This window comes from Chenopodium album, chromosome 17 (genome assembly GCF_948465745.1).
Source record: "Chenopodium album chromosome 17, dcCheAlbu1.1, whole genome shotgun sequence".
Taxonomy (NCBI): domain Eukaryota; kingdom Viridiplantae; phylum Streptophyta; class Magnoliopsida; order Caryophyllales; family Amaranthaceae; genus Chenopodium; species Chenopodium album.
The window spans coordinates 43,966,442-44,108,985 of NC_137850.1; the positions used below are offsets into that span (position 1 = coordinate 43,966,442).

Below are 142,544 nucleotides of genomic sequence, written 5' to 3' on the forward strand. Positions count from 1 at the left end.
TGTGAAAAGGGGTGGAGGAAATGCGTCAAAGAGGACGTCTGAGTCCTCCGGCCAAGAACAACAACAACAACAAAAAAAACAAAAACATCATGACAATGAGGCGGCATCCCTCGAAAAGGATGCACAAGGGAGCTGGCCGGAAGGGGTCGTTAACTTGGAGGATGAGACCGAACCTCAGCCGCTGAAAAAACTAACGGTCACCTTAAGGGACCCGACTGCTCCCGGCGCCGGCAGTGGAGGGGCCAAACCCGGCCAACTGGCCAGCATCGACAAGCCTCCACCCAAGGAGACTCCGGCAGTCATCCCGACGCGCTTTGGCGGTCTCAGCAAGGGTGCTTTCGTCCCTGCTCTTGTCAGTGATTTCATCGAGATTCCGCACGTCAGAATCCCGGAAGGAGTTGCTGAGGAGTTGGTTGTACCGTTCGGTGCTGCCGGTGACCCATGGCATCCCCGAATCAATTTTAATCGTGGGGAGTCCATTCTCAGTGACGACCCTAGCACTGGCGGGAGCATGGGGTGGAGAATGCTGAAGGACTTGGCAACTCCAGCCGACAGGCCAGCCAATCGCATTGCTGCTCCCTGTGGCCAGCTTATGAACAATATGCTCCGGGTAAGACATCATTATTACCTTTAGATACCTATCATTCCTACGTTATAAACCTGTATTATGTTTACTAACGGCAATTTCTGTTATCGTCAATTAGACCGTCAACTCTACTGTCGAGGTGGTACACATGTACCAGCATTATCAGCGCGCCGCCAATAACGCCGAGACCAAGCTGAAGAAGGCTGACGACGCTTGCAAGCTCGTCGTCAAGGAGCGCGACAAGGTTAAATCTGATGTGAAGACCCTGCAAAAGCAAGTGTTTGAGCTAAACAGGAAGCTGACGGACCAGGAGCTGTTGCAAAAGAAGGTAGCCAGCCTCGAGCAGAGCCTGAAGGATGAAAAGGAGGCTGAGGCACAGCTGGCCAGCCAAGTTGAGAAAATGGAGCGCGACAAGCCGGGAATCAGGCGCCGAGCCGTTAATCGGTTCCTGCAGACCGACCTTTACGCCAACTTGCTGGTTGACCGGTATACTGCCGGCTGGGTCTTTGACTAGGGGTGGGATTCGACGAAATGGCAGGCCGTCGAGAGGGCTTTTAACGAAGAGATGAACCACTCTCCTACCAGCTGTGAGAGTGAGTACTTTGACGAGCTCCCCCTGCATGCTGTGATAACAAACCTAGACCCACGCGAGTTGCCGGAAGTGGAGTTTGATGACGCCCTTATCAATAGCCCTGTTACCACTCAAGCTGGTGAAGATGGGTCTGCCGGTCCCTCCAGTAAAGAAGCTGAGAAAGGGCCTGTTAACGCGGCTGAATCAACCAAGGAGGCCGACAAGAATTAATCAGGAGGGAAGTCATCTCTGGGCTACAATGTTTATGCTTGTCTGTACCCGTTTCTATGTTTTAAACAATTACACCTGTCTGTATTATGCAACAATTTTTCTTTTGATCGTTTGAATATTTTTTTTGCGTATGTCTGTACTCGTTACAATTATTTCTAATCAGCTAGTTATTTACTTCCTTACCATATTACTTTGTTTTATGATATGGTAGTTATTTACCTTTTAACTAACACGTAATGATCGCCCTCTTTGAATCGCGTTTTAGTTATTCCTTGGTTTTTAATATGAGTTTACGTTTTTCGGCTTTCAAAATTATATTTCTCGGTATTTAATTTTGCGAATTAAAATTTTTTAGAAAACCTAAGAATGCATTCAACTTTGTTATCGATATTTTCAAAATACATCTTACCCCTAACACCTTGTTATCGGTATTTCCAAGATATACCTTACCAATAATACTCCCCGAGTTTTTAGGCAGAATTTATTCGTAAACAAATTCTGGGAAAACTCTGTAATGCCTGTGCTGACTATCGGATATAAAACATACCGAGATAAAGTATCCAACCTTTGTCAAGCTGAGCAAAGGCAGTGGATCAGACCGCACATTCAACTCCCCTTGAGGTCCATTATTATTTTATTTTTTATTCTTCCCTCACTTGAACGATCGAGTCAGCTAGCTAGGTTGTGGTCAGATCGTATCGAAAGTAGGTAATGTGATTGTATTTCATAAGTGTTGAAATAGGTTACAATACTAGTAAATGCCGAAAAATTACATATGACAACATGTCATCAAAACTTATACTACATAAAATAGAACACACTTACATTTCACATGAAATATTTCTTTAATACACTAGCGTTCCAAACATTTTTCAAGGGAACACCTTCAAGGGTCATTAGCCGATAAGACCCTTGTCGAAGTGTTTCATATATTTGGTAAGGCCCCTCCCAGGTTGCAGTAAATTTACCCTCTGCGTTCCCTTTGCCGGTTGCGGCCGTTCTGCGCAGAACTAAATCACCATCTTCCATGGCCCGATAATTGACGCGCCGATTAAAAGCGTGGCTCATTCGGTTTTTGTATGCCGCAGATTTTATGGCAGCCGTCAACCTTACTTCCGGTAGAAAATCCAATTGTTGTCGAAGCAACAAATCATTTTGACTTTCGCAGAAGTGTTGTACCCGAAAAGAAGGTAATCCCACTTCTGCCGGAACCACTGCCTCTGAGCCGAAAGCGAGGTTAAAAGGAAATTCCCCCGTAGTTTCTCTTGTTGTCGTACGATTTGCCCACAAAATCTCAGGTATCAGATCTGCCCACAAGCCTTTAGCGTCTTCTACTTTTTTTCTTAACTGCCCCTAGTATCTGCTTGTTAGCGGCCTCAGCTTGGCCGTTTGACTGCGGGTGACATATTGCCGCATACGCAAACTTCACTTTGTATATGCTTAGAAAGTTTTTTACCGGGCTACAGTCAAATTGTAATCCGTGATCAAACACCATTGCTGTCGGCAATCCGAACCGCGTAAAGATGCTTTTCCAGATAAACTTTTTTACTTCATTCGCTGTAATCTTTGTTACCGGTTCTGCTTCTATCCATTTGGTGAAGTAGTCTATCCCCACAATCAAGAACTTACGACCACCTGTTGCTGACATAAACGGCCCGATAATGTCCATCCCCCACTGAGCAAATGGGATTGGGTTAAGAATGGGTGTTAAATCATTTGGAGGTTGATTAATAACCGGCCCGTACTTCTGGAATTTGTCACACTTTTTTAGCATATTCCATGGTATCCGCATTCATTGTCGGCCAATAGTAGCCCCGCTTCATTGCTTCCAAGGACATTGACCGACCCCCCGCATGATCCGCAATCACCCTCGTGTATTTCTTCTATCAGTCTTGCCGACTCATAAGCCGTTATACACCGTCGCAACGGTAATGAAAACCCCCGTTTATATAGAAAACCTCGGAACATGATAAACCAGACGCTATCTTTTTGGACCTTTCTTGCCTCTGTTTTATCGGCAGGAAGGACATTATGTATCTTGTAAGCCAAGATATCGTCATACCATTCTCGTCCCATAGTTGTACAATGTACATCTTTAGGAGGTTGTTCGTCAATACTTTTTTCTTTCAAAACCTCTACCATAACCGTCCTCTCTAAGTCATTGAAGCTTGAACTTGCAAGTTTAGCCAAGGCGTCTGCCTGTGTGTTCATTGCTCGAGGAACTAACTTGATTTCGAAGTATTCCAGACCAGAAGTAACGCTCTTGAGTTTTTCCAAATATGCCGTCATGGTTGGCTCTCGAGTTTCGTAAGTGCCGTTGAACTGATTAGCCACTAATTGTGAGTCAGTTGTCATCTCAATGCGCTTTGCTTCCGCAGATATGCACAGATGTATCCCTGCTAACGCTGCTTCATATTCTGCCTCATTGTTCGAGGCTTTGAACTTGAACTTAACAGCATACTCGAACACATCTCCCTGGGGAGAGATCATAATTACCCCAGCTCCTGAGCTGGTTGAAGCAGATGAGCCGTCAACTGATACCTTCCATGTGCCGGTATCATCCTCCTCTTCATAATATGATGTTTCGACTATGAAGTCAGACAAATCCTGTGCTTTAATTGATACCCTTGGCTTATATGTAATAACATATTCAGACAATTCAATCGCCCATTTAAGCAGGCGGCCAGATGTTTCCATCTTCTGCAAAGATTTCTCTAATGGCTGATTCGTTAAGATATCAATTGCATGTGCATCAAAATAAGGGCGCAACTTTCGTGCGGCCACAACTACTGCGTACGCGATCTTTTCTACTAACGGGTACCTTCTCTCGGCAGCATTTAAGACGTGGCTCACGAAGTAAATTGGCAGTTGTGTTTTTTGCCGCTCTACCAGGAGCACCGCCGCTACCGTCTTTGCCGACGCGGAGATATAAAGCTGTAATATTTCTCCTTGTTCTGGCCTTGCAACGGTGGGTAAGGACCTCAAGTGATTTTTCACAGCCTGAAACGCCTTGGATTGGTCCTTCCCCCATTCAAACAGCTTGTTCTGACGCAAGATCACAAAGAACGGTAAGGCCTTATCAGCTGACTTGCTGATGAATCTCGTTAACGCGGCCATTCGACCAGTGAGCCTCTGTATGTCTTTTATGCACTTTGGTTCTGGTAAACTAAGAATCGCCTCAATCTTATCGGGGTTGGCGTCTATCCCCCTTTCGCTCACCATGAAACCGAGAAACTTTCTCGACCGCACGCCGAACACGCACTTCTCTGGGTTTAACTTCATCCGGTAACCTCGAATTGTCTCGAAAGTTTCTCTCAAATCGGCGACGTGGTCTGTAGCCAAACGGCTTTTCACAATTGAATCATCCACATACACCTCTACATTTCTTCCTTTCTGGTTCACAAATACCTTGTCGACCAGCTTCTGGTACGTAGCCCCTGCATTTCTCAATCCAAACGGCATAGCCCTGTAGCAGAAAACTCCGGAGTCGGTAATGAATGCCGCCTTGGTTCGATCCGGCTCATATAAGCTGACCTGATGATATCCGGAGAAAGCGTCCATGAAGCTCAATAGCGCGTGACCGGAAGTTGAATCTACCAATCTATCTATCCTCGGCAAGGGATAGCAATCTTTCGGGCAGGCTCTGTTCAAGTCCGTAAAGTCCACGCACATTCTCCATTTCCCTGACGGCTTCCTCACCATAACCACATTTGCTAACCATTCGGGGTATGTGCAAGGTTCGATAAATCCTGCCGCTAGCAATTTATTCACCTCTGACCGAATAGCCTCCATTTTCTCTGTTGAGAAGTTCCTTTTCTTCTGCCGAACAGGTCTTGCCCTCCTGTCGACATTTAGCTTATGTACTATGACGTCGAGATGTATCCCTGGCATCTCGTCTGCCGAGAAAGCGAACACGTCAGCACTTTCTCGCAACAATTCTACCAAATGGCAGCGCGTGTCGACATCCATATCGGATCCGACACGCACTACCCTACTGGGAACTCCAGGCTGCAATTCGATCTCTACAGTTTCGCCTCCCGGGGAAGGACGTGGCGCAGTTACCGGCCGAGTGTCAAAATTTTCCATAGCCAAGTCATGTGTTGAGGGAATTCGTTCTCGCTTGGCTGGTGTCTGTTCACAAGTTGGTTGTCGGCCTGGCTGCTTCAGTGCTGATACATAACACTCTCTTGCCATAGTTTGACTACCCCGTACGCGCTCTGTCGTTCCCGCGTTGGATACATACACCATCGTCAAGTGGTACGTTGAGACCACAGCTTGCATGTCATGAATTAGAGGTCTGCCGACAATGGCGTTGTAAGCGGATGGCACATCAATCACCAAAAACTCCGCCATAACGTCTCTTACTGCCGGACCCTCTCCCATTCGAACTTGAAGAACTATACTACCTTCAGGTCGCACCCTTGATCCGTTGAAACCTATCACGGGATAAGACACTGGCGTCAAGTATTTTCGACCAATCCTCATGGCATCAAAAGCCTTAGCAAACAGGATGTTTGCGGAACTTCCGCCGTCAACGAGTTCCCGTTTGATATCTGCTCCATTTACCGTCAATATCAGCACCAACGGATCATCATGAGGGTAAATTATTCCCTTAGCATCCTCCTCCGAAAAAGATATCGAAAGCATGGAAGAAGGCCGAGGTCGTTCCTCTACGCTCAAAGCGTTCACTAGGTGCCGGTATTCCGACAAACTCTTCTTGGCCCCGCTTACGGAACCTCCATATACTGGCCCTCCCGTAATAACGTCGATGGTTATTTTGCGCCCTGTCGGATTACCTCCCTGTCTGGATGTTTCCGCATGATTCTGCCTGTAAGTATCATCTTGCATTGATGGATCTCCCTGCTTTCGGTACTCGGTTTACCTAGGCTGTGAATTTTGCTGTCGGCCGGGACCTGCCTGAGTACGATAGTGGGATAGTCGCCCCTTCCTTATGAGATCTTCAATGTTCTCTTTTAACTGAACACATTCTTCCGTGTAATGACCAACATCTCTATGAAACATGCAATATTTCTTCACGTCCCGGCCCTTCGTTATCATCAGTGTCGGTCGACTCCAATCTTCTCTATTCTGGTTTATTGAATATATTGCCGCTCTCGGGGTGTTTAACTACGTATAACTACTATAACGACCCAATCCCCTTGTCAGCCTTCCGGATCTCTGCTGGCCTTGCGGCAGCGCCCTGCTTACGCCACCCATCTGAGAATTCGAGCTATTATCACTTTGCCTTCTGGAGGGCTCTGCCGACGATATCTGATGGCTCGTTTTCAGCAGCTCCTCACTTTTTATGTATTCATGAGCTTTGGCAAATGCTACCCCTAAGTTTGAGAAAGACTTCCGCGACATATATTTTTTGAAGTCGTTGTCACCTAGCCCATTCATCAATGCCATCACGTTAATTTCTTGCTGCAATTTTGGTATAGTGTTAGCCTCGTTGTTGAAGCGTCTAACGAAATCTCTGAGCGACTCATCCTTTCGTTGCTGAATAGCCATGAGCTCGCTAGATGTCCTTTGTCTCGCACTATTACTTATGTACTGACCTATGAACAACTCCACCAGGGTCTCAAAGCAGTCAATTGATCCTGGTTCTAAAATGGAGAACCAATCCGAAGCTGCGCCGGTAAGAGTCGTAGGGAAAACTTTACACCACACAACATCGGTGTCGGTATATAGCAACATGTGACTCTCAAACGCAGCCACATACCGCTTTGGGTCCCCCTTACCGTCATACGTACAGGACGACATCTTTATCTTCTCCATTTGTTGGTCAAGTACCTCTTGTGTGAACGGAGATATTTTGGGCCTGATGATCGCCTGACTGCCCGCCTTTCCAAGCCACTAGAAACCTCATGCCGATAAGAACCTGAATCCCCCACCTGGGCGCCTTGTGTGAGTTGGCGCTCGGCCGGTGTGGTCTCTCGGCCCCGGCTTCTTGACAGTTGTTGCTGTCCCGCCTGATTGAACTGACTCTCCAAGTTCACTATCAGCGGCTTTGTCGGTACCTCATCCCGCATTCCCCCTGCCGTTAACTCGGCTTCCTTTTTTTTCTTAGACATAGCCCGCATGACCTTGGCCGTTATCTCCAGCTCCTCCGGGGTAAACCCTTCCAAGGGATCTGGGGTCACTGCTCTGCTACGGTCAGGTGTTATGGGCCTGTTCATTATGTTACCGTGAAGGAGATGAGTTTCATCTTCGACCATGATTTTTGGTAGTACGGTTTTATTCGTGTTAGCATTAAGGACATTGTTATCGTATTGCCGGTTATCAACTTCTAGCACCGGTACTGAAGTTTCCTTACTTCCTTCCATGACTGTGAGAGGTCCTGTTGGACGATAGAAGTTATTACTATCCCCTCCTTCTAGCGCCAATTGTTCCTGCTGGATTCTGCTTCCGTTAATGTCTGAGGGCTGGTAATGGTTTACCGTCCAATTGCTCACCTACACAGCCAATACAGATTAGCTAGCCCGGGGGTTATCCGGGAATAACCACTCCGATGCTAAAGTCAGTACCTTTGTGAGAAGAAAGTGAAAGAAGAGAGAGAAAGTGTTTTATAGAGAGAGAGAGATTCTACCTTTGAAATGAGAAGTTGCTTGGGTATTTATAGGAACACAACCAAGCAGGTGCCACCTATACAGATAGGTGGCACACCGACCTTGTAGATAGCAGGTGCCTACGCGGCACTAAGAAACTTTCCACGTATCAGTGGGACACGCCACGTTCCGAGAAGCAGCTCTCCACGTGGTAGAGACTAATGCCGGTAAGGACATGAATTATTCAATGATTAACGAGGGCTTTAAGCTGCACGGCACTCTCTTACCGGCATATTATGATACTACCGGTATATCCCGTACAGAAGGGATGTTTCCTGTCAGGTGGTTTGTATTAAGACCAAGTTGTTTTAGATATACAAGGTAACTAAATTCAGATGGGATATTTCCTACCAACCTGTTAAAGCTGATATCGAGTTGTGTGAGCCTTGAGCAAGCTGATATATTTGATGGAATCTGGCCTTCAATTGTATTGTTATTGAGCCAGAGATACTGCAGTCGATGCAAGCGGCCTATTTCAGGAGGAATTGTACTTCCCAAAGTATTATTGTGCAGGAACAACCCCTTCAAGAAGCTCAGGTTTCCTATAGATGGAGAGAGGAACCCTGTGAGCTTCGAAGAGTGTAGTTCCAGGAACTTCACTCTCCGGCCTCGATGACATGTAATACCATGCCATTCACAGAAATGGATTGTATCATTCCACGAGCTCATAACCCCAAGAGGGTCACCTGTTATTTTGGCTTTGAAATCGAGCAATGCTAACCTGTCTATTTCATTTGTCCCAGCAGTGGAAAAATGAATGCAGTACAAGAAAGCAGTTGCCAAAATGAAGAGGCAAAATGTAGAGGATGACATTATGCTAAGTTTTTGAAATTAAACCCTCTCTGATTTATCAGTAGAACATTAAAGAATCACAGACTAGTTAAGAGTAGGAAGGAACATTAAAACCTTATTACGAGCTTCATTTGAAAAAACTTAAACAAGAAAAACCTAATTATGAGGTATAAGTCGTATAACTCAATTAGTTAGAGCATCTCTCTTAGTTTCAGGAGATCCTGAAATTGATTCTCAATCTAAACAAAAAAAAAAAAAAAAAAAAAAAAAAAGAAATTTTGACTTTTACCACCAAAAAATTTGGACAAATTGTTTTTTACCACCTACTCTTTTTAAAGTTGTATTTTACCACCAAATAAACTCAAAAAATTGTTTTTTACCACCTACTGTTTAGAAAACCGTTAAATCTAACGGAATTTTTTTGAATTCTTCGATTTTCGTGCCTAAAATATGTTTTTCATAGGTTTAGGGGGGCATTTTGGTCCTATGGGTCCAATTTGAGGTCAAAATTGATAAAAATTGATCGGAAATACCTCGTTTTGCGTGTTTAAAAATACATCGAATTGCGTGAACACGCAAAACGAGGTATTTCGGATCATTTTTTTATCAATTTTGACCTCAAATTGGACCCATAGGACCAAAATGCCCCCCTAAACTTATAAAGAACATATTTCGGGCACGAAAATCGAAGAATTTTTTTTAACACCGTTAGATTTAACGGTTTTCTTAACTGTAGGTGGTGAAAACAATTTTTAGAACTTTATTTGGTGGTAAAATACAACTTTTAAAAGAGTAGGTGGTAAAAAACAATTTGTCCAAATTTTTTGGTGGTAAAAGTCAAAATTTCCAAAAAAAAAAGGTCAATAAAAGTCAAACAATTACTATATTCCATGAAAAAAGTAGCCTTAATAAATGTAGTGAGTTTTTCGTCAATAAATAAATAAATATATATACTGAGTTGAATTTAATCCAATGCATTGACCCGACTCAAAATTGACCCGACCCGAAGTTGACCTGAAAATTGGACCCGAAAATTGACCCGACCCGACCCAAACTTGACCCGAAGTGTTGACCTGATACCCAACCCGACCCGATTATCAGTCAACCCGAAATCAACCCGAAACCCGAAATGACCCGACCCGACCCGAACATGACCCGATAACTTTTTGACCCGAACTTGACCCGACCCGAATGACCCATTTGCCAGGTCTAACTGTAAGTCTGTAATAACTCGATTTCTAAGGGCTTGTTTGCCATCATTTTTGGTTTTCAGTTTCCTGTTTTTTTGAAAACCAAAAACCAAAAACAGAAAACAAGAAAAAGGTGTTTCCACCTTTCTGTTGTCAGTTTTCAAAATTATTATAATTGTAATATGTTTAAATAATTTTTGATTCATTATGGGACATATATCCTATACTTTTAAAAAACAAAAAACCAAAAAACAGAAAACCACAACAATGCCAAACGAACCCTAAGGTGCTAGTTGTGTTACCAAGTACAACATATTTCTCTAATATGGAAAAGTAAATTTTAAAAAAACCCCTCTGAACACTTAATGTACTAACTGCAGAACGAGATAAAATGTACTCCTATACCCAGCCCCGACTTCGGGGCCTACATACAAAGACTTGGAATGGTGAGAGACGACTTAACTGTAAAATGCAGAAACAAGACACTACTAATTGAACATGATGATTGTTTATTTGCTATTCTTTTTTGGAAATGGAATAATAATGGTTAGAGATCACACGCTTGACTTGGAAAATCCTAGCAGATCATAAATTTTAACCTCTAAAGTAAATAAAAATTGCATGAATGAAAATCAATTTTGAAATATACAGGTGAACCTCAATCAATCAAGTTTCTTTCTTTTTTATTATTTAACTAGTTTTTTGGCCCGGGCGCTGCCCCGGGTCATTGTATGCATATAAAAATACTATATTAAAAAGGAAAAATTAGAAAAAATAATCCCAACTTTCATTTATTCTGGAATAATCCGAACTTTGGGGGTCTTCTTTTTCTTCAATCCCAAATACCGGTTACCGGTTGAATGAGTTATTTATTTATTTTTTGAATTAAAGTGACACGTGTCACGAATCAATTGGCTAAAAAAATTAAAAAAAAATTTAAAAACAAATTAAGAACAAAACCCACCAGCCAAAGCCCAACCACCTAGCCAATCTGGCAACCGCCCATGCCAGCCACCTACATACATGGGTGGTTTTATAAAAACAATATCGACCATTTGTTAATTATTAATTAATATGAAGTAACTAAATATTATATCGTATCATTAAAATTTCTTCTAGTAACAAATTTCTTAGTTAAAAAAAAAACCTTTATTTAAATTTGGATTACACATTTTAATACTTAAATATAAGTGTATAACTTATACTAAAGGTTGAGTAATGGAAAAAAATGAAATTAATTTTATAATTATATTGTTGTCAAAATATACACATATAAGTTGGCTATTAAAATTTTTGTATTTATGAACATGAATAACTCTTTTTAATACAACTTTATTATCATAAGATTTGTTGTTGGAGTAATGGTTAGAGTTTAACTTTAATGAAGATGAGGTCATGGATTCAAATACTATTGCTCACAAATTATTAATTTTTGTGTGGAAACATTGATGATTGGTAATAGTATGTGACATGGCAACACGTGGCGAGATTGACAACACGTGGCAAGATTACAATGCTTGCCTTTGAGTTTTAATATATATATTGATTGATTGATTCCCGCTGCCAGTGGGTTTCCCGCTGCCAGTCCCAAGCCTGGATAAAGGAGGAGGGTTACGGTAGGCCAGTGACAGCCAGTATAAAACTTCGTCACATCCCATGACATGAGCCAAACAGATATTTTCGTGGGGGCGTTCCCTACTCAGCGACGCGCTGCACTTCCTAGACCCGGGTGTAGTGATAAGTATGCAAGGGTTGCTAGGTCGTCGCCCAGAAGCGACGCGCCACATTGCCCGAGTGTGGTGTCAAATGAGCAAGGGCGTGCCATTGGGGCGTTCCCTACTGAGCGACGCGCTGCACTTCCCAGACCCGGGTGCAGTGATAAGTATGTAAGGGTTGCTAGGTCGTCGCCCAGAAGCGACGCGCCATATTGCCCAATTGTGGTGTCAAATAATCAAGGACTTGGAGTTGGGATCAGGAGGGAGCGTGGGAGAAAAGAATTTAGTTTGCGGATTGGTTCTTGGAATGTGGGGTCTCTTACGGGAAAATCAGCAGAATTGGTAGAAGTAATGAAAAGACGACGCGTGAACATCATGTGCCTCCAAGAGACAAGATGGACAGGAGAAGGAGCTCGAGGCTTGGTTTTGGGGTATAAGGTATGGTATGTTGGGCAAGAAACGAGCCACAGAACAAGGAATGGTGGAGCTAGGAACGGAGTTGGTGTGGTTCTCGATGAGAGGTTGGCAAAAGAGGTGATCGAGGTCTATCGGAAGAACGATAGGTTGATAAGGCTGAAGTTGCTATGTGGCAAGAAGATTGTGAATGTTATCAGTGCTTATGCTCCCCAAGTGGGTTTAGATGCAGAAGAGAAACGACAATTTTGGGAGGACCTAGACGAGGTGGTGCAGGGTGTCCACCACTCAGAGAAGTTATATATTGGAGGGGATCTAAATGGGCACGTTGGGGCGAGCCGAGATGGCTATGAGAGTGTCCATGGAGGCTTTGGGTATGGGCAGAGGGACGCCGGTGGTGAAGCTATTATGGATTTTGCCCAATCATATGATTTAATTTTGGCTAATACTTGGTTTAAGAAGAGGGATTCACACTTGATAACTTTTCGGAATGGAGCAAATGCAACTCAAATAGACTTCCTGCTCACAAGGAGCATAGATAGACAAAGTTGCATAAACTGTAAGGTTATCCCAGGGGAGAGTGTGGTCACCCAACACCGGCTATTGGTAATGACTATTCGTCTGAAAGAGAAGGCGAAGAAAAAAGTTAGACAAGAAGAACCAAGGATAAGATGGTGGACCCTAAGGGATGCAAAAGCTAAGGTTTTTACAGAAAAGGTAATTGAAGAAGCGGATTGGGATGGAGAGGTGGATCCGGACATGACCTGGTTACGAATGAAGAACTGTTTCCTAAGAGTGGCCAAAGAGGTCTTAGGGGAAGTAAGGGGAAGAACTTCGGTACAGAGAGATACTTCGTGGTGGAATGAAGAGGTGAAAGCAGTAATTAAGCAAAAAAGGGAATGCTATCAAGCCTTAGGAAAATGTAGGAGTGATGAAACCTTTGCAGCGTATAAGGAGGCTAAGAGTAAGGCAAAGGCAGCTGTTCGCCAAGCAAAAGAAAAGGCATATCAGGAGGTTTATGAAAAGCTTGATTCCAAGGAGGGAGAAAGGATCATTTATAAGATGGCAAAGAGAAGACAAGAGGCAAGGAAGGATATTGGCATGGTGAAGTGTGTCAAAGATAAGAACCAAATGGTCCTAGTGCAAGAGGAGGGCATCAAGGACAGGTGGAAGGGGTACTTCGATGAATTATTTAATGGAAGTAATGGAGTTGTGATAGGAGATACCTCTATGAGTGATGAAGAAATCAACATGGAGTATGTGCGAAGGATTAGGAGAGTAGAGGTGGAGATTGCACTGAGGAAGATGAAACCTAAGAAGGCGGTTGGCCCTGATGGGGTACCGATAGAGGTGTGGAGGTGTTTGGGTAAGATTGGTATTGATTGGTTAACAAACCTTTTCAACAAGATATGGACGGCTACAAGGATCCCACAAGATTGGAGGAAGAGCACCTTGGTCCCGGTTTATAAAAACAAAGGAGACGCTCAAGATTGTTCTAACTATCGAGGAATTAAGCTTATGAGCCATACTATGAAGTTGTGGGAAAGGGTGATTGAACAAAGGTTGAGGGCATGCACAAGCATTTCAGATAACCAATTTGGTTTTATGCCTGGGAGATCTACTATGGAGGCAATCCATTTGATAAGACAAATGATGGAGTTTTATAGGGTAAAGAAGAAAGATCTTCATATGGTCTTTATTGATTTAGAGAAGGCATATGACAAGGTGCCAAGAGAGATACTTTGGTGGGCAATGTTGAAGAAAGGTATCCCACGAAGGTATGTAGACCTAGTTAAGGATATGTATCGGGATGTGTCAACAAATGTGAGGACATGCGGAGGGTTGACAAAAGATTTCCCTATTACAATCGGATTGCATCAAGGGTCTGCATTAAGCCCTTTTCTTTTTGCAACGGTTCTAGACGAATTAACTAGACCAATTCAAGATGAGGTTCCATGGTGTATGCTGTTCGCAGATGATATCGTTTTGGTGGATGAGACTAAGGATGGGGTTAATGTCAAGTTGGAGCAATGGAGGCAAAGGTTGGAATCTAGAGGGTTTAAGCTAAGTCGGAGTAAGACTGAATATTTGGTATGTCGTTTTGGCACTCAGAGGGGGACAAGCAATGAAGTGGTGAGTTTGGATGGAAAGGATTTGACCATGAGTGAATGTTTTAAGTACCTAGGGTCGATCATCCAGAAGAATGGTGACATTGATCAAGACGTGACCCACAGGATTAAGTCAGGGTGGCTTAAATGGAGAGCGGCCACGGGAGTGCTATGCGACCGCAGCATTCCCTTAAAGTTGAAGGGAAAATTCTACAGGACTGCCATAAGACCAGTGTTGCTCTATGGTACAGAATGTTGGGCTTCTAAGAAAGAGCATATTAAAAAGATGGAGGTTACGGAAATGCGCATGTTAAGGTGGATGTGTGGAAACACTTTAAGAGATAGAATCAGAAATGAGGTTATTCGCAAGAAAGTAGGTGTGGCGGGCATTGTAGATAAATTAAGGGAAAATCGTCTGCGTTGGTTTGGACATGTAAGACGGAGACCCGAGGGTGCACCGGTGCGAAGAGTGGAAGAGTGGGACCATGGAGGGATTAAACGAGGAAGAGGGAGACCAAAGATGACTTGGTTGGAAGGAGTGAGGAAGGATATGAAGTGCATGGATTTACGTGAGGATGAAGTTTTGGATCGTAAGGGATGGAGGAGAAAGATTTATGTTGATGACTACACGGAATAATCAAATTTGGTTCATGTTAGCCGACCCCACTTTTGGGATTAAGGCTTTGATTGATTGATTGATTGATTGATTGATTGATTCATCATTGTTTAATTATAAAATTAGTGCAAATAACACCTAATCTAACTTACAGTCACACAGATTAAAAACAAAATTCAAAGTAAATCTGAAAATGGCTAGCTTTGATTAAACATAAATTTTTGTAAGTTACCTGAGGCATTTGATTCTTGGATTGGTTCTTCTACGTTTACCTAAATTTGAGATGAGAGCTTAGAAATCTTGGTGAATAATGGAGTGTATGGCTGCTGATTCATTGGAATTAGAGTTATTAGAGTATTAGACTTTGTACTGTTGATTTATGCTAATAAACTACTCTTTTCACAAAAAAAAAAAAAGTAATTAGAGTATTCGATTGATAGAAAAGGTCAAAAGGCCATAGTAAAGAGACTAAAATTCTTACAAAGTGCGCAAATTTTTCCAAAGTCCCAGCCATACGAAGCTGGTCCTGCACTATAAAAATGAATATTTGCTAGAAACAAAATGAACATTTACTAGAAAAAAAATAAAGATTTATTAACATTGCAATATATAAAAATGAACATTTATAATATGGAGCCCACTCTTATTTGGCTAATCATTCCTCTAAACGATGTTGTTTTCTTTTTCTGCTAATATCTCTAAAGTTATTTTCTAGCGATATTTGTTTCCTTTGTTGAGTATACAAAGTATTTGTTTTCATTTAATTCAAACTTTCTCTCTCTTTTAGATTTTACAATATTTTCTCTCTCATTGTTCATATTCGATTTTTTTTTTCTTTTTTTTTTGGATTTCTGGTGTTGAATTGTTCTACATATTCAAGTATTCAAGATTTTCGATTTTTTTGTTTATGAAAATGGAGCTTGCTACTGATTGTTCATTTGCAATTCTTCCTTCATTATTGGATGAATGTAAGTTTATTTATTGCTTTTTTGATTCAATGTAGGTTTTTTTTTTTTTTGAATAATTTTGTGTGTTTTCTTTTCCTTTCTTTACGATTGATTGTGAGTATATTCCTTGTTTAAGTTTATTTACTAGAAAAAATGAACATTTACTAGAAAAACAATGAACATTTATTAGAAAAAAATGAACATTTAGTATTTGAGCATTGCAATATGTAAAAATGAACATTTATAATATAAGAATAAAATAAAGAGACTATGAAACTGAAAAAAAGATTGTAAATGTTATATAACTGAACATTTCAGTTGTAAAAAATAAACACACCATTTCATAGTCTCTTTAATGTTATTGTTTAACATCTATGCAATAAAAAGTGCACATGTTATTTTGTACACTTTCGTGTAAGTAAATGTTCATTTAGTCATTGAAAATTGCAACATATAAAAATAAACATTTATAATATAAGATAAAATAAAGAGGCTATTACACTGAAAAAAAATATAAATCTAATATTATATAAATGAACATTTATTTGTTAAGAATGAACATCATACTACATAAAAATGTTATTGAGAAATACAAATTTATTGTAAAATATGTTCAGTTAGAAAATGTTCATTTTTGTTATAGTAAATGTTCATTTCTGAATAAAGGACCATAAATATTGTACCAAGTGTCGGTGCATAACTCATTACGGGCCCAGCCCATTAATTAAAAGAACGTTGAGCCCGTTTTATGGGGTCATTTCTTTCTTTTTCTTTTTTCTAAGAAAATTTATAGGGTCATTTCTAGGATTGAAAGATTGACAAGTTTAATTACGGAGTGATTGTCGTTACTGTGCACCAGACCACTAGTTATACGAGCAAATAAAATACTTTCTCCGTTTTTTATTGGAGTAGAGAGAGATAGAGAAAAAGAATTGATTGGCCCCATGTGATATACGTTGTAAAAAAGGTTGATATTTTAAATTTTCATATTATTACCTATTTAACAAAATATTTATGAACAAATTTGTTTTTTTATATGTTACTAAAAAACGATGGTCTTAGTTAATATGTAGTATATAAATAGTTAAAAAAAAAAAAAAAAAAATCAAACGTGTCAATTATTTAAGAATAGGTGTGTTTATAGTTATTTTTAAGATTTTGTCTTTTTAGATCCGAGTTGGGGTAGATATTTTGTGATACGTAGTATTTGATTTGGCCTCACAAGTCCATCTTTGAGTTCATATTTGTAAGAAAGTATGATGAATTGATTGATTTTTTAATTTTGGTGCATACGAGGGCCAAGCCCAAGGTGTTAGCAGTTAACAATATGTGTAAACGTCTAGCTGTATAAGCTGCAACTTCGTTCACATAAGCTACATTACGTTAATTAAATGAAAAATGATAGTTGTTTTACATCTAAGCAAGCAAAATATAAAAACATCACAATAATTTAAACTGTATTCTTAAGTACATAGCTGCCTTCATAATCTCATCCTGAGTTAGAACACAAAAGCACTATTCATTGAGTAAGAGGAAAAAGAAGGCTAATAATTAGAGAAGTGACAGAAGTGTATGAGCTCATTTTCTTCTTCGTGGTCACAAAATCACAATCATGCTTATGGGCGAATTGATGAAATTAGTAAGGCAGTGTGATTGATCACACGCGTGTTCCTGCACTCAGAATAAATGAAAATAAAATCAATTAAGTAAAAGAACAAAACTTGATTGTTACAGAAATAATCACTACTCATTAGTAAGGGAAATTCAGTAGTTAATACATTAATTACCTCCTCAAATTCTCCTTCGTTGCTGCAAACGAGTTCCAAGGAACTTGTTTTTTATTGATGATAGCTTTGCAGAAACAATATTCATGTCTAACCTTTCTGCTGGGACCTCAGTCGAGCAGGAAAGTGCTATTTCGAGCATAGAAGTCAGGGCCTCCAACAAGAAGTTGCTATCTGTTGAGTCTATGCCTTCAACAAGGACATGATCAAGGATCTCGACAACATCTCCAGCCAAATCTTCTCTGACGAAGCCATGTAAGGTTAGCCCCCCTTTAAACATGTCATCAGTAGGCTTATTTCCTGTAATCATTTCCAGTAATAGAATCCCAAAACTGTAGACATCGCCGCTTGTTGACACTTCATTTCCCACACCATACTCTGCATGTATAGTGCCACCAAAGTTATTAGGAAAATAACATGTAACTTATATGCTAAACATCTGATATAGATAACTAAAATATAATAAATACAGATAAATTGGATAGTTTTGAATATAGCTAGGGATAGGAGCATTAGTTGGTTGCCTAGAGGAGCGTAACCGATAGTACCTCTAACTCCAATAGAGCTAGACTGATTGGAATTAGAGTCGTCATTGATGCCTTTCGAGAGGAACTTGGTAAGGCCAAAGTCACCGACATGAGCTACCATTTCATCATCAAGGAAAATATTGCTTGGCTTGAGGTCACAGTGAACTATGGAGGCACCACAATGATTATGAAGATAATCCAAAGAAAATGCACCAAAAATTAAAGTAGGATGTTTTGGTGGTATCCTAATTTTTACTAAAATATAGTTTAAGATATTAAGTTATAAAATGTATTATAAGTGTGAAATTCCCAACGTTGTTGTTAACAAAGGTGGTCAAATGTGGATCATATATTAGACGTGATAGCTTGTTTTGAGTCCTTTAATATTTCGTATGTTAAGAGGACATATAATACCGTCACTCATATGGTAACTAGATGGGAAGTAGTATGGAACGTGTTTGTATTGGTACTTATCTGCAAGGTATTACTACCTTAGCAGAGCTTGATGTGCTTTAATAAAATGCTCGCTTTTAACCCCTTTCAAAAATAAAAAATAAATAAATAAATAAATAAAATAAAAAAATGTGAATTGTGCAAATTTCCAAATATTGCAATTTTTTTTTTTTTTGACGGAAAATAATAAAAATGAGAACAAAGGAATTAACAAGGTAATCTTAATCAAAGGTCAAGTCATCATTTTGGGCTCGATCAAATTTGACCCACTTTTTGGTTTTAGGTTCTAATTTCTTGTTTAAGATGAAGTGATAAAATGTAACATTCCTAGTGGAATTTCTAGCTTTGTAATGGCTGATTTAGCATCTTCTTTTGAGTAATAAAATTGGTGTGATCGTTTTCTGTCCAAAAAAAAAAAAAAAAAAAAAAAAAAAAAAAAAAAATTTAAAAAAAGTAAAAAACATCTATACTATACTATATACTAAAATAATTACCAAAGTTATCCTTAAAATACACGTCACATTCACAATAAATTTTTTTTTTCTTTTTTCTTTATATTTCTTTTAAAAAAATACAAATAAAATAATAAAAAAGTTAATGAATAAAAACCTATTTTGTAAAAATATTTTAAATAATACTGAGTATATCTAATTAGAGAGTTTTAGGGTAGACATTAAATGAAATCAAATTTCAAAAAAAAAAAAAATGTAACATAAGTCATTTCATTTGAACTAATTTCATTTTAATTTCATTTTATTATTTTCAGGTCTTATCAATCAATAATCAATAATCAATAATCTATACTAAAGGCGAAACCAGGAATGACACTTGTCATTTCCTGGTTAAAAATTTTTCCGCCTTTGTTTTCCTTTCCTTTTTATTATCTTGACAACATATTTTATCCAATTATATTCAATTAAATATACTAGGAAACTTTTTTTTTGAAAGATATACTAGGAAACTTTTACTTACAAAAATACTAACATTAATTAAAAATAATGTATTAAAATATATTCTTTTCCAAAATTATTATAATATTATCAATATCAATTTTTTTTCTCCAACTTTTATCATTTGATAATAAAATTTATTTTAATTAAAAGAGAAAAATCATTTCGGTAGCATACTTTGTATTAATTTTAAAATTATACGTAACATTTACAAGAACAAAATAAGTTTATTATAGTATACTTCGTACACAGCATATATTGGAAAATTATTTAGTCATTCTAAACATTTATGTGATTATTTAAAAAATAAAAACCCCTACTACTCAATAAAGATATATTTAAAATTTGATTATTGAATCTATACTAAAGGCGAAACCAGGAATGACACTTGTCATTTTCTGGTTAAAATTTTTCCGCCTTTGTTTTCCTTTCCTTTTTAGTATTTTGACAACATATTTTATCCAATTATATTCAATTAAATATACTAGGAAACTTTTTTTTTTGAAAGATATACTAGGAAACTTTTACTTACAAAAATACTAACATTAATTAAAAATAATGTATTAAAATATATTCTTTTCCAAAATTATTATAATATTATCAATATCAATTTTTTTCTCCAACTTTTATCATTTGATAATAAAATTTATTTTAATTAAAAGAGAAAAATCATTTTGGTAGCATACTTTGTATTAATTTTAAAATTATACGTAACATTTATAAGAACAAAATAAGTTTGTTATAGTATACTTCGTACACAGCATATATTGGAAAATTATCTAGTCATTCTAAACATTTATGTGATTATTTAAAAAATAAAAAGCCCTACTACTCAATAAAGATATATTTAAAAAGTTGATTATTGAATATTAATTATCCTAAAGTAAAATGAACTCAATTAAATTTTCATATTTTGTCGATCAAAGTGTGTCAACAATTTAAGGACAAATGTATATGAGTTCGTGTATGGGTACTAACCTAAGCTAATATTTTTCTCATATAAAACCTTATAGCTTCTAAGTTTCTATTACTATATTTATTTATTTATTTATACAATCTAATTCAATAACCTTTACGTATTTAGTGTTGGTATAAACTAATTAAAATTCAAGTTATTTTGTTACAAATAATTTTTTTGGATAAATTATCGTTGAATTAACACCATTATTTATTATTTATCTATTGTAAAATTTAATTATGACCGTACATGGCACGGGACTTAACCTAATTATTATAAAACCGTGCATTGCACGAGGCAAAAACTAGTTCCTAAATATTAAATAATATAAGGTGGGTCAGTATAAGAAAATGTAATGAAATTATTATTAAAAACATAAAATATAAACTTAAAATCAAATGACATTATTGCAAAGATGATTTAAGTAATCCGAACCTTAGAAAGAATAAAATCTCACAAAGAAAAAAATTGACGTAACACAAATCAATTGAAACTCCCATCGACAACCAAGAAAGAAAATTTCAGCTATCCGGAGAATCACTCATTCACTCTGTTGATAGCACGTCAGAGGAGAGAGAAAGATTTTCCGCAAAGTTCTCCCCTGTTACTTTTGGTTACTCTGTAATCAATTGGTGTTTCAAGGTATTGAATTTTATATTGCTCCGTGATTTTTTGTTCAATAATTAGCAAAGTTCATCGTTTTTCTGTGACTGGATGATCTATTGTTCTTGTATTTTTAATTTACAAGTAAACTTCTGGAAAATGATAATAATGAATCAAAAGTTTGGTATTTGTGCAATCAAATCTAGGTTGAATAATAATGTTCCAGTTGTTTCAAACGAAATTTGTGAAGTTGATAGTTAATCAAATAGGTAAGACGAATTCAAAGATTTCCAAGCTAAATCAATTTATCATCTTTAAACAAGATATATGATTTCGTAATCTATCTGCTATCCATTAGGAATGGATATCCCATTAATCCCAATATATTTTTGTAATCTACTCAAACACATAATACAACTATGCATTTAGAAAATTTAGTTGTTATACAATCTAAGCAAGCAAAAGAAAAAACATCAAAATAATATAAAATGTATTCTAAACTAGATAGCTGCTCTGATGTTCTGATCCTGACTCAAAACACATAAGCACTACTTATTACAAGAAGTTACTAAAGCATATGAGCTCATCTTATTGTTAACACACTAATCATGCTCATGGGCGCGCAGATGAAATTGGGTTAAGTATTGGCACATAGCGCCTGAATGTTTTAGAAACATATAGGATGACAAAATGTACCACTATAGCCTAATAAGTGACAGGTGGTAGGTATTTTAGGAGAAAATAATCAGCAATATAGGATGACAAAAAGTACCACCACATGCATAGTAGTACATAAAAAGTACTATTAATACAACTTCTACTTTAATGGTACATTATAGTATACAAAAATGTACCACCGTAGAAAAACATCAAATGAAAAAAATAATATAAAACCCATAATGCCCTCTTATATGCATGCTAAACATATAGGTGCTATGCGCCTATATGCACTCATGAAATTGATGTGTACACAATAATCGATCACCATCGTGTCCCTGCACCAAAAATAAAAGAATATAAAATCAATTTTTAAAAAGTACAGAAAAGTTGATTGTTACAGAAATAATCAGTACTCATTAGTGAGGGGAATGAAGTAGTTAATACATTTATAAATTACCTCCTCGAATTCTCCTTCGTTGTTGTAAACGAGTTCCAAGGAGCTTGTTTTTCATTGATGATAGCTTTGCAGAAACAATACTCATGTCTAACCTTTCTGCTGGGACCTCAGTCGAGCAGGAAAGTGCTATTTCAAGTATACAAGTCAGGGCCTCCAACATCAAGCTGCTATCTGTTGAGTCTATGTCTTCAGCAAGGACATGATCCAGGATATCGACAACATCTCCAGTCAAAGCTTCTCTGACGAAGCCATGTAAGGTTAGCCCCCCTTTAAACATGTCATCAGTAGGCCTCTTTCCTGTAATCATTTCCAGTAATAGAATCCCAAAGCTATAGACATCGCCGCTTGTGGACACTTCATTTCCCACACCATACTCTGCATGTAGTGCCTCCAAAGTCAATATGAAAATAACATGTAACTTATATGATAAAAACATGTGATACAAATAATTAAAATACATAATACAAAATTTATATAGTTTTGAATATAGCTAGGGATAAGAGCATTAGTTGGTTACCTGGAGGAGTGTAACCAATAGTACCTCTTACTCCAATAGAGCTAGATTGATTGAAATGAGAGTCGTCATTGATACCTTTAGAGAGGAACTTGGCTAGGCCAAAGTCACCGACATAAGCTACCATTTCATCATCAAGGAGAACATTGCTTGGCTTGAGGTCACAGTGAACTATGGAGGCACCACAATGATTATGAAGATAATCCAAAGAAAATGCAACATCAACTGCAATATCAAGTCTTTGGCGAAGACTCAAGTGTCTTAATATATTATTTTCTTCCTCAACCCCAATGATTGAATTTGGAGGATGTAACCAATCATCCAAACTTCCATTCGCCATGTACTCATAAACTAAAGCTTTGAAATCTCTGCCCTGATAATCCACACTTGAGCAAGCTGTTACAATTTTAAGAAGATTCCGGTGTCTTATGCTACGAAGAACTCCACATTCAGCTATAAAACTCTTAACAGCACCGTGACTTTGAAGCTTAAACACCTTGATGGCTACTGTTGATTGAAACTCTTCAAGCACGCCCTTGTATACAGCACCAAACATACCGCTACCAATCAAACTGTTCGAGGAAAACCCATTTGTGGCTTTAAGAAGCATTTGGTATGACAAATTTGGAAAATATTTCGAATCATCATAAGCTGTAGGTTCCTTAGTCCTCTTTTTTTGCCAGAAAATATATAATAACACAAGAAAAGAAAGTATCAATATAACTCCTAAAAACCCTGAAAGAATGTGAATTCTTTAACCCCTTAGATTTTGATTTTGCTTTTGCTTTTGCCTGCTGAAAAACCCAACAATTTTTGTTTCTTCCAAGCCTCCTTCTCAGCCTGCTTAACATATGTGATATGTCAGTCTCTTGTAAAGAGAACAATTTAAGACATACTCTATTAATTACCAGCTTGAAACAACACCATGTAATAAGGCTCCGACGCCCTCACTTCACAGTTTTCCCCTTCTCATCCCTTCTTAAGAGCAAAAGGGTAAAAAAAATGTTAGTCATTCATACTTATTCTATTTTCATGTTAATGCAGTAATAGGGGCATAGGGCCTATAGATGTACACCAGACAACAATACTGAGTGTAACACAGACTGTAGATAGAGTCCAGAGTATGAGAGTTGTGAGTTTAGAGCAAAATGCCAATGTTTTCATGCAAAATGATTACACAAGTTTTTTTTTTCTTCTTTTTTTTTTTATTTTTTTTTTTTTTTGAGGGTAACCGAGAACGCATACATCAATAATTAATGTCCACTAAAAGTTTGAAGGCTTTGTGGAAAACCGGAAAATTGTTCATACAAATACGCTCCGAATTAAAACTAGTATCCCATATGGCAACCACACTTCCGACTCATTTAACATGATTACAAGAAAATGAAATAAAACTCTTCCCTAATTCTTAACACGTCATCATACACAAGGTAGATAGGAGCAGCCCCTACAGACATATTTGCAAATTGCATGAGCAGCATTCATGGCATCACATTTGGAACTCAGGTCTAGTGATGTCACTCTCTGGCGGTGCTTATGACCACAAGTAACACCATACCACTCACAAAAGTGGAGGGTGTCATTCCATGAACTTATGACGCCGAGAGAAAAGAAAAGAAAACTTAAATGGCTTTCAAAAGAAAAGAAAACTACATTTCACAATATGGAGTCATATTAAATTCTACTCGTAATAAAAATATATTCCATTAGTCCTACATTTTTTACAATAATAATCTTCTATTGGGATGAAACAGTAGTTCTTTCATTAATCATTATAATAAGCTCGAATTCTTCTACGTTGCTATAAACGAGTTCCAAGGAGAGTTGTTCTTACTGATGTTAGCTTTGCAACAACATCACTCATGTCCAACCTCTCTCGTGGTGTCTCGATTGAGCAAGAAAGAGCGATTTCGAGTACTGAAATCAATGCCTCCAATATCATGATGTTATTAGTCTCCACTCCGTTTATGTCTGCTAGAAGAATATGATCTAGAATCTCAGTTACTTGCTGAGGCAGAGCGCCTTTCACAAAGCTATGTAGACTTAGACCCTCTTTAAACATATTATTTGTAGGCCTTCTTCCTGTAGACAATTCTAGTAAAAGAATCCCGAAACTATAGACGTCGCCACTAGTAGACACCTCATTTCCCAATCCATATTCTGCACAGCATCATACGTTTTGCAAGTGTTATTATGGGGAAAAAAAAGGTGGAATTTACAAAAAATAAAATTTAGACTATTAAGACGACTTTTGTTACCTGGAGGAGCATAACCAATTGTTCCTCCGACTCCAATAGAGCTAGATTGACTTGTATGAATGGCGTTGTTGGCTTCTGTGAAGAACTTGGCAAGTCCAAAGTCGCCGACATGTGCAACCATATCATCATCGAGGAGGACATTACTCGCCTTGAGGTCGCAATGAGCTACGGAAGCCCCATGATGATGGTGAAGATAATCCAAAGCAAATGCGACATCAATTGCAATATCGAGTCTTTGATAAAGATTCAAGTACTTCGAGGTATCATTTGTGCCTTCGACGACACTAGTTGTCTCAGGTGGATGCAACCAATCTTCCAAGCTGCCATTCGACATGTACTCATAAACCAAAGCCTTGAAATCTCTACCTTGATGATCAATGCTTGAACAAGCTGTTATCACCTTAACAAGATTACGATGTCGAATGCTTTGAAGTACTCCACATTCAGCCAAAAAACTCTTCAAAGCACCGCGATACTCTAGATTAAATTTCTTGATGGCAACAATACTTGATCCTTCCTCGTCGAGAGTTCCCTTGTATACAACCCCAGATACACCACTTCCAAGCACATGTTCGGAGGAAAAGCCATTTGTAGCTTTAAGCAACATTTGATAAGAAATATTCGGAAAATTTTCTATATCATTGTTAGAAGTAACGGGTTCCATTGCCTTCTCTCTCTTACAGAAATTGCATAATAACAACACAAGTATAGACACGAACAAACAAACTCCAGTAATCCCAAAAAGAACCGCGATCATCAATTTTTTCCTACGCTCCACTCGTCTTTTATGGGTGTCGCGGGTGAACCTGCACTTGGGCAACTTTAACTCGGGTATGCCTCCGCATAGATGACTATTCCCACTTATCAAAAGACCGCTTGTATTACTAAAGAATCCGTTAGTGGGTACTTCACCTTCAAGATTATTGTTTGATATATCTAGGCTTTGTAGATGTAGATTGCCTAGAAATTTCGGGATCACACCGGATAAATTGTTGTATGACAAGTCTAACTCAATAAGGCCCTCTAATGTCTGCAATGCTTCGGGAATGATGCCATTAAAATTGTTTTGCCACAAGAATAACAACTCTAAGGACATACAACTACCAAGAGAGCTTGGAATGTTACCTGATAACTTGTTTCGAGAGATATCTAAGCCATTAAGGTTGATCATATGCCCAACTTCGTCGGGCAAAGACCCTGTTAGTTGGTTTCCAGAAATATCAAGTGCAACAGACAAGGAGGTGAGACTAAATAACTCTGAGGGTATGTTGCCGCTAAGACTATTATTACAAAGAAATAATTGAATTAGAGATCCACAATTTCCCAAACTCGAGGGTATTTGGCCCTCGAGATCATTGTTACACAAAGTTAAAATAGCTAACATGGTTAAGTTTCCAATCGAGGGTGGAATGACTCCAGATAGATGGTTATCCTCTAAATGTAGAGACATGAGATCTTGGAGTTTTCCAATCCCTTGCGGAATGGTCCCAACAAGTGCATTGTTATTGGCCGCAAACATATGTAGTTTCGTCAATTTTTCAATGCAATCTGGAATTTCTCCCGCTATGTTGTTATTATTTAATATCAAAGTAGTAAGAAATGAAAATTTGCATATGATTTTTGGAAAGAACCCGTTGAAGTTGTTTTGGCCTATCTCTAACCATTGCAAATTGGTTGCATTGGCCAAAGATGAAATAAAATCCAAATCTCCAGCTTGGCCATTCCCTAAGGAGTTCTGTTGAAGGACAAGTCTAGTAAGATTTGTCAACTTACGGAAAGAAGGAACTTGTCCTTGAAGATTATTAGTCGCTAACTCGAGTATTTTTAGATTTGAAGAATCGGACATTGAAGCAGGAATTTCTCCATTGAATTGATTGTTGCTTATAGAAAACACTTCAAGGAGTGGAAGGGTGTTACCTAAATCCGAAGGAAGTTTTCCTTCGAAGTCGTTTTGGGATAGTCCTAATTCTTTCAATAAAGAGAGGTTAAAGATTGAGGGTGGTACTAATCCCGAAAGCTTATTGTCGGATAGATACAAATTGGTTAGATTCTTTAATTTGCCTATACTATCTGGGATCCTTCCAACTAAACTGTTTCCTGTTAGAGATAGCGTCGAAAGTGATGATAAGTTCCCTATAGATGAAGGAATGTTACCCGTCAAGTTGTTCCTTCCCAAAAGAAGAAACTTCAAAGTTGACATCGAACCAAGTGTAGATGGGATTTCTCCCACCAAATTGTTTCCCGCAAAGCCTACTCCAATGAGGCTATAGCAACCTGCTAAACTCGATGGAATTTCCCCTCCAAAGGAATTATTATTCAACCCAAGACGTTGCAGCCTATGCAAACGACCAATGGAAGGTGGTATTATGCCAGATAAACTATTATCATACAAGAATAGTTTAATTAAGAAGCTTAAATTTCCAAGATAAGGTGAAATAATACCTTTGAGCTTGGAGGAATTCAAGTCTAGTATGGTCACTCTTTGGTGTCGATGACCACAAGTAACGCCGTACCACTCACAAAAATGGATGGTGTCATTCCATGAGCTCATGACTCCAAGAGGGTCATCAGTTACTCCTGCCTTGAATTCGAGCAATGCTAGCTTGTCTGTTTTGTTGTTCCCAGCTATCGCGAATGAGAGACAACACATCAATAACAACGAAGTAGTAACACATATGATCCCGTAGACACGAGACATAGTTGTGTATAACTCTTGGGATCAAAATAAAATTTAATCAAGGCCAATTATGTATTGTATATTCATCAACAGACTTATTGTAATTTATACTACTACAATATCGTAAGAATTTTATATAAATGATTCATCACTAAATAACATAAAATCAATGGGAACATCTTTAAAAGAATACGAGTGTAGTAGGTATGTGCAAGTTGTGGAGGACCGTTTACTAGTCTTGAATTTTACAGCCAAGTACTTTAAACAAAAATATTTCCATTTTTGGTATTTAAAATTTAACACTTGAATTATTACAGTATATTTTTTCAACAGTTAGCGTATTGGGATTGAAGATATATTGAATCGTTACTGTTTAAATTAAAATAAATTATTGTGCATGAGTTCGATCAATCTTGTTTAATTCGTATATGAAAGTGTAATTTTTTTTATTTTATTTTATTTTATTTTTTTTTTTTTTTTTTTTGAAGAAAGTATGACTGTGAAATTTTAAAATAGGAGCACTCCATATCATTTATTTTATTTTTCAATATTTGTGTTAAAGGACCATCTCAACCAAAAGTTTAAGCTGATGGTTGAAGCTTAGGAATATGTTTAATACTCTATCAATCCCCCTCACATGAAAGGCCCTTTGGGTTTGAAATGTGGGTGCAACACAGGCCCACCCAGACCTGGCGCGAATTAATTCTACTTTAAAGGAGGGGTGGATGAGATTCGAACTCGTGACCTTCGTGTCACGCTGGCTCTTGATACCATGTTAGAGGATTATCTCAATCAAAAGTTTAACCTGATGGTTGAGGCTCAAGAATATGTTTTATACTCTATCAATTTATATAACTGGTACTTTAAAATAGGATATCATTTATTAAATTTTTATATTATACATGTGCATGAAAATTGTGCAACAAGCAAACAGACAATCATTACAAAATTTCTACGTGATGGTTTCACACTTACTTTAAGTAGATGCTTATTGACTTGCTGACTCAGCTCGATGTGAAAGTCGACTTCTAGATGATCAACGACGACTTGGAAAGTTAACATACTTCGTACTTAGTATACCTTACCAAAAAAATCCATATAAGCTATGGGATCTTTTCACACTTGGTCAAAAGTCATGATTAAAATTTTGACACAGCTAGAATGTGGACATTCAAAATCTTATGATACATATACAGTACTAAGATAAATGAAGGAAGTATAATATTTCGATTAATAATAAAATAAAAGATTGTACGAGTACATTTTGATGTAGATTTTAATGTAGGAGAAGATTAGAAGTGTATCAAGCAGGAAGCTCTTGCGTATTGGGTTAGACGATTTGGAAAAGGTAAAGAAATCTAGTCCTTTAAGTTGCACCTACTGTAGGATTGCACCTCCAACATTATAGTTTTTTTTTTATTTTTTGAAAGAACCTCCAACATTATAGTTGGAATATAGTCTCTTTGTTTCATAATAATCGTCACGCCTTTTCTTTTTCATCCAATTAATAATAATTACATATTTTCTTATTTGGTAAGAACCGATCAATGTTTTATTATTTCTCTCTCCAACCATCCCCACTTACATCCATTGGCGGATCTATGTTGGTGCACACTGAATCACGTAACTCAGCAATAACAAGAAAAAAATTGATTTTTTTTAAAAACAAAATATCAAAGAGACCGCTTATTGTAGAGAGGCGGTCTCCTTGATGCTGCTATCGTTACAGAGCTTTGCGCTGCGTCAGGGTTTTCTTTTAAAAAATATCAAAGAGACTATCTATTTAGGTAACAGGTCTCTTTGATGCTGCTATTGCATTTCACATTTTAGCGCTGCTTTTTTTTCATTTTAGCTTCTATTTATATCCTATGTTTGTGCAACCAATTTTAATATTTTTCCACAAATCTTATCAATTAAGTAAAAAATCATAAAGTTAATGTAATAGTTTTATAGGACTATTTGTTTGTAACATGTTATTTGTAATACTTTCAACTTGTAAGATTGAATTTTTAAGTACTACGGAGTATTTGGTTGTGGTATGGATTTTTATGTCCTATTTTAGATTAAAATCAATTTGGTGAAATATAATTTTTTTTTTTTTATATATAATTTTTGGATTGAAATTAATTATGAACAAGATTTGGAAAAATTATTTGTACTTTCACAAGTGATCAATAATTTATGGTGACTCACCATGTCGGAAATCCTGAATCTGCCACTGCTTACATCACTTTTTATTATTTCTCTCTCCTACTAACAATTAAACACATCTCCACTAATAATAACCTTTGTGCCCTCCCTAATTTTGCGATTATTACGAAACTGAGCGAGTACTCTTCTTTCCAATAAGCCAAATGTAGTTTACATTTTTTATAATATATATGTACTCCCTCCGTTTTTAAATACTTCATCCACTTTTTTTTTCCTGCCGTTTTTAAATACTTGTTTTATTTCCTTATTTGGAAATCTTTTACAATATTTAATTCATTTCTCTTACCTAATGGACCCAACATAAATCATATTTTATTAATTTCATATTCTCTCTCCAATTCTCTCAACTACTTTTGCTTTTTACTATTTTTTTTATCTTTTTCTCTACTCCACTACCTCCATATTTTATCCGTTTTTTCAATTTCTCCTAAAACTCCCCGCATGAATAAATGAAGCAAGTATTTAAAAAAGGAAAGAGTACATAAGAAAATTATATATATATACTTGATCCATTTATACTTATGCACTATTCATTTGTCCTAATTTGACTAATGTTTGTGATTTATACATATGAAAGAAAAAGGTTTTGTGGAGACTTGTTGGAAATTGGAATCGTCTCAATGAATAGATTATTAGTTTTCATTGGTAGAATTTATACTTATTCATAATTAAAGATATTTTTAATCAAAAATTAGTATTGACATATGTACCTAGAAGAAACGAAGCAAGTATTTGAATACGAAGGGAGTATATATATATATATATATAGGGGTGGACTATATAAGAGACTTAACGGGGCTTGACCCCTAATAGATTTATAAAAAAAAATTAATATGTAAAGGGCTGATATATTATAATTGTAGACCAATAAGATAATAATGGGTAAAAATGTGAAAGGCCCAATAAAATACAACTAGGAGTAACCGATAGCCTTTTTATTTACAAGTTTACAACTAGGAGTACTAGAAACTACAATAGAAAAATCTGACTATACTCATGACTCATCTAGGGATGGCAATTTAATCCGAATTCGATTTGAATCCGACCTGATTTGAAGAAAAAAAAAATTCGATTTGAATCCGTTTAAAAATAGTCCGAATCCGAATCCGATAAAATAGATCTGAATCCAAATAGGAGACAGATCGGACTTGGACCCTGCCCAAAGTCCGACCGATTCCGATCCGATCCGAGTCCGAATATGAGGATATGCTTTGATTATAACTTAAGAAAATTGCATGGTTGTTTCTAGCAAATTTTTGTTACGTAACTTAATTAAATACTAATTTAAATATGTTATGTTTAGACTTTTTAGCCTATGTTTTTCCTAATTTTTTATGCATCAATATGTTATACAGAGTAAATACAAGCAATTATAGGTACATTATACATTATTAAAAAAAAAAAAAAAAAAAAATTATAAAAAAAAAAAGCATTCGGATCATTCGGAGATTCGAGTAAACAGACCGGATTCGGATCTAAAAAAATATGAGTCGGATCGGATTCGGACTCGGACTTCTCAAATTTGGATTTGGACCTAAGTCCAGGGTCCGTTTACTAAACAGATCGGATTCGAACTTAGCCGCATCCGACCCGAATCTGATCCATTGCAATTCCTAACTCATCCCTCTAACTATTTCAATGATACTTTTTCCAATTTCCAACGTATTCCATATTTCCATGATTTTCGTCTACGACCATCACTTCATCAGGTACTATACGGGTTTCCCGAGTATATTATTGTTTCAATCCATTTTTTCATTTAAAGAGTTTTTATTTCATTTTTTTTTTAGTCAAATTAGTACTCTGACTTATTTTAACACTCAAAAACAAATTGATAATTATAGATGATAAGATGATATTGAGATAAAGATTACTGACTTAAGATTATAGAGTTTTTTCCTTCAATATATCATTTTTTTTTTAATACTATCTATCGATTGTCAACTTGTTATTTAACTTTTACAACGAACACTTTTGATTTGTGAATTGTGATACATTGATAATAATGAAATTAAGTCACTGATAAAGATATGAAAGTAAGGCATATTCATTCAATTATTATTTTATGGGTTTAATTGTTTAAAGTTAGTTTCTTATTGGTTTTTTACATACTATAATCCTAAGAGTTAACATAGCAAATAGGTACTCAACTTTCTGATTTTTTAGGAATTGGGTACTCAACTTTATTTTTTAATCAATTGGGTACTTTGAATCTAATTTCTGTTAACTTATCAATTCTGTTAACTATAATTAATCTGGGCTTAGCCCTCTTTCTCACAAAAAAATAAAAAAATAAATAAAAAATAAATAAATAAATAAAATCTAAAACCCGTAAAAAAATAAAAATAATGAATAAAATCATTTTTCTCAATTTCTATTTCTTCATTTTGTGTTCTTCACAAGTGAAATACTTCACATATATTTCGTAAATTAGTTCCCCTGTCTCACGATTTCAATCCCTCTTTCTTTCTTCTTACTCCGTATTAATTAATTATTAAGTAAATAGAATTGCTCGTTGCTTGTAATTTCTGAAGTTATTAATGAGTTGCTTGTTGCTTCTACCCAAAAAATTAATTATTAAGTAAATAGAATTGCTTGTTGCTTGTAATTTCTGAAGTTATTAATGAGTTGCTTGTTGCTTCTACCCAAAAAATTAATTATTAAGTAAATAGAATTGCTTGTTGCTTGTAATTTCTGAAGTTATTAATGAGTTGCTTATTGCTTCTACCCAAAAAATTAAAAGAAAGCTTAACTTAAGAGGTTAAAATGTATATATATATATAGGATCTTGCTAACGAGCGCCCCGGGGCGTTAGTTAAGGAGTAATTTTATTGGTTGAGTATTAAGTTAGGAATGCATGACAAAATCACGCGTCGTTCGGTGTAATTAATGTTAGTTTTACTCTAATATTTTCACTTTTAATTCTCTTATCTAAGCTCATTAGCTTTCGCCATATATATATTTAAAAACTAAGCTAATGAGCGTTAGTTAAGGAGTAATTAGGTACTTTTTTTCCGATTTTGTTCTAATTTCATGAATTTCACATGATTTTTGTGTTTTTTCCAATTTTTGCGATTATTCTGATTTGATTTTCTTGAATTTTGCAGGAGTTCAAGTCGAATTTTGATGTTTCTGATTTGATTTTCAATAATTTTCGACAATTTTAAGGTTCAAACTTCGACAATTTTAGGGCTAGAATTTTCAGCGGATTTAAGGTTCGAATTTCATAGATTTTAATGTTCGAATTTCAGCGATTTTAGTGTTCGAATTTCAACGATATTAGGTAATTTCAGCGCTACTCTTGATTACTTTATTATTGTTTGATTTTTTTTGCGTCATTTTACCATTTTTTTGTGTGATTTATGTGCGGTTTTATTGAATAATTTTGTTGTGATGATTAATTTAGTTGGTGTGTTTGTATTTTGATGTTACTGTGTTGGTTGAGAATAATTTATATTGGAAATTTGGGTTATGCTGACGATTGAGAATAATTTGGCTACTTCTATAGTTCTATGTGTAGGACTCGAAGAATTGGTATGGTCACACACTCACACTAATTCTATTAATCATTGTTAGGCCAAATTATCGATTCTTCCAAATAGTGTTGATTACAAATTTTGTGAACAATATCTGATTTAGCGGTCTGCCATTATTGAGATGTTCTTGTTTGAGATTATCTCTTCTTCATTAAAACAATTGTAATCTAGGAAAACTTAAATGAAACATGCTTTTAATTGGATATGATTATTTATAGGAATGATTTTTATTGTTTGAATGTGTACATGCATAGTGGGAAACTGGAAATATGAGGATGTCAGCTAATAATGAAAACTGATACTGCAAATCTTTCTAGAACATACAGTGTTGTTTCAAGTGTATTTCATGTTTTTACTCATAGTGGGAAGTATGTCTTTCTAAAGTGACTAATGTTCGTGTCGAAATGATGTGAGGAAAACTCTTTGGAAGAGCCTGTACAATCTTGGTAAGTACTATTTGAAAATTTTATGCTAATCCATAATTCACATAGTCTAATCATCATTACTTCATTAATTAGTGGAGTATATAAAGAAGGGGAATGGGAACTTAAGGTAGAATTGCTACGGTTGTTTTAGATCAATAGAGAATACTTTTTATTTGGTATACATGTAGGCCAGCTTATGTATTGTTATGTATGGGCTTCTTGCCTTCTTCAGAAATTGGGGGAATGTTTGTCATATTGGGTGTCTAATCATTGACATATTCACATTAATTTTCTAAATTATATATTTATGTTTACATGTTTTTTTCTTTGACAGATTATTACATATTTATGTTCTAAATTACTTACTGTTTTTTTTTCAATTTGAACTTTGATAATCGCTTCTTATCATTGTTTTTTTTGCTTATTTTTTGTTTTCATTATGTTTCTTGAAATGCAATTTTTTGCTAATATAAAAAAAGTAGATTATATTAAAGCATAAGAAAAAATTTAGAACATAAGTATAAAATTTTAGAACATAGGGAAAAAAGATTAGAATATAAGTAGAAAAAAATTAAAAGATTTAGAACATAGGAAAAAGAAAGTTAGAACTTAAGAAAAGGTGTAAAACATAGGAAAAATAATTTAGAACATAAAAGAAAATTTATAACATAAGTTTAGAACATTGGGTGAAAAAATTTAGAACATATGAAAATAATTTAGAACATATATTTAGAGTTTAGACAGAAATTTTAGAACATAGATGAAAAGTTTTAGAACATAGGAAAAAATTTAGAACATAGATAAAAAGTGTCGAATATGAAAAAATAAATAAATTTAGAACATAGTCAAAAAGTTTAGAACATAAGGCGAAAAAAATTTAGAACATAGGAAAAAAGTTTAGAACATAGGGCGAAAAAATTTAATACATAGGGAAAAAGTTTAGAACATAGGGTGAAAAAATTTAGAACATAGAAAAAAAAATTTAGAACATAGGGTGAAAAAATTTAAAAGTGAGAAATTTTAAGGTTATAGATAGAAAAAATTTAGAACATAGGGTGAAATTTTTTAGAAATATACGAGAAATTCAGAGCATAGACAGAAAAATTTAAAGTAATGGATGAAAAACTTTAGATGATAGGAAAATAATTTAGAACATATAAAAAGGCATAGGCAGAAAAAATTAAAGTATTAACAAAAAAAACTTTTGAAAAATTAAAGTATTAGCAAAAAACTTTTGAACATTTACGGTAAATGAAAAAAAAAAAGAACATATGCTAAAACCTATTAGCTCAATTGGTAGAGCACTATGCAAATGCATAGAGGATGTAGGTTCGATTCCTACATAGGTTATCTCTATAAAAAAAACTTTCGAAAGTAAACCATAATAACTTAATAGTAAAACATGAAAATAAATCAAATTATTTTTTCAACTTATGTTCTAAATTATTTTTCTTATGTTCTAAATTTTTGTCTGCTTATGTTCTAAATTTTTTCTACTTATGTTCTAAATTTTTTCAGCTTATGTTCTAAATTTTCCTATGTTCTAAATTATTTTTCTATGATCTAAATGTAAACTCTTCAAAATTACAGAAATGTCATTACTAAAGATCATTTTAGATGGTTAGATCAAAACTAATACAGGGTTGAGATTAGTTCTTATATAAGATTGGGTTCTTATATAGAGGAGGGTTCTTACACGAGCCTTCCTCCCTCTCTCTCTCTCTCTCTCTCTCTCTCTCTCTCTCTCTCTCTCTCTCTCTCTCTCTCTCTCTCTCTCTCTCTCTCTCTCTCTCTCTCTCTCTCTCTCTCTCTCTCTCTCTCTCTCTCTCTCTCTCTCTCTCTCTCTCTCTATATATATATATATATATATATATATATATATATATATATATATATATAAAGTCACAAGTGTCCCTCACAATATTACATGACTTGTAACATTTATCTAGTACTTAAGATATGTATACTACGTATACATATTATATACTTTCTCCGTTTCTATTTAGTTGACGCGTTTGATTTAAGCACATATATTAAGGAGAGGAGAGAGAGTGAGAGACAATGAAAAAGCAAGTGGGATAGCTTGTAAATGTAAGGTAAAAATTTTACCAAAAAGGAAACGTGTCAGCTCAAAAAAAAACTTCCTAAAAGGAATATGTGTCAACTAAAAAGAAACGGAGGTAGTATTCTTTAATACTCCCTCTAGATTTTTAAATATTTGCTCCACTTTTCAGTTTCGGCCGTTTTTAAATATTTTCTTCATTTCCTTATTTGAAAAGCTTTTACAATATTTAATTCATTTCTTTCACCTAATGGACCCAACATAAATCATGCGGAGTATTGTATTAATTTCGTATTCTCTCTCTTTCAATTCTCTACACTACTTTTGCTTTTTATAATTTTTTATTCTTCCGCCTACTTCACTACCTCTATATTTTTATTACTTTCTCTAATTACTCTTAAAACTCCGCACATGGAGAAATAAAGCAAGTACTTAAAAACAGAGAGAGTAAGTTCATATCTTTTTTAGCCAATTTTTTAGGACTTGCCCCTCTCTTACACCCCATATATATATATATATATATATATATATATATATATATATATATATATATATATATATATATATATATATATATAGAACCAAGTTATAATGAGAACTAAGGGTATAATAAGAACTAGGAACTAATCTAGGCCCTTAAATCATGTTAATCGGATGGCTCACATGCTTCCCGTGTCATTAATGGCATTTCCGTAATATTTCAACTTTGTAAAGTGTTTTCTAGTTTTATTTCTAAAAGGTTAATAAAAGTAAATGAAATTGCCTTTAAAGTTAGAAAAACTGGAAAAAAGTTACAAAAACCGCAAAATTACAAAAATGTCATTAATGAATGCGGGTGAAACGTGAGCCATCAGATTGATTGCGATCAAGGTCTGAGATTGGTTCTTAGTTCCTATTATTCACCTTGGTTCTCACATGATCTCAATTCGTCAAAAATAAATCAAACTTTTAATTATTTTTTAATAATACAAACTTTGAGGGGTATCCGCTTTAAACAAGTTAAAACCGATTAGTTACCTCATGAACAAGTTATATGGAACACGTGACATTGTATTTTTTTTTAAAAACTATTAAATAACTTTATAAGATAAATAAAAATCTTAATCGGCTAAAAAAATTGTTGGTAAAATAACTTGTTTAAAGCGGATATCCCTCAAAGTTTGTATTATTTAGAAATAATTAAAAGATTGACTTGTTTTTAGCGGGTCGCTCAAAGTTTATAGTATTTTTGACAATTTTTCATATATATATATATATATATATATATATATATATATATATATATATATATATATATATATATACGTCATACAACTAATATATAAAGCTAAACTTTTAGTCAGGTCACGAGACAGCGACACTTGGCGTTCCAACTTTTCGCCAAGTGTCGCGCCACATTGGATTGATTTAAATAGGTTTCATAAGATAATAAAGTTGATTTAGAATTCTATTTGGATAGAATTTTAGGATAAAATTGTTAGTTGAAAGTTTTATTTTTGATTAAATACCAATATTTCAGATGTAAAAATTGAATTATAATTTTATTAAAAAAAATTATTAGATTATAATTCTCAAAAATTATCATATAAATTTGTTTTTTAGATCATAATATTTTTTGGAGCAAAGGAAGTGGTTCAAAGCGTAAAACATTCATTATATATACTAATCGGTTAAAATGATATACTTCACAACCTAATAGAATTTTATTACTATGTACACCTGTCAATTAGGGTCGGGTCATGAGTCATCTTTGATTGGGTCACTTCAAATTACGAGCCAAGAAATTTTCAACTCTTGCCCAAAAATTGGGTCCGGGTCAATCCAACAGGCTTTGAACATTTATTTTATTTTATTTTCTAATATTTTTATTTTTTTAATGTATTAAATCGAACATTTTCACCAACATTATTATTAGTTATTACATGCCTACTAGATAGCAAATCGTCACAAAAGTACATCAATTCCTAACTAATTTTATATCAATGTTTAAAATTTGATACTTCCTCCGTTCTTTATTATTGTACCATAGGGGTTAGGTACAAATATTTTGGTAGTGGAAAAAAGTAAGAGCGAGAAAGGTAAAAATACAAAATTGTCCATGTAACATATTGATAAACTAAAATGTAAGTGTGAAAAAGCAAGGGTATGTTGGGTATTTGTAGTGTGAACACAAATAATTTTTTTTCCAAAGAGGAAATGGTGCAATATTTGTAAAACTTGCTAAAAAGGCAAGTGGTGCAATAATAAAAGAACGGAGGAAGTATATAGATTAAAAATTTATCTTAAAATTCAATAAACAAACCGGAAATCGCACAGGGCACTAATTAAAAATAGTATATATAGATATATAGAATTGAGATCATGTGATAACCAAGGTGAATAATAGGAACTAGGAACCAATCTCAACCTTTAATCACGCTACATCCGACGGCTCACATCTCACCTGCATTCATTAATGGCATTTTCGTAATTTTTGCGAATTTTAAAACTTTTTTTTCCAGTTTTTTAACTTTTAAGGCAATTTTATTTATTTTATGACTAATTTCATTTACTTTTACTAACTTTTCATTTACTTTTTAGAAATGAAACTGGAAATCACTTTATAAAGTTGAAATATTACGAAAATGTCATTAATAACACGGGAAGCATATTGATCGTCCGATTAACATGGTTTAAGGGCCTAGATTAGTTCCTAGTTCTTATTAGTCGTGGTTCTCATTATAACTTGATTCGATATGTACACTACGTATCTTTAAAAAATTAAAAACATTAAATAAAAAAATTAAATTGTCAAACAAATAGAATAACGACACGTGTCCCGAATACCTATATACTAATCAAGTCAGCAACCGGTTATAACCTTTTTAAAGCGAATACTCCCCAAAGTTTGTATTATTCAGAAATAATCAAAAGATCTACTCCATACTTATATTTGGCAGATCGCTTAAAATTTGTATTATTTTTGACAATTTTTTCCTTATTTATTTTTTTTTATTTTTTTTATGTATAAGATTTGCGAGCATTCTTTGTTTATTTAATTTTTAATGTATAATATTTGCAAGCATTCTTTATTTGTTTAATTTTCTTAAGATGTATAGGATAATATATATTTTTTTTCTTAAAGATTACCCATAAACTTATTTGGATAATTGTAATTGTTATTTTGTATGAACAATTGAACAATATGCTAAATTATGATTGCGAAAGGGAATTATGACAAGTATAATATTTAATTAGTTATATTATTTAATGAATTTTTTAAATATTCTAAACTTGTAATCAAATACATTTATGGAGAAAATATGCTATATGAAGTATGTCAGTATTTTGACTAAGTAGTACTCGTACTTCGTATTTAGGACTTTTTAAGCCGTAAAACTTTAACTATTTAAGTACGAGTATTTGTTTGTTTCTACATTTTTTTTTTTCAAATTAAGCAATATTCATTTGTCCCCCTTGTAGCTCCGCCACTGACTAAAAGGTCCCTGTAAGTCATCATGTATATGAAAATGCTATTTGATTGACGAATTTTGTCAATCTATCTTGGAGATTGCTTGGTGAATTACAGTTTATCAAATCCAATGAGTCCTTTTTATTTATTACGACGTAGTATTGTAAGCATTGAGAAATGAACATGCTAGTTATGATTTTTATAGTTGTTCAAAATTGATGGCAGACACTTGCATGCATGGCTTTTGCCATTTCAGAGTACTTACAAAGTAAACACAAGTACGTGTATACTTAAATGACTTTTAAAAGAATTGAAAACTGCATTTCACAATATGGAGCTGTATAAAATTCCATAAATCATGCATTTTTAACAATATCAATCTTCTGCTTGGGTGAACCAGTAATTCGCTCATTAACCATTACCACCAGGCACCAGCTTGATGAATTCTTCTACGCTGCTGTAAACGAGTTCCAAGAAGTGTTGTTCTTACTGTTGTTAGCTTTCCAACAACATCACTCATGTCCAACCTCTCTCGCGGTGTCTCGATTGAGCAAGAAAGAGCGATTTCAAGTACCGAAATTAATGCCTCCAATATCATGATGTTATTAGTCTCCACTCCGCTTATGTCTGCTAGAAGAATATGATCTAGAATCTCAGTTACGCGTTAAGGCAGAGCGCCTTTCACAAAGCTATGTAGACTTAGACCCTCTTTAAACATATCATTTGTAGGCCTTCTTCCTGTAAACAATTCTAGTACAAGAATCCCGAAACTATAGACGTCGCCACTAGTAGACACTTCATTTCCCAGTCCATATTCTGCACCACACCATACGTTTTGCAAGTGTTATTATGGAAAAAAATTTGGAATTTTTAAAAAAAATTGGCACATAAAATAAAATTCACACCATTATTACCTGGAGGAGCATAACCAATTGTTCCTCTAACACCAATAGAGCTAGATTGACTAGTATGAATGGCGTTGTTGGCTTCTGAGAAGAACTTGGCTAGTCCAAAGTCGCCGACATGTGCAACCATATCATCATCGAGGAGGACATTACTCGCCTTGAGGTCGCAGTGAGCTATGGAATCCCCATGGTGATGGTGAAGATAATCCAAAGCAAATGCGACATCAATTGCAATATCGAGTCTTTGATAAAGATTCAAGTACTTCGAGGTATCATTTGTGCCTTCGACGACACTAGTTGTCTCAGGTGGATGCAACCAATCTTCCAAGCTGCCATTCGACATGTACTCATAAACCAAAGCCTTGAAATCTCTACCTTGATGATCAATGCTTGAACAAGCTGTTATCACCTTAACAAGATTACGATGTCGAATGCTTTGAAGTACTCCACATTCAGCCAAAAAACTCTTCAAAGCACCGCGATACTCTAGATTAAATTTCTTGATGGCAACGATACTTGATCCTTCCTCGTCGAGAGTTCCCTTGTATACAACCCCAGAAACACCACTACCAAGCACATTTTCGGAGGAAAAGCCGTTTGTAGCTTTAAGCAACATTTGATAAGAAATATTCGGAAAATTTTCTATATCATTGTTAGAAGCAACATGTTCCTTTGCCCTTTTACTCTTCCAGAAATTGCATAATAACAACACAAGTATAGACACGAACAAACAAACTCCAGCAATCCCAAAAAGAACCGCGATTATCAATTTTTTCCTATGCTCCACTCTTCTTTTATGGGTGTCGCGGGTGAACCTACACTTGGGCAACTTTAACTCGGGTATGCCTCCGCATAGATGACTATTCCCACCAATCAAAAGACCGCTTGTATTACTAAAGATTCCATTTGTGGGTACTTCACCTTCAAGGTTATTGTATGATATATCTAGGTTTTGCAACTGTAGGCTGCTTATAAATTTCGGGATTTCACCGGATAAGTTGTTGTATGACAAATCCAACCCAAGAAGACCCTTTAATGTTTGCAATGATTCAGGGATAGTGCCATAAAAATTGTTTTGCCATAAGTTTAATAACTCTAACGACGTACAACTACCAAGAGAGCTTGGTATGTGACCTGATAACTTGTTTTGAGAAACATCAAGGGCGTTAAGATTACTCAGATGCCTAACTTCGTCGGGAAGAGGGCCGGTTAGCTGGTTTCCAGATAGATCGAGTCCAATAGACAAGGAGGTAAGACTGAAAATTATGGAGGGTATCTTGCCGCTAAGACTGTTATTACAAAGAGATAAAAATATGAGGGATCCACAATTTCCTAAACTCGAAGGTATTTGGCCATCGAGATCATTGTTACACAAGTTAAAAATAGATAACATGGTTAAGTTTCCGATTGAGGGTGGAATGACTCCTGATAAATGATTATTGTTTAAATAAAGACCTCGGAGGGCTTTGAATTTTCCAATCCCTTGCGGAATGGTCCCAACAATTGCGTTGTCATTGGCCGCGAAGTATTGTAGTTCGGCTAAGTTTTCAATGCAGCTTGGAATTTCTCCGGCTATGTTGTTATCATTTATTACCAACATAGTAAGAGATGAAAATTTACATATGGTTTTAGGAAAAATTCCTTTAAAGTTGTTTTTGCTCAACTCTAACCATTGCAAATTGGTTGCATTGGCCAAAGAAGAAATGAAATCCAGATCTCCAGCTTGGCCATTCCCTAAGGAGTTCTCGTCGAGGCTAAGTCTAGTAAGATTTGTTAACTTATGCAAAGAAGGAACTTGTCCTTGAAGATTGTTACTTGAAAAAAACAAGCGTTTCTAGATTTGTGAGATTGGATATCGAAGTTGGAATTTCTCCACTAAATCGATTTCCAGCTATAGAAAACCATTCAAGAAATGGAAGAGTGTTACCTAAACCCGAAGGAAGGTTTCCTTCCAAGTCATTTTGGGATAGTCCTAATTCTTTCAATAAAGACAGGTTAAAGATCGAGGGTGGTACTACTCCCGAAAGCTTATTATTGGATAGATACAAACTGGTTAGGTTCTTTAAATTGCCTATACTATCTGGGATCCTTCCTACTAAATTGTTTCCGATTAGAGATAGCATTGAAAGCGATGATAAGTTTCCTATAGATGAAGGAATGTTACCGGTCAAGTTGTTCTCTCCCAAAAGAAGAAACTTCAAATGTGACATCGAACCAAGTGTAGACGGGATTTCTCCCACTAAATTGTTACCCTCGAAGCTTACACCAATGAGGCTATAGCAACCTTCTATACTCGACGGAATTTCCCCTCCGATGGAATTATTATTCAACCCAAGACGTTGCAGCCTATGCAAACGACCAATTTCGGATGGGATTATGCCAGAAAAACTGTTATCATAAAGGATCAACTTATTTAAGAAGCTTAAATTTCCAAGATGAGGCGAAATAGTACCTGTGAGCTTGGAGGAGTTCAAGTCTAGTGTTGTCACTCTTTGGTGTCGATGACCACAAGTAACGCCGTACCACTCACAAAAATGGATGGTGTCATTCCATGAGCTCATGACACCAAAAGGATCATCAGTTATTCCTGCCTTGAATTCGATCAATGCTAGCTTGTCTGTTTCGTTGTTCCCAGCTATCGCGAATGAGAGACAACACATCAATAACAATGAAGTAGTAGCACATATGAGCTCGTATACATGAGACATAGCTAGCTATGTATAACTCTTGTGATCAAAAGAAAAATTAATCAAGGCCAATTATGTATGTATATTCATCAACAGACTTATTGTAAGCAGATTTTATGCTACTACAATATCGTAAGAATTTATATAAATGATTCATCACTAAATAACATAAAATCATCTTTCAAAAAAAAAAAAACATAAAATCAGTGTGAACATTGGTAAAAGAATACGAGTGTAGTAGGTATGTGTAAGTTGTGGAGGACCGTTTACTAGTCTTGGATCATAAACTACTTTAAACGAAAATCTATCCAATTTTGGTATATTAAATTTAACACTTGAATTATTATACTATATTTTTTCCAACAACTAGCATATTTATGCTCTTCATTAGTGACCACCAATTTGGACTTGCAAAAGCTAAGGAGTTTGATGGAGGAAGAAAACTATTGGGATTAAATTTTAAGGATAATATTAAATCTGTAATGTTTCTTCTACCTCCGTTACAGGTTATGTGCAACGATGTGCAACGATTTGACAAAAAGCAGAGAGGGAAAATGTCTAATCGTTGCACATAACTTGTAACGGAGGTAGTAGTAAAAATTATGGTGCATGAGTTTGATAAATATAATCTTTTTTTTTTTTTTTTGAGGGAAAATATAATTTTATTTGATTCAGATTAATGTGTAATTTTAAAAATTATGGTGCATGAGTTCGATAAATGTAATCTTATTTGATTCATATTAATGAGTAATTTTAAAATAGGAGTATTGTATCATGTATTGTACTCCGTATTTTTTAATATTTGTATAACTGGTATTTAAGGAAAGTATTTAAAGATATACCTAGTATATATATATATATATATATATATATATATATATATATATATATATATATATATATATATATAGTGTTTCACTCGGTTCATCCTTTTTGGGCTAATCCGAATTCGAGATCAGTTGTGGATGGTATAAATGTTTATATTATACATGTGCATAAAATTTGTGCAACAAGCAAACACGCAATCATTACAAATTAAAATTTCTACGTGATAGCTTCACAATAAGCAGATGCTTATTGACTTGCTGACTCGATGCGAGAGACGACTCCTAGATGATCAGCGACGACTTGGAAAGTTGAAACCTATACTTTACCAAAAAAAAAATCATAAAAGCTATGGGATCTTTTCACACTTGGTCAAAAGTCATGCTTAAATTTTTGACACGAGCTAGAATGTGGATGATTAAAATATTATGATACATACAGTCCACTAAAAGAAACAAAGGAAGTATAATATTTTGATTAATAATAAAATAAAATTTTATACGAGTACATGGTATGTAGATTTTAATATAGTAGAAGTCTAGAAGTGTATAATTTGTACACTTAGGGGGTGTTTGGTATGAAAATTTGTATCATAGGAAACGTAAACAAATAAGTGTTTTCGTTTCTATTAGTTTGGTATGAGCTATAAGTAACAAATACCATTTCCAAAGGGTAACAAAATCCCCCACATTGTTACCCTTATCCAACTAGTGGAAACAAAATGTGTTTCCCTCCTCAATCATAAACTCCTCAATTTGTTTCCATTTTATAAAGATACCAAACATATATCAAAGGTAACGTGTATCATTACCCTTTCCCTTACTTATATAAATCCTTTCCATTCCGTTTATGGAATTTATACCAAACGCCCCCTTAGTTACAATACCTAAATTTATAAATATTAAACCACAAACTCCAAGTATCATCCCCTTTCAAAATAGTTCAATTGATAATTTAGTATATGTATCGAATGATATTTCTTTCATTGTCTCCAATCTTCATACTTAACACTTTCAATGAATATGCCATACATTTTTTTTCATAAGAAAAAATGTTAATTATTTGGGAAATTCTCAATGGTAACACTAAACTTTTTAATTTTCTAAGTGGTAAATTACAAAAATTCTTATTATCCTTGGTAAACTTTAATTTATTATAAGGAAATTTTAGATTTTAACACCACACAAAAACCCGAAAATGGTTTTTAACACCTCCATAAAAAAAAATTGATTTTAACACCACACAAAATAACAAAAATTTGGTATTACCACCACTTAACGGATTCCGTCCAAAAATTCCGTTAAGTGGGGCCTCAGTGACACGTGTCACCATTTTAGTTGTTTTAAAAAAAATAAAAAAACCCTAAAACTACCCCAGCCACCCCAGCCCCACCACCGCGCCACCACCGCCAACCACAGACCTACCCCTTCCCTCCCCGAAACCACCACCGGCCGTGACGCCTTCACACCCCAACCCAGATGAACCCTCCCCCACCCTTTCCCGCAATGGCTTCGCTCCCAAAAACGACCAAACCCAAAATCTCCTTCCCCAATACGGTCGCGATTCCGGCCACAATTGGACGAAATTGGCCGGTTTTGGGGTTGAGTTGCCTTAATCGGCCGATTTTGACCATTTTTGGCCTGAATCGTGACCGTATTAGGGAAGGAGGGTTTTGGGTTAGGTGGTTTTTGGGGGCGAAGCGGTTGCGGGAAAGGGAGGGGGAGGTTTCAGCTAGGTTGGGTGAGCGAAGGCGTCGCTGGTGGTGGTTTTTGGGAGGGCAGGGGTGGGTGGTTAGGTGGTGGTGGCGCGGCGGCGGGGCTGGGGTGGCTGGGTAGTTTTAGGTCTTTTTATTTTTTTTTTAATTTTTTGGCCAATAAGAAAGCGACACGTGGCACTTAACTGATTCCGTTTAGGAATCCGTAAAGTGGTGGTAATACCCATTTTTTGTTAGTTTGTGTGGTGTTAAAATCAATTTTTTTTATGGAGGTGTTAAAAACCATTTTCGGGTTTTTATATGGTGTTAAAATCTAAAATTTCCTTATTATAATTTTCAATGGTGAACTTAATGAAGCAATTTAGTTAATATAAAACCATGGTTAACATCTTTTTATAATAAAAAAATAAAAATTCCTAAAATATCCTCACTTAATATACTTAAATCCCTAAAATGTCATCACCTCACTCAAACTCAACATATCGTCATCAAGATCATCATCTTCATCATCTCTTTCTTCCTCTTCACCTTTCCAACAAGAACACAAACACCGAACAACCACCATTTCAACCACCACAATTAACCACCTGCCACACCTTGTTGCACATTCACGGTACACCACCAAACAACCTTTGAACTGCCACCACCGCACCTGCTAACAACAACCCACCGCACCTGCCAACAACAACCCACAATAACAACAACAAAAAACACCCACCATTCAGCCACTACAATATCAGCCATCGAAAGACACAACAACCAACCACAACTACCACCTTCACCCAATTATTGCTGCTTCGCCCACCAACAACACCGTCAATTACATCGATTCGCCACCAAACCACACCTTCGAACAACCACCAATTCTCACTCCAATAGCCCGCAACACCAATCGCACCTCTATATCCCGCAATCACCAATTCGCCACCGCAAACAGCAATTCCGCAACCAATTGTAGCGATTCCCCACCCCTCCTGCACCTAAAGCTTCGAGAATTGGAGAAACCCATGATTTTCGACCATCCCGAAGCCCTAATTATCTTATTTCATTTAAGGATGAGAGATTGATCTAGAATTTGGGATTTCAAGGAGGGGGTTTTAGGGCTGAGGGTGTTGATTTCACTCAGTTATGTGAGGGGCTGGCGATTTAGGGGGAATAGAGAGGTGCGGTAGGGGGAGGTCGGTGCGCCGGTGAAGGGGAGGCTGGGCGTCGCATGAGTGGGGCGGGGCCGCGGGGGAGAAGTGGCTGATTGTTAGGGATGGGTAATTTTTTAAAGAAAAAAAATCTAAAATAAATGTAAAAAAAATAAAAATGAAATAAAAACTAACTATAGTTAAACATTAAGTTAAAATTTATCATTAAGTTCACCATTGAAAATTATAATAAATTAAAGTTTACCAAGGATAATAAAATTTTTTGCAATTTACCACTGAGAAAATTAAAAAGTTTAGTATTACCATTGAGAATTTCCCTAATTACTATTGAAAATAATTTATTGTAATTTAGTTTACTTTATACGGAGTACATTTCTGTATATTACACGGGTCAAAAGGTTAGTTAATGATCAAAGATAAAGTTAAACTGTACAAGATCAAATATTTTTGTAAATGTCGTACTCCTCTGTTTTTCAAAGTTAAAATAACATAGTAGAAAATCAATAGAGTACATGCTTTTTTGATATTTATTGAATGTTAATAACGGAGTATCTGATATCAAGCAGACGTAATTTTCTCCATTATTATAAGCTTAGAACATAAATACACACAAGAACATCGATAACTCTTTTGATCCTACTATGCATGGGTTGTTCTCATTCTTAATTGTACTACTACACAAACTTCCTCATAGGCAGAGTAATTAACTTGATTCAATTCGACATCGATCACTCTTTTGATCCTACATTGAGAAAATGAACAAATAAGGTACTCATATAATTTCATATCAATCAGGTGAAAATCTCAAAGATATGTATAAGTTGAATCATTACCCATTAGAATGACCCTCCTTTGTCGTAAACGAGTTCCAAGGAACTTGCTCCTTATCGATGATAGCTTTGCAACAACATCGCTCATTTCCAACCTTTCTCGCGGCACTTCAGCTGAGCAAGAGAGTGCTACTCCAAATATCGAAGTCAAGGCCTCCAACATTACTCTACTACTCGTATCATTAGTCTCCTCTTGATCTATATCTTGAAAAAGAGCGCGATCTAGAATTGAGTTCATCTGTTCCGGCAAAGCTTCTTTCACAAAGTGATGTAGGCTCAGCCCACCTTCGAACATTTGATCAGTAGGCCTCTTACCTGTAAACATCTCAAGTAAAAGGATCCCGAAACTATAGACATCCCCGCTAGTAGACACCTCGTTTCCCAAACCATACTCTGCAGTTGTTACAAATATACGAAATTGATTTGATGAATAAAAAAAGGTTTGGTACATAGTACTCTACATTAAAAAAAAAAACCGATACTATTTTAGAAAATGTAACAAATATTCCGAACATGAGATATCTTTGTGACTATTATAGTTACCTGGAGGAGTGTAGCCGATAGTTCCCCTTACTCCAATAGAGCTGGACGACTGATTTACATGAGAGTTGATGATGTCTTGTAGGAGAAACTTGGCTAGCCCAAAGTCACTAACACGCGCAACCATTTCATCGTCAAGGAGAACATTGCTTGGCTTAAGGTCACAATGAACTATGGAAGCACCACAATGATGGTGAAGATAATCCAAAGCAAATGCAACATCGATCACAATGTCAAGCCTTTGGCGAAAATTCATATTCCTTGAGCCATTACTTGTGCCTTCGACACTAATGATTGCTTCCGATGGATGCAACCAATCATCCAAGCTCCCATTTCCCATGTACTCATAAACCAAAGCCTTGAAATCTCTTCCTTGATAATCCACACTCGAACAAGCTGTTATCACCTTAACTAGATTTCGATGCCTAATGCTTCTGAGGGCCTCACATTCAGCCATGAAACTCTTCAACGCACCACGATACTCTAGACTAAACACCTTGATGGCAACAGTTGGTCCGTTATCATCGAGAACTCCCTTGTAAACAACCCCAAATGTACCACTGCCAATTAAATTGTTTGAGGAGAACTCATTTGTGGCTTTTAGAAGAGTTTGGTAAGACAAATTAGGAAAATTTTCGGAAACTTCAGAAGCTAAAATTTCTTTATTAGAGTTCCTACTCTTTCTTTTCTTGAATATATATAATGATACAAGTAAAGCCACAAACAAAATAACCCCACAAACCCCAGAAACAATTGCTGCTTTTAATTTCTTCTTATGCTTCTTCGGCTTTCTTTTCTGAGTGTCGCGGCTAAAATCATTGCAATGAGGCAATTTTAACTCAGAAATTCCTCCACAAAGCATATTGTTTCCATCTAGTACAACACTACTCGCGTTGCTAAAGATTCCACCAATTGGTACTTCACCTTGAAGACTATTATGAGATAAATCGAGGCCCTCTAGGAATTGGAACCTCGATAAATACTTAGGGATTTCGCCAGATAAATTGTTGTGTGACAAATCTAACCAATAGAGACCTTTTAACGTCTCCAATGTAAAAGGAATGGTGCCATAGAAATTGTTGTCGCGCATGTAGAGGTACTCTAACGACACACAACTATCAAGAGAGCTTGGTATTCGACCTAATAACATGTTACGCGACACATCAAGGGCACCAAGACTATTTAGTTGGCCGACTTCTTCAGGGAGGGATCCGATAAGGTGGTTTCCGGATAAATTGAGCACCAAGGACAAGGCGGGGAGACTAAAAAGTTGTAACGGTATCCTGCCACTAAGATGGTTATTAGAAATATCCAATCCTGTTAGCAGACTACAATTTCCAAGAGATGATGGTATTTCTCCTACAAGACTATTCTCGGAAAAGCCGAAAATAGACAATTTTGTTAAGTTTCCGATTGAAGGTGGAATAACTCCGGACAAATTGTTATTTCGTAGAAGTAAAAAGTAGAGGTATTGAAGCTTCCCTATGCTATGGGGAATGACCCCCGAAAGTGCATTTTGATCAGCAGCAAAATATTGCAATTTTGCTACGTTTTCAATACAATTTGGTATTTCTCCAATTAAGTGGTTTTGGCTTAGTATTATATAGGTAAGTGATGAGAAATTACAAATGATTTTAGGAAAAACTCCCGCGAAATTATTTTGACTTATGTCTAACGCTTGTAAATTGGTAGCATTGGCCAAGGAAGATACAAATTTCAAATCATCAACATGGCCGTACCCAAGTGAGTTAGTATAAAGGCCGAGGCGAGTAAGCTTTACTAGCTTGTGCAAACAAGGAACTTGGCCTCGAAGATTGTTCTCACCTAATTGGAGAACTTCTAGATTTGAGGAATTGGATATCGAAGCTGGAATTTGTCCAACAAATCAATTATTTGATATTGAAAACAGCTGAAGATGTGGCAACGCGTTGCCAAAATCTAGAGGAAGGCTTCCTATCAAGTCGTTATAACTTATATCTAAAGTTGTCAATAGTGAAAGGTTAAAGATCAAGTGTGGAACAACTCCAAAAAACTTATTGTTTTGTAATTGTACAACGGCAAGGTTTTTTAGTTTTCCTAGACCAAATGGGATCCTTCCGAACAAGTTGTTTTGAGCAATCGAGAGTGTCGAAAGGGATGATAAGTTCCCGAGAGATGAAGGAATGTTGTCTGTTAAGTTGTTACTTGACAAGTAAAGATATTGCAAATGTGATAGGGAACCAAGTGTAGGAGGGATTTCTCCCACCAACATATTAGTATCGAGGCTAATATCGACAAGTCGATAGCAACTTGATATGTTCGATGGAATTTCCCCTCCAATGGAATTATTATACAGCCATAAAAATTGCAACCTTTGCAAATGACTAATTTCTCGCGGTATTGTTCCTTCAAAAGTATTGTTTTGAAGGTACAACTCCCTTAAGAAGCTCAAATTACCAAGATGAGGAGAGAGGATACCTGTGAGTTGTAATGAATGCAAGTCAAGTTTCACGACTCGTTCGTGCCTTCGACCACAGGTTGTAGGGACGCATATGTGCAAAATGTGGAGAACAGACTTTAGGAGTTTAGGACAGCCTCTATGTAGTACATTTTTGACTTTTATTTTGGACACATGCTTTTTCTTTTTTCTTATTTTTTTTTTTTTTTTTTTTTTTTATAAAGATTTTTTACAATTTTTGGCTCGAACCCTCAACCTCTAATAAGACATATGACTAATTAATCATCTAAGCCAATATCAACTATGTTATTTGTATGGACAAAAATTCATACAAGTACAAACCACAAGGTTTAATTAAAAAATTTTAAAAAAAAAACTACATTTAAAGAATAACTCAATTTTGGTTTCATGGTGACAATTGCAGTTTTAAAAAAACCTTTTTAAAAAATTACTGATTGTACGTCTACAACAATAGCAACCCGGGGCAACGCCCGGGGTCACTCACTAGTTATTCATTATATAGCAATTGAATATAGAGACCATTATAATTGATAGTGAAGGGTGCCCTCAATTAGTGCCATCAATTATGGACCATAGTTTAGTCACCACTACTAGTGCTTGTGACTTTGTGAACGATCACTAGGAGGTTGTGGGCAATAGCCTGGAAAATGTGGGTGTATAAGCCAAATACATCGAAATTTTTTCCACGAAATCTAGCTTCGATTCTTACTCTGCTCAATAGTCAATCGCTAATAATTGACTACAACATGTACATATCGGGTACTAGTTACCTTCGTTAGTAAATCTTGAATACATCACATATACTTTGTGGCTTTTGTGCATCCCCTGATCTTCTTGTATTTCATAATTCTCTTATCATTTTCTCTAAATTAGTTCTTTAAGTGAACATACACTATTATTCTCCTGCAGAAATTTGTCCATCATAATAGAACAGCTTTGCAGCAGTTTATATCGCTTCTCATGCTTGTTTATACACCAGTTATTGCTAAATCGTACCTGCAAGCTTCAATTAATTCAAGAGATAATCAAAACTCAAACATTCTCAACTTATACAATTAGATGCTGTATTAGGATAATTGTAAATTTGATGCTAAATAAAAAAAAAAACAAAAATGGCAACCTTATTAAACCTGATCTTGCTGACTCTCGAATCTTTGCAAAACCAATAATAGTCATACACACAAGAAATTACATACAGTTATATAATAATACAATTAATACGTTTCTGAAATCAATCAGCAGTAACAAATCCAAGCTTTTAAGGGATACTTCGTATATAATAAAGGCACAAGGGATCCTCACAACCTTGATGATCACTACAACACTGCTTACTGATCAAAAGAGCTAAGCAGCTTTGCAGAACATCAATCACCGCGTCCACCTGCAGCCAGAAGGAACTAATTTACATCTGATAGGATTTTAAATAGCACGGTGTAATCAAGGGAAAATCAAACTTAGCTTTTACTTAAAAAAACTCATCAGAAAATGAGATATACAGCAGGTGTAGAATCTTTACCTGCAAGGATTCTTCGCCTTTGTTGACGACGAGTTCCAACGAGCTTGTTTCTAATAGATGATAGCTTAGCAGAAACATCACTCATGGACAATCTATCATGTGGAAGCTCCGCAGAGCAAGAAACTGCTATGCCAAGAATTAACACAATAGACTCCAACATTGCCCTGCTACCTGTCTCTTCTCCAACTATGTCTAAAAGAACAGGATTATCTAAAATTTCGGTCACCCCTTCAGGAAGAGCTGCTTTCACAAAGTTATGGAGGTTCATACCCCCTCTAAACATTTCATTAGTAGGCCTCTTTCCAGTGAATAGTTCCAGTAACAGAATCCCAAAACTATACACATCGCCATAAGTAGATGCCTCATTTCCCAAACCATATTCTGCATTAAATCATACCACAAATGTTATATAACCAGGAATATTATTGAATAAGGTGAAAATAACAAAATTAAAGCTTAATGAAGTTATGATCATAGATCAACTGTATAAAAAATGCTAGGGATGTGAGTAGCTCATAACCTGGAGGAGCATAGCCAATAGTTCCCCTGAAACCAATAGAGTTGGACTGATTTGCAGAGCTACTAACATCTTCTGAAAGAAATTTAGCCAAACCAAAGTCACCAAGATGTGCGACCATCTCATTATCAAGGAGAACGTTGCTTGGTTTGAGGTCACAATGAACTATAGATGCCCCACAACTATGATGAAGATACTCTAAAGCAAATGCAACATCAACAGCAATTTCAAGTCTGTGGCGGAAATTTAAGGTCCTCGGTGCATCTTGAAGCCCACTTATTGTTCTAGATGGATGCAACCAATCATCTAAACTCCCATTCACCATGTACGCGTAAACTAAAGCCTTAAAATCATTTCCTTGATAATCAACACTTGAACAAGCTGATATCACCTTCACAAGATTCCGATGTCTGATGTTTCGAAGGACTTCACATTCTGCCATGAAACTCTTGCAACCACCATGATGCTCGAGTTTGAATACCTTGATTGCAGCTGTTGATATATTCTCATCGAAATTTCCGTTATACACAACCCCAAATGTACCACTGCCAATCAAATTTTCCTCAGAGAACCCATTTGTGGCTTTAAGAAGGGTTTGGTAAGACAAATTTGGAAGGTTTTCCAAATCACTAGAAATTTTGGTCGTCTTAGTTCCCCTTTTGTGCCGGAAGATGTATAACACATATAATGCCACCAGTGCAGTAACTCCGGAAATTGTAGAAAGAATAATCACCGTTAATTTCCTCCACGGTCTTCTTTTCTGGGTATTATTGAAATTGCAGTGGGGCAGCTTTAATTGAGGTATACCTCCACAGAGCCTATTGTTTCCATGTACCGAAAAGGCTGTTACATTGCTGAAGACTCCATCACTAGGTACTGCACCCTCAAGGTTATTGTATGATAGATTAAGTACTTGCAGCTGCAAACTTTTAAGAAAATTTGGAATTTTGCCTGATAATTTATTTCGTGACAAATCCAAAACACGAAGACCCTTTAATGTCACCAATGCATTTGGGATAGCACCTTGAAAATAGTTTCCCTCCATGCCTAGCATGTCTAACGCAATGCAGCTACTAAGGGAGCTTGGTATCTCACCTGAGAGCATGTTTCTAGAAACATTAAGCACCTCAAGATTATTCAATTGCTCAACTTCCTCCGGGAGAGACCCAACTAGGCGGTTGCTAGATAGATCAAGTAGCATAGACAAGGTGGAGAGACTAAAAAGTTGTGAGGGAATTCTCCCACTTAGATTATTATGGGAAAGATCTAATCCTAGCAGTGATCCACAATTTCCAAGAACTGAGGGTATTTCGCCTTCAAGACTATTATTATGAAGGTCAAAAAGAGTCATCATAGTTAAATTTCCAATTGAGGGTGGTATGACCCCTGAGAATTGGTTATCATTTAAACGTAACTCATGGAGTCCTTCAATCTTCCCTATACCTTGGGGTATAACCCCAGAGAGTAAATTGGCATGAACTCCAAGTATTTGTAATTTAGTCAAGTTTTCTATACATGTTGGAACCTCTCCAGTTATATCATTAAAGTAAAATGTCAGTACTGTAAGCATGGAGAAATTGCAGATAGTTCTGGGGATAATTCCTCCGAAATTATTTAGACTTATCTCAAACCGTTGTAGCATGGTGGCATTGGCCAAGGAAGAAACAAAGTTCAAATCAGAAGCTTGGCCCTTCCCAAGATAGTTATTGTTAAGGTTAAGGGCTTTTAGCTTTTCTAACTTATGAAGGGAAGGAACTTGTCCCTGAAAATTATTCGATGATAATATGAGAGATTCTAGATAAGAGGAATTGGATATCGAAGATGGGATGTATCCAGTAAACTGGTTCATTGCTACTGAGAATTGTTGAAGATACGGAAGAGTGTTTCCTAAATCAGAAGGAAGGTTCCCTTCCAAATTATTGACTCCTAAATCTAGAACTTCCATTAATGAGAGGTTAAAAATTGAGGGTGGAACCTTTCCGGACAACTTATTATCGACTAATGACAATTTGATTAATTTTTTAAGGTTGCCTAGGCTAAGAGGAATGCTTCCATGCAAGTTGTTTCTGGCAAAGTTTAGCACAGTTAGGGAGGATAAGTTCCCAAGGGATGAAGGGATAGTGCCTCTTAGGTGGTTTTGTGATAAGTAAAGAAATTGCAAATGTGACAAGAATCCAAGCTCATGCGGGATTTCTCCCACCAACTTGTTATTGAACAAGTCTAGCTTTACAAGGCTAGAGCATCCTGATATATTCGACGGAATTTCCCCTCCGATATAATTATTATATAGCCAGAGAGTCTGTAGCCTATGCAAACGACCAATTTCAGGCGGGATTGTGCCTTCGAAACTGTTATTTTGCAGCTGCAGAACTCTCAAAAAGCTTAAATTTCCCATAAAGGGAGAGATAGTACCTGAAAGCTTGGAGGATTGCAGGTCTAATGCCATCACTCTTTCATCCCTACGACCACAAGTAACGCCATGCCACGAACAAAAGTGGACCGTGTCATTCCATGACCTCATCACACCCAAAGGGTCATCAGTTGTTTTGGCTTTGATTTTTAGCAATGCTGTACGGTCCGTCTCACCATTCACAGCAGTAGAGGATTGGAAACAGTAAAACAGTGTAGTGACCAAAATAAACAAGTGATATGAGGAGTATAACATCTCTAAATTTTGGGGGAAATGGAAAATTAGTATCTTATTTAAAAGGGAAATCAAAGTCAAATAGCAATATAAAATCAAGAAGAGTGAAGTGCTTAAATAAGTATGTAGTGAATAATGTGGCCGAAAGTCTTGTGATTGGACATGAATTAATAAGTCCAAACAAAAAAAGGATGGCTAAGCAAGTTGTGACTGGCCCAACTAGTGCCCAAAGTTCTAAGTAAATATTTCGTTTTGATTTTAGAATAATAAATTAATATGTTCGAGCTGGTGATGTCCCAACAGCTACTTCTAATTATGTAATTAACAATTAATCTATGCAGCCTTGCTTTCAAAAAATAAAACAAAATTAATATGTTCAATTTTTGCATTGAATACTCAAAATTAGTTGAGAAACCAGTCCTCATTAATTCATTGGAAGACAATGGGAGATAGTGAGATAATATTAATACTATAAGATAATTGACATTATATGTTCATCCTCTATATAATAAAGAAAATTGATATATTACCAACCAACTAAGAAACAATCTTAATTATTCTAGACATTATAATCAATTATGTATATTATCTACTAGAAGACACACAAAGTGACTTTGACAACTTGGAGATAAATAACTACACTTCATAAGATAAATCACATGCCTCTAAAACTTAATTCATCATCAATTATAGACAAAGAAATCTAACCTTGAATACCAGCAACCAAACAGGTTCTTACTGCAACCATTTGTAGTCAATTCACACAGCAAGTTCATTCTGCATAATTGGTCCTCCACCATTTGGGATCACTATATCTGGTTCTCTGCACGATAACTCATATAATTACACCGGTGCAGATTTTCTATCAGCATAACTCGCCTCAATTGTTCTTGAGAACGTAAACATACAGCCCTTTAGCTTCAAGGAGAAATATTAGTCAGAAAACAGAAAATACGTGCAGAGGATGAGTAAATATTTTCAGCTAATTAATTATTAAATGACCAAAGCAAGTGGATAATCGTCTGTACTCTGCATCACATACAGCTAGCTAGTGAATGACAATATCAGAAAAGCTTTTGGAACTAACACTGAAACGTCTTACAAAAAATTTCATGAATTATTGTATCCTGTTGAACTTTGACACTGAATTTCTCATGGAAGTCGTATCATTATAGTATTCTAATGAAACATGAATACATCCAATAGATGCAGCAGCATCAACTCAAGTATATTCACATATGTCACTTACTAAGTAATAAAGTAAAGTCCACAAAAATCATCATGAAACAGAATACTCTGACAAAAATTACAGGTTGCAGAATATATAACACGATTTTTAACTGCAGAAGATGCAACAGTAGTTGATAAAAAAAAAAACTTACAGGAATTTCTACAACTGCTATTGTACTATGGCATTAGAAAGAGTATGCCCATATCAGCACCATGCACTGATAATTACATCATGGAACAATTCTAAGCTATAATGTTTAAAATAATCATGCTGCAACATAAGCTTCTAAAATAACTACGGAGTATTACGTTGGCAATCTGGAGTAAAAAAAAAGGGTAACTTTAAAATTTAAAGATGCAACAATACAGATATGGCATAGAATAAAATCATGAAGATTGTTTCACTGGTACAATAAAATTGACATCAGATTTTTTTTTTCTTCCATCCAAAAACAAAGAACAGCATATAACCAACCAACACTCCTCAGAGACATTGAAATATGGTGCATGATATTTTCTACAAAACAATGAAGGGCAAAGGATAGTAAAATTGGCAACTTAGAGAAAGATATACAGTTTAGAAATTATTAAACATAAGCCCTAGATTCCTCTCTGTACAGAAAACCTCAGGTTAGAAGGCTAATTATGAGGGGCGAAATAGCTTCCTAGGCCACTGATGGAGCATATGGGCCCCTTCTGATCTAAATTCTGCCCCACACGCCGCCCTCGTGCTTTTTACCACGAAATTCACCACTGCTGGTGTTACCTCCATTGGCATCGTGTACAAATATTCCTTGCCATTGAATTTTGATACGGAGTATTTATAGTACTATTCTACTGCAGAAGCTTTGTGCCAAAAAAAAACTTTCTCCCCGTCCCAAGCAAATGAAGCAATTCAGCCTTGGGATTTCCACAGAACAAGAAAGTGTACTTACCAGTAGTAATTTCAAGGGCTCAAGAAGCAAACTGCTAGTGCTCTCCTTTCCTGTTATGCTTTCAAGTAAGATATGATCAAGATGTTTTGCTGTGACACAATGTCTAGAGTTCTAGACTGATCTGGCATAAACTAATCAGAAAAGCTTTCTGAATTAACACTGACAGGTTGTCACGGGTATAACAAAGGTATTCGTAAATTATCATATTCTGCATAATATTTAAGGAAAATGTCAACATTCTACAATTGCTACATCATCCATCAGCCATAGTATATCCAATTGTTCATCAAAAAACAAAAAAAGAAAGATAAGATAGCCACACATAGCAACATCATGCTATATATACCATGAAACAATGCAAGTGTGTAGATAATTAAAGCACTGTTTTGCTGAAGATGCAACAACAGTTGTCCTAGCTTGTGGCACTTTCTGCAACAACTTCCCAGCATAGATGTTATGATGGCACGCAAATGGCATAAATTAAGAGTTAAATCCTTTTAAACAAGTGCAACATGGAAACATCATTTCACCATTACAAGAAAATTGAGATTTTATATTCATCTTCTTTCTTACAGTTTAGAAGTACTAAGTATATCACAGCTAAGTTACACTTACAATTATTGCAGACATTGAAAGAAATTATATTCAAAAAATGAACTGGATACACAGAAAAGTGTAAATCTTCTACATAAACATATTCCTTTAGAAACTTAAGAAGTAAACATGAATCAGTCTTATAGAGAGGTTTTCAATTATCATGCAGTTGGTAGAATGTTACCCACTAGAGTCTCTGCTTTGTCCCAATAGATGAGTTCCGTGCAAGCTTTTCCTGATTGATGATAGCTTTCCAGCAACATCACTCATGTTCATCCTTTCTTGTGGAAGCTCAGCAGAGCAAGAAAGGGCTATTTCAAGTAAGGATATCAAGGCCTCCAATGTCATAGTATTAGTGTTCTCCTCACTTACTATATCTACAAGAAGAGCATGATCTAGAATATCAGTCACCCGCCCAGACAAAGCTTCTTTCACATAATGATGTAGGCTTAGGCCTCTGTTAAACGTGTCACTGGTTGGCCTACGGCCAATAAATATTTCCAATAAAAGGATCCCAAAGCTATAGACATCGCCATATGTAGACAATTCATTTCCCATACCGTACTCTGCATCAATTTGTACCTCAGATGTTGATCATAAGACGAGAAAAGAGATTGTTTAAAATGCTTCTAAAAATAAAAGGAAAACCTTATAGTAATGCATCTATATACCATAGAATAGTAATCACAAATAAAAAGGGAGTGGGATGGTCAAATGGGTGAGGGGGTAGGGAGCCAGTTAGGTACCTGGAGGAGTGTAGCCAATAGTTCCTCTTATTCCAAAAGAGCTGAACTCACTCACAAAAGAGTTACTAATGTCTTTTGATAAGAATTTGGCCAATCCAAAGTCACCAACATGTGCAACCATTTCTTCATCAAGGAGAACATTGCTTGGCTTGAGGTCACAATGAACAATAGGTGTACCATAACGATGATGAAGATACTCCAAAGCAAAAGCAACATCAATTGCTATATCTAATCTTTGATGAAGAATTAACTTCCTTAACCCAACATTTGTGTCCTGGGCCCTGCTAATTGCCTCTACTGGATACAACCAATCATCCAAACTCCCATTTACCATGTACTCGTAGACTAAAGCCTTAAAATCATTTCCCTGATAATCAATACTTGAACATACTGTCATCACCTTAACAAGATTCCGATGTCTGATGTTCCGCAAGATACAGCATTCAGCCATGAAACTTTTGGAAACACCATGGTTCACCAGGTTAAATACCTTAACGGCAACAGTAATTTCACTGCCTTCATGATCTAGCACTCCCTTGTATACAACCCCAGAAATTCCACTGCCAATGATGTTTTCAGAAGAGAACCCATTTGTAGCTTTTAGAAGGGTTTGGTAAGAGAATTCAGGAAATGAACTTTCTGAATCATGGGAAGCTTTGGGTTCCTTCCTTCTGTAGCAAAAAACAAACCCAAATACAAAGCCCACCAGAAAAATAATTCCAAAAATCCCTGATACAATTGCAATTATTAATCTGAATCTGTGGCTCCGTCTAGCTTCCTGAATGTTTTTGAAATTGCATTTAGGAAGCTTTAATTTAGGTATACCTCCACAGAGGCCAGTATTTCCAGACACTGAAACACCAGATTTATTGTTGAAGACTCCACCAGTGGGCACTCGTCCCTCAAGGTTATTGAAAGACAAATTTAGTACCTGCAACGGAAGGCTTACCAAAAATTCTGGAACTTGACCAGACAAATTGTTCCTTGACATATCTAACTCATGAAGACCCTTTAAGGTTTCTAAAGTTTGCGGAATGGCACCTTGGAAAAAGTTCCCCTCCAAGTGTAAGGAATCTAAAAGTATACAAGCACTAAAACTGCTTGGAAGTTCCCCCTCGAGCCTGTTTTCAGCAACATCAAAGTTCTCCAGATTGATTAACTTTCCAAGTTCCTCCGGAAGAACTCCAGTTAAGTGGTTATAAGACAGAAAGAGTCCGGTGGACAAAGAGGAGAGACTAAAAATTTGTGATGGTATACTGCCATTTAGATTGTTTTGAGAAAGATCCAATCCTATCAGGTTCCTACAATTTCCTAAACCTAAGGGAATTTGACCTTCAAGATTGTTTTGAGCAAGTTGAAGAACATTCAACTTGGTTAAGTTCCCAATTGCAGATGGTATGTACCCTGACAAATGGTTTTCAGTTAAATCTAATTCAACTATACTTTGGAGCTTCCCTATTTCCTTTGGAATAACACCAGAGAGCTGATTTCTAAAAGCACCAATGTACTGCAAATCTGCTAGGTTTTCTATGCAATTTGGAATCTGTCCAGCTATGTTATTTAGCTGAAATCCTAAAAATGAAAGCTTTGTAAAATTGCAAATAGCTCTAGGAAATTTTCCTGCAAAATTGTTTTTACTTATGACAAAGACTTGTAACATGGTGGCATTGATCAAAGAAGACATAAAGTTCAAATCTTCAGCTTGGCCCAACCCAAGGAAATTATTGCCTATGTTAACACGAGTAAGCTTTCCCAAATTGTGCAAAGACGGGACTGTACCTAGAAGATTGTTTGAAGGCAATTGAAGATATTCTAGGTTTGTGGAATTAGATATTGATGCAGGTATGGGTCCGGTGAATCTATTTTTTCCAAGGGATAATGCTTGGAGCTGTGGAAGAGTGATGCCTATATTTGAAGGGAGAATTCCTTCTAGATCATTCTCTCCTAAATCTAGAATTGTCATGGAAGAGAGGTTGAAGATTGAGGATGGGACTGTTTCAGACAACTTATTAACGCCTAATGCAAGAACGGATATGTTGGTCAGTTTCCCAAGGCTAACTGGGATCCTCCCAACCAAGTTGTTTCTGGCAGCATATAGCTCAACAAGTGATGATAGGTTCCCAAAAGATGAAGGGATGGTTCCTGTCAAATTGTTCATGGACAAGTCAATATACTGAAGCTGTGTCAAGAAACCAAGCTCGGGTGGAAGTCTTCCAACCAGCCTGTTATTAAAAATGTCCAGCTGAATAAGACTGGAACAGCTAGAAATATTTGATGGGATTTCCCCTGCAATGGAATTATTACCAAGCAAAAGATACTGCAACCTACGCAAACGACCGATTTCAGAAGGGATGGTTCCACTTAAAGTATTACTTTGGAGGTTCAACACCCTAAGAAAGCTTAAGTTTCCTATACTAGGAGAAAGAATACCTGTGAGCTTCAACGATTGGAGGTCCAACACCATCACCCTCTGGTGCCTACGACCACAGCTGATCCCATACCAGTTACAAAAGTGGATTGTATCATTCCACGACCTCATAACTCCAACAGGGTCATTGATTTCGGCTTTGATTTCAAGTAAGGCCAGCCGGTCTGACTCATTGTTCCCGGCAATGGCAGAACCAAGGTGGCATAACAAAATGCCAAACATGACTATACATAACACAAAGCGTGATACAAGTGGATTCATGGATTTTAGTGAAGATTTCTAACAGAAGGAGTGTTATGTATGTGCTACTAATAATGCTTTCAATCACAAATAATAGCGAAATCAGAAATCAAAGTCCACTATAAGTAACAATCAAGTTGATTGCTTAAAACCCAAGCTCTTTAAATACAATCTTTATTATTTGGTCTAAATTATTTGCTGCAATTAACTTCCTTTGAGGACAAAGTTGCTAGTGTGAAATCCAGATTTTTTATAGACGATCTTATTATTTGGTCTAAATAATTGGCTGCACCTTATCTTATGCTTATGACTAAATGAGCACTAATTAAATCTCTACCCGAAATTTGAGCACATAGACCGAATAATATATAGTTTTTCACGATATACACTCACCCCTAGAATTGATCCTTTCCAGCTAACAAAATCACATTTGACTGAAAACCAATAGAAAACAATTGATGCCAAAATTTCTTGAATCACTACTAAGAAACATAACAATCATTTACTTGTCCTCTACTCATTAATAACACCAACTTTTTCGCCTGTTAGGTGAGGGCGTGAGACGGACTTACAATAACTTATTACTCCATAATAGACTTATAGTTATCAGACTTATTGCGAAAATAAAAAATTACTTTATACAAAATTTTGTCTGTTACCGAAATAATCAAATCTTCGATTTTTTTTATTATTATTTTTTTTAATCCTTGACTAATTTAGGGATTGATAAAATAATGTTATACACAATTTGCACATTTGAGACCTATCAATTCCTTAGCTAATTAGCTAGCGCTAAACAACAGGGTCAATATACTTAATCTTAATTAAAATGATAATTTGCATGAAACAATTATTTTTGCAGATTATAAAGATGAATTCGTCATTTCCAGGGTCAATATACTTAATTTAATGAACAACGAATGCTTAAATAATGCAATTGTATCGAAAAGAATCTAAATTATAATGCCACAAAATTAAATATCAAAAAAATCACCGAAAATCGAAGAATTGCATTATTAAATTTTAACAATTTAGTGAAAATAGATGGATTGATGCATGTAATGAAACAGAGTAGTTAGGTGTGAGAACTAACCAAGGATGAAATTTGTTGTTACAATTCAGATGGCGGAGGTGCTCCAATGGCGGCGCGTTTCTGACGCGCCGTCGTCGGGCCAGCGGAAGTCAGCCATTTGCAGACGCAGTGAGCTTAGGGAGATGAAAGTTATGTCGGTTCGTGTGGTGTGGACCGTTGGGGGCTTAAGAGAACATAATTAGTAAATTAGGCCCTTGGGTTTGGAATGATATGACCATATGGGCAGCATAAGGTGGCCCCGTGTTAGCGGATTAGTGTCTACATAGTCTTACTAAAGTTTAGAATGTCAAAATTAAGGGTGCACTTCGAGTTTGAATTGGCTATAAGGTTATAACATGTCAAAAATCATGTGATGTTTGGTCAATATGATTATTTGGTGTAGATTTATATGTTGTACGGGTAGCTAAATGTGGCCCGCATTAGCCAATTAGTGCTTATAGAGTCTTGCTAGAGTTAATAACTGTCAAATCAAGGGTGTTGTTCAAGTTCGAATTGGCTATGAACAGGTCAGGTCATGTTAGGTCAAAAATAAGGTGATGTTTGTTCAATATGTTCATTTAGTGTAGATTGATATCACCATATGGACAGCTTAATGTTGCCCGCATTAGCCGATTGGTGCCTATAGAGTCTTGCAAGAGTTTAGAGCTGTCAAATCAAGTGTGTGGTTCGAGTTTGAATTGGCAATAAACAGGTGATAATGTGTCAAATATTGAGTGATGTTTGGTCAATATGTTCATTTGGGTTGAATTGGACAGGGATTATGAATTCGATTGAAGCATCTAGTCATATGCAATTTGCAAATATAGCTTAGGCTTTGTCACGAATCAACTCATCATTCGAAAATCAACTTGCCATGTTTCTTAGAATAAGTAATCTTTCAACATATGAAAATTTATTTTCGTGAATTTCACACAAGAACAACATTAAAATAAATAAATAAATACCCTATAAGTCTATCACTATTACTGTAAGAAAATGACTATATTTTTCTTTCAGTTACAATAGAGGTCTTACATCACCTATTGAATAAACTACCACTTCAACATAACAAAACAAACAGGATACCAACTAGAGAACTAGAAAAAACAAGTCTTAATTTCTAAGTCACATTTTTCACAATAGCAGGAAGTGATGAGAATTGTACCCCATTTAGAAAGTATCATATGCTATTTGAGCTAAAACATCAGTAAAAGAAAAATAGGAACGCAGAAAATTAAGTTCTGCATGACTGCTTCTTTGCTCCTCTGATCGCAAGTTCGTTCATTTCAGTGTCCACTGCTGTCTAAACTTAATCCCTACAATGTCTTCATTACTAGCTTTGTATTCTGGAAATATAAAGTGCATATTTTTAGGACGCTTACTCCCATTACTAGAATACTTTCAAAAAGACTTTTATTTCAAATGAAGTTTCTGTCTGAAAGATTTTTGTCTGCACCACAGACTTGTCCAACTTGGTGCAGCATCATATTTATGTACCTGCAGCCTAATCAGGATAATAAAATTAAGTTCAGAGTTATCTATATGGTAAAAAAAAAAATTATCATGAAATTATACTACTAGTAAAAAGTAAATAAGAATCTCATCTAAATAGTGGTAGTTCTTTTTGGTTAATCAATAACATAGTATGATTAGAAATTTTACCAGCTAGTTATCTCCTTTGTAAGAGTTTGCCCTTGATTGATGATAATTTTGTAGCAACATCACTCATATTCAACCTTTCTCGAGGGAGCTCAGTAGAGCAAGAAAGTGCGGTCCTGAGTACAGAAATCAAGGCATCCACTATCATACTGCTATTGTTCTCTTCTACAGCTATTTCTTCAAGAAGTGCATCATCTAATATTTCAGAAACCTTGTCAGGCAAAGCTGCTTCCACAAAGTGACGGAGGCTCAAGCCGTCATTGAACATGTCATCAGTTGGCCTCTTTCCTGTAAACATTTCAAGTAAAAGGATCCCAAAACTGTAGACATCGCCATATATAGACACCTCATTACCCGAGCCATATTCTGCAAATCAAAACTCCAATGTTATCAAATTTCAAATGTGGGAGGAAAATTCACATGTTATAAGGTGCAGGATAACAGTTACAGTTCAGTTAGTTACCTGGAGGAGCATAACCAATAGTTCCCCTTAGTCCAACTGAACTAGACTGCTGAGAGTTGTCAATGTTTTCTAAGACCAGGAACTTGGCTAGCCCAAAATCACTAACATGTCCAACCAAATCACTATCAAGGAGAACATTACTCGGCTTGAGGTCACAGTGAACTACAGATGGAACACAACTGTGATGAAGATACTCCAAGGCGAAAGCAACATCAACTGCTACATCAAGTCGTTGGCAAATATTTAAGCTTTTTGGTGAATGATTCGCGTCCTGAATTCTATTGGTTGCTTGTGTTGGATGCAACCAATCATCCAGACTTCCATTTATCATGTACTCATAAACTAAAGCTTTAAAATCATTTCCTTGATAATCAACACTTGAACAAGCAGTTACAATCTTATTGAGATTTCGATGTCTGATGCTTCGTAGGACCTCACATTCAGCCATGAAACTTTTAAAAGCACCAGCATGCTCAAGTTTGAATACTTTGACAGCAACTATTTTTCCATCTTGATCATTGAGGATTCCCTTGTATACAACGCCAAAGGAACCATAACCAAGCAAATTGTTAGAAGAAAACCCATCTGTAGCTTTTAAAAGGAATTGATAAGACATATTCGGAAAATCTTCCAAATCATCTGAAGTTGCGAGTTCCTTGGTTTTTTTTCTATAACAGCATATATAAATTGATATAGATACCACCAGAAAAATAGCTCCAAGAACCCCCAAGAGAATTGGCAGAATTAACCTCAGCCTATGGCTTGATCTTCTTGTCTTGGACTTCACAAAATTGCATCTAGGCAGCTTTAGCTTAGCTATGCCACCACATAGCCTATTGTTTCCAGTTACGGAAACAGCAGATATATTACTGAAGACACCACTGGTGGGAACTTCACCTTTAAGAATAACATTGTCCGATAGATTCAGCATTTGCAATGGGAGGCTCACCAGAAACTTTGGGATTTCACCTGATAAATTGTTCTGCGACAAATCAAGAATACGGAGACCCTTCAATGTCTGCAAAGCAGTAGGAATACCGCCTTGGAATAAGTTTCCTCCCATGTATAGGATTTCTAATGCAATGCAACCACTTAGACTGCTTGGAATTTCACCTGATAGCATGTTTCCAGATATATCAAGAGCCGCCAGATTGTTTAGTTGCCCAATTTCTTCAGGGAGAGATCCAGTAAGGCGGTTACTAGATAGATCAAGCGCAATAGATAAGGTGGAGAGACTAAGAATTGATGAGGGTATCCTGCCACTAAGATTATTTTGTGAAAGAGCTAATCCTAGAAGATTTCTGCAATTTCCTAGAGCTAAGGGTATGTGTCCCTGAAGATTGTTTTGAGACAGTTGAAGAACAGTTATCTTGGTTAAGTTTCCAATTGAGGAGGGTATATCCCCAGATAATTGGTTGATACTCAAGTCTAGTTCATTCAGATTTTGAAGTTTTCCGATACCCTGTGGAATGACCCCGGAAAGTTGGTTCCCCCAACCGTTAAATATCTGCAACTCTACAAGACTTTCTATGCATGTTGGAATTTTCCCAGCTATCCTGTTGCTCTCAAATTTCAAAAATGTAAGCGTTGAGAAATTACAAATGATTTTTGGTAGTATTCCTTTGAAATTATTTGGACCAATATCCAACCATTGTAACATGGTGGCATTGGCCAAGGAAGAAACAAAGTCTAAATCAGTAGCTTCGCCACTGCCTAGGGAGTTATCACCTATGACAAGGTCAGTAAGCCAATGTAACTTTTGTAAAGAAGGAACTGGTCCTTGAAGATAGTTCTCGGACATTTGGAGAACTCCGATATTAGAAGAATTAGAGATTGAAGCAGGGATGAGTCCAGTGAATTGGTTCCCAGCTATGGATAAGAACTGGAGATAAGGAAGAGTGTTGCCTAAATCCGAAGGAAGGTGTCCCTCTAAGTCATTACTACCTAAATCTAATTTTGTCAGGAATGAAAGGTTAAAAATCGACAAAGGGACTATTCCAGACAGCATGTTGGAACCTAATGCTAAAATGGTGAGATTTTTCAAATTTCCTAGGCCGTCTGGGATCTTCTCAACCAAGTTGTTTCCACCCAGATGGAGCATACTAAGAGATGATAAGTTTCCTAGAGAGGAAGGAATGGTACCTGTCAAGTTGTTTGTGGATAAGTCAAGGCGAAGTAGATGTAACAAGAAACCAAACCCGGGAGGGATCCTTCCCACCAACTTGTTGCGGCTAGCTCCCAGCTCAATAAGGCTAGAACAACGCGATATATTGGAAGGAATTTCCCCTGCAATGGAATTGTTAGTGAGCAAGAGAGACTGCAAGTTGTGTAAACGACCAACCTCAGGAGGAATTGTGCCGCCAAAACTGTTATTCTGAAGGTTCAACACTTTGAGGAAACTTAGATTTCCTACATAAGGAGAGAGTGAGCCTCTGAGCTTCAAAGAGTGCAGGTCCAATCCCACCACTCTCTTGTTCTGATAACCACATGTAACTCCATGCCACTCACAAAAATGGAGGCTGTTATTCCATGAGTTCATCACGCTGAAAGGATCATCTGTTATCTTATCTTTGACTTCAAGCAGTGCTAATCTGTCTGTTTCAATATTCGCCGCACTGAGAAACTGAAGAAAACAAAACAAAGCAATAGCACAGGAAATCAAGCGATACATGGATGAGTTATGTTTTAGAATTAGAATTTTTCTAGAGATAAAGACAGTAGGTGTGATACAAATGGAGCTGGAAGGTCAGAAACTGCTTATTTCTTATTTACTAAGTTTTGCAATAAAAAATAATTCATCCAAATTGCAATAATAAAAACATTTCTTTTAAGAATCTTCCCATGCTGCTCAAAAAGGCATGATTTTTATTATTTCAGGCAAGTATGAGATATTTGACTACGACCAAAATGCTGGAATTCAACCACCAGAAAGTTCACCAACCACTGCAACTGAGCACTTTGGTTTATACATATACTGTATTAGAAACCAGACAACAGCATATTTAAGGAGATCATTCATCAATGACGTTTGAATGCGATACCAAATTTAAGATAAAAAAATAAGCTTCCCTGAAGTTTGAAACTCTCATGGACTATACATGTATACACAATAGCACAACAGATCCCTTCGCTTTAACACGTAATTAAAATATACATTTTAGTAAATCAGTCTGATGGAAATTGTAACTTTTACATCAAAAAATATTCATTGGCTTTCCAGATGCAACAGAGAATTAACAGGAAGTTTTCAGTTCATCAAAATGGAGATAGACTGAATTTCAACAGCGTGTTAGTAATCCCTTGGTTGGCAGTAACCGCTCTAGAATAGTTAGTTATTCCCTGGTGAAGGCATTGGACTACTTGGTGGCTTCATATCGTCATACCTTCATCCAAAAAACGAACAGGATGTCAGCAGGCAACACATTGTGGTCCGGAAATAAGCTCTAAGTGAAAATTTTGGTATTCTATTCCAACTATTCGGTATGACATACTCCCATCCCTTATTCAACCATAATGCTAATGAATAAATAGTGGAGCGCATTGTGCGAAATTCAGCATAGGCATTTATTTTATCTAAGTAAGGGAAGGGTACGTGTTGAATCCTATTTGCTATAAATAGATGCTTAAACTAAAGACCATATAATACTAAACTACAGTAATATAAAATATTCACCTATACCAGATTACCAAATAATTATACTACAGTGAAAATGTCTTTAACTAGCTAGCAGCTAAGCCTCAATGAGTTACAATAAGGCTAACATACAACTTTAAAGACATTATAATTAAATCTTCTTTCAATTCCTCAAATCAGTTGAGTAACCACTACCTTTCCAGAAAGTAAGACTGGATTTTTGTTCTCAGGACTATATGCGTGCATATTCAGTTTAGTATTCTAGCAAGATGAGAAATTTCTTCTCCATTGAAATGGTAAAACAGAAAATATTTGGAAAAAAAACAGATTGAATGTTGATGGACTCACATTGTATACGGTGAAAGTGGTCTTGGCTTTGGCTGTGCAGAAGTTTGCTCATTCCCTGCATTTTGTGCTTCAATAGATTCAACTGGACCATTATTTGACAAGCTAGCTGTCTGCGATTCAGCACCATCCGAGGCCGTGGAAGTGGCCAATGAATTAGGAGCTGTTGGGGTTGGCGAAGTAGGGGGCTTCAAGTCTTCATATCTGCAAGGAAAAGAGTAACCAATTTTCTGATTAGCTATTTTTCCAAATAAATTATGAGTTCAAAAGGGAATCTCAAATGCTGTGTGTAAAGATGAAAGCCAGCTACTAACTAGCTAAATGGTTTGACTAAATTATGATCCATATAATAAAAATTTCAAGAAGGCATTTCTATGATGCGGTTAAATGAAGCCAAAATACAAAGGGCATCTTGAATAAAGCAATTGAGAGTAAATGTGGGAGAAAGATGCATATATATGAGCAAATAAGTCAAATTATGGTAATCTTGTTTCTTCACTTCCTATTAAAACATACTACACTAATACATTTCTACACATGTTTGATGACAATCACAAGACTTCACCACCCTCAGGATATCAGCATGTGGCTGCAAAGACTTACACAGGGAATGGTGAGTGGTAAAAAATCAATTCCTCTTGAACATCTTCTGCCAAGGATCCATTTCCATCAATGAACTGTGGTACACCATCCACAGGTGTTGAAGTCTCCAAAGATTCTTCACGAGAGTTACCAGGAGGACATGGGCTTGGAGAGCTGGGAGGCTTCAGATCCTCATAGCTGTTCATAAAAGACAGAGAAGTCAAGGGTGTTTTTGCTAGCACAAGCCAGATATATTGGATGATATAACTTACGCTGTATAAGGAGAAAGAGGCTGCAATTTCTGCGATTCCACTGTAGATGTCTCAGCAATATCAACCTCTGTTATTGAAACACTAGTTGAGGTATCTGGCGCAACAGTCTCTGTAGTGTCAAGCTCAATTTGCTTAACTTGACCACTAGGTGCAGTTGGGCATGGCGATGAAGGTGGCTTTAAGTCATCATACCTGAAAGTTTATTAGTGGAGTCATAATTAGGGCTTTAGATAATGTTTGGGGGGGGGGGGGGGGGTGATATAACTTGGTTAAATAAACTGTATCTGAAATAATATAAGCACTAGTTGTGGTCTCAAAAGGATAAAAAATTTGCAAAGCTTCCTTTCCTACACATATGACAGGGCATGAGAAAGGCATACACAACCCAGAGCATTCTCCCCCCTCCCGCACCCCTCATTGTTTTTCTCAATTTTATCAATACCCAGCATGTTGCTTTAAAAACAATGACCAGCAGCTGAAAGGTCCAAAGTCCAAACTGTGTCGCAGTAAGTCATATGCCAATGTGTTAAATACTTTTAGAAATATACAACATGCTGCATTATAAAGACAATTAAAGATTATATGACATCAGCTTACATTGTGTAGGGAGACAAAGGCCTGGCCAGAATGTTTCTGTCTTGAACTGATTCTTTCTCAGTTACATCAGTTGGTATCTCACTGATGAAACTTTTGGCAGTTTCTGCTTCAAGTGTCTTAGTTATAGCATCTGATTCCTGATAATGAAACCATTGATGAGAAAATGAGTGGCCAAAACTATCTATAACAGATAGGAGACAGAAATGTGAAGAGCTTGCCTCTAATTTGTCTTTTGAGAGTTCCTCTTTAAGAGTGTTTGCTGCCTCAGCTATCATGCTCGTTTTGGGTGAGGCTACAGATGTCCGAGGAGATTCTGATATCTGATTATGAAAAGTAATTTCTAATCAGTCATCCCTTAATACGTGTAACCCCCCTGCCCAAAGTAATTATAGAAGATTCAGTGGTAAGGATCTAAGGGGTAATGTCTAAAAAAAGGTCTTTTTTTTTTCTCTGGATTACTAATACTAGGTAAAACCATAATGCTTCAACTACAATTCCATCTAAACAACTAATCATCCCATAACTCTCAAGTTGAAACCTCCTACTAAATGCGATTGGGACCTGACTCAACATATGATGGCCAAAAGTTCGCAATAGAATAGGCCATCTTATTAATACAATAATACCAATCCAGGAGAAGGAAGATGCTACCGTGTGAAAACTATTAGAAATACTCTTACGTATGTGCCAATATTTTATTCATTCACCAAATCTTACTAGCAGCTAAAAATAGAGCTTGCCTACTAAATTAACCATATAACTGTCAACACTCCCAAGATAATCAATATCATATATCTTGATCGATGTCAATTGAACTTTTATAGAACTCCAGGCCAAAACAAACTGATATCTATTCCAAATTTTGCTAAAAAGACACTTTTCAGGTTACAGGTTCCTTCAGAAGGGTGAAGCTCTTGCTAAGTGAAGGCCCAAATGAAGAATCAACGAACGAGCTGTTAGGAACTTAGAATTACTCATTTCAGGTTTCTTTTTCTTATGGGGAGGCATTGTTTTACCTCTGTTTTCAGTAATTCTTCCCGTTTAGATGGGATCTTCTTAAGGAGATCTGTCATAGGAGTTAATGGTGCAGTTGTTTCAGCAACTACTTCCACTATTTTGCAGTAAGAGAGACTTCGGTTTTGTGCCATAGTTGCTAAGAGTTCTGCCACCTGCACTTAACTGATAGAGTTTCATTATCTAGGAAAACCAAATTTCTTGTACTATCAATTAAAAGATCTTGAAAAGCTTCATCCAGAAATTATAAATCATAGCAGCAAGTACATGCCTGAAATTATCTAAGGAAAAAACATATTTATTATATCCTTTGATGGTTGAATGAAAAAGTTTGGAGTAATGTTAAGACTATTAAAGCATTTTCTTTGATGAATGAAGCCATGAAGGGCTACCGGCTACATCAGATAGCAAGGAGTACAATTAGCATACCTGCAGATTTGAGACTAAGCCTCCAAATAAAGTGTCCTCCTGTGCAAGGGTCAGGTTATGAGTTTCCTTGAAACTATCAGTAGGCCTTTCCATACCTCCCGGTCTCACAATCTGGAAATAACCACATGCTTATTCATTAGAAGATGACTGACAAAGGATTACCACCTAACCTTGCATGGTAGCACAGTGCTACAGTAGCACAGTAGCACTCACTGTGTAGGGAAGACCACTAGCTATGAGCGCTTCTTCTGCCTTCCTCTTCCAGCACAGCACTCCCCAAAACAAACTTGAGCAGGAAGAAAAGAGTTACTTCCACAATCAATATGAGGTATATTAATTTTCTCTTATTTAGCTGAAGTATTTGTATAATTCAAAAGGTGCATAAAAATTGTCTTCTTACTTTAATACAGCTGCAGGAAATCCAAATTTGTTCGTTCCCAGGGAAGTAACCAGAATAAAATGGTTTACTTTTGTAGCAGTTGCTGCATGTCAGATAAACAAGAATAATCAGTCGTGAATTTATCATCGAAAAATTCCTCTAATCAATGCATCTCTTCAGTAAGTCAAACAGAACAGCAATAACATCACCCCTTCTTTAAAGAGGCTTCTACTATGGCAGGGTAAGAGTGTCATATGAACACAGCTTTTAAACCCTGCAATATTCTAATTCATCCCTGATCTGAAATGCAACAAGCCAACAACCATCTGCCACTTCATAGTAAGAAAGAAGAGCAGATAGTTTAGACTCCATATTGATACAGAGCGATTTGATGAAAAGGCAAAGGATAGATAAAAGGACAGTCATTTAGAACTCAATGTCTACCAAATTGATGGTTCTTCAACTCCATGATGTACATATTTCAGTTCTGAGGGGAAACTGATCAATGCAATATAGATTTTTTGTATAATTGACCATGTCATTGGGGATTGGATAAGGTTAGTTTGAAAGTTACATATATATGATTCTTAACTGTTTACTATTGTAGTATTGTATTTCCAGCAAGAGTTTCCACATGAGAAACAAGTATGAGAAAATGCCAAAAACCAAAGTTCATTTTAATTTAAATGCTGACTTGCCTGCATCAACAAGGTTTTTGGTAGCTAGAAAATCAATACGATAGGGTCCAGTCACATCGAAAATTTCCTTCTCACTGGCACCTATGCAGCATATGACCACAGAAGCTTTACCCAGTGCTGGAACAATCTGTTCAGGCTTTTCTAGATCACATTCCACAATTTCAAGCATCTCTATTGCTGGGCTAAACACCAAAAGTAATCTGTTATTAGTGCAAGCCTGATTCTCAAGTAATATATCTTCTGCAATTATGCTACTGGTTTCATTTAACCATATATTGTTGTTCTAGTGCATTCCACTTACGTTCACGTCCTTTTGTGGTATCTGTGTCCACCTTCAACTGTTTAACACTCTGCAAATCACCACAAGGTCATTGTAGCGTTAAGACACTTCATCATAAGGTTTTTTTTTTTTTAACCAGTTCATTAGAAGTTTTAACAATAAACTCTTCTGTGGTTTTTAATATACATCCCAATAGAGTTTGGCAAGTTTTTTCCAGTATGTTACCAACTCTGCATCTCCCAACCCCACGAGGATCTTTGTGAGGTTGGAGAAAACACGTAGCTTTCATTCTAATATTTTGTAGTAATATTGCTTATGGAAGAGAGGTAAGAAAAAATCGCTATTATCAAAATAGTACTCCTTGTAAGAGAAAAACATACTTGGACCAGACTTTCTGCTCGCTGTGCACTCCTGACTCCAGCTTTTACTCGGTATCCTAGTTTCAAGAGCTCTCTGGGAGAAATTTATCAACTCTTTAGAAACTCAAACAGTCAAACCACAAGTTCAAATGGTCAACTTCAAAGAAATCGTCATTGAGTTCTTTGACTAAGGCTTCTAACCTTACAGTTCGTGAGCCAACTTTACCAGTTGCACCAGCAACAAATACAACATCTTCCTCTTTGGAATCAAGATTCTCTGTAGTTGCCTCAACTGTTGAAGAGCTGAATCTTATAGCACCTAGCAAAAATACAAGTTTACTGTATGACGAAATAAGTTTTGGAAAAAATGTGAATATAAAATTATAAATCCAAATTGGAACAATTCATTACAAAAGTTTTAAGATCCGAACCTAGTACCATCTTGTGATGGTGAATTGGTCCATTTAAACACTATTACAAAAGTAAGTCACTTTCAAACAAATATTTATCATTAAAACACTTGAGGCCTTGAGCCCACTTAAAAGTTTAATAAGTTCATCAGTACAATACTCAGAACAACTTCAGGTGCATATTCTTAGCCACGTTGATAGAATTTTGGAGTACACATGAAGTATAATGGGCCTGAAATTACTGCAATTTTATATTATCATGAATTATAATTTATTTATTTATTATTTATATAATGAATCACGGGTATTTGATTACAAATTAAACAACAATCTTATTAGTGGAAGTTTTAGTGAGTTATCCCTCATCTACACAGCTTATAATTGGTATGAGCACATAACTCGAATCTCCCACTTTAAGCGAGCTCATGTCTCTCTTTATTTGGTGAGTACTTCCCGCACCATATCTTCTAGCGAGAACTCTTAGCTCTTCACATACTAAACTCAAAGTAAGCTAGCTTAATTATAGTTTATATCTAAGTAACTAACCTCCAAACTTCTCAAGTGTCTTCCATCACAATCTCTCTTTCTTCCACCCACATAAATCTTCAAAAATATTCCTAGCACTTCTTAGTCTCATTCCTAGAACTTTCAATCACATTATACTTTTTAGCATACTCCAAGCCTACAAAATTCCATAACATCCAATTCTATATTTTTTACATACTCCAAATCAATAAACCATCAAAAATTCATAAAATTTAAAAACTTCCAAACCTACACAATCTTATAATAAGTTACAAAAATCTAATTCCAGACTTTTCTATAATTATCTAAACACACATTATATCTATGCGACTGTCCATTACCCTGAAGAAGCTTTAACCTAACAAAAGTCATACTTGATCACATTCACATATTAATCACCCATTCCTAATTCTCAAACTTTCTACTCAAATTATTCATCAATAACCAAACAAATAACTCTCAGATCAACTGAAACATTCAATTTGAGTTACAAATGCATAAAGATGATTCAAAATTCAACAACAAAAAAAAATAACCAATGTACCTCGTTTTCCACCCAATTCAATTAAAAAAAAAAATCAATTGAACAAAAATAACCCATTAAATTAAAGTAATAAAAAACTGAACTTTATACAATTACACAAAAATAATCAGAAACCCACATTATAATTTCACAAGAAAAAGTTCATACCAGATGATAATTGAGCTCTAAAGCATGATTTCTGGAAACTTCTAGCACCTGGGTATTTCGTAGGACTGGGAAATTTGATGAACCGATCATAAAGATAACATTTTTTTACGAAATTACTTCGAAATAATAGCGGGGTAGGTAGATTAGTTAAAGGAGACAATGAATGTTGTAAGGAATGAAGCTCCATTTGAGAATAAATTGAAAGAATTTTGCATGTATTTCTTGGGTTCCCGCTATTTCAAACTCAACACTCAAGAATAGAAGTGGAGGAGTAATAATCTCCTTAAATTCTTGAGTTTAAAGACTCATCAAGATATGATTGGGACAATTGGGTCCTCACTAAACTTACAAATTGTGGTTGAGATGTGTACTCTAAATTTTGTTTGGGCCACTTAGGTTTTTTTTGGTATCTCTTCTTTAATTCTTTTAATCCATTCTCCATCTTGTGTTGTTATTGTTGTTGGAGGTTCATAAAGACGTACGGAGTATATTGATCAAAATATTGATGGTTATTGTTAAAGTTAATTATCGATTTTATATTATTTCGTGACAAATATATGTTTACCTTTAACAATAAAGATGAAAAAATGTGCACTACAATAATTAATGATGAAAAATGAATAAATCAAATCTTGACTCAGTGGCAAGGGCGGACCTTTTGTGAGTCTCATAATGACTTGGCCTCGTAAACATTTTTGGGAAAAAAAAAGTTGAGTTGACCTATAATATTGTATAAGTATTTGCTATTTTTTTTTTTTTTTGAAGACTGTATAAGTATTTGCTTAACTTTAACTAATTCACTAAAGAGAAGAAGAGTAGAAGATATGTAACTAGAGCTGGTTATTGGGTAGGATAGCCTAGAGGTGATAAAAAATCAGGCCGGGCCTTAACACAATTTCTCGTGCCCAAACCCGTAAAAAGTAGCGGGCTTGTCGGGCCGGGTTCGGGCTTTTTAACTAAAAATGTGTTTTTATGCTTGCCCAAACCCGCCCTATTTCCGGGCCGGATCGGGCCGAGTCAATGTTGATCACCTCTAGGATAGCCTAATGATAATAAGGTTAGGGTCAAGCTTAAAGGGATTTTAATTGACAGGGGCTTTCATGGACAGGGCTCTCATTAGGTAGGGTCAATATAGAGCCAAAATGTTTTTCCAATTTAATTAATAAAGAAATTAGATAATGTAAAATTAATTACATAGGTAAATTTGTATTCATATATACTTAATAATGGCTTTGTCCAATATTTATTTAAATTGATATTTTGTAGGCCCGTTCATTATTGACCCGTGACCCGCATTGGCCTGACCCAATATTGGCCCTATAAAATATGACCCTCTTTGACTCGACCCACAACCGACCTGTATCAATATAGAGCAGAAAATACCCTTGGATACACCTTACACCCACCAATTTAAGTAAATTACTTAATTACCGAGATCTCCTTAGTCAATTAAAACTCATGAGAATACTTCCCATAGTCAAAGACCAACAACTTGAGATTCTTTAGAATTTCATTTAAGAACATAATTTCTTATGAATTACCACTTTCTATGAACAACAATATAATTCATATGTTAATCAAATGACATTTTAAATAGTCAAATATTCTATCCATATCCCTCATACTAAATACACAAAAATTATGTTAAATTAGTTTTAAACACTAAACATACCGTGATATGACTCATATGATTATATGACTAATATGAGTACGGTCTAACAATTTTGTTAAGACTTATTGAAAATGACTAAAGAGTCCACAGGACTCCACAATTACGAACCCATGTGTTTGGCGAGAATTAATTTTCTAATCACATATTCACACAATCACATTACTAACACAATCACATTACAAGCTTATAAATCAACGACGATAATAAACACAATTTAAAAAATAATAAAAAAAATAAAATAAAAAAAAATTCCCAAAATCCAAAACTCCATTCATAATTTCATTACCCAGTAGTAGCAATCCACTGAACTTCTTGTAAATTTCATTCAACCAAAGTCTTTCTCTCTCCTCTGTCAACTTCAAGCTTCAATCAGCACCAACAATGGCGATTTCGCCTCATCTCTGCCGCGTCTTCACCTCCACCGACCTCCGCTTGCCGGAAACTCACGGCCGTGCAATTTCTCACCGGAAACCTCATCTCTCCGTCCGTTGCGCCGCCGGAGAGTCGTCTTCATCTTCTGCCGTTGATACCAATTTCGACGCTAAGAAGTTCCATCACAACTTGACCAGGAGTGAGAATTACAATCGTAAAGGTTTCGGATACAAAGCCGAGACTCTCCAGCTTATGAATCGCGAGTATACTAGTTACGTTTCTTTAATTTCTGCTCTTTTCATTGTTCAATTTGTTGATTTTTATGGTTGATTTGTAATTTTCCCTAATTTTGTTGGTTTTTATTGGAGTGCGTGAAATTATTGGTTGATTTTCTGATTTTTAGATGTTGTGATTAATGTTTAAATTGTAATTGAACTTATCTGTGTCGTCTAATTGGATATAGTTTGCAATTAATGTTTGGATGATTAAGCTCATTTGAGTCATTTCAATGATCATTTAGCTTTAATTTGTGAAATTGGTGTTTCTTAAGTTAATTTCTGTGTGAATTTGGTAGATATGATGGGCTTTTCATGATTTTTCATTGAAAAATATATAATTTATGTGGATTGGTGATTGTGAAATTGGTGTTGATTAATTAATTTCTGTATGAATTCAGTATATATGCTGAGTTTTTATATTGTTATTGTTTTATAAATGATATAGTTTGTGTAGATTGGTGGATAATTGTATTGACAAATTTTTGTTCTGTTTCCTATTGTTTACATCAGGTGATGTAATAAAGACTTTGAAGGAGAATGGATACGTGTATACATGGGGTAATGTCACGGTGAAGTTGGCAGAAGCATTTGGATTTTGCTGGGGCGTGGAACGAGCTGTTCAGATTGCATATGAAGCGAGGAAACAGTTTCCCGATGAGAGAATCTGGATCACTAACGAAATCATCCACAACCCGACTGTTAATAAGGTCTACAAGCCTTTTTTTATAAAAAAAAAATCCTTTCATAGGATAATGTATTAGGAGTAGGATAACATGTTCTATCTCAAGCTTTTGAAATAGAATATGTGATTGTTTAAGATCAAGTGAAATATAAAGCATTTGAAATAGAATATATAGTAAATGCATCTTAACTTATTTGAAAAATGAAAATTTGATAGTTGATAAAGTGAGTAATGATATTGAATTGCAATTAAAACACTGTATATTCATGATACTTGACTTGCCTGCTCTGAACTTTGTAATTTACATGAGTGTACATTTGAACTCCTGGGGAGACTATATCAGGTTTTTATCATCTCCCTACTATGTCTAATGCATTTACTTCATATTCTATCAAGCGTTTTATCGCACCGTACTGCATTTATGTTTAATTTAAGTTAGAGTGTAGCCCCTTTCTGTGCATGCAGTTTACCTGCAGGGCTGCAGAATGAGTTCCCTTGATTAGCATGGTCAGCGTCACTCCCATCTGTGCTCATTCATAAAACAACCATGAGTTATTGAAATAATTGAATTCTTTTGTTGCAGCGACTGGAAGAAATGGAAGTGCAGAATATTCCTCTTGAGGATGGAAAGAAGCAATTTGAGGTAGTTGACAAAGGTGATGTTGTGATTTTACCAGCTTTTGGAGCTGCTGTAGATGAAATGTTGACCCTGAGTGAGAAAAAAGTGCAAATTGTAGATACAACTTGCCCTTGGGTGAACAAGGTACATATAAGAACTTCTGTTCCAATTTCTTCTCCCAGTGAGTTACTTCCTCTGTTCTTTTTTACTTGACCCGGTTTGACTTTTACACTATCACATCCCCTCCTTTTACTGTTTTTTGTGAATTATATGTAAGGAAAAGTATATATTCATGTGGGATCTTGTTAAAATCATCTCAATAAGTACTACTGTATCATAATATATGACTTTTATAATTTTTACTTATGAAGAATTAAAGTTATACTTGTATGTTTGATGACTTCACTCTCTCTTATTCTTTTCTATGTGCATGAATTTCTTTATAGGTGTGGAATGTAGTGGAGAAGCACAAGAGAGGAGATTATACTTCAATTATTCATGGGAAGTATGCTCATGAGGAGACTGTTGCGACTTCATCTTTTGCTGGGACATACGTTGTTGTGAAGAATATGAAAGAGGTAAATTACGTTCACATTATTTTAGATAGCATTATGTTCATTGTAGTTATACTGTACATTGCTTTATATCTTCGATGTATGTGCTTCATCTAGGCAAATTATGTGTGCGATTATATTCTTGGTGGGCAACTTGATGGGTCTAGCTCAACCAGAGAGGCATTCCTAGAGGTATATTCTTCCACTCATACTATGAAGTATGTTGGCTTAAGGGATAGTTTTCTCTGTCTCTTTTACTCCTTTTTTAATGGTAGGGTTTGTTATCCCCTTCTTGCAGAAATTCAAATATGCTGTCTCTGATGGGTTTGATCCAGACAGAGACCTTGTAAAAGTTGGAATAGCAAACCAAACTACTATGCTCAAGGGAGAAACAGAAGAAATTGGTTAGCTATACTTAGCAGAATTATGTTATGTCTTGTAATTTTGTTGACCAACGATTTTAATGAGTATCTTATCTCAATTTTGTAGGAAAGCTGGTTGAGAGAACTATGATGCGCAAGTTTGGAGTTGAGAATATAAACAACCACTTCATGAGTTTCAACACAATTTGTGATGCTACTCAAGTACTTTCTCCTCTCTAAACTCCCGTATCCCTAAGACCAGTTTAACTCTTATAACCTTAGTATTTTTACTGAATGAAAGATGAGCATATTTAGTAGCAGTTATCTGCTAACCTGCTTAATTTCTCCCAGTTCACAAAATACCGCTAGACCAGGGAAATTTGTGCTCAATTCAGGGTTCATAGGTGCTCACAATTGGTCCAAGAAATAATCTAGGATTTGGCTAAAAGTTGGTGATTCTGACAAGAGCCTAAATGTTTTTTATCCTCCATCAAGTTCCTTCTGTTAGAACCTGAATAAAGCGTCTTACAAGTTTCAACGTTGTAATATTGTCTTGTGCTACCAAGTTGCCCAAAGATTCTTATAAAATTCTTAGTGTGTAATTGTGTTTACTTGCTCTTTCTTTATCTAGGAGCGGCAAGATGCAATGTATAAGTTGGTGGATGAAAAAATTGATCTTATGCTTGTGGTTGGAGGCTGGAACTCCAGCAACACCTCTCATCTACAAGAAATAGCTGAGGATCGTGGGATCCCATCATATTGGATTGACAGTGAAGCAAGAATAGGCCCTGGAAACAAAATAAGTTACAAGTTGAATGTAAGTATAGAATACAGAAATTCTACTGTTTTATCATATCATCAAAATGTTATTCCCCATATCCTTCTGCTATGTCATATTATCCATATGTTGTTACTCACCATAGCTTATCTTCGCAGCATGGGGAGCTAGTTGAAAAAGAAAATTGGCTACCAGAAGGACCAATCACTATCGGAGTAACATCTGGTGCTTCTACCCCAGATAAGGTAGACACTTGAAACATCTTCTTTGGTTTTTGACTGCTATAACCTTACTCTGTCTCATTCCTTCAAGACTTGGCTAGAATCTGAGTTTGTCATTTGCGATGTGAATGATATTAAGCAGCACATACAATTATTGCTGCAAATAGAAATAAGATGGCTTCTGCGATTAGTTTTTATCTTGTTTAAGATTCTGTATCATGATAAATAAATTATAGTTGCATTTATACCTATAATTTTTAGAATTCAGTGATCGACCCTGATCATTTTATTGTGTTTATCTTACCAGGTTGTGGAAGATGCCTTGATCAAGATTTTTGACATTAAACGGGAAGAGGTACTGCTGCGTGAAGCTGTGCCCGCTTAAGAATGTAAAATAGTAATGTGTAAGTTATAATGTATAATCATTTAAAGGGTTATATTCATACAACTGATTCTGTGTAGTTATAGTTGATGAATGTACGAAACGGTGATACCTAGCTAAATATTAGTTAGAATTGAAGTACTATGATCCACCCATTTACTTCCTCTCTGCCTCTCTGACTATTCACTTGCTTAAATTCCTGTTTAATTGAGTATGAGACAATTAGACAAATAAATACTACCTCCGTTACAGGTTATGTGCAACGGTTAGACACTTTTCCTCTCTGCTTTATGTCAAATCGTTGCACATAACATGTAACGGAGGTAGTAGTAAAATAGGGACGAAGGGAATACAGTATGTGCTGCGAGTAATTATGTCATGAGCATTATGTATGAGTAGGCTTGGCATTGGCTTGTGTAGTGATTGTATTTCGTACTCGGAGGAACATATAATGGCCCCACTGCCCCATTTGGTTTTTATTCCAGTACTGAAGGGTCTTGAATCTACCCAGGCATCACCGCCATTCCACCAACACCACCGCCACCTCCCTATAGTCGAACAACTTCTAGTCCTTCACTTCTTTCTACACCATCACAAAATTTCATACGAGAAATAGGGCGAAGAAGATGGACACACAAGCCCATTAATGATTTAAATTCCATATTAACAATTTTTGACTTTCAGACTAGAGAGAAAAATGTATTAGTAAATTAGGTTTCACGAAGTGCAAACTAGCTAAAAGGTTGAAATTGCAACTGTCAAGACAGAGATGCCCAAGAAGCTTTAATTTCATTCCATGATTCCAGTTGTGCTAATTGTGAAATACAAAGTAACTAAGTAATATACGAAGTATTTATTTGTATTTCATAAGAAAAAAAAAAAAGTTTTTTGGCTACAATTCTAGGGTAAAACCTATACTAAATGAGCTGTTTATGTCGACATAGAATCAGTAGAGCCACCCCATGCTCTCATTCGTTTCTTCGCTTGAGAGGCCTACAAGAAAAACAAACAAAGAATTTATCGTTGTTCGAATGAAGGATCTAATTATCATTTAGACAATAATCACACCCTGGTTAATTAAATGTTATAGAGGCATTGTAACCTATAGTATAAACTGAATAACTTATTTTAGTTGTGAAAAAACTTGGATAGCCCTTATATGAGTTTTTTTAGAGTGAAAAGATGCTCAGATATCAAAACTTACTTCTTTATTCCAATTAGTCCTCCATGCAATGAGTAGCAAAATCGTGGTTTGAAGTAAAACACCAATTAGCAATCCTGCCCAAAGTCCATGAGCCCCAAGCTTAAATTTGTAACCAAGCAGAACACAAACTGGTAGCCCGACTAAGTAGTAGCAGCCAGTGGTTATAAACGCGACCAAGGATTGCCAACCAGCCCCAACTGCAACACCTGAAGATAAAAGTTTCATGAGAACATGCACAATTTGTAAAATCCTGAATTCATGAAAAATGCTGAGACTGTTCTATTGTAGGAAGACATAAGAATTCCAGTAGTATACCTTGAAGAACTATCTGGATGCTATTAACAAAGATGGTAGCTGCAAGTAAATAACCAAGCTTCGAAGCCTCATAAATGACAGGTGGTTTGTCAGAAAACAACTTCGGAAACTGGTCCTTCAATGCTATGATCATGACTGTAAAAATGGTCCCTATTATTGCTGATGTCGAAATTGCCATCAGAACAGCAAATTTAGCAACCTTGGGGTGTCCTGCTCCTAACTCATTAGATACTCTCACGCTGCAAAACCATGGTGAAACATTTAAGTTCTGCTCTTCGATCTGTCATTACAAAATCACGAGATATGGAGCGTCAAGATATGATATTGATACTTACCTGACTGCTGCATTAAAGCCTAGAGCAATCATAAGAGTCCAGACATCCAAATTCATACTGCAATTAGAGTGGATGTAAGTCTATTCAATTCTACAGTGGCTAGATAAAGTGCAATGCGGACATAACTAGTCTTACCATGTTGAAACGGCATCAACTGCAACTTCTGGATCCTTTAACCACCCCACCATGAGGATTATAATCGTGAAATACCACAGCTCCAAACTGTCAATCAATAACATATTCAGAAATCATCAGAAAGAAAAAAAGCTCCAAAACGCATTCAAATAGGTAAAACAGCAATCAATTACCATAGCATTATAGCCGAGGCTAGTGTGAGCTTAATGAAACCCTTCAAAGAGAAAGCCAACAACGAAAAACCAGTCCAAGAATCAGGGAAAAACCCTGACATAATATAGATAAGCTGCCCGAAAATAAGCAGAAACCAAGACAGATTCCCAACCATTGCAGCACCTAACAACCCATGTGAAAACCTCATTACTACAACCCAATTCAACAATGCATGTACTCCCAATACAGACAACGACATAATCGTTGTAACCCTGACTTTACTCTGAGATTGGAGGAACTTCTGAATAGGGAAATTTAAGGCATATCCAAACATCTGAGGAATAGACCACAACGCGTATTTTCCTGCAAGTTCCGAAATGTGTTTGTCTTGTCGAAGGAGCTTTAGTATCGGTGAAGTAAAGATGTATACTGGTGTTAGAAGCAGGGCAGTAGTAAGAGTAATTATCCATGATCTTTGCATGTAAATTCCAAGCATATTGAATTGTCCTGCTCCTACTGCTTGTCCACATAATGTCTCTAGAGCACTCCCCATCCCAAGCTACTACAAAATTAACAACATAAATGCTCAAAATTGTCTTTAATTCAATGTTCTACAACTTGATTAAAACTTAAATTTAAAAAAAAAAATATCAAGATATTATGTAGTTTTCCCTTTTTATACCCAATAAAAACCCACAAATCAGAATTAAATTTGTAAAAAAAAAAAAAAAAGTCATTTCTCTATGCTCATTGACATTGGAAATTATTTCAATCAATTTAGTAAATATCAATGCAAATTAAAATAGACACAACTTATTACACAAGCTTGAACATTCAATTGTAAAGAATTTGAGTCTTAATCTAGTCCCAAAATTCCAAAAAACCAAAAATGTTGGAAATTAAGTTTGAATCCAAACATTCAATCCAATCTAATCCAATTCAACAAAAATTCAAACTTAATCTAGACTCGCTTAGCCTCAACACAAGAAATTAAAACAAAAAATAACAATGAACATATAACCAATACTAAAAAAAAAAAAAATGTTACGCCATACTCATCTCCATCCACAAATAATAGTCATATACATAATCCATTGCAACTAAAAAAATAAAAGGTACGTACCATAAGGCCGTAGACAAAACCTTTAATAACATTCTGAACGATAGACACAGCTGCAAGCTCAAGTGTACCCAAATGACCAACGTACGCCGTCGTTACGAACTCTAACGAGTACTGCGAGACTGCCGTTACAATCGTTGGCCCTGCTAATTTCCACAACTCTTTCGATTCTTTCCATATTCTACTAGTAGTAAAAATTCTCTCATTGCTAAGTCTACTGTTTTGCTGCTCCAATTCCATTTTCTAAGAAAATTAACTCGCTTCTTTTTTTTGTACCAAAAATGTTGTGTAAACTGCAAAACTCTGATCAATACAACACGGGTTTCCACACGTTATAGGGGTGCAACAAGTATATTTTGAGAGAGACGCGGAAAAACGGAAATTTTATTAATTCAAATCAAGTTCCGACAAATAATATGAAAAAATGGTACATACAAAGAATGCACAAGTTTATGCCCACTAAAAATGCATGCAATTGTGTACAGAAAAGAAATTGCCAGTTGATATTTAATTGGTAGTCTTTGAAATGCTACCCAATTGCTCTTTATAACTCCCCAAAAAAAGTTTAAAAAGTTAACTAATTTTTAATGAATATATAGTGATTAATTAACTTTAAGTACAAATTAATAAATACTACCACCTTTAATATAAATCATGATCAAATGTGATTAAGTGTCTAACTGATTTTGCATATCTTTGTGAATTGTGATTTGTTAATTGAGTAGTTTAATTGCATGCAAATTGAAAATTGAAAAACATTGGAAATGACGTAAATCAGTTGAAAGAGCAGGAGTTCTAGACACATGGAATAAATGGGTATCACAATGGATCATATGACAGATGTGAATAAACCTGCATAATAATTTTGATTTTATTTGGTTGGTTATATTCATATCTAGCTACCTTGTTATACATGTGAAGCTAGTTCGATCCAATCCGATTCATGTAACAACAACATTTCACCGATATATTTAAAGAAATAGACTGTTTTACACCTCTGTTTTTAAATAAAGCCCTGTTTTATGCGCATCGTTGTGCGTGGGAAAAAGAAAAAAAGTGTCAAATGTAAGCAACTTTACCCCTTCCTCTCTCCGTCTACTTTCCTTTTTCGACCGTTTTTAAATACTTGCTCTATTTCCTTATTTGAAAAGCTTTTACAATATTGATAGATTTTATACGGAGTAAAACGTAAGGCTATCACCAATTTGATAGACTTTATACGGAGTAATAACTTTCGGTTATGTGATTTACTGATTAAAAACGTGAATAATATGACGTTAACACGTTTAATCTATTAGCACACTAAGAGAAATTATACGAGTAATTGTGTGCAATTTAGTTGATTTTGTATCATTATGAATTCTTAAAATGACATTTAGATATATAACTAGAGATATTAAGGGCTTGTTCTCTTACGTTGAAATTTAGTTCAGCTCAGTTCAGTTCAGCTCAGTTCAGTTCAGTTCAATTCAGTTTAGCTTCTAATTTCCTTCTCTTATAAAATATTCATTTCAGTTCAGTTCAGCTCAGTTCAGTTCAGTTCAGCTCAGCTTAATTCAGTTCAGTTCAGTTCAGTTCAGTTGAGTTCAATCAATGAGAACAGGCCCTAAAGCTTTTACCTAACAAGTATGAAAACAAAATAAAAGTTAATATGAAGTACTCCGTATCAAAAGAAACTAAAGGTAGTGTTTGGTAAACTACTCTTAATGAGTAATTTAATTTGCTCACAAACCACTTATAAGTTATAACCCAACAACATCAAGAGCTCCTTCTCAATTAGTAAAGGAAATATACAAATTTTGTCTTTGAGATTGCAAATGGGGAAATATTCATGAATTAAAATTAACACTTGACTCACACTTAATTGCTTTGGGTATCACTTTAAGCTAGAGGAGTTGAGCAAATATTTCTATATACCATAAAAATCATACTCCAGCCGTTGAAACAATTTAATTCGGCACATAAGCATTAAGCAATGCATGCATGAGTTTAACCATTAATAAATTCTGCACATAAGCATTAAGCAAAAGCTAATGAGCGTCCCGGGGGCGTTAGATAAGATAATTAAAGTGCAAATATTAGAGTAAAATTAACATTAATCACACCAAACGACGCGTGATTTTGTCATGAATTCCGAACTTAATACCATTTCAACCAATATAATTTATCCTTATCTAACGCCCCGGGCCGCTCGTTAGCAAGATCGTTATAAATATTAGGACATTTGTAAAAAACTACTTTATAAAACACTTTTTTTTCGAGAAACTATCTAATAGAAAAAAATGTTGTAAGAAAATACCTTATAAAAGGTAAATGTTGTAAGACACCACCATTGATCGGAAAGTCACCGTTGACTTTCATTTTCTGGCATTGACCACATCACATGCCAATTAAGAAAAAAAAAGGAAGGAAATGGTGAAACATTTTACGGAGCACTAATTGGTTTTTGAATACTCCGTATTAACTAAATAGTGTAAATACTATAGTCAAACTTAGCATATAAATAGTGAAAAAAGTTCAAGTATGTTAGTTGTTATGAAATACTCCCTCCGTTTTTAAATACTTGCTCTATTTCTTCATGTGCTGAGTTTTAGGAGAAATTGGAGAAAGTAATAAAATATGTAGGTAGTAGGGTATGTGGAAGAATAAAAATTGTAAAAAAAAAAACAAAAATACTGGAGAGAATTGGAGGAGAGAGAATATGAAATTAATAAAATATAATTTATGTTGGGTCTATTAGGTGAGAGAAATAAATCAAATATTGTAAAAGATTTCCAAATAAGAGATTTAAAAACGGCCAAAAAAAAGTGGAATAAGTATTTAAAAACGGAGGGAGTACTCTGCATTGTGTAGCCGTGTCGATAGTGGAGTTAAATCATAGAGTAATGATCTTTTATTTACCACTTCATCAACTCCGATCCTCAACCCCATAGTTGCCCGCTCGGCCACCCACCTATAAAAAAGATTTTATAAATTCATCCAAGCCTAAAAATAATTGGGGTTAGTGCTCTTAGAGTCTTAGCCATGCACGACTTAACTACTACCTCCATTTATTTTTTAATTGACGCGTACTCATTTTTGAAAACTTGATTAAAATAAGCTAAATCACATAATTTACCCACTTGCTTTAACATTTTTTCTCTTCTCTCTAAAGTGTGTCGTCAAACTAAACATATCATCTAAATTTGTAACACTTAATAATTCTCCAACCATATTAAACCCATATTATTATTTTCAAAATTTATTACGAAGTACCAAGTACTCCGTATTATTTAAGAGGCCTAATCCGATTTAAAATATACTTCATATTTGAGGTTGAGAGGACATCAGATAATCCAACCAGGTCAAAGTGTTAGGGCTAAGGCCACTAAGCAGCCAGCCCACAATTAGTACGTATCATCAATCTAATATATATATATATATATATATATGTAAAGGGGAGTTTTTTCCCAAAATTTTAGAGCGCCACGTAGGATTTTTATTTTTAAAAAATTATTAGAGCGCCACATAAGATTAATATTTTTAAAACGCTACAATAGGATTATGCCACCTAATATAAGATTAGTTAACGTGCCACGTAGGATTATAAATTATAGTTTATCCAATAAATAATTTAAGTGCCACATAAGTATAATTGACCAATGAGATTTTAATGGTTACATCAATTAAATACGAAATATTATCTTTTGAGATTAGGAATTTTATCTAATATTTTAAAACAAATGCGGAGAAAATGATATATTACGTACAACCAATCTAATCTAATATATATATATACATAGGGGAGTTTTTTCCCGAGATTTTAGAGCGCCACGTAGGATTTTTATTTTTAAAAAATTATTAGAGCGCCACATAGGATTAATATTTTTAAAACACTACAATAGGATACTATATTTTGAGATTAGGAATTTTATCTAATATTTTAAAACAAATACAGAGAAAATAATATATTACGTACAACTAATAAAATAACAAATGTTCTCTAAAAAAAAAATAACAAATGTAATCACATAAATATGAAAAATTATTTAAAAAAAAAAATAGATCGACCCGTGCATCGCACGGGATTCATCTAGTTTAGTCAATGGAACAATTTTTCAAAAATGCAAATCAAGTTTTCTAAGGGGTGACAACTGACAATGTAACATCAATAAAAAAAAGCATTTGATACTTGTTTAAGATTAAACATACATGTTTATGTTAATTTATATTTTCCAAACTCTCCCCTAAAATTGTGAGTATTTACAATGATAAAATAATACATTAACCTATTTGTTTAATTAATAATAGCACTAATCGCCGTTACTTTTTAATTCTAAGATTCCTTCAAAAAAAAAATTCTAAAATTAATTATTAAGGAAAAAGTAAGCTGATTAGCCCAAAACAAAATAGGGTTAATTAAGCCAAAATTTTATGTTAAGAGTTTGACCTTTTTTAAAACTAAAAATTCAAAACCAAAATACGGATATCTGAACCAAAATACCGATGATTCCAGTAATCGAATATTCGGATTTAAATTTGCACAAAATAGTGAATAAACTTTTTAGGGAAAAAAAGCATTCAAAGTTTGAAAAAGACACATTATAATCATTTTTTGAGTTCTTTTTATCTCCCCGATTTAATGCATAAGATTCATGGATTATGATTAAACAAATGGAAATCTACCAATTATAAAAGCGCAACTTAAATAGAAATGAAATTATTAACGAAAATTGAAAAAATACATTAGGAACAAACTAACACTTTATACAATATTGAGACCTAATCACATTAGGAAATCTCAAAAGATATCTACAAAATATTCACAAACTATATCCTTCTATAAAGAATAATAACTAGAATATTTATCATATCCTAACACTTTATATAATATATTGGAGAAACAAAATACAAATCGAATAACAAAAATAATTCATACATTTTAATAATTACATTTATATAAAATTACAATTAGCTTTTTCCCATCCTCCCAGAACTGGTTTAGCTTTTTCCCATCGTCTACTCTAAGTAAAAAATATTGCGCCAAATGGCAGTAACAATTAGATTTTCGTTTCTAATGTCACGCCAAATGGCAGTAACAATTGGATTCGAATCCATCATGTCACGCCAAGCGACAGTAGCAATTAGGATCGAACCCATAACAATTGTACACGATATCGAACGACACCGTGTTCGTATTTAGACAGGGAAACCATGGTCGAGGTAGCCATACGGCTTGATTGCAATTGCGGAGAGAACTCTCCGATGAGATCTCTGAAAAAACAGAAACTCATACTTTGGATGTGTACTTTCATTCTCTCGAAAACATCTGGTTGTTTTGCTTTTCTCTGAGCTAAGAGCGGCAAGGACAGATCTAAACTATTTTAGGGTTGGTTGATTTGTGGATGAAAAATAGAAGTACCAACGTCACCTTTAATAGGCGTGAAAGCTGCCAGCAGTGCCCCCACTATTACGAAACCCTAAATGTATTTTAAATAGTTGGGCTTTTAATAAATAGATCTGATTAGTTGAAGTCCAGCCCATATAGCAAAATGAAGGCCAATGGTATTTTTTTAAACCTAAATCTACATTTTATTTTTAATTTTAAAAATTCTCCTACGAAAAAGAAAATCATAATAAACACTCCATTTTTTAAAAAAATAAAAATATTCAAGTGTATTTTAAGATCATGAGATTCATGACTTCGTATATTACTCTAAACAAAACTCATTTTGAGTATAGTTTTAAATATTCATTTTTATTACTCCGTAAATTTTTTTTATTGCTGATGTATAGTTAAGGAGATTTATCGAGAAAAAAAAATGTATCATAAAAGTTTACTCATAACATACTAACTATAGTGGTATATACTAACTATAATCGTTTTGATATGTAATTTTGAATATTAACTTTTATTATTATTATTATTATTATCATTATTATTAATATTATTATTTTTGACAGAACTTAACATAAATTATTGGGGAAAAACAAATTTTGGTATCAAATTGTGAAAAAACAAACGTTGAGCTTGTAGGTATTAGCAATGTCGTGAGCAATTTGGACCTGTCTGTCAACTTTAGTTTTATAGACAATTCTAGTAGCTTGTGGTTAATTAATTGCTTGATTGTTTAATTATTATTTATATAATAATTTTTTTTTAATTAAAGACGGGTTTTTAACAATTTTTTTAATTATGTTAGTCGTGGACATTTGCGAGATGTATGGTATGAAATGGAGATAGAGACGGAAATAAAGGTTAGAAATTTGTGTGTGAGATAAGGATAAAATAATGATTATGCCTTATCGATATAAATAGAGAATAAGATTAAAATAAATGACAAATTTACATATATAACCGTAGAGATTTTAACTTTATCCATATCCCTATTCCCCATCTCAAGTTCTTATCTCCATCTTAAAAAAAGATTTTAATAATAATTTTTTTTCTCCCTTATCTCTATCCTTACCAGAAATCAATATTATGTTTTTATTTGAGTCAACGCAATTTGTTATACATGTGAAGCAATTTTACTTTAAAGTCTTATTACCATGATACTTTTTAAACAGCCTTTGTTTTATGCAAGGTATAAGAGGGTCCAATGAACAAAACCTTATTCATACATTCAAAAAGTGTTTTTTTTAGCCGTTGACAATTGTTTATACTTTATAAAACCAATATAGTCTTTCTTTTTAGTTCATATTTACTCATAGGAGAAAATTTAAAGCTCAGGGCTTGTTTGGCATCATTTTTTTTAATTTCCTGTTTTTTTGAAAATCAAAAGCAGGAAACAAGAAAAAGGTGTTTTCACTTTTCTGTTGTCAGTTTTCAAAATTATTATGATTTTAATAAGTTCATACTCCCTCTGTCCCCAAATGATAGTCCCTTATGGGCAAAAATCACGGGAATTAAGAAACTTAAATAAAAGTAATAAAATTACATTGATAATATAAATTTACATTGGGTATGTAAAATAGTAGAGAGAGAAAGTAATAAAAGTACATTGAAAAACAAAATTTACATGGGAAAGTTAAATTTGCACAAATATTGTTGTAATTGGTGGAAGTTTTGATAAAAAATTGATATTAATGGTACTTGAAAAAAGCAAATGGGACTATCAATTAGGGACTAAAAATAGGCCATAAGGGACTATCATTTGGGGACGGAGGGAGTATAATTTTTGATTCATCATGGGAAATATATCATATACTTTTAACAAACAAAAAAAACCAAAAAACAGAAAACCACATCAATGCCAAACGAACCCTCAGTTTATTGAAGTTTGAGTGGCAGATCATATTGTTAAAAATGGGCCATAATTTTACAAATAAGGTATTAGATTTAAACATAACTAATGACAAAACACTGATGTCATATAGGTAACAATGTAACATACAGCCCAGAAGGCCAGAACAAAGTAAAAGATTTTGAAGAAATATACCAAGAGACCATAGACAACCTTCAACAACATTATGGAGAATAGATACAGCAGCAAACTCATAGAAAAACAGATTCTGGGCAACTGGGCAACGTGCCAGGCATATGCCGATGTGACTGCCATTATTACTAGGCAGGTTAGCCAGTTCTTCATTCTCGAATGCTTCTTATTCTAGCAATACAATCTTTTACTCCCTAATGTCACTCAGACTTCAGGGACTTGGGTACTCATGTTAGTTAGACACAATTATGTGTCCCAAGTGTTATTGGTGTCTTTTTAAGGAAAATTTCCTTGTTTTCAGTCCAAATTAGAGTGGCAATTCCTCCTCATGTCAGAGTGTCAAGGATCTGACACGAGTAATTGGAAGAGAGTCCGAGCAACATAGATCCTTCATATGCATAGAACAGGGGTGAAAGGAAACGCAAAAAACCAAAGTAAAGAGTGGTGCTGGTAGACTGATGGATGATCAACAGGCTAACAGCAGGTCATTCAGATAAGAAAAATTACACCACAATGACTATAACATTGTATAGTAAATAGTATTTCAACCTTTTTGTATGTATTAGTTCGTTCAATTATACAACTAGTATGCCCTTGACATGTAATACATTAACACATATTTTGGGGAAAAAAGTAACCGAATATGAGAGCTTGAGAATTTGAGATTCTTTCATACTCAAGCTTCAGAGACCATAAAGAAACACTTCCAAAGAATGACTACAACTATACATGGAATTTATCAATGAGAGATTGAGAACATATATTTTGACAATGTGTTTTACTGTCAAATTGCGGAAGCACTCTTACTGGTATATTGTGAATCATGTGGAGCTATGTTTTTTCTTTCCCCCTGAAATTTACCTCATGCACCTCTGAAGTTGACTGTTACTTCATTTGAAGTGCAAGCTATGCACTCATGCTTTCAGATGGTTTGTTTATAGTTTTTTCCACCAGTTCTGGAACTCGATCAAGCAAGCGGTTCATTTCATCTGGGAACTCACCCTTTGCACGATTTGTCTTCCCCCCAACCACCACAGTTGTTCCGTCTTGTAAAGCCCATATCTAGAGAATAATTTGCAAGAAAGAAAATGTGAGCCTGTATCAACAAAATTGAACTAAAAAAACAAACATGCCTAGAAGAATCAATAGTGTTCTTCCCCAGGTAGAAAATTCATGCCACTTAATTTCTCTGTCAAAATCAAGTAATCCCCGTGTATTCTGTCTCGCTAATTACCGAAGTTATTACATTTTACATCAATCACCCCCTTAATACTAGCAGCAGTAGATCTTTCATGAGGGTGCAACAGGAATGTAAACATTGTAAAATGGCGATAAAATGGAATTAGTATATCCAAGTAGCAATTGCGTAACAAATCATTGAAGAGTGATAATCAACAGCTCAGAAAATCACCTGTGCATGAGATAAATAGCTGATACATGTTGTGAGCATCAGAGCACCAAATCCAGCATATACAACAGGCACTCCAGGATCAGTCTGAAAAGACGTGAATTAGCCAAGGGGAAGCTAAATGAGGTTATAAGAATTGACAAATCTGGAATATCTCCTAAAACTTACTTTTAGTTCAAGGCCTGTACTTCCTATGGCATCTAGAATTTCAATTTTTATCCCATCAATGTCAATTGGAAGTTTCGAGTTTGGTCGTCGAACACCCACAAATTTTCCATCTTGATCATACAAGACAATAGATTGTAGATCACGAGCAAGCATCGATCTGCATAAACAAATAATATGAAACTTTTCCACAGATAAATGCAGGAATTTGGCAAGGGCTAGCATATTTATACCAGCAGAAAACAACATATTCCAGAAAAGATTATTTTTTGCAAGTTCGCAAGAAGTGCAAAAAAACACATAAATTGACCTAGTAAGAAATGATTGATAGAAATTTTACATAAATTTACCAAAGTACTCACATTCCCTTGACATTCTGAGAGTCATCATTCCCAACAGGCAGAAAAGTTCCATAAAGTCTTTTGTCACCGTTCAACTTCAAAGGAGCCATTGCCAAATTAAAAGGACCTTCATCATCCTTGAGAATTTGCAAAGCAGAGAGGCCCCAATCCGTTTGATAGATCGTAATTCCTCCATACCTCAAAGGGTTATTAACGCTTATTGTTTTTCTCAACACCTCCTTCCCATTAAGGTCAAACAGAGAGAGATCAGTGTAAAATTGTGATACCTGCATGAAAACCAGAAATGTAGTATTATATTACCCCCAATAATCTAATTGATCACCAAACAAAACATGGTAGAAAGTGTGTCAACGTCACTAACATAAACGAGTTATCCAGAAAGCCAACGAGGCCTTGAGCATTGACAATTACGGTGAATGTGATAACAGCTTTTTGTTGAAACAAAAGATTTAAGATGAGATCAAAAGGCTTACCAACCTCTCCGCTCTCATAATACTCCATTGAGAATCTATTAACATGGACCTCTGTATTGAAAGCTTCGGTAGGCTTTGAGAGGACTCCAAATGGACTGAGCACATCACCTACGACAAAGTTTAGTCCTTGAGGAACATCAACAGAACCTCTGAAGCTCCCTGTGGCACTAAGTGTTGCTCCGGCCATTATTAGTATCATAGCCAGGTGAACTCCAATTGGAGCAAACCGGCCAGCTAGACCCTTGAAAGCATACATATACGGTCCTTTTAAGAATACCTACAGAAACCATATTCACAAACCTTATAAGAAGAGGAGATTAGCTGATCATAATCTTCCCTTTTTACCCCACTCATGGGATTAAGGCTTTGATTGATTGATTGAATCTTTCCTTTTTTTAACGGAAATTAAAGAACATCCTCTTAATACAACCACGATTACACATCTGACTGCAGATTGCGTAGTATAATTTTGCTCAAAAGTAAAGAAATTTGTAGCTCATTTAATAAACATCTGATTCTAGATAAACCTGAAAAACTGCTATACTGTACCTCATATCCAGCCCCCATAAGAACAACACCCAAATCTTGAACTGATGCTCTAGGCAGTTTTTCTGAAAATTCCTGCTTGCAAATGGCCTCAGATGACTTTAAGAAATTCCATCTGTCGGAAAACACATACATATGACTATATTGTACCTAAGCTGCTTTGGAACAGCCAAAAAAACTCATAGTATGAAATTCATATTGGACCTTCGTGCGACCTTAACCAAGGGAATCTGTGTGGTGTAAGTACAGGCCATTAGAGATGCTGCTAACAGTCCTAATGTTCCAAGGAAAATTGGCGATGAGAACATGTGGTCAAACCCAAGTGTTAGAACCCACTTCCAAGTGAAAAATCCAAGTACAGGATGATCTTCTGGATATTTTTGAAAATAATAATCGGGAGCCTCGCCTTGATCAATGAAAGTACCTGCAGTATATATTCAAATACATTATAAAAATCTGAGGACGATCAAAAACAACTTGAAACAACAATAAAAACCAAGCACATCCATTCAACAATAATAAACCAACTCAACAATTAGTGACCAACACAACTCATTTTGCCAAATTGGTAATCAACAAGACCATAAGTAATAATAAGCTTCAATTTTCCATGAAATTTCTTTACATCTTATGTGATCCTTTTCTCAGACAAAGCTCTGGACTTGACTACACTTAATATGAAATCAACATATTTCCCCAATTTCATATAATTGGCTAAAACTTGAAACCCAGAACTGCTGTAGTTATTTGACATAATTTACCCTAACTGAACAACATGCATAATCTTGCTAAGACAAAACTATATATCAACCAAGCAAAATTGCTAAATACCAAATCTCAACAACAAATTTAGACAAACAATGGCATAAAACATATAGTAGCAACAAATTAGCAAACTAATGATCAATTCAATAAACAACTAATTTCAAATTAACCCTACAATTCCACATTGAACAAAGCTTAAGAGAAAATTATAGTCCTTGGGATGGCATCTGGGTCAAAAATCAAATGTCGTCTACATCATTGCACTTGTAACTCGATACACACTCATAAATAAATAGACACAAAAAGAGAGAGAACATGAGCAATACCAATAGCCATAAGACCAGCAATAGCAAACATTTCTCCAATAGCAAGTTGCAAATTTGACAAAACACCCAAAACCCTTTGAGGGATTCTCTTCAACAACCTATTCACAGAAGAAGTTGGCTTTTTTGGCGGCGGCGGCGGTGGAGGAACTTTCCCACTGCCATCCTCAACCCCCTTCAAAGATGGAGCTCCTTCAGAAATTACAATCTTCTGGGAAATGGGTTTATTGCTCTTATCTTGTGGTACATTGATTTTGCAACAAACCCTGAAAGTCATAATTTTTCTGTCATTTTGCAAATTGGGGAAATGGGGTTGATTAAAATGGTGGAATTTGAAAGAATTATTGGGTCGATAAAGATGAATGGATTTGGTGAGAATTGAAGATGAAGATTTCATCTTTACTGAGTAGTATGAGAGTGTGTTTTCTCTTCAGTTTGTATAATTTTAACTGAAATTTGTGTTTTTGGATTAAAATAGAAGATGTGGTATAAACCGTTATCTACTTATCCTATCCACATTTTGTTTCCCGCAAAATTCTTTACACGTTTCTCTTTTCATTTTCTTCCAATTTTTCTTTTGTAGTTCAACTTCTCAAGTCTTGAGTAACATTTGCTTTTTATTTAGTTGCAAAATACTCCGTATTTATTTGTTCATTATTTATAAAATTTTATGATAATTTATATTTAAAGAAAAAAAATTATGTGAAATGTTGATAAATTCATCTTCATATAAATTTTAAAAAATCTTATTTTATACGAAAAGAGAGATTGAATTATTTACGTAGGCACTGGGAAAACAAATTTGTGACTGTAATATGCTAGAAGGTGAGTATGAATCTATGATAGTGTTTTCGATATAAAGTTAACACAGCTAAAATCATTTACAAGTATTTGAGCAGCCAAATTTGCAACAGTGATATGCTTCGAGGTGTGTACGATATTATTTTTAGAAAATTTTACGAAGGATGTGATTGAAATCTCACTGGTAGAACCTAATCTAAGATTACAAATCATCATTTCCCTGCCGCGCTGGTGGAGGAGGGGAGAGGGGGGAGGGGGGGGGGGGGTCAAAGAAGAAGATAGGATTTCAAAGGCTCTAGAGCATTATATTAAACTTAATCAAAGAAAAAATTACTCTAAATGTGTTTTGGTAAGCAACACTGCAACAAGAAATCAACAGAAAGCGGGCTGTAGCAGTGGCTATATGAATGAAACATGATAACACCAAGGAAAAATAGAGGTTACAATGCTGCTACAACTGTACAAATCAAGAGATCACTATGTTTCATTTTCCATGTATTGTTTTAGCAGTATCCTCCGATTCCTCCCTAGACCTTCAGCAAAAATCCAACATGATGTGTGTTGTTCATCTATTGAAATCTGGTCCGAAGATCTTAACTTTGCTTTGTTAGTGCTTCAATATCAGCCCCGACATCAGCAATCTTTGAATCCTTGGAAGACTTTGCAGCTTTTGCAATGCTCTCAACATCAAGATCCATTGCTATTCTTTTGACAGAACCATCAAGCATCTGTATCAAATTGCAAAGTTAATAGGTATACATTAATCTTCGTCTTTTTTGTTTTCTTTTTAGGAGGAGAGATACATAAGAGTTTATGACAGTCCTCTCAAGACTACAACCTAAGTGACTTACTATTAGATTCACAGCAAAAACAATGTCATATCATCAACACTTGGACACTTTATTTGGGCCAAATATTTTCACAAAATAGCTGACCCAGACACTAAGAAAGTTACAAACATAACCGTATTAGACATGTGCCCTAGTACGAGCAACAAAGCAAACAACAATACTCTTAAGAAATACTCATCACAGCACATATAAAAACAGGGATAATTTATTTATTTTTTCAACTGAGAAGTCAATAGAGAAAATGTCCAAGAACAAGCCAGAAATAACGCAGTAATGATAGGTGGGATTTATTAGTATTATTGTTTAAACTATGAATAAGCCAATATAACTTCTAAGATAATAGACTCACAAAACACACTAACAAGAATCAGTCTACTACAGTCTCAAGTTACAGAACAAATCTACTAGTCCAAACACAAAACATAGCACGGTCGATATATGAGTGAACTCTGTGCAAAAGGGTCCACGAAATACAACACATAGTCGATATATAAGTGAACTCCATGCAAAAGGATCCAATATACAATGCTGCAATGCATAGTGATTGGATGAAAGCAGAAAAGTACTTGGTACTCCGTATTAAATAAGCAGACAAGATAGTTTGAAAACAAGAAACTCAAAAGACCATATAAACATCCAAAGACTTGCACAGCAAAACTGTATGGCAATCACCCCTCCAGAAGCTCCACAAAGAGCTGCCGGTATAGTAAACAATTGCAAAAACAGCCTCTTTATACTTGAAAGTATCTCTTGACATTACCCAGTGGGCTGTGGCATTCTCATAACATAACAGATATAAGAAGACAACATACCAATGATCCAATAGCAACCAGGGCACGAAATTTTGAATCTAGATCAATACTCTCTGCTTCAGCAATCTGCAACCAGAGAATAAATCAAACTTTTTACCCAGCAAATAAAAGTAGCACTTCTGCATTATTATACTTAAACAATTTGTAAGCTCAATCCATGAGCATCGCAAATACTCCTCAATTTTAAAATATCTTTTAAGTTTTCCAAACAGATTTAGTAATTGTTGGCCACTGTATACAATCAAAATTTATTAATATATTCCGACATTCTCAAACATCAATGCAAAATGATCCCATTGAACAGTTGAATCTGAGCAAGCATTATAAGATTGCTATAGTTTTAATTGCATCAACACATAAGACAGAAACTTAATACAAAGGGCAGTTGAAAGGAACCAGAGGATTTTAGTATTTTACCTCAAGTGCAGCTGATAGTACTTGTAATTGCCCTTCTTCATCTCTCTTTTCAATCAACAGCACAGCAAAGCTAATACAATTACAATGGTCAGGCAACAAGATTTCATAGTATCAGTCCACAGAAAACCTCAAAAAACACTCTTCTAACATATATGTAAACACTGACTTCCAACTGTTAATAGACCCAATTATCTAAGACTTGCACCGCCTATAAATGGAACGGGAAACTAAAATTAATGCTAGTAAATCCACAACATAAAACATATCAAATGACAAAGGGAACAGAAATGAACAGGATATTCTTATCCATTCAAGGATGCTTATAGTAATATCTATGTTAAAATACTTGGAGATATCCCACATCAACAAAGTGCGAACACACACACACACATACACACACAGGTGGAAGAATAGAAGATAAAATAACATGAAGAGCACTTACTTGAGAATTAATGTGGAATAAGCAAATTGTACATTCTTATTAGATGTGTAACAAGCGGAAAATGCATCAAGTATCTGCAACAATAGATAAATGTTATCTAAAACTGTCACAGTCAAAAGTGCCCTTTAGTAAATGACAGGGACAAACCTCACTACGACGATATTGAAGCCACTGGTGGAAAGAAGTATTCTTAAATAGATTATTTAATGCACGAAGACCAGTCAAAACGTTGGCCGGGATCACTGGACTCATTGTAACTTTCTTGATCAACTCTATTAGTGCGTCTGGACAAATAAATAGATAAACTGTAAGCATTCACTTACACTTTTTTTCACAACAAACTCACTTCCAATGGAGAGGAAGATAAAAGAAAGTTCTGAAGAGTAAAGTGTGCCAACACCAACAAGTTACATGTTCAGCCTAGCCAAGGTAAGGGAAAAGATGGAACAAAAAGATCAATTAACGTTTCATACATCACTGGATACATATGAACTAGGTTGCGCCTGCTGCATAAATTTTTGAACTACCGAGGAAAAAAAAAAGACACAACTCAAACCATTTATATCCTTTTTCCAAAAAGCGTACAGATTAGATCAATTGATTCTGAAACCAAACAAAACTCAACATACACTACACTTCAGACTTCAGAGCATATTATCTTGCTGTGGAAAAAATAGGGTATGCACAATCCATTTCTTATAAACTTGCTGGATTTGTGCTTAAAGTCAATTCACAAATTCACAAGGATATCATTCCTTGGTGTCCTCTTGACTCATGTCAATGGTATACAATACAGGCTTATCAAAGAATAATAATAACTCCAAACAAAAGCAATAGAAGCAAGAGGTTCACCAAGCATAGCTTGGTCTAGTGGTAAGGTTTGCATCTCACGACCATGACGTTGTGGGATCAAATCCCACTAAAAGCACTTTGGGGTGGGGATTCCCTTACCCATCACCCCCCCCCCCCACCACCTTCCAAAGTGCCTAGCCCCCTAACACGGGCCGGGAGGACCTGTGAGAGGTTCCGGCCCGCCAGGGTCTTTCTCCTTACCAACCAAAAAAAAAAAAACCAAGAAGTTCTAAGTACCGTTTCCACCATTTATGAGCTTCAGCAATTTAGAAGCTCCATCAGGGTGCAAAATCATCATTCGCAGGATGTCAATAACTGCAAATAAAAAACACATGAATGAGATGAAGACAAAGCTCCCACAACATTCTCACATTTTCTAACATGTATTTCAAAGATTCTGAAATAATGACAACATATCACATAGAGCAACAAAACTAATGCTCATTGACTGAAAGATAATAAAGAAACACTCCAGAATATCGTTATGCAGCACAATTGCACAAATATAGTGATTAAATAAGATGAATTGAACTTTCAGCAAGCAAACCTGGAAAAACCATGGATAATGGCCATGAGTTCAGTAATTTCAACAGCAGGTCAATGTCTACATCTGCAAAATTGCTACTGTGATAATGTGATGTATCTTTCAAGATCTTTACAACAGCACCAATTCTAGAAATTTCCACTTCTGTAAGTGAGAGCTGCTTCTGGCCCTTCGAATTTAGTAACAGAGAAATCATTCAGAATATTTATCAAGAAGCCATATTCAAAGCATGTAAGCAAATGGAACCAAAACGAGTCACAACAATGCTAAAGGTTATCACAGATTACCATTTGACTACACATAAACATTACACCCACTATGTATCAGGATCATCAGATCAATAAACAATTGAAACATAATCCTTACCATTAAAAGGTATAAAATGTCAACTACAGCACGTTTAGAAAAGTACAAACTCCATTCAGACATCAACAGATTTTAAATTAATTTCTACATTCTGTGTGTGTATGTGTGTGGATGGGTGGGGGAACCATTTGGTACACGAATTAGTAGAGGGATTAGCAAAGCACATACCTGGTCAGAGAGAAGAGTATTGTTAAACTCAGACATCTTTTTCAAAATCCCGTCAAATTGGGCCACATCAAAGATGAGGACACCTTTCTGCAAAATGGACAACCTAGAATATTAATGATCTGTTAAAGGTTCAAAGCCTAGGGGTTCAGGAACTCTCAAATTTTAAAAGCTGATTCTCAAATTATTACAAAGGCATGCATTTTTCACCAAGAATAGAAACAAAAGAAGAAATCTTAAAAGGCTTGTTAATCTACATATTATTCAGCAATTTAATAGTATAAACGCAAAGTTAGATTATGTCTTTTAAAAAAAATAAAAAAAATAAAAAAATAAAAAGACCTTTTTAGATTTAAATAGCTTCATATTCAAGGATCACTAAAGGATTACTCCAGTTTATTCTGAAATTAAACTGATAAATCCCAGGAAAACAATCTATGAAACAGCATACTTCTAATCGCCAACACAAGATAAGAAAGCCATTTCCCATTGTAACTTTGTAAGGGTCTTCAAGAACAACTACAATATGAACATATCCAGATAATAGTTACACTTTAAGGACATTATAATTAACGTAAAAGTTCATGATAAAGCTTCAGTCCAGATCTTCAGACTTCTGAAAATCAAAGCAAGGCCAATAAAACAAATTATATCTACTGATTTAATGAAACATCTGCATATTCAGTTCCTCAATTGTGGCATGATTAATCAATAAATGTAAGGAAAAGGTGAAATAGTCTTAATTTACATTATATAACACCCTGTCCTTGGGAAAAAAAAATCTGGAATTAGATTGATAAATTAAATAAATAAAAAAACAAATAAAATACAGAGTAATAATAATAAATGTTAAAGAGAACAGTATAAGCGTACCTTGGGTATATGCTTGAAATTGTTAAAAGTAGGTTTATTAGAAATCGCTGTTGATTAAAAGCAAGGTGTACGTCAGGGAACATAGAAACTCATTATATAGGACCTTAAGCTCAAGCACCACCTAAAACTTGTCATGTGATCAACTATAAAACAGCATATAAATATTATATAAACTGAATTTTTCAGAAGCACATACCATGGTTGGCAGAAGTACCCCCAGGTACATAGGCATTGGCTGAAATGCACCAAAATAAACATATAATGTGAATTAATATCAAGGAAAAAAAAGGATCGCGGAATGATATATCAAAAGAAAAATATATTCAACTTACATCCGGTGTAAGGATCACGGAATGATGAATCAAAAGAAAATGTCTTCTGACCAGTATTCTCTAAAATGAAATCTACAACTTGCTGACGATAAGAAAGTGGAAGATTCTCCTTAAGAAGCCACTTATCAGCAGTGTCATATGGATTATCTAGAAGAAAAAAAGATCAAGGTCAATGAAATAAATTCTGTGAAGCAGAGATTCACAGAATTGAAATGCAAAATTTGACAAAGAATCAAAACATGTTGCCTGCATATGCTTCCAACAAGATACTAACGGCACATTATCCAGCAATTACAAAGGTACCTGATCGATTATAAGGCAGCTTACGAATAGGCTCCCCATCTCCAATATCAACATCAAACACTAGACACAAACAAAATAAGGAGAAGGTGAAAACAAATGCAAATTAGAAAACAAGCAGCATATGAAGTTAACTACTCAATTCACCAACATTTGTCATTGGGGACAATAATAAAAAAAAAAAAGGGACAATAAATCTTTGATAATATCCAAGCAACAGGTGACAATTGGTCCACCACTCCACATAGTTGCAAAATGCTTAGTGCCATAAGTTACTCACCGTGATCATACTCCTTTCCATCAAGTACAGGACGCTTAAGGCCTTCCCCAGGTCCATCAACAACCTCACCAATCTGAGGAAATATTCTACACGTGTTAGCAACAAGAATAATGGACAAAAAGCGAAATCACAAACTCAGGCAACTATGTACTTCCTCCATTTCATATTAACGCAACATAGAGGGAGGCACGAGATTTTAGGAGGCCATGTGATGGAAAAAAATAAAGGGGGGGGGGGGGGGGGGGGGGCTCGTGTGATGAGGATACAGACAGAGAGAACCTATTAGCAAATAAAGTAGTGTTTCAATCAATTTGATGCTGCACTTAAAGAAAGATGTAGCAAAATAATATATGAAGCAAAGGAAGTATAAGTTCATCAAGGGAAATGATATTCCACAATAGCACTGCTGATAATATGTGATATCCAACAGACCAACAGGTTAAGTACTTACAAACCACACAGGATACTCAATAACATAATGACACTTGCTGCAAAATCTACCCCCATCAAATACAAAAGCTAAAATGCCAAACCCTAATCATAAACCAGATTTTCACTATACATAGTTGAACAACATAGTAAGAATGATTATTCACATCGGTAAATATCAAAAGAAGCACCTGACTAGAACACCCTGAACTTCTATGACATTAGCACCCAATTAGACAGCCCACAAGACATGTACAGCACTAATAGTCCAGTACCACCGACAGGCCACACAGCAGTCACAAAACCAACAGACTAATACTCTTATACTAACGACAGGAAGGGTACGATTATAGTTTACAGTCTGTTCAACAACAATGCGGGATATTCCAAAAATATATAATTCAAAAAAAATTATACATTAGTGCTTAGATATTGAGCTTTAGGATTAACTGCCAGCCTAGCATGGCTAGCAATTACCATAAACTCTTTAAATGAAAGGTGACAAGCAAATTTTGATTTTAAAAACTCACAGAGGATATAGATGAAAACCTTAAGGCATAAAATGTTCCAAACTAGCACCCAACCCCCAAGACCCCAAAGTACATCAAATCTAAACATTCTATGACTTGGCATATGGGAAATCAGAACTAAACTCAGAACTCATTGGTTATAACCAGACCTAATGCGGGATAAAGACAGAAAAAAGAGTGTCAAAGGACACAAAGGTTACATACTTTATCCCACTTGTACTCTTTCATATTCCAAGAATATGCTACACCATTGTCTCCTTCCCTTACAACTTTTGTTTGTCCATCACTCGTACCTGGAACATAAACGCGGTTCAGATATCAAATCAGGGAAAGAAAACTGAGGAAAAAAACTGCAAAATGGGAAAATGATGCAGATCAATTTAGAAGAAAATAATTAGGATTGCAGCCAATAACTACTTTCATCGAACCTGGAACTTGTAATGAATCCAATCCAGGTAACTCCTCCAATTTTAAGCCCCCAACTCTCTTTCTGACACAAACAAAAAGCAAATAGCATTAGCCATGACTGCAGGATGATCTTTTGTAAGTCATATAAAAGATATCAAACTACCATTTCACAATAACAAACCAGTCACTACATTTTCAAATGATACCTATAAAAATGTGCTTAATGCTGTCCGTTTCATGTACACAGACCTGTTTTCAGGATTTTTACAGAATATCTCATTCATAGGAATCATATATGTAAGACATCAATTTAGACAGCACTACGCAAGCTATAGCAATGTCCAGGAATTAAAAGATATTTGAATATATGGGTGCATAATTACCTACTGATCTTGTAAGCAGAAAGTTGTTCAGAATATGATTGAATCTCTATAGGGTTTGCTGCTCTATCTGCATGCGTTGTCCAAATGCGCACTACTCCGTCTGAACATGCTGTAACAATGTCCCCATTTGCCAAGAATTTGACATCCCAAACACATCCAGGGTGCTCAATTACTTGAACACATACACCGTCTGCAAAAAGAATTTTCTTCATGACCAAGAAGCATAGATATGTGTGAAATATGTTTTGAGAATGTAGAAAATGCTGGTTGAGCAGGCAAGGCATCAGCGAAGCAAATATTCTCAGTGCATTAAAAAATCAGAAATGGATCGATCCGGAATTATAATGACAAGAAGATACATTTAGTGCAACCTCAAATCTCACCATCAAACATAAACTGATGTCCTGTTGAAACAACAACCTAACAATAGTCCATGCATTCCTACAAAAAATGATCCAGATACAATTGCTACACCAAGGATCCTTACATCTTGATCAAGCTAGACTAGGAATTCCACCAATTGCGAGCTCAGAAATTTTGAAAACAATTTAATACTTATGGTATGAGATAAGGATGTGCTTTATACATTCCACACTGGATCTGGGTAAAAGGGAGTTCCAATGTTCCACACCAAAACTTTATCCCTCAATCGCAAATTAAGTATGTGGTACCTACGCTCCTACACTACCAGTCTACTGGCTAATTGGTCAGCACTCCAACCTCTATGAGGCTCTACCCCAATCAGAAACAAAGTACCAAAACTATGTCCAAAGAACAAGTTTGTAACCAACCACACAGAAGATGATACCAAACTAAGATCTCAAAGTTGGAATGAATAAGAAAGACTTAAATCATTTCCAATCTAGTTCACTTATATGCCCAAAGTACAAGTTTGTGACCAAACACACTAATGTGAATGCTGCTTGCACATTAAAACAATAAAAATACTCCCACAGGTCACCACACCACAAAAATGCCCATCTTTTCTTATTGTGATAATCCTATTATAATTGCTTAGTTAGTAAAAGTAACTCAAAGAGACTACTCTTATACTTGTCTTTTCAACTTCCTATATTACGAATAGTTTTTTCCTCTAGAAGAATCGATATGCCACAAGACTCAATCTAAACTACACAATTCAAGTGGGGTTATTTTGCATCAATAAGAGACAAGTCTAATGTTTATAAAGTTAATTAATAACAACTCAAGCAGGATGCATTAACTGGGATAGATGGATTAGATAAATAACAGACACATATTTGATCAAGTTCATTCAATATTTCCTTAAAATCTGAAAGACGACTTAAAAGCTCTAAAAGCCACATAAAACAGCAAGGGAAAGTATGAAGTGAATTACAGTGACTTGGTGAAGCTACATTAATAAAGGAAGTAGTTGACAACCTTTCCATATCCTGGCTGTGTTGTCTTCACTACCACTTAGAACAAGACCTGAGACATGTGAATCAACAGAATATACAATTGATTGGTGACCAACCATCTCCAACAGAACTTGACCCGTCAGTGCCCAGAGTCGCACAGAACTGAAAAATTAAACCCACCATTAGATGAGATAAGGAGTCACACAACCAGCACAATGCCTGATTGGTAGAGTTATGAAAGCAGTGGGAAAAGGAGTTAAATGCCTGTTATAGAGTAAAAGACCAAATTTGATGAACATTCATGTGTCAGTAATAAAACTTCGGGACAAAACAGAAACTTATTGTCTGTGGCAGGTGAGAGAAAATGAGCACAAGAAAGAGGAACAAGCATAGAGAGTTTCTTACCCGTCATGCGAAGCAGAAAGTACTCCTAAATCAGACATCACAGCCAGACCTCTTACAGTATCTATAAAATTTATGTTAGGCATTAGAACATGAAGAATAAAGCTGAGAAGTAAAAATCTTTGTTTTCTAAAGCCCTGTTGTTCTGAGTTAAATTGAAAATAAGTCCAAAAGAACAGGGCCTAAGAATCAAGCCAGAATGTTTCTTGTAACAACTAAGCCACGAACCAGTATGTCCAACAAACGTGTGTACACATGTTTTGCCTTTCCAGAGTTTAAGGGTTGTGTCACTGGATCCTGGAATTTTTAGAAAATGAAAGTTAAGAGTGTTAGACAAATGTTCATGCCATTGGCCATTTGCATCAATATATTTAAGCAAAAATCTGTTGCTGATCAGCAAAATGACAAATATATTCAGATATAAGCCAATAGTGAGTTGAAAACTTAGAAATCTATTCATTTAGGCAAAGGAGCACACACGTGCACACACACACACAATATTAATACTAATATGCTGTAAACTTCTATTTTGGGTGTATAATCAGTAACTTTTTTATTGCGAAATTGGAATTTCATATACTAGATATACTTCATATATGTTAAAAGACTTTAAACCAAAAAGTACAATGCATTCTACAGTTTAAGGAGCAGCAAGGTTGGTGTGGCAACTGCAATGTGACTATTCTTTCAATCAGTAGTTATAGCTTCCCCCAAAAAAATATTATAACTCGAGCTTTTGCTTAGTGAGAAATCACATGCACTGCACATAAGTAAAAGGGAAATTACCCATCCTTTTAATACAAAGAAAATTCCCAATAAATGGAAACACATACCTGTGGCAAGCTCGCCTGAGGGTAGCTTTACAACAGCTTGTACAGGAGCATTATGAGCCTCCCAGGACTCCACAGCCTTCCCATTTCTCCATCTTTTCAAAGTGCTAAGAAAATGTGGCAAAATAAAGAACATAAATATGCAATTTGCAATGTCAAACAGTCACCAAGCATAATTCATTTATTTACTTATTTATTGGCAGGCTTCACGAGTGACAAGACTGTTAAAATTACTAATTACTAGGTTGAATTATAAAACCTCATCGTCTCATATTTCTCTCCTTTCAAGTGACAATATTCAATAGCTCCCAGAAAAACCAATAACTTGGTTACAAAAACAATATGACAATGGATCTCTTAAATATCTCTAAAGGTAAACAGTCAAAACACTACCCATATGCCTATCAAACTACATCTTAGTATACACAACTGTATGACAGTGTACCTCGCTTCTTTATCAGCATGTTGTAAATCCTATCCAGATAAATAGTTCTACATTTCCATAAGCTAATGCAAGTCATAAAACAAACCCACAACAAAGAGAAATATTGGTATATGACATATATCAATCCCTAACAAGAACTTAATCAAATATTTTCGTAACCTCAAAATAACGGGCAGCATATGATATTCGTAGTCAACCTTACAAGATTTGACTTTGATTGATTGTACATTACTACCTACAACTCTACAAGTATAATTCATACTAAAAATACAGTCTTCCTATGGAACTATATATTATTTGAAAGAGTCCACAGAGCCAGGCCTTATCATTTTGAGAAGAAACATTACTCTTCTTGTTCACTGCCCACTTAATCACTAGCTACAACAATCTAATTTCTAACTGCATTACAGGATTCTACCAATCATAATTCATAACTGCCTTCATAGTCATAACAATCATCACAACATTCAAATAATAAAAGAAGCAAAGAGTGATAGATATACCAATCAACCGAAGAGGTGACAATATCGCGATCATCCAGAGCAATCCCGGTAACCTGCATTTCATGACCCCTCAAGACATGGACCCTCTCTCCACTCTTCAAGTCCCACACCATCCCCAAAGTATCCATCCCACCGGAAACAATCCCACCTCCCGGAAACTCATCATTCCGCGAAATCCAAGCAAGTGGACCTACAAAACTAGTGTGCCCCACCATAACCTTCGGCGATTCAAGCACTCGATTGGTTGCCGGATCAAGCGGCCAAAACCTCACCGTTTTATCCCTAGAAGACGTCGCAATTCCAACATTCTCACAAACGCAAATTCTCCTAACCTAGAATTTCATGCACCGCAATCAAATTAAAATCCCACAATAATTAGGGTTTTGTGTTCGATCAATTCAATTCCAATTCATCATGAAATATGAAAAAATTATCAAAAATATATAAAAACAATCGTAATTGAAAGGAGAATAGGATGAACTTACGTCGTCTTCGTGTCCTCGAAGTTCAATGCTGAGATTGTAATCCATCTCCATGAAAATTGAGCTTTTTTTGACTGGAAATTGAACTGATACTAGTAGACTGAATTGAAAGAGGTTTTAAAGCTTGATTATTTTTGGAAATGATGAGTTAATTTATGTGGGAAGTTGTTAGGAGACTTGAGGAGGGAGAAAAGAAGGAAATATTTTGAGATATGAATATGGGCCTATGTGTATCAAAGTGATGTACATATTGGTTTTAAGAGAGATCCTAGCCCATTAAAGTTATCCGATACAATGATCATCGGTAGGGTTGTCAAAAACTGACACAAACTAAATAGCCGGTCGAAATCGAATGAAACATGACTTCATATTTGAGGAATTTGGTTCTCGAATCCTTAACCAACCCAAAGATATTTTGAGACCCAATATGAATTCAGTATTTGTGAATTAGATGAAACTCACATCCAATCGCAAACAACTCGAAATTCAATTTGACCCACGAACAAATGTGACTGACTCGACTACAGATTTCCCAAGATTTGATTCGACCCAACTTGATATTACTCAAGATTCAATTCAACTTGGTTTGATAAGACCTGATTCGATTCAACCTACATTGTTCTATACCCGACCCTAAACTTGAATTCATCAATTAAATATCCAAGTTTAACTTGAGAACCCAACACAATTTATCTCAAATTCAATTTAATTCAACCTAATAAACCTAACGGAACTTATCAATTAACCTATACTAAAAGCGAACCTAAAGTGACACTTGTCACGATGTTACAAAACATTTCCCGCCTTTTTATCTTTCCTTTTTTTTTTTTTTTTTTTTTTGCCAAATTTTAATAACTTCCATTTTGTAACCTACCATAATACTTATTTTCATTTTGACAACACATTTAATCCAATCATACTCAATTTAACTTTTTTATTATTATTATTTTTCAACATATATTTTATATGCTATAAATTTTTTAGTTACAAATATACTAACATAGTTTAAAATTAAGGTATTGACATATATCATCATCCAAGATTATCATAATACTATTATAATTTTTTTTCCTCCGACTTAAAATTTATTTTAATAAAAAATAGGAATAATAATTTTGGTAGAATACTTTGTATAAATCTTACAAATCTACATAACGTTTACAAGAACAACTGAACAAAATCATTTTATTATATTATGCTCCTCCGTTTTTTTATAAGTTACTAGGTTAAATCCCGTGCCATGCACGGTCATAATTAAACTTTACAACAAAATTTATAAAGAATGGTGTTAATTCAACAAATTTATCCAAAAAAAAATATTTGTAACAAAATAATAGTCTCTAATTAAAGATATTGATGTTCAAAGTTGTGTCTCAACAAATGTGCAAACCCAACCATAACTTATAAAAAAACGGAGGAGTATAATATAATAAAATGATTTTGTTTTATACACGTTATGTATATTTGTAAGATTTATTCAAATTATCCTACCAAAATTATTATTCCTATTTTTAATTAAAGTAAATTTTAAGTCGGAGGAAAAAATATTATAATAATATGGACTTTTTATGAAAAACTACCTTATATACATAATTTTTTGTGAAAAACTACCTTATAAAAAAAATGTTGTAAGAAACTACCTTATAAAAGCTAAATATTGTAAGTTGCTACCATGTACATAATTTAACAATTGAGAAGGGGAATTAGGGGTTATAAGGAAGCTATGAAGAAATTAGGTGGAAAAGGAGAAAAATTGATTCAAAATAAGTCATTAAATGTCTCTTATTTAATGCAATAATTCGACAAAAAGGTAGCTTTTTACAAATGAATTGTTTTATAAGGTAGTTTCTTACAACATCTATTGTTTAAAAGGTAGTTTCTTACAACATTTTTTTAATAAGGTAGTTTTTCACAAAATATAATTTGTATAAGGTAGTTTTTCACAAAAAGTCCTAATAATGTTATGATAATCTTGGATGATGATATATGTCAATACCTTAATTTTAAACTATGTTAGTATATTTGTAACTAAAAGATTTATATAGTATATAAAATATATGTTGAAAAAAAAAAATTGAGTATGATTGGATTAAATGTGTTGTCAAAATGGAAAGAAGTATTATGGTAGGTTATAAAATAGAAGTCATTAAAATTTGACCAAAAAAAAAAAGGAAAGAAAAAAAGGCGGAATTTTTTTTTATAACATCGTGACAAGTGTCACTTTATGTTCACTTTTAGTATAGGTTAATTGATGGTTGAATTTGCACATTTGTTGAGACACAACTTTGACCACAATATTTTTAATTAGAGACTATTATTTTGTTACAAATATTTTTTTTGGATAAATTTGTTAAATTAACACCATTCTTTATAAATTTTGTTGTAAAGTTTAATTATGACCGTGCATGGCACGGGATTTAACCTAGTAATTTCCTTAATAATAAAAAAAAAAAGATGTTATTCAAACCTTTTTTTGGCAAGAGTTATGAGTTTCCTTTTGTAGATGTGGACCTCTATCATTGTCAAAATTATTAAAATTGAAGTTCTTTTGAGAATTTACAATTGGTAGGTTAGTTGATGAATCTCAATTGAGTGGTTGCTTGGATTTTACTTGTAGTGGAATGTCTTTATTTTGTGTTCTATAAAGTATTTAATTTTAATTATTTGTTTTTCTATTTTTTGCTAATTTTTAGCATGCATTTCTTTTTGGAACCCAAACTATTCAATTTGACAATACACTCTAACAAATCATTGCATCACCTAGGCCACAACTAGTTTGGTTATGATTATACTCCTATGATCTTACATTAACGTTCTATTTGTGTTTTTCTCCTTTATTTTCTTATCAAATCAATCCCAATACCAAAATTCAAAATTTTACTAGTATATTGTATTATTTACAATTTCACACATATTCTATACCATTGCATTTTGTGATTTAAAGATAAAGTTTGTTATTTCATTTCAATATTACAGCTTTTACACCTTCACAAAAAAAATTAAAAAATAAAAATTACGAGTATTATTAAAATTGTGCATTGACAAGCTTGAAATCCCGCACACCACGAAAACAATAAATAAATAATTCCACACTCTATCTAGAGTATTGAGCTTCCATCAGTTTCCCGCACTCTCATTTCTTGTACAGAATGATGTCTCCTCCATCACATTCTGTTGATGGGCAGCCATAGTTTTTTTGTCCTTATTTCCCAAGCCCACCATTTTCCTCTTCCATATAATTATTTTTTCTCAATTTTTATAGAACTAATTTATCAATTTCCCTAAATATACGGTAATCAACTTTACTTTTATCACAGTATTTTCCACATTTTATGTCCACATCTTTTTTTATTTTCCCCTTTTTTTTCCAGCCCACTCACTCTTCCTGCCTCAGAAACTCACCATTTTGAAGCAATCGCAGGTTAAATTCATGGTCTTTTTTGGTAATTTGGGTTTTTTTGTTATCCAATTTTCATGGGTTTTATGTAATTTTTGTTTTTATTGGATTTTATACTATTTTCTCTGTTTTTATGTGTTTATTTGTCAATAATTTGGTGAATTCTGAAATTTGTTGGTGACATCGGAACAACCCAGATTAGGAAAATGTTATTATGTGTTAAGGAAACTGCTAATTTTAGAGTTAAAAAGTAAATTTTTTTATCACATTGCTAAATCTTTGCTAAATTTACAAGTATATTTATTTGGGTCAAAATGTATTATGTTGATCTTGATATAATAAAAGGAATTGGGTCATAGTATCATGCAGTGTTGAATTTGTAAGCGAATGCCACTTCTTTAGAGGGTAATTAACCATTCTTACTGGTGATTTTGAAGAATGTGATCATTTTTACTGTAAAGTGTAAGAATTGGTAATTACCCTTAAACCAACCATTTTTAGAGTGTTGGTATTATAAGCAAATGCCTGTTACTCTGAGGAGGATTCAATGTTTGTTTCGATAATCGATATACAATATTAGTATCATAGAGGATACGAACACGTAAGGCTGATGAAACTATGAAAGCCATTAAGAATGTTCATTGATGATTTGAATTCATTTTAATTAGTTTGACATTGTATAGTTTAAGGTTTTAATAATGATGATTTGAATTCATTTTAATTAGTTTGGCATTGTACAGCTTAAGGTTTTAAGAATAATTTTTCTAGTTTATATAGCAGAAGCTTAGATTTGAAGCCAATGTTGTGTATGAATCATGTTTGGAGCCAATGTAGGTTTGTCTTCGGCCTATATATAATAGTATGAGTTCTTATAACAATTTTTCTTTAAGAACATAATTCATAGCATTTGATGCTGTAGTACTATATACCATGTGTAATCGACTTGGCTTAAGGCTATTTCTCATTGAATTTTAAAAAATACAGTCCTTAATCCTTTGTATTATCTGTTTTTCATGCTCTTACTCATTCTTTTGCTACTTTGTATTTTTATTTTTGGTCTTGCTTTGCCTTATTGCTACCTTTTTTCTGAGAGGAGCAACTTAATTCAATTTCTGGTAATACTGAACGGAACTTATATAGCTATGTATCCAGTTGACCATTTGTTGATTTATTCCAGGAAATTATTCATCGTTGCCAATCTACTTGTGAATTGTGATAGCTTCTTCTGTTTCTTGAACCACTCTTCACTTCAAAGGCATTCCTCTAAATTGGGAAAATAAATTGATCTACTCTTGAAATGAACCAAAGAAGATAGTATTTACCACGTTCATTTGAAAGCTTGAGTAAAAATATTTCATCTGCTCCTTGGTACAGTCCCATCTCCCATGGTTGTTACTTTTGTTCGACAGACTTGATTGATCCTTGGATATCAGGTTAGATATAGCAGTTTCACTTTCTTCCCTTTCTTCCACTATCTGCAAGACACCATATTGAGAAATTCTTGTGGGTAATTGTGAGAAAATGGAACTAAGAAAACCTCTTGATTTGGATAAAAATGAGAAGCTCCGCGCATTAACACCATTCAGGTTTTTAAGGGGTGTGATATGTTTACTGGTGCTAATCTCAACTGCCTTCATGATGCTGGTGTATATTGGCTTTGTGACAGCAGTTATAGTACGGTTATTTAGTGTACGCTACAGCAGGAAATTGACTTCTGTAGTGTTTGCTTCCTGGCTTGCTTTATGGCCTTTCTTGTTTGAAAAGATAAATAAGACTAAAGTAGTCTTCTCTGGAGTGACTGTTCCTGACAAGGAGCGTATTTTGTTACTTGCCAACCACAGAACTGAGGTTGACTGGATGTACATATGGGATCTGGCATTGAGAAAGGGTAGCCTAGGCTACATCAAGTATGTTCTTAAGAGCAGCTTAATGAATCTACCTGTATTTGGATGGGCATTTCAGATATTGGAATTCATTCCTGTGCATAGAAAGTGGGAAATTGATGAACCAATCATGCATAAGATGCTTTCAACTCTGAAGGATCCCCAAGATCCCCTTTGGCTTGCTATTTTTCCGGAAGGCACAGATTTCACGTACGTAATGCCTTCTGTGATGATTATATATTTCAAATTGCTTAATCCAATCTGGACAAGTTTTCTATTCTTTGTTGTTTGGAATAAATTAGTTGCTTCTTCCTACCTATGATGATAAGATGATTGCGTATTTGGTGTACCCTTGTACACAGTAGCTGATGAAGTTTCTGCATCAAATAGTCTTTTCTGAAAGATTGTTATAGATGAATGCAAGAAAATGCTAGAATTTTTTAGTCCTTAGATATTGCCCTTTGTAGGGCTCAACTGATTGAGGCCTGATACCTAATGACTGAACTTCACAATGTTTTTGATTAATAATGCCTTGCCCAGGATTTAACCTCTGGGTGGGTGGGGCAAGAAGAAGCAGGATTTCAGTTGACATAAGTTATTTTTAGTAACATAATTAGCTCTGTTAAGTGAATATTGCTGAAGGGTCTTGCAGAATTTAGGAATTTTAAGATTCTCTATGACACTTTGAATGATTATTATCTAATAATTTACCAAGTTTATCCATGATGTGTTCTGATGCAGTGAACAGAAGAGCATTCGAAGTCAAAAGTATGCAGCTGATCATGGGTTGCCTATTCTTACAAATGTTCTGCTTCCAAAAACGAAGGGATTCTTTGCCTGCATGGAAGAATTGAGGAACTCTCTTGATGCAGGTTTGCACTGTTTTGCACTTTCTAATTTTCTATGGATTTTAACGTTATTGCTTCTTTACAACTTTACCTGAGAATCCATTTGTATTGCAGTCTATGATGTTACTATCGGGTACAAGCCTCGGTGCCCTTTCTTCTTGGACAATGTTTTCGGAATAAATCCATCTGAAGTTCATATCCACATTCGACGTCTCTCTATCAGCAACATTCCTGATTCTGAGGAGGAGCTGGGCACTTGGTTGATGGACACATTCTGTCTCAAGGACAAGCTGCTTTCCGAATTTTACTCCAAAGGCCATTTCCCTAATGAAGGAACAGAAAAAGAACTCTGCATGACGAAATCCCTGGTGAATGTTGTTGCTGCCTTGACTTTAACAAGCATCTGTACATTTCTCACTTTTTCCTCTTTCGTCTGGTTTAAGATTTACGTACTTCTAGTATGCCTTTATTTAGCATTTGCTACAAAGTTTAACTACCGGCCTTCACCTATATTTTGCTTTCCAACCCGATGGCTTAAGCAGAATAATGTCAGGCAGGCACTTGATTAGTGCCTTAGTAACATCTTTATGCCAATTATTGTGACTTTCATGATATTTAACATTGTAATTACATTTTTTCCTCGGTATATCATTTGGAACAGACCTTTGTCAATCTATCTGCTCATTACTTTAAGGCAATTCTTGCATCTTGCTTATTTACATTCTAAGTATGTGATCGTTTTTATTATATTTGTCACACTCCTGTGTTTGGCAAGTTTTCTCATTTTAGATAAAATAGCTCTTGCTTAATTTTTCTTGAGATGTTAGTTTAACAATTTGTTCCTGGCTTACTGCTGCTGCTATATCAAAAAAATGTCGGCTTGGAGATGTTGCTAAAATGACACCTTGGATTTGATGAATTCGAAATTAGAAAAATAGCTAAACCCTGTAGGTTCATATAGTGTTTATTTGATAATGGTTTGTTGACATTGCAACTAGTAGCTTCTAGTAATCGTTTCTGATGACTCCGTGACATCATTTGCTTCTACTTGCAGCATAATTTGACATTGCCTCAGCCTGAACACATAGTTTGTCCTTTAAGATAACTTCTACTACTTAGCCACAATAGACACAGATCAAGAACCATAATAAATTATACTTTATATAACTATTTATTAATCTAGAGTCCTCTAGTTGCAGTTATGTTTGCCTATGTCATTCTTAACTCGGCCTGTTTTAGAAATGAGATTTAGTTGATAATACCCTACTAATGATATTTTTATGCTTTCATTTTGATTAATCTCTGTTTTGTTTGTTAATCTTGTAGACTGTTATCCGTCTCAAATACCAGTTTCAGATTGTAGGATACTCAAATACATACGAAAACTAGTGGGGGATAAAATCGGCTAGGTTATGATAACCCTATCCCAAAGATAGACAGTACAAAACCACAAAATCATCAATTCTTAAGATTTTTTTCTTCGAAAAATGATCTCATATATAGCCAGAAAAAGCCTCAAAATGCTCTTATGTAATACGTATGTGAAAAATATAAGAAAAAGACGACAAGATTGGATTAGTTTCATCCTTCACTTCAAAAACTCTAGGACACAAAATCATATCAGACTCTTCACAACTACTCCTGATATACTTTTGTTTATTAAAGCCTCCATAATTTGTAGCTAGTTTGAATTTGAACTAAAGCCCTTTAGATCAATTCTTCCTTAGTTTTTTTTTTTAATACTTCCTTAGTTTTTTTTAATTATTGCAACAATTGGATTTTTAGATTTTACCATATTTTCTCTGATGCAATTTGATTTATCTTTGAAACAGCTTCACCCTTCCCTAAGACCCTAAAAATAATAATAATAATTAAAAAAAAAAAAAAAATCAACATCATTTTTTTTTTAGAAAGGTAGGATGGTGTAGGAAGCACATGGTTAGGCAACCGTTCTCAAGAAAGCAACTCTTAACCTATTATATCTCTCAAAGCTGATTTGCCCCGCAACATGTTTATTGTTTAACTCTTCACGTAATAAAGCTTCTAAAATGACTAATAATTAGTCTCTTGCTTGACAAAAATATGTTTACTATATTATGCCACATTATTTTCTATGATATTCAAAGTAACAATTGTAAACTTGACTAGATGCGTCAAACAAGAATATGTGTCTAAGTGTTTGATAGTCATTTATGAGACTTTTGTGTTTTTGTAAGCCTAAATGCAATATATTTGTGTTATAATACCGATGAAGAGTTTAGGTAACATGTGTTGTAAGCCTATAATACGGAGTATTATTTACTTGATTAAAGTCCTGGGGTTGGAACCAAAAATTATTGGGATCGAACCTTGTGTGCATAATGCTATTATGAGTTTATGACTCCCCCTATACTTAAACCATTATTGTCAATGATGACTTGAAGTCTTGGACCATGTTCTACTTCATGGAATTTAGATTGGCCTTTATGACTATTTCTTGTGTCAAAAGAAGGTATTTTTTTTTTTATTATCTTTTCAGTGGTCCATAAAGCAGGACTACTGCAGGAGTCCTTAGATCCTTTCTTTTGATCTTTGAATATTGGCCGGTTCCTTTATAATACTATATGATATTTTAGCCAGCTAATTGTAGTCCTTAGTAAATATGTCTACTAATTGTTTGACTCAGAAATTGTGCTGCGTTTACCAGTGTCCAATACTCCAATATGTTGGTAGGATAATGTAATTTTATGAAAATCATTAGATCTTGTTTAGATCATAATTATATGGCTAACCCTATGTCACTAAATAATGATTTGCAATGGATTTTTTCGTTATGCTAATCTTATGTCAATATCAGAAATCATTTCACTACATTGTTGTCCTACTCTCATTTGGACATGTGTACGGGGAATGTCAAGATTATTTTATAGTTATACATACGTATATGGATACTAGCTAGGTTTGTCAATAATGACTCAGAAGGTATTCTCAAGAATTTTGTTGCTTTTGCGATTAATTCTTATTTACATCATTGTCTTTTATGACTCTCTCAATACCCCAAAAAAAAAAAAAAAAAAAAAAACTGATTCATCTAGTATTTTGTGTCAACATCGACAAATCATTGGCCTAGTTTCATCTGGACCATGTCTAAGAGGGATGTGGGTAGTAAGGCTAGTAAGTAAGTTAACAAATTATAGTAGATAAGAGGAGCTATCAGAAAACTATACAGAAAACAAAGATGAAATGGATCAGACAAAGCAAACAAGAAAATTTGAACTACTACAGATTATGACATAATTTTATTTGATGAATATTATGTTCAAATTAGGAATCCAAATCTGTGATTTGTAACATCTAATGAAATGAATTCAATTGCAAGAATTACAGATACAGAATAATGTATTTCAAATTCAAAGTGTCTAAAAACAACAACATAACAATGAGAGAATTTTGAAGTCAGTCAATCTTTCTTTTTTCAGCTGTTTGGATGTTTGATGATCCTCTGCAGGACAACAGTCCTAGCTCTTCTGATATCCCTACTGCAGACATCAGCTTGCACACCTAAATCTTCGACGTTCTTTGTAAATACAACCATCTTCTTCTTGATTTCTTCAATCCCAAGCTTAACAGCGTCTTCAGAAATTGCGAAATCAGCAGTTTTTAACAGGGACTCAAGCTCGATTTCTAGTCGGTCTATCAACACCCTAATGTTATCCAAGTCCTTTATAGCAATATATGTCCCTACCTGCATACTGCTAATGACCTCCTTTTGCCCTTTTAGTGCAGTTTCATAGTTCTTCCATAGGGAATCAATCCACTTCCCTACAGATCCCACAGGGATCGCCGTTGCAGCAGCTAGAGCCGCTGCAACTGGTGGAGCCAAGGTGGCTGCTGCCACCACAGAGCAGATCAGAACTGCGGCGAAAGTGGTCACAAATATGATGTTAGAAACCTTCTTCCAAGCATGAACAGATTTCAACTTTTTGTCCAGCTTATTTTTCCTAAGTTGCAACTTCTCAAGCATTGAGAGTTGCTGTTTATAAACAGACTGAAATATCTGGAAAAAATCCTCAGTAAAAGGATCACCAGCAGCCTTAAAATTCTTCAACTCCTCCAAAGTTTTCGAGTACCTCGTTTCCCCTGCACCGCCTTCATCCTCAAACTGTTGCATAGCCACCATTATAAGCAACTGACTATCTTTAACCCTTTTAAGGCATTTCTCCAATGCAGCACAGAAATCAAGGGTTTGCAAACTATTCTCAAAGTATTCTTCAACAAGCTCAAATAATTCTGGTGTTTTCCATATATCTTGCTTGCACTCTAAGATAACCTTCACAACTTCTTGGTTCATCTCCAATAAGCATTCAGTGACTTCCTTCATCGAAGTGAACGAAAGCGACCGGACTTCAACACCTACTGCTAATGAGTTGATCACATGATTAGTTCTAGCATGAAGGTTTGTGTCAAAGGACTGCAAATCTCTGTCAGTTTTACAGGCTGCTTCATAAGATGTTAGCTCTGTTGTGTACTGCAGGTTGTTGATTTCTGCTGTCGTTTCGGCCGCTTTCTTGCTCATATGTCCTCCCATTATTTCAGATTTCAAGTCCCAAATTTACACTGCAATCAAAACCCGAATATCAAAACCCAAATTATAGCAATATCTTCTCTTTAATTTGGCTACAAACATTCAGAATCCTATTCCCTACCTATTCATAAACCATAAAAATTCGACGAAACAGAGCAGAACCCAGAAATGTAGTGTGTTTTTTTTTTTAATGATTTATATGAAAAATTTGAGAAAAAAAATCCAAACCCAGTTCAGATTCTAAACTGAAGAACAAAACCCAGATGGAAAAATTTATGAATTTCAGAAAATTTAAGATTTTTGTTCGACTTATAAACAGCTGAAATGAAGAAGAAAGAGACAAATAAACCAGATTTTTGTTAAGATTTTTATCAAGAGAGTTTTGAAAGTGGATGGTTAGGTTTAAGAGAAAGCAAAACGACAGAAAATTGAAGAGAGAGAAATAAAGAAGATTGAAGATGCTTGGAGAGAATTGAAACCGTTAATGACCAAGAAATGAAGAGAGATATTAGAGAATGGCTTGCACGCATGAGGAACAAGAAAGAGGGTTAGGAAATGTGGTTACCAAGTATAATAACAGAGATGGAAAACGCGGGAAGCAATGTCTTCTCTTCCTTTTTCTCTCTCTTTCCTTGTTTTTTAACGCGCATATCATACAAGGATGAAAATCGTATACATCATCGCCCTAAAACAATCTTATGCTATAAGACGGAAAATGTTATTTATCCCCGTGTCTCAATAAGGTGAAGTAATTTCTCGTGTTTCTTACCCCGTTTCATATAAGTTAAAACGTATTCTGGCTAACCTTACTACTCCGTTAATACTTGTATAGTTGCATACAACAGATGTAGACATATTTTCATTGATTAAAAAATAGCAGCCAATATCTTACAAGCATGATTTTCTTTTGGTATTCTTCCAATATACTCACTAGTAAAGTAGTGACATAGCTAATTAAATTGAGCAATTTCTTAGTAGGAAGGCAAAAGTAACTTTTGTACAACGGAGTGCTACGCAATTTCGCAGTAACAAACAGATAATTTCCTAGCATTGACACAACTATGACGATATTACTAAAAGCTACGTATTTTGTGCTACAAAGTTGGTCGACAATTATGTAATAATGAGCAACTTGCTCGACAAAGTTGCCATACATGACAAAACAATCATGGTGAACTTAACGCTTGCTCTTATATTTTTAAGAAACATTATTCAGTTCCAAAAATGATACTCCTACTATGTACAAATTTAAGCATATATGATTGATCAATTACATGTATGTCTATATCAATCGATATGTAATTTTGCCAATTATGTAATAGATTCTGTAATTAGTTTTACATTTTTAAAGTACTTATATAAAAATAAAAATATAAAATGAAACTATTGCATGCGTATAATTAGTCACAAGTTCAAATGTTCAATTCCACCACCTTCGTTTATATGATCGATTGTATTGCTCTGATCCTATGACTCAATCGAGCTAGAAAAAAAAAAAAAAAAAAAAATAGTTTATTATAATGCATCTAGCTATTACTCTAGTTTTCAACCAACTTCGTCACGTGAATCCAACATGATGAATTTATGACCTTCAGAACTCAGAACTTGTATTATGGGACCATAAATCTTGTATCTTCGTTAAGAAGAATTGAGGCAACTAGCAAGACATAATTTAATTCACCAAAACATGTATGATTTATTTTCCTTTGTTTTTTCATTTCAAATACTGTTTTTTATAAACATGGTATAGATTGATTGGATGAATATAATGGAGATGCATCTTTTTTACCTTCTAAGTTCTAACTATTCTAGCTAATTAATTAAGCTTGTAATAAAAGGAAAATAAATGCATGCATTTATATTTTAATTCTAGGCAATGCATGTATGTCACAATTCAAGTATATTCACGAGTATACAAAGTATCGATAGTTGTAAACTTGTAATAGTTCTTTATTTCTTATTCTCAATCTAGACGCGTTACAAATTTTCCTTATACAAGTAGTTTGTTTTCACAACATATACACATACAATACTACACGGATTCAATAAAATCATGCATGTAGATGCAATCAATAATGAGATTTTATTTTATAAATAAAAGTTAAAACAATAATAAATCTTAAGTGAAATGAAAATGAGCTAACCTGGCCTGCTTTTGGAGTATTATTTTTGCTCGAATAGATATATATTTGTCCTGCATGAAACAAGAGAAAACAATACAGTAATTCGAAAAAAATAAAGTGCTTTGAATAATGTTAATTAGATAGCTTTAAGTTGTGAAGTCACGCATACAGCTTTGTTTGTTGTACTTATATAGTTTTTCAAACAGAAACATATACTTGGGAAGCAAGTCAAAATTTTATCTTTTTAATTATACCTTTATTCGTTATTCCTCTTTTTAAGCCATTTTTAACTAGAAAAATGGTGCTACAACTGCTATTACTATTAGTGTGCTTAGTAAGATTTATTGTTAGTTCTAGATAACATATTCACCATTTTTTTTCTTTATTTTTTATTTGGGTAATTGATACATAGTTGTTGTAGAGTATTCATCAAAAAAACATAGCTAATTAATTCACAATTGTAGAGTATTCATTTTCATTTATTTATTTATTTTTATTTTAATGTTGGGATAGCATGGATAATATTCTAATAACATATCACAATTGCATCTTAAAGTCAAAATATGGACCCTAAAAAAAGAGGAAATTTAAAGCCTTCTTAATAACTAAGGGAAGAAAATGGAAGAAAAACTCAAAATATAGTTGTTGTCCATAAAAAGAAAGCTGTTGTATGTAAAAATGTAGGAAGTAATACGGAGTATGTAAGTTTGTAGTTGTAAACAAACAACGTAGATCACATGCTGTGGCCTACCTTTTATTTCGGCCTCAATTTTCACCGGCCTATACCATACCAGATTACCAAATTTATGCTCTCTATATTTTATTTTTATTTTTAATTTTTATTATTTATTTAGTATTTTAATTTTGCAAGTAAAGAAAGAATGCCAACTGTCAAAATTTAATTGGTTATTACTTGAGGGATGTTTCTAGTTTAATTCCACGTGTTATGATGTTTAAATGCACGTGCTTAATAGAATTCTCACATTTGGATTTTGTTGGAGATGTGAGACCTAAACATAGCTTTATTATTATTACTAGATTAGATCTCGTGCGATGCACGGATATAATGAAAAAAAAGAGCTATATAAAACAATACTCCATTAAAAAAACATAAATTAATATTTCATTGGGTAAATAGTTGTTAAAAGGTTTATTAAAAAAAATTGTAAAACCGTTTAAAAAAAAAGTTGTGAAGAGTAGTTATTTGTATAGTATTTTGTATTAAATTATTTTGTGTCAATAATTAGTTTTTTCCATATAAAAATGTAAAAGAGAAAAAAAAAGTTTTGGTGGGAAAAAATTATATGAGAAGCTGACACGTATATAATGTGGATAAATGAATAATGATGTCAGCGGTTGCTACTTTAGTATTAGTTATAGTCTTATAGATTATTATTATTATTATTATTATTATTATTATCTCAAAAACAAAAGCCATACAACCTACAATAAATTAGTGGGAAGCCGAGATACAATCTGGGCCCCCACTCCTCTAGCTATTGCAAATCCTACCCTAGTGAAGATATGAGCTGCAGCACGAGCCCCAATGTCTTGCGTCGTCGAGAACCTTTGAATCCGCTTCAGTAACGCAACATCCTCTTTCTCTAATTCCCCAAGAGAAGAAAAGGAGAAGGGAATGAAACCATATCCAATCGCTTGACATCGAGCTTCATACTTAACCCGCTTCCGATGAGCTGCATCAGCCACAACCCGCCCAGGAATGAAGTCAGATAGCCCTGACTGAGTCAAAGGAGAAGACCCTGTCAAATCAACACAGACATCGCGACCACGATCCCATGAATAAAGTAACACATCCGCGGGTCTGAGGGCCTCGTCGTTCCCTCCGGCCAACCCAATGTCAACCTCTTTTCTCGCTGAAATCCCAGAACGAAAGCAAACATCAACAAGGGTATCCCGAACAACATTATGCCGATGTTTAATACCCACAATACCAGCACAAGACACTGCGTGATCACCGAAAATATCTCCAGCAAAAACCCTCGAACAAGCAGAGCACAACGTCGAGATAGAGAACAATGGTACACCCAACCGATAGGACAACACACAGCGATAAGTCTTGGCGTTCATCGTCTGACCCAACCCTGAAATAGGAACCGCTCGAAGCCAATCAGAGGCGTGATCACCTTGCTGTGATTTCCATAATGCTGATTGTCGAGGAGTTAAAGAATAAGCAGATTCTGCAGAAGCGGTAACCTTTGTGAAATATATATCTGCCAATTTCTTCATGAGTTTAGGGGCAGCGACCTCACTAGGATTACTCAAAATGTCAGACTCCACTGTTCCATTAAACAGACTCAACCCATCCTCAAAGGCTCGTCCAAGACCAACAATGCCAGCATGCCGAAGAAGTTGTGTCTGCAACCCAGCAGACTGTAACCGAGAAGCAAGAAAAGCATAGTGACGAACATCACCTGCAGAATAAACACCAAGCCCTCCAAACGCAAATGGTAAGGTGGCAAGTCGCCACTGCCAATCACCAAACCCCGGCCCCGAAGCAGTAACAATATGCTCCATGGAAGATCGAAGAGCTGCATCAAAAGTGCGCTGAGCCACCTCAAAAGTACTAGGAGGACAAGTACGCAATGCAAAGTAGAGTTTTGAAACTCCAGTACATGCCCTAAGTAACAACAGCTCACACTGAGGATCATCGAGCATAGCGACCTTATCCATAAGGGCAATGGTCTTGGTCACCCTCTGCATCACAAGCTCACCACTAAAACCAGAATCGGAACTAGCGGGGCCTCTAAGCAACCTAACACCACGCAAAGGTCGAGCAATATTAGGTGGAAAGACACCCACCAGCCTGCTTCGAGGGTCTTCTGTAGGCCAGAAAACTTCAGTTTTTTCCACATTAAGACATAACCCAGAACGAGGTCCTTCCTCCATAATCAACTGCAGAACTTGCCCCACCACCAGAGTGTCACCAATAATCGTGCCGTCATCTAAATACCAAGCCTGAAGACATACATCAAAAGTCTCTCTGATTTTACACACCAGGGGTTGTAAAACCAAAGAAAAAAGCAAAGGACCAAGGGGATCACCCTGCTGCACCCCTTGAGATGACCATAAGGTTTGGTCCCCATAGTACAACCTGGCTGGATTAGAATAGCAGAATTCTACCCATCGCTTATTATTATTATTATTATTATTATTATTATTATTATTAGCAATTTAGCATTTAACTCTTGTTTTGATTTTCCATATTATTAGCTCGAACACAATACAAGTTTATTCATGACTAAGGACATGTTCACATTTACTGAACTAAACTGAGCTGAAATTAATATTTTATGAGAGAAGGAAATTATGTGCTGAACTGAACTTATTGGAGCTGAATTGAAGTGAAGTGAAATTAAGATGAAGTAAACAGGCCCTAAGAGGACATTTGATACAAATATTGAAATCGGAATTCAGAATGAAAAGAAAATATCAAACTCTTACATTTTTATTTGTTCGATTTAACCATGAAAATAAAACGGTAAAATTTAAATATTTTTCATGAACTTGGTATTTCATTACACATTATTTTTTGGAAAAATTAGAAAATAACACCAAAAAATTGTCACGATTTTGATAATAACACCACCAAAAAAAAAGTTTTTATTATAACACCACAAAAAAACCAAAAATTTGGTTTCACCACCACTAAACTTTGCCATTAAAAAAAAACGTTAAGTGGGTCCCACATAGTACACGTGTTTATCAACTATTGGATAAAAAATTTAAAAAAATCAAAAATAAAAAATATAAAAACCCTATAATCCTGACCCAGCCGCCACCACCACCACCACCGGCGCCGGTTTCTACCGCCGTTAACTCGACCCAACCATGGCCGGCACCCAACACAGCCCCTATCACTGTCTCCCAGACGTCGTCGAACCACCCAGACCCCAACCCAAACCAGCCCAGCCCCCATCATCGTCTCCCCGATGTCGCCGAACCACCCAGACCCCAACCCAAACCAGCCTAGCCCCCATCATCATCTCCCCGACCTAAATCCATCGCCAAACCACCCAAATCCAACCCTAACCAGCGCAGCCACCGTACTCCTCTACAACCCAACAAAAGTCGTCGCCAAACCGACGAAACCCCGACCTACCCATACCCGAACCCACTAACCGCCCTACTCCTCTCACCCTCACCTTGAACCAAATCGGGGTTCGGGTTCTTTCGTGGGTACATTTGGGCTGATTTCGGCAGTCAAGGGTGGTCGGCCGGCTGGTTTTGTGGGTCGAGGGTGGTCGGTTGGGATTGGGTGACGGCGGTGGAGGTTGGGTTGGAGAACGGTGGTAGGAACGGCGACGTTGATGGTGGCTGGGTATTTTAAGGGTTTTCCTTTTTTTTTAATTTTCTTTTTTTTTTTTGTTTTTTATTTATTTTAATCCAATGCATAATTGACACGTGTACAATGTGGGACCCACTAACGGTTTTTTGGATGAAAAAGTTAAGTGGTGGTGAAATCAAAATTTTTGGTTTTTTGGTGGTGTTATAATCTAAGTTTTTTTTTGGTGGCGTTATTATCAAAACCGTGACAATTTTTGGGTGTTATTTTCTAATTTTTTCCTATTTTTTCAATATGTTGAATCGAAAAGATACTCGTTGATTAAAATTATTCATTAATATTTGGGGGAAAAGCAAGTCAATGTCCATGTTCTCAACCTTTTGGCGGAAAAAGGTCATCAAAAAAATTAAGCCCTAAGGTCATCAACGATAGGAGTAAAAACTCTTCTTTTTTTTTTTTTTTTTTGACAATTTGCCTTAAGACAATGACCTTAGGGATTAGTTTTATAAAGTTGTGCCGCGTCACGGTCATTGTTAGCATTTTTAGCCTTGCCTTAGGTCATTGTTAGTATTTGTAGCCTTGCCTTTGTGTTTAATTAAGAAGTTCGGGTAAGGGTGATTGTCACTAGGGTATGCCTACTCTAGTCCTAAGCACATTGACGCCTTATATCTATATGATGCTAGCTGCCTTGTAGTCGGACTATATATGCTTGGTGCTGGCCTTTTTACCATTCGATCACATAACAAATGAACCTAAACAATACATAAGTACCTTGCGTGTACTTGTGTACAAGTATACTAGTAATTCTACACATAATCAATTAATAGATCAGTATATAAGTAATCTAAAATTCACAACATTTATACAAGAATGTGAAGAATACTAATTCCAATTTACTTGGCTAATACTTTAGCTTATATACTTCGTAATTAAAACTTGTAATCAAACTAAAATTCCGTAACATATAATTAACATGTTCCCAAATTAACCAAATTACATTGTATAATAAGTAGTAGTAACATACTCTAATTATATGGTAACCAAAACTTGGAATTAATCATCCCAATTACGTCGATTATCATCCGCCAATATTTTCATCACGGCTTCTCCAAGCTCCTTCCTAGCATCATCAACATCTTTTCCAAATTCACTAACACAATCCTTTATAAGTTCCTCGGTCGTACCATTACCATCATCATACGCCATGAACAAAAGCCAAACATTTTTTATATCAACTGAATAATTATGGTTACAATTCTTCATACTAGAGTGATTTGTTACCGTAATTGTTGTAGGAACATAGCAAGCCATTCCTACCACATTCGTGTTTTTCGTCGAGTCTTCACCCTCCGGTACACCCCACATTCTCCCGTTTTTCCCTGCATCTTTGCTCACATAATGCATCTTTTCATAGTGTTCCAAATCATCCTTGTCCTTCAAAAACTACTTAATTTTGTCCTTAAATAAATTACTTAGTACAAACTCGAACAGTCCATTCGATTGTAACAAAATACCCGTAAACAAGTGATACGTTGTGTGACGAATAGCCATCCCAAACTTTCGAAGAAACTCTTCCTTAGGACAAAATAACCTCTCATTGTTAATATTTTCGTCGTGTTTGTCACCTATTACAAAAAGAAAATGACTCTTTCCTTCGGCCTTTAACCCGCTATCCCACCTAAACCAAAGGTTAGGGTTTGTAAGGTAATCAGACGACGACAAGGGGGGTGGAAGCTCGAGTTCAACGAACTCGAGCCCTTTAAGCTTGTTAATAAACCGTCGGCCAGACGGAGAAATTCTTGGCAGGTAAGTCCAACAATATAAGAAAAATGTACATAAACAATACCATGCACATAAATGGGATAATACCATGTACATAAATAATGGCAAAGGCAAATACTTGGTTACTTTTATCAAACAAAAAAGGGACTTTTGGAGTAAAAATAAGATGACTTTACCGTACCATAGGGTTGCCCTTTCAGGGAGGTAAAAAGAAGGGGGTAAAGGGGTGGAGAGGGTGCGTAGATGGTGTAGGATGGTAGAGAATTCCGGCTTCGAGGCGGCTGTGCAACGACATAGGCTTATGATGTCGAGTTTGCCTAGGATTAAGGATAATACATCGTCTGGTAAGGTTTGTGGTGAAGGGTTTTGGTTTGATGAGGTGAGTTTTTGTTGGGGTTTAAGCCAATTTTTGATGAAACTTGTTATTTTGTTACCCATTGATTTTTGATGAATAATGAAATTTTGAGTATTGTACAATTTATAAAGGGTTAAGGCACTAGTAAACGAATTCGGTTACCACTACTCCCACTAGGATTCTAGTGGATTGTTGTTAGAGATAATATCGGAAAATATATTAATATCGGAAAATATATGTGTGATATATTTTCCGTATTGATCTTATTAGGAGAATAATATATTTAGGTTTATTATATGTTAAGATATTATTAAAGTATATCTTTTAGGAAGATTGTTTCCTATCTTATATCGTTAAATTTTGGGACCGCTCACAAAAATTTCCCCCCTGCCGGTGGGTTTCCCACCGGTGGGATTCAAAATTTTGCTTCCCCTATGCAATATTAATACTCTTTAAATTTTTTTTTTTTTTTTTGGGGTTGGTACACGTTAATCATATGTGTATGTGAATTTTTTTTTGGGAGAATTTTTTTTTGTGGGAGTATGTGAGTGGACTTCCTCCACTATAACACATCTTTGGAGATGAAGAAATTAAATAGCGTTATGCTTGACGCAATATTTAAAAGAAAAAAAAAATCGGCTCTCTTGTGTCGTGAGACAAGATATATTTGGTTCTCCTCGTGCCGTGAGACGAGGTTTGTGAGTTGATTCGAGCATAATTTTGCTTCTTTGAATTTGAGTGTGGTTTACTCTGAAAGACCAATAAGAAATTTGAGTGTGGTTAAGATATTATTAAAGTATATCTTTTAGGAAGATTGTTCTTATTATATCGAAAAGAATGACGTTCCTGTTTGATTGATGACTGATGAGTTCGAAAAGATGAACGTTCTTATTGTTGAAAAAGAAGAAATAAAAATTTGACGCCAACATCACAAGAGTGTGCATCTCGGCTTCAACAAATTTGAAGAATTTCCAATCGCAACGTTCGTGATACTGTCGTTACGATTGCGGGAGGGTGTTAGAGATAATATCGGAAAATATATGTGTGATATATTTTCCGTATTGATCGAGAATAATATATTTAGGTTTATTATACTTTAAGATATTATTAAAGTATATCTTTTAGGAAGATTGTTTCCTATCTTATATTCTTAGGTTTTGTATAAATACTCTACCTATCGATTAATAATAAAAAAGCTATTCATTCTCTCTTCTCCCTAATTTGTCAATTGTGGATCAAGAAATTGGATTAGTTTATAGAAAGTTTTTATAAATAATGTGCAACCAACCAATGAACTTCAATACTCCATAGGTCATGTTTATAAATTTGAATTCCAAAAAATTATTTAGATTTATAAATTTTATAGAAATTTCTAAGTTTTTTTTTATTATTTAAGAGTTTTTTTTTTTTTTTTTTTTTTTGTTTTTGTTTTTGTTTTTGTTTTTCCTTCCAAAATTAAAAATTTAGTTTTGAATGGGATTTTTTTTTTCTCAATTTTGGATCAACATTGATGCTTCATTCTTTTCACCCAAATTTTATTGAATTAAAATAAAATAAAATAAAAGGTCGAGGAGACTTTTTTTTATCTTCTAATTGTGCATGAATTATGGGACAAACAGTCCATTAGGCATTAGCAAATATGGAATCACTTCAATCTAGGTCAATGATAACACCACAAGAGTACACACGTAACTTCTAATGGCACTAAATGAGATTAATGATGGGCTACAATGTTACCATCTATTTTAGCATGAGAGTATGAGACCAAGATTGATGATTGAAATTTGAAAGTAAGGCAATACTTCATTTTACTTTAATTACTCATGTCTGTCCTTTAACAAAATCTCAAAAGCTCCAAAAAATTTCACAACATAGTCGAGCCGAATACTTAGACTTGATTCATGTATTATTGATTAAACATGAATATTAATTGAGGTTATTCATGTAACCATGTCAAACATGAATACCCGACTTGAATTATTTATTAAAGTAACTATTAATTGCCCGTCAAAAAAAAAAAAAAAAAAAAAAAAAAAAAAAAAATTGAATATGGGCTAGCTTTTAAAGACAACAAAGCCCAAACAAAGTAGGTTTCAGGCCCAACACAAAAAACCAAGAAACTATCAATTCTAGGGTTCTTTGTTGTAAATTAATTCCTGCAGCTTTATAAATACTTTCTCATTCCAATTAGAAATCGCCGAATTCAATTATTATTCATTATTCTGTATTTATTTTGTCAAATTTTCTAGGTTTTTTTTATTTTGAAGAAAGATTGGGTGCCTTCATAATCCCAGGAAAGCCGAAGATTGAATTAAGGTTCAATTTTCAGTGCTTAGCTGATTCATGGGAGGCCTATATCAATTCTTTTTTGAACGGAAAGTTTCGCTGATAACGCCGTTCTATATTCAATGAAGGCGTTTCATTAGTAACTTTTCCGACATTTTTTTCCTTTTACTTTTTCATCTTAATTTTAATCAAATTGATTTGAGTTTATTTGGTACAAGTTAATTTGAGATCCGATAATAGCTTAATAATAAAAAACTAATTGTTAAGATTTGGTTAAATGGTATTGATTTTAATTGGCAAAATTTTATTTACTTAAGACACATCATACGAGAGTATACCTTGTATAAATTTGTAATGTAATCCAGTTGATAAAAAATTACAGTCTGCGGTTTGATTTTGGTTTTTGAATTTGAAAAACCTAAAAATCGAAAACGAACATGAAATACAGATGGCAAAAATCTAATTTTTCAGCTCATACAAGCCCAAAAAATAGGTTATATTAGTCAGGCCAAAAAGAAGTTACAAATTAAAGTCCAAAAACAGTCAAAGTGTCAAACAATTATTTGGTTTAGACTTGGGTTATAAACACTGTAAAATGAACTGGTGTCTACCGTGTGAGCTGGGTTAGGGTTAGCCGGTTAGGTGGGTCGCACAATGGTGTTTTATGGACAGGATCATGTGTTGGGTCAGAGAAATTGGACACATCAAGGTTGGGAATAAACATCTTAATGTTAAAATTATTTTTAACATTAATGCATATTGCATAACATACCTAATCGATCATAATATATTTCATTTTATATTTCATAAAAATCCGTTCCAACGTCCGGACCGCACACTACTTTAGGGGTTAAATTTGGTGGTATGATCTCTAAGTCTCTAACCATTAATGCAAGTCAAGTCCAGTTCTAAAATTGAATAGCAAAGGACAATTATCAAGTTCAATCAACAGCGTCTTGTCTCTGCATTTAATAGTTAAGTCGTCCCTAGACTCACCATTCCAAGTCTTTGTATAAAGGCCTCGAAGTAGGGGCTGGCTATAGGAGTACATTTTATCTCTTTCTGCAATTTGCACATTAAGAGCATCCCCATCAATGAGCATTTTTTTGCTCATGAGCAAAAATGGTGAGCAAAAATGATTGAAGATGTTCCCCATCAATGAGCATATTGAAAAATGCTCATGAGCAAAATGAAAATTGCTCATAGGATGAGCATTTTTTAAGATGAATAGTAATCATGTAGGGTCCACAATACAAGTAAAAAAAAGAATTAAAAATAATATAGTAGAGAGAAATATAAAAGGGTATTAGTAAAAGTAAGAGAGAAAATGTACTAGAGAGAGAATGGGGAAAAAAAATATTTTGATCATTGATGGGATAAAAATATGATCACAAAAATGCTCATGGGTTGAAAGAGAGAGAAAGTGGGTAGAGAGAGAATGGGAAAACCAATTTTTGCTCATTGGTGGGAATGCTCTAAGTATCAAGACTTAAGAGGGGTCCTTTTTTTCTTAATTTATTTTTCCATATCTTATTTGTGAAATATGTTGTACGTAGTACTTCGTAAGACGACTACTCGTAGCACCTTAGGGAGTAATTATATTAGAGACTTACAGCACACCAACTGTCCACCTGTGCTCTTGTCCCAACCTGTGCGACACGGTAGAATTGAGAAAAAGATAAGTCCATTACCCATACCAATGACTCAATGAGGAAGACTTGGTAGTTTTGTCACCTTTCCCAGATTATACCTTCTCAATGTACGATGTCTCTAATCTGCATGTATCCCCACTAATGACTACGGAGTATTTTCTACTCTGTATTATCTTTTAATGCAATTTATAGACAACACATACTTTCCAAACAAAAAAAAAAAAAAAAAAAAAAAAAACACTTACAATACCAAGTATTAATTATCTTAAAATTTTTGTTTACATTACTCCCTCCATTTCATAATGATGTTCCTGTTTCGTAAATCGATGCAAAATTTAACTCACCTTTGACCGCAAATATCTTTAATCTTACACTAGCAAAAATTATAAAAGTTAGATATTAATAATCTACTCACCAAGACGAATCAAACTAGATCTCACATGACTATATTTGCTCTTATAGATTAAGAGAAATTTAGAAGATTCTCTCTTTCTTAAAAGTCAAAGATTCCAAACAGGAACATCATTGTAGAACGGAGGGAGTATATTTTATGAACTGTGTAGGGACAATTATAATTCCTAAAATATTTATTTAATTATTTATCATTATTAATGTTAATATTATTTAATTATAAATATTTAAGAATAATGCGTGTACCTTTATATACCTTTAAATTTTATTTTATTTTACATATTTTCTCTTATTAATGTTATTATGTTACCAATTGATAGGGTTACTTAGACATGGCTAAACATGACTTGCATATCACGTTCATTAGCCACACTAGTTTATTTAATAATAAGAACATCGAAATTTCAAAGGAAGGTCTATCTGCGTATTTTTATTCCAAGTACTCCGTATATTTTATTCCTCAACTATAAATGCATGCAGCATGCACATCCCTATAACTTAAACAATAAGAACATCAAAATTTCAGAGTTCTCCAACCTTTTAATATTTAGCATTATCCCTCACTCTTCATACACACATTGGTTGAAATATAGCTTTTTCTCCAAAATGTTAAGCTTGTCACCTTCATCCTTCTTATTTTACACTATAATTTCTGTTACTATTCTCTTTTGTTGTCTCCCCTTGTCGATAGCCACCGGGAGTAACGAAACAGACAAGCTAGCATTGCTTGAAATCAAAGCCCAAATTCGTGGTGACCCTCTCGGCGTCATAAGTTCATGGAATGACACCCTCCACTTTTGTGAGTGGTATGGTGTTACTTGTGGTCATAAGCACCGCCAGAGAGTGACATCACTAGACCTGAGTTCCTCCAGGTTAACAGGTACACTCTCTCCCCATCTCGGAAACTTGAGCTTCCTTAGAGAGCTGTATCTTTATAATAACAGTTTCAGCGGTACAATCCCGCCAGAAATTGGTCGTTTGCATAGGTTGCAAATGATAGTACTAACTAATAATTCCATTGGAGGGGAAATTCCATCAAATATATCAAGTTGTTATAGCCTTGTTTATTTGGTCCTTTATAATAACATGTTGGTAGGAGACATCCCACCGATGCTTGGTTCCTTGTCTCGTTTGCAGCTTCTTCAGTTAGAAAAGAACGACTTGACAGGGAACATTCCTTCATCTTTGGGAAATTTATCATCTCTTGCTGAGCTCTACATGACTCAAAACAACTTGGTCGGAAGTATCTCAGCTAGTATAGGCAACCTTAATAATCTCACCAGTCTGAATTTAGGCGGCAATAAGTTGTCTGGGGTAGTACCACCTTCAATTTTTAATCTCTCTTCATTAATACAACTAGATCTAGGAGTGAATGACTTGGAAGGAGAACTTCCTTCAAATTTAGGAAACAGTCTGCCGCATTTGCAGTGGTTTTCAATATCCGCAAATCGGTTCACTGGACACATTCCTACTTCAATATCCAATTCCTCTTACCTAAATTCACTCCAGTTGAATACCAACAATCTTCGAGGACAAGTTCCTCCTCTAAACAAGTTAGTAAAGCTTACTCGCTTTGTCATTGCCGAAAACTTCCTCGGGTCAGACCATGCGAGAGATTTGATGTTTTTTACTTCCTTGGCCAATGCCACCGGTTTACAACTGTTTGAGATAAGTCTAAATAATTTCAAAGGAGTTTTCCCTAAGCTAGTATGCAATTTTTCATCACTTAATATGATACTTATGAGCCACAATTACTTAACAGGAAAAATTCCATATTGCATAGAAAACTTATCAGATTTGCAACTTTTTGATGTTAATAGTAACACACTTTCTGGGGCCGTTCCCCCTGGGATAGGGAAGCTCCAAAAGCTCACTGATTTACACCTATTTGGTAACCAATTATCCGGAGTCATTCCACCCTCTATTGGAAATTTAACCAAGTTGTCTCGTGTTGCCTTATTCAATAATCATCTCAAAGGCAAAATACCATCAACTCTTGGAAATTGTGGATCATTAATAGGATTATATCTTGATAATAACTTTCTTAGCGGTAGTATACCCCCTGAAATTTTTAGCCTCTCTTCCTTGTCCGTTGGACTCAACATATCAGGGAACCATCTAACTGGGTCACTCCCTGAAGAAGTTGGGCAACTGAAGAATCTTGACTGGCTTGATGTTTCTCGTAACATGCTATCAGGCCAAATACCAAGCTCTATTGGCAGTTGCATGTCGTTAGAGTACCTATACATGGGAGGAAACTATTTCCAAGGCACCATTCCTGATTCATTGGCATTGAAGAGTCTAGTTGAGTTAAATTTGTCATATAACAATTTTTCCGGCAAAATCCCACAATTTTTACAGAGACTCAAGTTACACAGCCTTGATTTGTCAAACAATAACCTTGAAGGTGAAGTACCTATTGATGGAGTCTTCAATAATGCAAGCGGAGTTTACGTAAGGGGAAACAACAAGCTTTGCGGAGGCATACCAGCGTTAAAGTTGCCTCTTTGCAACTATAGCATCAACAACCAGAAAAGAAGATTGAAGCACCGGAAAAAAGTATTGACAATTGCAATTCTTTCAGCGTTTCTAGGAGTTGTGTTGATACTTGTTTTTCTTGTGTTATTATATATTTTCTGGCAAAAAAAGAGGACTAAGAAACCAACGGCTTCTGATGATTCGGAAAATTTTCCGAATTTGTCATACCAAATGCTTCTTAAAGCCACAAATGGGTTTTCTTTGGACAATTTGATTGGCAGTGGTACCTTTGGTGCTGTATACAAGGGAGTGCTTGAAGAGCTTCAATCAACAGTAGCCATCAAGGTGTTTCAGCTACAAAATCACGGTGCTTTCAAGAGTTTCATAGCTGAATGTGGAGTTCTTCGTAACATCAGACACCGGAATCTTCTCAAAGTTGTAACAGCTTGCTCAAGTGTGGATTATCAAGGCAGAGATTTCAAAGCGTTAGTTTATGAGTACATGGCCAATGGAAGTTTGGATGATTGGTTACATCCTCCAAATTCAATCATTGCGGCTGAGGAAGAATATAGTAGCTCAAGACACTTGAGTCTTCGCCAAAGACTTGATATTGCAGTTGATGTTGCATTTTCTTTGGATTATCTTCATAACCATTGTGGTGCCTCCATAGTTCACTGTGACCTCAAGCCAAGCAATGTTCTCCTTGATGATGAAATGGTAGCTCATGTCGGTGACTTTGGCCTTGCTAAGTTCCTCTCGAAAGGCATCAATGATGACTCTAATCCCGATCAGTCTAGCTCTATTGGAGTTAGAGGTACTATTGGTTACGCTCCTCCAGGTAACCAACTAATGCTCCTATCCCTAGCTGTATTCAAAACTATATATATTCTGTATTTATTATATTTTACTTATTTGTATAACATGTTTTTAGCATATAAGTTACATGTTAATTATTTTCATTATAACTTTGGAGGCACTATACATGCAGAGTATGGTGTGGGAAATGAAGTGTCCACTAGTGGCGATGTCTACAGCTTTGGGATTCTATTATTAGAAGTGATTACAGGAAAGAGGCCTACTGATGACATGTTTAAAGGGGGGCTAACCTTACATGGCTTCGTCAGAGAAGCTTTGGCTGGAGATGTCGTCGAGATCCTGGATAATGTCCTTCTTGAAGACATAGACTCCACGGGTAGCAACTTGTTGTTGGAGGCCCTGACTTCTATACTCGAAATAGCACTTTCCTGCTCGAATGAGGTCCCAGCAGAAAGGTTAGACATGAGTATTGTTTCTGCAAAGCTATCATCAACCAAAAACAAGCTCCTTGGAACTCGATTACAACAACGAAGGAGAATTCGAGGAGGTAATTTATTAACTACTTCATTTCCCTAACTAATTAGTAATGATTATTCCTGTAACAATCAACTTCTGTACATTTTCAAATTGATTTTATATTCTTTTCTTCTTGGTGCAGGGACACGATGGTGATCGATTAGTGTGTCAACAATTTCATCTGCGTGCCCATAAGCATGATTGTGCTTTTGTGATTTGATGGTCATGAAGAAGAAGATGAGTTCATATGCTTTAGTGACTTCTTGTAATAAGTACTCCGTAGTGCTTACGAGTTTTGACTCAGGATCAGAACATCAGAGCAGCTATGGTGTTTTTCTTGTGCTTGCTTAGATTGTATAACTAACATTTCTAAATGCTTAGTTGTAATATGTGTTTTGAGAGTATAATAGAAATATATTGGGATTAATGGGATATCCATTCCTAATGGCTAGCAGATAGATTACGAAATCATAAATCTTGTTTAAAGATGATAAATTGATTTAGTTTGGAAAAATTTGAAAATGTCTTACCTATGTGTATAGGAAAATATCTTTTCTATTAATAAATTTTATTTTATAATGTATTAGATTAATCATATTAGTCTTTATATTATGTAATCACGTATCTATAAGAAATTACACATTAAAATAAAATTCAAACCAACGACAAATTAAAAGCTACCTTTTAAGTGGTTAAAGTTACTATAAAATGTTATACAATAAAATTAATATACATCCGTTGTACACAAAACTTAGTCTTATTTAATTTAAATCATATTTGTAATAGATAGATATAATCAACACATTTTATAATTAATCAATAATCTCATTTGATTCTCTACGATATTAACCCATCTTACATTAATTTAGGAATGTTATATTTATCACTTTAAAATCTATATTATCTATTAAAAGGCGTTTATAAATTTGTGTATATGTGCCACGTGTGTCCTTACACCAGTATGACACCACATCATCATTTAACAACCTTTAGCATCATGCCACCTCGTTAAATACATATAAAGATATTTGAACCCCAAACCTCATTGAATGGAAGCCCCATGTATTATCATCTTAGCTAGAATTAAATCATGTTCTATTAATCTACATTTATGTATAAATACATACATGATACATGTCTTATAATGTAGAATAAAAACCCAAAAATTCCAACATAAATTATTGTTATCATTGTATTCTTATTACCCACATTAATATATACATAAAAAAATAACTCAAAGTATTATCTGGAGCAAAGCTCGGGTCACACACTAGTTATTACATACTAAAGCATTCCTAAAATAAAATATGTATCACGTGACACCCCTTACACGCAACATCACCTTTTTGTGCGACATCATCCATCAAGTATTATAAACAATACTCATATGTTTTAATGGAAATAAAAATGTGTTGTCAAAAATAATAATAATGGCAATTAAAATGTTTATCATAAAGCTTGAACACAAGACCGATAAGATATAAATTAATAATGTTATTACCATCTCTAGTATCTTTTGACTATGTTTCATATTCAATTATAAGGCCTGAATTGTTGATTTTTATAAAAGAAATAGATATAGAAATAGGTGGATCTGGAGTAAGTTTTGGGATAATGTGTTAAAGTAGAGAAAGTCTAGTAAGAGTCTAAATAATAAGAGCATCCACAATGGCTAGCTACATGTACTAATGTACACGTAGCTTTGGGTTGCCACATCATAAATTTTTAAGATACATGATTTAAGCTACAATCTCTATGATAAGTTATATTCTTTTTGTAACAAATAAACCATAAATACTACCTCCGTTAACAGTTATTTGCAACATTTACCAAAAAGGGGTGCTAACTATTATTTGCAACAAACTTATTTCTTTCTTATTTTAGTAACTTTTTTCTGTCAAAATGACTAAAATACCCTCATTTAAAAATTATTAGCACATAATATCACACATAATTACACAACATTATAACCTTAATCTAAATTAATTATCTTTCTCTCTCCTCCTCCATCTCTCATTTCAGCTTTCTCTCTCCTCCTTCATCTCACAATTCATCTTCTTCATCTCTCATCTCTCTTCAAAGTCTAATCCATGTCACTAGTGGGTTTTAGATCTGGTTATTCGTGAGTGGTTTGCTTGATTCTTGGTCGGATTTGGTGGTTTGTGGGTGGATTTGCAGGTTTGTGGGGGTGGTTCGTGGGTAGATTTGTTTATCGGGTTGGTCGAGGGTATTGGCGGTGTGTGGGATTTGGAGGTTCGTCGGTGCTGTTAGTAGTTCGTGGGGGTGGTTTTGGTGGCAGTAGAAGGGTTTCGGTGGTTCATCGGTGATTTTGGTGGTTCGTGGGGGTGGTTTTGGTGGTTAATCTAATCGGCGTTTAGTGGTTCGTCGAAAGGTCAAGGTGATTAGTCGGTGGTTTTGTTGGGTTCGTGGGTGGGTCAAGGTTATTAGTTGATACGTTTTGAATTTAGTACTATTCGCACACTTCCTTTTGACCATATTTTGTGATTTATATGTGAAGAAAAATATACGAAGGAGTTAAGTAGGATATTGTTAGATTCATCACAATGTACATTTTTAAAATATCAACTTTTAATAATTTTCGATAATCGGTAATTAAAGATATTAATGATTGAATTTGTGCAAGCAAACGTGACTAAAAAAAGTGTCAACTAAAAAAAACGATGGAAGTATTAATCAAATACATATAATAGAGCTATGTAATTTGATTCAACTACAAGAGATTTTTTTTTTTCGGAAATTTCATGAAATTCCCCTGAGTTATTTTTTTATTCACCATATACCCATGAAAATTTTCAAATTCACCATATGTCCCTGAGTTTTAAAAAAATATCACCAATTGCCCAAATGACTAACGGACGTTAACTCCGTTGATCATTAAGGCTAAATTTGCCACGTGGCAACCTATGATTGGTTATTATTTATATAATTTAAATTTTAAAATAATTATTTAATTAATTATAATTTTTTTTTTAAAAAAAAATAACTCACCCACCATAACCACAACCACCGCCCAGCCCCAGCCACCACCCGCCAGTTTCCGTCAAAACCCCAGCGCCGCCGGCGCCACCCCAAACCCGACACAAACCAACCCACGCTGCCACCCCACCCCACCGCTACCCCAAACCCGACGCAAACCACCTACTCCCCAAACCGCCCCTTCATCTCTTCCTTGAAATCCCCTCCCCACCGCGTCGGTGTCCGAATTCCTATCCCCATGCCAGCGAACCCAAGCCACACCTCCTCCCAGTCGTGTCCATTCCGTGAACCACCACGCCGGACCCAAAAATAAAAAAAACCCAAAATCGAAACCCTAGATTTGATTTTTAAGGTTTCGATTTTGGGGTTTTGGTGTTTAAGGGTGGTGGTTTTTGGCTAAGAGTGTCGGCGAACCCAAACCCCCCTCCCCCTGCCATCTCCAACCCCATGAAACACCGCGTCGATTACCAAAATCAAAAACCCCAAAAACTGAAACCTAGGGTTTTGATTTTGGGGTTTAATGTTTTTAGGTGGTGGTTTTCGGCTTTGGTGAGCAGCAGAAGTGTGGGGGAGGGGATTGGGTTGCCGGCGAGCGAGATTGGTGGAACCGGCGGCGCCACTGTGTAGTGGGGAAGCTGGTGGGTGGCGGTTGTGGGGAGGTGGCTGGGTTTAGGGTTCGCCGGCAGAAGCAGGTTGGGGTTAAAGCTGTTTTTTTTTTTTTGAAATTTTAATTTAGTTTTTTTTTTTTTGAAATATATATATATATATATATAATATTTAGTTAAATAATATTTAAAAAATAACCAATTAGATCTAGCTACGTGGCGTACTTAACCCTAATGATTAACGGAGTTTAACATCCGTTAGTCATTTGGGCAATTGGTGACATTTTTTTAAAACTCAGGGACATATGGTGAATTTGAAAATTTTCATGGGTATATGGTGAATAAAAAAATAACTCAGGGGCATTTCATGAAATTTCCGTTTTTTTTTTTTTTTTTTTTTTTTTTTTTTTTTTTTTTTGTAGCTCCACAATGACTAGCATGTAGCTAGCAATTATTTAGAAATTGTTAAAAGTCCTTATTAAAAAATAATAATAATAAAAAAAAAAAAAGGTGTGAGGAAAAGTAAACGTTAACCACTAGTCCACAATAACTCTAGTGTATATTCGTGAGATCCTAAAACCCTTTTTTTGGAGCTCCAAAAATGGCGAAAATACTCACACTCCTAACAATTCTTCTTCTCAATCTAACTCATTCTCTCTCATTTTCCCCAGAAAACCCTACAAATCGTCGAATTCTAGTTCTTCTCGATGATTTCGCCGTTAAATCTTCTCACTCTTTGTTCTTCGATTCTCTTCTTTCGCGAAATTATCAGCTCGATTTCAAGCTCGCAGATGATCCTAAACTTGCTTTGCAGCGTTACGGACAGTTTTTGTACGACGGTCTCATCATCTTCGCTCCTTACATCGATCGTAATCTCCTCTTCAACTTTTGATTTTGTTTTGGAATTTTTGTGATTTTTTTTTGGATTTTTGGTTGATTTTTTGTGATTTTTTTTGAAGGTTTTGGTGGTTCAATTAATCAGGCAGCGGTGCTTGAATTTGTTGATTCTGGACGTGATTTGATTGTTACTGTTGATGTGAATTCATCTGATTTGATTCGCGAAATTGCGACAGAATGTGGTGTTGAATTCGATGATGTGAGCTTATTTTCTTAATTAATTTCCATTTTTCCTGATAAATTTGTTTTAAATACCTGCTGTAAGTGTGTAATTAGCTTTTAGTATTCTGATATGGTCACATTTGGCTGTTAGTTGAACCAATTTTATGATCTTTAATCATAATTTCTTTTATCAATTGCAATCTACATCTACATTTCTATGATCCTTTGTTCGTTTTGTTTTGCATAAATGTAGTATGGTGCATTTGTCTTGTCGTGGCCTTTGACAGTTTGGATAGTGTTGTTTTAAATTCGTATAGTTAGTTCTGTTTATTCGAGGGAAAAAGAGGATGAGTAAACATACTATGAGTTCAGCGAATCAGTGTTATTTCAACTCGTATGGTTAGGTCTGTGTATATGCAAGGAAAAGAGAATGAGTAAACATAGTATGAATTCTGCGAATCATTAAGGCGCACAGTATTTTTTTCTTCTCAACGGGAATTCCAAATGATCTTTTTTTGCAAAAAACTGATTTAGTATGAGTATGACCTCGATTTTATGTTTTTCTTTTACCATTTTATCATGTATGTAGTTGACGAACTGTCTGTTATCTGTGTGATCCTATAAAGAAGTCAGTGTGCATATCTTTGGTGCTGTGTTTTTGTTTTTCAAGCAAGTTATCACTTTCTTCCTGATTTGATTTCTGTATGGCTCTAGGACCCTGCAGCGATGGTTATTGACCACACAAGCTATGCATTGTCAGAATTTGAAGGTGACCATACACTGATTGCCAGTAATGAATTTATCGGATCAGATGTCATATTAGGGAGCAAGAAAATTGAGGCAAGTCTATCCGTTATTGTTAATCTGTTTAACATTACGAAGAATCTATGATGTATGCATTTAGTGATTTGAGGTGGCTGTAAATGCTTGTGCAGCCTATATCTCTATTCATGTGGGTAATGTATGCGTCTTATTATGGTGCATTGCTTCTTTGGTTTCTACTTAAATAATGACTAACAGTCAGTCAATCAATCAAAGCTTTAATCCCATTAGTGGGGTCGGATACATGAGCTAAATTTGATTATTCCGTGTTATGGTGCATTGCTTCTTTGGTTTCTACTTAAATAATGACTAACAGTAATTTCCAGTAATTAACATGTATGTTCTGTCTGGGTCTCCTGCCGAAGTTTTTTCAGAATTGTTGCTTATAGTTTATGTTTGCTTTAAACTATATCTATGTATAAATTTTGCTTTCATAAGTGATCTGGAATTCTGGAGTTAATTTTATTGATGAGTGGTAGGTGATTCTAACATGAATATGCTCCAGGCTGCAGTACTTTTCCAAGGAACTGGTCATTCAGTAAATCCTTCTAACAGCCATGTAAGTAATTCTCTATTGACCTTGTAATGGTGTAATATGTGTTTGGCATTTGATCATAAATCGATTATGTTTCGAGTTATTGTCTTATTTTATCGTGCCTCTGCAACTCTGATAGGTGGTGCAAGTTCTTTCCGCTTCACCATCTGCCTATTTGGCTAATCCTTTGTCCAAGTTATCAAGTGCCCCAACATTTACTGGACCCAGAATATCATTGGTATCAGTGGTGCAGGTATTTTACTGCTCTTGTTTCTTCTGATTTTCCTAATAGATAAAGATTGTAAGCAAAGGCTAGTTATTGCAAATTGTGCTCGAAAATTTGTCATGAACATTAATAGTTGTTTTTCATTTGTTTTTGTTAGGCACGAAACAATGCTCGTATTCTGATATCAGGCTCACTTAAACTTTTCAGTGACCGGTAAACTTGTTTGCCTCTGTAACATATTGTTCTTTTAGCTGTTGAAGGGCTGTATTGTTTTTTGTTGATTACAAAAATTTGTTTCTTTGTTCAGATTTTTGAGATCAGGATTGCAAAAGGCTGGTAGCTCGACTAGGTAAATAGAGCTTTGATTTGGATCTTTCTGGCTTAATAGCATTTTAGTATGTTACTTGGACTCGGGGTACCCATGTCCGACACGAGTACGTGTCCAAGTGTCCAACTCGGCTATTTTGTGAAAAAATTCCATGGTTTTGAACTAAAAGTGAAGTGTCCGGGTGTCACACCCATGTCTGAGTGTTGAGGGTCCGACACGGGAACGTGAGGTGAAATGAAAGTCCGAGTAGCATAGGCATTTTTTGTAGAGACAATAAAACAACTATCTTGTGATTCTTGTCATCAATTCAATCAGTTGCTCCATTGAGCAATTGCAGTTTTTATCCTTTTTCTTTTTAAGGTTTCCGGTTTTGATGCTACATTGCTACAATTAGAGCTTAAATTTCTCAACTGT

General features: G+C 35.2%; 14 protein-coding genes, 1 non-coding gene and 2 pseudogenes across 18 annotated transcripts in view; 5 read left to right on the plus strand and 12 right to left on the minus strand.

Annotated features, from left to right (window-relative positions):
- Positions 1 to 17,569: 17,569 nt before the first annotated feature.
- On the minus strand, positions 17,570 to 18,210 carry LOC145589098 (putative LRR receptor-like serine/threonine-protein kinase At3g47570). Its single transcript, XM_081645663.1, has 2 exons — positions 18,111 to 18,210; positions 17,570 to 17,940 (listed from the first exon to the last, which is right to left on the minus strand). Exons 1-2 carry the CDS (start codon positions 18,208 to 18,210, stop codon positions 17,570 to 17,572), a joined length of 471 nt encoding a protein of 156 aa, XP_081501789.1.
- A 3,944-nt stretch (positions 18,211 to 22,154) lies between these two features.
- On the minus strand, positions 22,155 to 27,747 carry LOC145588108 (uncharacterized). The gene is made up of 3 exons (XM_081644755.1): positions 25,226 to 27,747; positions 22,688 to 22,964; positions 22,155 to 22,545 (listed from the first exon to the last, which is right to left on the minus strand). The coding sequence occupies exons 1-3, from the start codon at positions 27,638 to 27,640 to the stop codon at positions 22,160 to 22,162; spliced, it is 3,078 nt and encodes a 1,025-aa protein (XP_081500881.1). The 5' UTR covers positions 27,641 to 27,747; the 3' UTR covers positions 22,155 to 22,159.
- Positions 27,748 to 39,531: 11,784 nt separating this feature from the next.
- Positions 39,532 to 42,917, minus strand: LOC145589099 (uncharacterized; annotated as a pseudogene).
- Positions 42,918 to 47,110: 4,193 nt separating this feature from the next.
- LOC145589100 (putative LRR receptor-like serine/threonine-protein kinase At3g47570) lies at positions 47,111 to 50,210 on the minus strand. Its single transcript, XM_081645665.1, has 4 exons — positions 50,144 to 50,210; positions 47,963 to 49,825; positions 47,423 to 47,812; positions 47,111 to 47,331 (listed from the first exon to the last, which is right to left on the minus strand). The coding sequence occupies exons 1-4, from the start codon at positions 50,208 to 50,210 to the stop codon at positions 47,318 to 47,320; spliced, it is 2,334 nt and encodes a 777-aa protein (XP_081501791.1). The 3' UTR covers positions 47,111 to 47,317.
- A 1,209-nt stretch (positions 50,211 to 51,419) lies between these two features.
- On the minus strand, positions 51,420 to 57,141 carry LOC145588109 (uncharacterized). Its single transcript, XM_081644756.1, has 3 exons — positions 52,454 to 57,141; positions 51,934 to 52,314; positions 51,420 to 51,798 (listed from the first exon to the last, which is right to left on the minus strand). The coding sequence occupies exons 1-3, from the start codon at positions 55,113 to 55,115 to the stop codon at positions 51,782 to 51,784; spliced, it is 3,060 nt and encodes a 1,019-aa protein (XP_081500882.1). The 5' UTR covers positions 55,116 to 57,141; the 3' UTR covers positions 51,420 to 51,781.
- Positions 57,142 to 57,791: 650 nt separating this feature from the next.
- Positions 57,792 to 61,288, minus strand: LOC145588110 (uncharacterized). The gene is made up of 2 exons (XM_081644757.1): positions 58,600 to 61,288; positions 57,792 to 58,419 (listed from the first exon to the last, which is right to left on the minus strand). Exons 1-2 carry the CDS (start codon positions 61,286 to 61,288, stop codon positions 58,034 to 58,036), a joined length of 3,075 nt encoding a protein of 1,024 aa, XP_081500883.1. The 3' UTR covers positions 57,792 to 58,033.
- Positions 61,289 to 63,233: 1,945 nt separating this feature from the next.
- LOC145589831 (uncharacterized) lies at positions 63,234 to 67,346 on the minus strand. The gene is made up of 3 exons (XM_081646513.1): positions 64,462 to 67,346; positions 64,002 to 64,364; positions 63,234 to 63,843 (listed from the first exon to the last, which is right to left on the minus strand). Exons 1-2 carry the CDS (start codon positions 67,130 to 67,132, stop codon positions 64,009 to 64,011), a joined length of 3,027 nt encoding a protein of 1,008 aa, XP_081502639.1. The 5' UTR covers positions 67,133 to 67,346; the 3' UTR covers positions 63,234 to 63,843; positions 64,002 to 64,008.
- Positions 67,347 to 67,483: 137 nt separating this feature from the next.
- Positions 67,484 to 74,955, minus strand: LOC145589832 (protein TIC 62, chloroplastic-like). The gene is made up of 15 exons (XM_081646514.1): positions 74,677 to 74,955; positions 73,252 to 73,369; positions 73,072 to 73,144; positions 72,713 to 72,761; positions 72,412 to 72,588; positions 71,735 to 71,816; positions 71,548 to 71,620; positions 71,335 to 71,445; positions 70,908 to 71,060; positions 70,110 to 70,211; positions 69,892 to 70,028; positions 69,295 to 69,486; positions 69,044 to 69,220; positions 68,444 to 68,644; positions 67,484 to 67,844 (listed from the first exon to the last, which is right to left on the minus strand). Exons 1-15 carry the CDS (start codon positions 74,861 to 74,863, stop codon positions 67,790 to 67,792), a joined length of 1,887 nt encoding a protein of 628 aa, XP_081502640.1. The 5' UTR covers positions 74,864 to 74,955; the 3' UTR covers positions 67,484 to 67,789.
- Positions 74,956 to 76,530: 1,575 nt separating this feature from the next.
- On the plus strand, positions 76,531 to 80,760 carry LOC145589833 (4-hydroxy-3-methylbut-2-enyl diphosphate reductase, chloroplastic-like). The gene is made up of 10 exons (XM_081646515.1): positions 76,531 to 76,991; positions 77,509 to 77,705; positions 78,264 to 78,443; positions 78,746 to 78,877; positions 78,971 to 79,045; positions 79,152 to 79,257; positions 79,343 to 79,437; positions 79,847 to 80,032; positions 80,152 to 80,238; positions 80,522 to 80,760. Exons 1-10 carry the CDS (start codon positions 76,730 to 76,732, stop codon positions 80,597 to 80,599), a joined length of 1,398 nt encoding a protein of 465 aa, XP_081502641.1. The 5' UTR covers positions 76,531 to 76,729; the 3' UTR covers positions 80,600 to 80,760.
- Positions 80,761 to 81,526: 766 nt separating this feature from the next.
- Positions 81,527 to 84,169, minus strand: LOC145589101 (protein DETOXIFICATION 33-like). Its single transcript, XM_081645666.1, has 7 exons — positions 83,862 to 84,169; positions 82,759 to 83,297; positions 82,586 to 82,672; positions 82,451 to 82,507; positions 82,116 to 82,354; positions 81,801 to 82,006; positions 81,527 to 81,589 (listed from the first exon to the last, which is right to left on the minus strand). Exons 1-7 carry the CDS (start codon positions 84,096 to 84,098, stop codon positions 81,527 to 81,529), a joined length of 1,428 nt encoding a protein of 475 aa, XP_081501792.1. The 5' UTR covers positions 84,099 to 84,169.
- A 7,621-nt stretch (positions 84,170 to 91,790) lies between these two features.
- On the minus strand, positions 91,791 to 95,857 carry LOC145588111 (cytochrome c biogenesis protein CCS1, chloroplastic-like). Its single transcript, XM_081644758.1, has 8 exons — positions 95,322 to 95,857; positions 94,435 to 94,654; positions 94,234 to 94,345; positions 93,689 to 93,961; positions 93,212 to 93,477; positions 92,853 to 93,009; positions 92,688 to 92,771; positions 91,791 to 92,338 (listed from the first exon to the last, which is right to left on the minus strand). The coding sequence occupies exons 1-8, from the start codon at positions 95,713 to 95,715 to the stop codon at positions 92,183 to 92,185; spliced, it is 1,662 nt and encodes a 553-aa protein (XP_081500884.1). The 5' UTR covers positions 95,716 to 95,857; the 3' UTR covers positions 91,791 to 92,182.
- A 547-nt stretch (positions 95,858 to 96,404) lies between these two features.
- Positions 96,405 to 108,353, minus strand: LOC145589834 (uncharacterized). The gene is made up of 22 exons (XM_081646517.1): positions 108,148 to 108,353; positions 107,663 to 107,994; positions 106,718 to 106,821; positions 106,113 to 106,181; positions 105,888 to 105,948; positions 105,505 to 105,644; positions 104,104 to 104,293; positions 103,741 to 103,802; positions 103,517 to 103,605; positions 102,354 to 102,426; positions 102,077 to 102,136; positions 101,774 to 101,920; positions 101,638 to 101,676; positions 101,442 to 101,488; positions 100,572 to 100,658; positions 100,041 to 100,206; positions 99,731 to 99,808; positions 98,789 to 98,925; positions 98,642 to 98,715; positions 98,200 to 98,269; positions 97,783 to 97,848; positions 96,405 to 96,847 (listed from the first exon to the last, which is right to left on the minus strand). The coding sequence occupies exons 1-22, from the start codon at positions 108,196 to 108,198 to the stop codon at positions 96,713 to 96,715; spliced, it is 2,277 nt and encodes a 758-aa protein (XP_081502643.1). The 5' UTR covers positions 108,199 to 108,353; the 3' UTR covers positions 96,405 to 96,712.
- A 2,867-nt stretch (positions 108,354 to 111,220) lies between these two features.
- Positions 111,221 to 114,978, plus strand: LOC145588112 (putative 1-acyl-sn-glycerol-3-phosphate acyltransferase 5). 2 transcript variants are annotated; one of them, XM_081644761.1, is made up of 4 exons: positions 111,221 to 111,587; positions 112,719 to 113,634; positions 114,166 to 114,296; positions 114,387 to 114,978. In XM_081644761.1, exons 2-4 carry the CDS (start codon positions 113,063 to 113,065, stop codon positions 114,839 to 114,841), a joined length of 1,158 nt encoding a protein of 385 aa, XP_081500887.1. In that variant the 5' UTR covers positions 111,221 to 111,587; positions 112,719 to 113,062; the 3' UTR covers positions 114,842 to 114,978. The 2 variants fall into 2 exon arrangements, with proteins under 2 accessions (XP_081500887.1, XP_081500886.1); XM_081644760.1 differs by having other exon boundaries at positions 111,221 to 111,565.
- Positions 114,979 to 117,495: 2,517 nt separating this feature from the next.
- On the minus strand, positions 117,496 to 121,099 carry LOC145588114 (UPF0496 protein At4g34320 pseudogene; annotated as a pseudogene). 2 transcript variants are annotated; one of them, XR_014101543.1, is made up of 2 exons: positions 120,981 to 121,099; positions 117,496 to 118,868 (listed from the first exon to the last, which is right to left on the minus strand). The product of XR_014101543.1 is annotated as a UPF0496 protein At4g34320 pseudogene, transcript variant X1 (transcript). The 2 variants fall into 2 exon arrangements; XR_014101544.1 differs by lacking the exon at positions 120,981 to 121,099 and adding an exon at positions 118,958 to 119,371.
- Positions 121,100 to 129,686: 8,587 nt separating this feature from the next.
- LOC145590458 (small nucleolar RNA snoR83) lies at positions 129,687 to 129,842 on the plus strand. Its single transcript, XR_014102053.1, has one exon. It is a non-coding gene; the product is annotated as a small nucleolar RNA snoR83 (small nucleolar RNA).
- A 2,512-nt stretch (positions 129,843 to 132,354) lies between these two features.
- On the plus strand, positions 132,355 to 135,876 carry LOC145589102 (uncharacterized). Its single transcript, XM_081645667.1, has 3 exons — positions 132,355 to 135,064; positions 135,215 to 135,589; positions 135,701 to 135,876. Exons 1-3 carry the CDS (start codon positions 132,355 to 132,357, stop codon positions 135,712 to 135,714), a joined length of 3,099 nt encoding a protein of 1,032 aa, XP_081501793.1. The 3' UTR covers positions 135,715 to 135,876.
- A 3,822-nt stretch (positions 135,877 to 139,698) lies between these two features.
- Positions 139,699 to 142,544, plus strand: part of LOC145588115 (dolichyl-diphosphooligosaccharide--protein glycosyltransferase 48 kDa subunit-like) — a 5,333-nt gene continuing 2,487 nt past the window's right edge. Inside the window, exons 1-7 of the mRNA XM_081644763.1 lie at positions 139,699 to 140,029; positions 140,120 to 140,256; positions 140,934 to 141,059; positions 141,547 to 141,600; positions 141,716 to 141,829; positions 141,960 to 142,015; positions 142,110 to 142,151. Coding sequence (XP_081500889.1) covers positions 139,762 to 140,029; positions 140,120 to 140,256; positions 140,934 to 141,059; positions 141,547 to 141,600; positions 141,716 to 141,829; positions 141,960 to 142,015; positions 142,110 to 142,151 — 797 coding nt within the window. The 5' untranslated portion in view covers positions 139,699 to 139,761. The remainder of the gene's footprint in view (positions 140,030 to 140,119; positions 140,257 to 140,933; positions 141,060 to 141,546; positions 141,601 to 141,715; positions 141,830 to 141,959; positions 142,016 to 142,109; positions 142,152 to 142,544) is intronic.

Bases quoted from the DNA above. Each gene is read 5' to 3' on its own strand.
- LOC145589098 (XM_081645663.1), bottom strand. From the start codon at position 18,210: ATGGTAGCTCATGTCGGTGACTTTGGCCTTACCAAGTTCCTCTCGAAA. The intron at 17,941-18,110 runs GTACTATCGGTT...CTATACATGCAG, and splicing joins TAGCTCTATTGGAGTTAGAG to AGTATGGTGTGGGAAATGAA.
- LOC145588108 (XM_081644755.1), bottom strand. From the start codon at position 27,640: ATGTCTCGTGTCTACGGGATCATATGTGTTACTACTTCGTTGTTATTG. The intron at 22,965-25,225 runs GTCGTCGAAGGC...ATTGGGGTTGAG, and splicing joins ATCCACCTGAGACAACTAGT to GAAGAAAATAATATATTAAG. The intron at 22,546-22,687 runs GTAACCAACTAA...CACTACATGCAG, and splicing joins TATTGGTTACACTCCTCCAG to AGTATGGTGTGGGAAATGAA.
- LOC145589100 (XM_081645665.1), bottom strand. From the start codon at position 50,210: ATGTTGGTGGGAGAAATCCCTCCTACACTTGGTTCCCTATCACATTTG. The intron at 49,826-50,143 runs GTAACAACTTAA...GACAAATTCCAG, and splicing joins GCAATATCTTTACTTGTCAA to CTTCGATATCCAATTCCTCA. The intron at 47,813-47,962 runs GTAACTATAATA...TAACAACTGCAG, and splicing joins TATCGGCTACACTCCTCCAG to AGTATGGTTTGGGAAACGAG.
- LOC145588109 (XM_081644756.1), bottom strand. From the start codon at position 55,115: ATGTTATACTCCTCATATCACTTGTTTATTTTGGTCACTACACTGTTT. The intron at 52,315-52,453 runs GTTATGAGCTAC...GATTTAATGCAG, and splicing joins TATTGGCTATGCTCCTCCAG to AATATGGTTTGGGAAATGAG.
- LOC145588110 (XM_081644757.1), bottom strand. From the start codon at position 61,288: ATGAATCCACTTGTATCACGCTTTGTGTTATGTATAGTCATGTTTGGC. The intron at 58,420-58,599 runs GTACCTAACTGG...AAATTGATGCAG, and splicing joins TATTGGCTACACTCCTCCAG to AGTACGGTATGGGAAATGAA.
- LOC145589831 (XM_081646513.1), bottom strand. From the start codon at position 67,132: ATGTATCGCTTGATTTCCTGTGCTATTGCTTTGTTTTGTTTTCTTCAG. The intron at 64,365-64,461 runs GTAACTAACTGA...TTTGATTTGCAG, and splicing joins TATTGGTTATGCTCCTCCAG to AATATGGCTCGGGTAATGAG.
- LOC145589832 (XM_081646514.1), bottom strand. From the start codon at position 74,863: ATGGAGCTTCATTCCTTACAACATTCATTGTCTCCTTTAACTAATCTA. The intron at 71,621-71,734 runs GTAAGAAGACAA...TTCCTGCTCAAG, and splicing joins TTTCCTGCAGCTGTATTAAA to TTTGTTTTGGGGAGTGCTGT. The intron at 70,029-70,109 runs GCAAGCTCTTCA...TTTCATTATCAG, and splicing joins TCTCAAAAGACAAATTAGAG to GAATCAGATGCTATAACTAA.
- LOC145589833 (XM_081646515.1), top strand. From the start codon at position 76,730: ATGGCGATTTCGCCTCATCTCTGCCGCGTCTTCACCTCCACCGACCTC. The intron at 77,706-78,263 runs GTCTACAAGCCT...CTTTTGTTGCAG, and splicing joins ACAACCCGACTGTTAATAAG to CGACTGGAAGAAATGGAAGT. The intron at 79,438-79,846 runs GTACTTTCTCCT...TTCTTTATCTAG, and splicing joins CAATTTGTGATGCTACTCAA to GAGCGGCAAGATGCAATGTA.
- LOC145589101 (XM_081645666.1), bottom strand. From the start codon at position 84,098: ATGGAATTGGAGCAGCAAAACAGTAGACTTAGCAATGAGAGAATTTTT. The intron at 82,673-82,758 runs GTAATTGATTGC...ATTGATTGACAG, and splicing joins GCCTCGGCTATAATGCTATG to TTTGGAGCTGTGGTATTTCA. The intron at 82,355-82,450 runs GTAAGTATCAAT...ATGGTTTTGCAG, and splicing joins GGCTTTAATGCAGCAGTCAG to CGTGAGAGTATCTAATGAGT.
- LOC145588111 (XM_081644758.1), bottom strand. From the start codon at position 95,715: ATGAAATCTTCATCTTCAATTCTCACCAAATCCATTCATCTTTATCGA. The intron at 93,478-93,688 runs GTTGGTAAGCCT...GTTTTCATGCAG, and splicing joins AGTATTATGAGAGCGGAGAG to GTATCACAATTTTACACTGA. The intron at 93,010-93,211 runs GTGAGTACTTTG...TTGTTTATGCAG, and splicing joins TCTCAGAATGTCAAGGGAAT to ATCGATGCTTGCTCGTGATC.
- LOC145589834 (XM_081646517.1), bottom strand. From the start codon at position 108,198: ATGGAGATGGATTACAATCTCAGCATTGAACTTCGAGGACACGAAGAC. The intron at 104,294-105,504 runs GTTGTCAACTAC...TTCTTTTTGCAG, and splicing joins CACAGCCAGGATATGGAAAG to ACGGTGTATGTGTTCAAGTA. The intron at 102,427-103,516 runs GTATGTAACCTT...ATATTTCCTCAG, and splicing joins AAGAGTACAAGTGGGATAAA to ATTGGTGAGGTTGTTGATGG.
- LOC145588112 (XM_081644761.1), top strand. From the start codon at position 113,063: ATGGAACTAAGAAAACCTCTTGATTTGGATAAAAATGAGAAGCTCCGC. The intron at 113,635-114,165 runs GTACGTAATGCC...GTTCTGATGCAG, and splicing joins CCGGAAGGCACAGATTTCAC to TGAACAGAAGAGCATTCGAA. The intron at 114,297-114,386 runs GTTTGCACTGTT...TTTGTATTGCAG, and splicing joins GAGGAACTCTCTTGATGCAG to TCTATGATGTTACTATCGGG.
- LOC145589102 (XM_081645667.1), top strand. From the start codon at position 132,355: ATGTTAAGCTTGTCACCTTCATCCTTCTTATTTTACACTATAATTTCT. The intron at 135,065-135,214 runs GTAACCAACTAA...CTATACATGCAG, and splicing joins TATTGGTTACGCTCCTCCAG to AGTATGGTGTGGGAAATGAA.